The 144179-nt window shown below is 39.9% G+C and overlaps 1 protein-coding gene across 1 annotated transcript; it reads right to left on the bottom strand.

Moving 5' to 3' along the window:
* Nucleotides 1-33920: 33920 nt before the first annotated feature.
* Nucleotides 33921-114988, bottom strand: WARS2 (tryptophanyl tRNA synthetase 2, mitochondrial). The gene is made up of 6 exons (XM_036769320.1): nucleotides 114893-114988; nucleotides 73339-73596; nucleotides 61893-61973; nucleotides 60226-60311; nucleotides 40837-40955; nucleotides 33921-37489 (listed from the first exon to the last, which is right to left on the bottom strand). The coding sequence occupies exons 1-6, from the start codon at nucleotides 114980-114982 to the stop codon at nucleotides 37044-37046; spliced, it is 1080 nt and encodes a 359-aa protein (XP_036625215.1). The 5' UTR covers nucleotides 114983-114988; the 3' UTR covers nucleotides 33921-37043.
* Nucleotides 114989-144179: the final 29191 nt, after the last annotated feature.

Here is a 144179-nt window from a genome sequence, read left to right as displayed (position 1 = left end):
AATTTGTGATTAGAGGGCTTCCTTGTCAAGGGAGAATAGGAAACAATAGGCCAGGACAGACGTGCCCAGCTCCTTCCAGCCGAACCTGGGCTGGGAATAAGATCCTATTAACTGCCCCCCTCTCCTCCTTCCCCTCTCCCTTTCTTTTTCTGTCTCTATCCCCCCTCCCACCGTATCATCATCATCACCACCATCACCACCATCACCACCATCATCACCACAATCACCACGATCACCACCACCACCACCACCACCACCACCACCACCACCACCACCACCACCACCGTCTTTATCCTTGCCACATTTCATCACAGCAATTTTAGCGATTGGTCGCCAGCCTTATACTAGGAATCTCACCTCACCCAGGCAGCAGGAGAGGTGGCAGGAGAAGTTTCCGCGTTCTCTGGCTAAATTGGAAAGTGCAATTTAGACACTTCCCTTCCCTCTCTACCGCTGAGAGTACAGATCGAGGGGAAAACAGATTTGGTAAAACAGCTATGTGCTTCGCCCAGCTTCAGCTCCTGTAGAGATTGTCCAGGAAAAGTGTGAACTTTCCATTGTTTGAAAAATTTCTAAACAAATGTTTCCCCCAAACGGTTCCTGGGGATGACTGAAATCACCAGGAGTTGGGGTGTGGTTCAGGCTTTCGTTCTCTGATCTACGCCTCCTTGGGCCTAATGCCTCCAGCCTGGCAGCCAGAGGCAGGGCCGGGGAGCGCAGGACTGGGCAGGGCAAAGCAGGGCATGGGGAGGTGTACTCTCAAACAGTCAGGGTCAGTTATTGGGTTGTCTGTGGCGGGAAGAGAGCAGAGCCCTCGGTGACACCAAGAACTACACCCAGTTCAGGCGGAGCAAAGGAGCAAGAATCTGATCGAGACAGGACAGGCCAAAACTAAGCCCAGCAAGCCAAGTCTACTCACCTCTTCCAATAGGGAATTCAACCTGAATTAAAGTGCTTGGGGGGGTGGGGCCGGCAGGGGGTGTGTTTCGAAGGATATTTAGAGAAAGCGATCCCGCTTTCCATTAAGAGAAACACTTGTCCTTAATAAAAACTCGAGTTCTCCTTTATGCCTTGACTGTGTTTTCCCTGTATCTAGTGTACTACCGTCCCTGAGTTACCTCTCTCCCTGTGGATACGATTTAACTAACCTCCCTCACCCTCAGCCCATAGAACACTAGAGGAGTTCTTACTGAGTCGCTCCACCAGAATTTCACCTGCCCAGCGTGCACATCTGCCTTCGAGTATCCCTACCTAAGATTGAGGAGGACTCTAGAATTTCTGGCAGGATTCTGGAGCTCCAGTAGGATTCTGAAAGTATGATAGAATTCTGGTATTCTGTAGCCATGCCCCCTTTCCCTCTCCTGTGCTCAGGAAAAGCAGCTCCAGTTTTTAATAAGGAGACCCAAGTGCTGGTTCTCCTTCCCAAATCCCTTCCAGCTTTGGGAACGCATTTTTCTGAAAAGATTCGGGTCAAGGAACAGACCAAATAGCCGTATAACCCTTTCCAACCTCTGCACACTTCCACATACAGCGCACACAGTCCAGGTTCACACCTGCACGCGCACGTGCACATTCTTCCTGTCCTTCTCCCCCTCCCTCTCCCAACCTCTACCTCCTTCTTCTTCTTCCCCATGCCAAGCCTGGCCTGTTTCTGCGAGGTGATTAACGACCCCACTTATTCCACGGATTTCAGGGTCTCCTGCTCAGCATTTTCGGTTTCTGGGCTGTATATCACTCTGTGGGGAAGGGACAGGGGAGGGGGAGAAGCTGAGTAAATACCACAGCGTTGTTCTGAGCTCTCTGGCCATTTTGTTTTATTAAGGCCGCCTGCTAAATCTTTCCCCAGAGAACCTCAGGGAGGTAGCAAGGCCGGGAGCACCAGGCAGGTTGCTCTCAGGGTTTTGTCTCTTCTATATCCTCTCATTCCCTAGTAGGAAAGAGGACTGTTCAGCCTCAAAGTATTCTCCGATACTAAGTTAGGATTCTCCATTCTCTCAACTAGATAAACAAGACTTCCGAGGTAGTCATTCACAAAAGTACCTCTCACGTGTACAAGTCTTTGATTCACCCATCATTACTCACGTCTACAGAACGCTTTAAGGTTTACTAAGGGAATGTTTCCCAACAACCCTCTTGAATAAATATTAGCATCTTTTCTATTACAGCTGCGGAAACTAAACCTTGGGAAGGTTGTCCACGGAGGTGTCGAACGAATCGGGACTCGCAGGCGGGTCTTCTGACTCCAAGGCTGGTCGCCTTTCCACAAACTCCAAGCTGCTTCTACTAATCGGCCACCAGAATTAGGCAAAGTGCGGGGTCATGACTGCGCATTCACTGCAGGGGGCCCTTGGCCTCTGGCACAGGGGCTGCTCTTTCTAAGGTTGCAGGCTCATTAGCTGAGGAGATGTGGTTACCTGCAGGGAGCCTGGGAAGGGGAAGAGGAGGGAAAGGGGAAGAGAGAGAAGTGAAAGCAGTCCTTATAACTACCTTTAACACTAGGGTTTATTTTTTATTTAGCCCGACGGGATCCATTTCTGTGACACCTTCAAAACTCTCTTCCTCCCTCCGACCCGGCTAATTCCCAGCTTGATTTTTGCCCCTTTAGTTTTTCTCTACAGCAGCCTGGGCGGCAGATTCCATCACATTTGTTGAAAAGAAACATCTTCCCCTGCCCCTTCTCCAACCCAAGGACTCTAGACCCAAAATAAAGAGAAAATGAGGAAGAGGAGAGACGCCCGGAAGGAGGTTCCTGGCCTCTTCTGTAGTAACAGAGTGGAAGGTCCTTCAGACAGTTCTAACAGTGCCCCTGAAATTAATTAGAAAATACCTAACCAGGCAGAGGGAAGAAAGCCAGAAAAGGACATGAAGTTGAGGACTCAGGACTCGAGGCTAGATCTTCTGTGCAGAGTATGCTAGATTGCCCTAGCGAAAAGACTTTGGCCTTAGTAGGGGAGGTGTGCTGTTTATGTGTGTGCTTATGTGGAAGGGTGTCCTTCAACACTGTTTAAGGACTCCCTAGGGCAGAGAAGGACAGGAGGACTGGCCTATAAGTAGGACAGAGGCTAGTAGAGAATTTGCCTCACTGGGGAGCAGCAGAACAGATTACTTGACCTTGTACCCCAGGCGCATCTTTCAGAGGTGTCCCCTGCCCTGCCAGTAATATTACATTTGGATGTCTACATTCTTCACACACCTCTAACACTGTGATGAAATGGTCACTGTGTGAAGACTTGGATCATATAAAAGTCCAGTAGAGGGTAAGTTCAGTCAAAATGAACTAGCTTAACAAATAAAGAGCTAGGCTTAGAGCTAGATGAACCTCAGAAATTATCTAGCCCAACTCCATGATTTTACAGATGAGGCAAATAAGACCCATGTAGCCCAAAGAGGGAAGGGCTTGCTTAAGGTCATTCTTAGTAAGTGGCTGTCAGCCTATAGCTTAATGTGGAGTTCTGACCAGCCTGGGGAAGACTTGGGCTTCCACAGGATTGTGAGTCTATAACTCACTAGGGAGTCCAACTAGGAGGTGTGAGAGTTTGTAGTTGACAAACACTTGGAGAAATCCTGTACAGTTTATATCACCTTTTTTTTTCTGCTTGTAGTCAAGGGAAGAGACTGAAGATTAAAGACACAGATGTTTTTAGTTTACAATAGAAGTGTAAACATGACCATAATTCATGACTTTACTATTGGCTGTCCACAATTGACTGACTTTAGTGCCAGGTCTATCTTTGGCTCTAACCCAGTAGACCCAAACCTGCCTTTTAGAAATCCACCTACTAAGACATGTGCTGAATGCTGTCACAGACCCTAGAATTATTTCTCTGGACAAAAATAAATTTCCAAAGAAAGGAGACAAAGGCAGAGAAACTCTGAAAGGGACCGTTCAGTTCCAAAATATTCAAGATACACCAAAGTATGGAACAGAGAAATGAATATTATCTTCTCTATCCTGTAAAATTCCTAACTCAAATTTGAATCTGATCAGGGGTTTATGGAGAAGCCTAGAACAGTTGGTCACAGACAACAGTCTCAGGCAGTTCTCTCTCTCTCCCTTATGGGGCTAAAACTAACACAGGGAGAAAAGGGGAAAACTGACACAGCGGGCAGGAGAGACAAGTTCAGCCCATGGCTATTTGGTATTCTTTCTGTGAAAACGTCTCTTTTTTCTTCTTTCTGATAATTCAATTCTCTCTGAATAATCCAATTTAGTTCAGTTCAATCTAATTGGATTCTAGCCAACCAACGTTTCTAATAGATTCTCTGTGTTGCTTTGCAGGTTTATGTTCAGTGCTCCAAGCGAGGATCCTGCAGGCATAGAACAACCCACCGGGTCTGGTTTCCCTTTCCAACTTCGCGGGAAGACCCCAGAGATAACAGATCGATAGACCTTTGTATTAAGAAGTTTTCTTCTCCAGTCGAAATTCACTTTTCCAGAGGCCACGGGCTAGAGACGAAACGAAACGCTGCTCTCTCCAGTCTCTGCTTTTCATTCTCGGTATATAGGCTTTTAAGGAAAGAGTCGAGGGAAAGAAACGTAGACGCCCACACGCATGTGATCTAAGATCGCACTAAACAAAAGCACCACCTCACTTCCCAAGGGATGATCGAACCCTAAGGAATTTTCCCTCTATTCTTCAAATGTCGATTTAATATTGAACACTGTTTAGAAAGAACCCACGTGGACCGTTAGAGCTGGAAGAGACTTAGAAACCACCTAGTTCAATGCCTTCATTTGATAGAGATTGAAACAGGCCCAGAGAGGGAAGGAGATTTGGAAGGGAAGGGGTCAACTGACTAGGAATCAAGGTTGTCAATAGCGCATACAACCTAAGTGCTCATTCCAGGAGTCACACACACTAGGGTTATAAATGAGACCATATTGATTACTTTCTTCCATACTTTGGTGTATCTTACATAGCAGTTGTATGACTAATCTAGTGTCCCGCATAGAATAGATAAAACGCTCTTTCAGAAACATCAGTTTATGTTTCCAAACATGAAAACTGAAAGGGGTTGGACTAGATGGTTCTTTGGGGCTCCTTCTAACTCTAATGCTCTTCCTCAATCTAACTTTGGTGTGCTGCGACTTTACAGACATCTCTGGAACTTGGGGCATGGTTGCAGGGTGGGTTGCGCGTTTCTGTGTCTGCAAGTTTGGGCCGAGTGACCAGGCCCACACTACGGCCTGAGCTTTAGTGTAAAGTTGTTCACAAGGAACATTAACAAAGGCTTTGCAACGCCTCCCCCACCCCTCACCCTTGCCCGCACCCCCAAACGAATTGCCAAACTGTCTATTTCGGATCTGAAAGCCGATCTCATCGTCCTAATGGAATAGAAGAGAGGGAGGAAGACAAATTAACTGAAATAAATGCTCAGCCTAAGGGACGCACCCTTTGCTGGCCACAAATTGCTATGAGAGTTTTATGGCCCGGAAAGGAACATTCGTCCGGCAAACTCCGAGGAGGGGAGGGGGAGCGGAGGAAGAAAGAGGAAGGGGTGCTTGAGCTAGAAGAGGAAAAGGGGGTCCTCATTTCTGTTGTGGTCATTCCAGATTTCATAATGCAGACGTCCAGCCTAGCCAGCAAAGCTGCTGACTGGGCTTTTCGGGTTCGCTGTACATGAAACGACAATCAAAGGAAGAATGCCGAGGGCATTGAGCTTTTTCTTGCAAAAGTTCAGGAAAAAAAAAAAAAGCTTTTCAAATTGCGTATGCCGTCCTCTAGGTTATGAGACACAACGGATAGTGGGGGGGAGGGGAACTATTCAGGTCATTCAAGGCCAAAACAAATCAACAAACAAAAAATCCCACTGACCACTCAGCTTCAGCTTAAGAACTCCAGAAATGTAAAGAAAAAGATTTTAAGTTTTTCTTAACATCTCACTTCTCCCTTTAGCTTTCCGTTGAGCTGCGTTGGTACGCCTACATCTCTATGTTTATCAGCGGCCAGCACGTCTCCTCACTATCCAGATATGAATTGCTCTGGAGATTCAATAGAATGGGGGAAAGCCTGATAGCCTACCCTCTAGCTAAAAGTCTAGGTCCTGAGGCAGGTATTGTCCTTGGACAGCCAGGCTCTGGGAGGTAGTCAAGAGAAGTAGAATCAGGACTGCCTCCCTGGGCGCAGTCTTCTACAGCTCAAGGGCTCCAGCTGAGACACTAAGGCACTCTGTACGCGGGTTGGAGTTGATCGTCCCCATGTGAACTGTAGTCCATTCTAATTCTCAAGCTTACTGCCTAGAGCTTCACTGACTCCACCGCCTCCCCAAACTGCGGGCTAAAATCTCCCCAGACTAGGGAAATAAATGAATAGAAAACAGTCAGCAAAGTGAAGGAGGCCTTATGACTGGGTCTGGATAATTAACAAGCCTTTAGTCCAAATCTCCGTCCACCCCCTTCCAACCCCGCCAAAAAACACCGACAGATCTACCGTAGCTTGATTCAATTCAATATATGCACCCTGAACTCTTGCTTTGAACAAGGTGAGAGGCAGCGTTTTGTGGCTAGAGAACCTGGGTACAAGTCCACTCTCCGACGCCTACTACTTGTAGGAAGGAGAATTTCTTAACCTCTGGGTGATGATCCCATCTGTCTCTCTAAAACAGAGTTACAAATGAGTTGTCTCTCTACATCCACGAACACTGTTTCCACATCGGGAGCTCCCCACACTGACGAAATTGATGTCCAGCCTAAACAAAGACGAAAGAAAAAGGGAAAAAAAAATGCAGCTCGCTGTGCTCTGGGTTTTATGTAGATGATTTTTAAAAATAACAAAAAGGAGATGAACTACAGCTGGTGTAATAGAATCAGAACTGAAGTTGTCAGACGTCCAGAACTGAGTTAGTTAGCATCCTGACTTCCATACCTCTCCGAGTCTGTTTATTAATCTGTAAAATGGACTTATTAACACCATTGCTACCTACTTCACAAGGCCCCAGGTTGGAAACCGCTTTGTTAAGCGTCCTATACGGGTCTCATTCAGGTGACCTCAAGATGGTTCTTAAATGAAGGGGCCGATTTCCATATGCTCCAGGCGGAAATTAGACTTCTAACTTTAGAATTACACCCGTAGATCCTACCCTAAAGGGAACTGGGACCCAGGTTGCCTGGGACATTAAACTACAGCCACTAAGGGAAGTACGCAAGGAGCTTCTTTAGAGAGAGATTTCTGAGTTTTCCCTTGGTGTCTGCGGCGTAGAAGGCATCCTGGTTTAGAACCCGCGGTGAGCCTTTCTCCCTTCGTGTTTCCTTCCAAACCTGCAGGGCCAATGGAAGGGTCCACCTGAGTCAGGACCCCGAGCTGCTCAACCACGCAACGCTGATACTACCCTTCCGATAAGAGTGAGGGCAGGAGAATATCCAGATGCCCAGAGATTGCGGGTCCAAGGCCTGGACTGGGTGCTCTTGTCCCACAGCCTACCTGCCGGAGATGCCAAGAGAGCCAACGAGAGATACAGGGCCCCGCATTCATTCCCCAGTGCTGGGCTCTCACCACTTACGGGATATAAAGGTCTCTGGCTCAGCAGGCATATTTTTCAGAGGAAACAGTCCCTTTAAAAGGGTGTGTAACTTATGGAAACTGTATTCTCTTAGAAATGACTTTCCCTTACATCTCCATTCTTCTTTCAGGTAGCCATCTAAGCCTACCTGGTGGAGATGCTCAGGAAGAGCCTGTGTGTGTGTCTGTGTGTGTGTGCGCGCGGGGGGGGGGGGGGGGGCGGGGGGGAGAGGGCGGCGCGGAGAAATCCAGAGTCTGAGGGAGGCTTTGGAACAATAGACAAAAAACACACCAAAAAAAAAAATTCGCTGGCCTGACAGCTATAATTTGCCCTTTCTATTCACTCTTTTTCCCTGCATCCCCACACTCTTAGACGCTTACTCTTAGAAAAGGTTTTAGGGGCGACTTTCCCTTCCCACACTATTGCGTCTCACTGCTTTCAACAAGAGACCTGGAAATTCTGGGCAAGCAGAGGAGGATGAACTGAGGGGTGAGAGTGGAGCAGGATCCGACCCACCAGGCCCTTTCTGGGAGTCCAAGTCAAATGGATCACATGTCACATTGTACCCACTTCTGGGCACCTAGAAGAAGAAGGGTGCGTCTTGACCTTAGGTAGGAAAGCTACTTTAGTTTCGTGCAGGAGCCAGAGGCTCTGTAGCGGCTGTTTGCACTCGAACCTGATCTCGGGGCTCATCTTTGCGTTCTCCATGGGTCACTTTTTGTCCTCTCACAGGCTAGTTTGTGTGTTTGTTTACGGTGATTGGGGGTGGGGGGAGGGGCGGGAGAAGCTAGAAGTATTAAATCGAATCCCGTCCGGCTTTCGCCTTCAGCCCAACCCCTGGCTTTCCCACTTGTCTGAATAAAGACACAACAACCACCCACCATTAACCACCCTGTGGCAAAGCTCTGAGAGTACCTAACACCTCTCTCTCTCTCTCTCTCTCTCTCTCTCTCTCTCTCTCTCTCCCTCTCTCTCTCTTTCCCTCACTCCACCCTCTCCTCTTCTCCCCGTTTTTCTCCTGCCCCCCAACCGTGTCTGTGTGTGGTGTCATCTTTTCATTCTTTTTTAGACGCTTACAACCTCCACAGTATTATCTCAAGGACAGAGACCTCTGAGATTGACTGCCTGCTCCCTCTCTCTCTCTCTCTCTCTCTCTCTCTCTCTCTCTCACACACACACACACACACACACACACACACACACACACCAACCTGGAGCCATACTAATAAAGCTCATACTGGACTCCTCTCCCATTCTACCCCCACCTCACCCCATTCCCTGTCCCCGGGGCCGGGCCCTGTCAATTTTCGTCCCACGGATTTTATCCGTTGGCACATTAAGGTCTTATGGGTTCTTAAATGCTAAGACATTAAACCCCTCGCAACAGTGAACAGCACGAATGCTTCAGACAGAGTGATTTGGACCCTGTCTTAGAGCAATGGGAGGAGAGCGGGGTTGCTTGCCCAGGAGGCTTGATCTACAACTCCTTTCTCCCACTAGAACGTGACTCCCCTCCTAGTTGCCCAGACCTCCCAGCCACATAGCTGAGCAAATAGAACAGAGGGTCGTCGGGAATGTCTCCAGGCCGGCTCCGAGGTGATCATCTGATCATTCCTGACAAATTCGGTGAACGGGTTTTGTAAATCTGAAAGCGCCATAAGAAACCGAGCTATTACGGGATTAATGCAGGCTGAGTGGGCGCTAAGTATTCCTCATCTGCCAGACCCAGCGAGCCTGAGAGACTTTCCCTCAGTAAAATACAGATACCTCCTTGGCTCTCTTTATGTCTGGGCTGGCCTCGAGCATCTTATACTAGAGGCCCACGACCCTAGGTCCTAGGAATATCTACGGGAGACCTGGGACAAAGCTCTCCGTTTTGAATCTACTTCTGCTTTCGGAATAAAGTAAATTAAAAAGTCCTAGCACACAGGAATCTTTAAACAGCTTTCTTTGAGCGCAGGGTTTGAGGGAGCCCCTCTTCTCCTTAACCCCAGAGTGGTTTTCTCCGTGACCTGGCGATCCAAAGTCACTGCTGTCCTCGTAGGATCCTTAACTTTCAGCTTTCCCTGGAAGCTTCTGTGAGCTTTGGGATGCACCCCCATTTGTGGCCGTTGCCTCTCCAGGCGTATATACACCTTCCTCTATTTTCCTTTCCTAATTTCCAGCCCTGGTTCACCCTCTTAGATCTTCTAGTTATGTATCCCAAGACCTCAATGTGAATTTCTGTGAACCAACTAGATCATACATCCCAGTCATTTTAGACATAAAACTTATTTTTTCCTTCAAAAAAAGCTGCCGAAATTTCTACCGCCGTTTTCTTACCTTTCAAGCCCTACTCTCCCAAGGAAGAAGGTGGATTCAGCAAGTTAGTTAAAAAAAAAAAAATCCCTCCTTAGAACTGGAATGGGGCATAGAAAAGTTCACAGTCACAAGGCTGCCCCCCCGTGACGATTCTCTGAAACAGCATTGCCTTCTGGACAACTTCTGGGACGCTTTATCTCTTTTGAACTTATGTCATCTGTGGTCGAAAAGTTATTGAATCCAAACAGTTATTTTAATCTATGAGAAATGGGCGGGGGATGGGAGGGGGCGGATATGGTCCGGGTGAAACTCTCTTCTGCCCAGAGACGCTGGAGAACGTATGCAGTGTGTCCTTCCAGTCCTTTCTATGAACATTTGTCATATCTGTGTTTTGCGAATCCCTCATCTTCTCCCCTACCCACCCAGGCCGCCCTGCCCCCAACCCATTCCTTTCTTTTAGTTTTCGGTTCTGCAACAATAGGTCTGGCTGCTGGAGCTTGCCTGATGATATAATCCAAAAGGCATTCACCAGCAGACCAAGGGCCAAGTTATCAAAGAGTTCGACTTTTTTAAAAAGCTGTTTACTATTCAGGAAATTTGGTAATTATTTTTTTTTCTCTCCACGTAGTGGTATTACCCTCTCCCTTTTGATATTAGATCCTCTATGGCCCCTAGCTTCGTGCTGTAAGGGGAGGAGAAAGTTGAAGGGGTTGGAGTAAAGCATCAGAATGTCATATCCTTCATGTTATCAGAGTAGCTTTTCAAACCAGCTGAGGGCTTCCCACAAAACAGGAACTCATATTGCAAGCCCACATTCTCCATCCATGGTTCTGGGAGAATGAAGGAAGGCTCCAGTTCTATTTAGTCTATCTTTTACTTGATTCTCTTTAGCATTTTATACCACATGTTTTCTTTTTAAATAATATTTCAATTTTTCCCAATGGCATGTAAAACAATTTCTAACATTCAATTTTTAAATTTTGAGTTCAAATTTCTCTCCCTCCCTCCCTCCCTGAAATGATAAGCAATTTGACATAGGTTACACGTGTGCAATCATGCAAAACATATTTCCATATTAGTCATGTTGTGAAAGAAAACACAGACCAAAAAAAAACACCACAAAAATAAAAAAGTAAAAAGTAGTATGCTTCAATCTGCATTCAGACTCCATCAGTTCTTTTTCTGGAGGTGGAGAATCTTTTCATCATGAGTCCTTTGAAATTGTCTTGGGTCATTGTATTGCTGAAAATAGGTAAGTCATTCACTGTTGATCATCATATAATACTGCCATTATTGTGTACAATGTTCTCCTGGTTCTGCTCACTTCACTTTGCATCAATTCACGTAAACCTTTCCAGGTTTTTCTGAAAGCAACTTGCTAGTCATTTCTTATAGTACAATAGCATTACATTCATACAATCATGTACCACTGTTCAGTTATTCTCCCATTGAGGTACCTCACTTCTATGTTCAATTCTTTCCCACCACAAAAAGATCAGCTATAAATATTTTTTTTGTAAACTAGGTTATCCCCCATCCCTTTAAAAAATCTCTTTGGGATACAGACCCAGAAGTGGCATTGCTGGGTCAAAGGGTATGCACGGTTTTATTGCCCTTTGGGCATAGGTCCAAATTGCTCTCCAGAATGACTGGATCAGTCCACAACTCCACTAACAGTGCATAAGTGTCCCAATTTTCCCACATCCCCTCCAACATTTACCACTTTCCATCTTTGTCATATTAGCCAATCTGATAGGTGTGAGGCATGCACTACATGTTTTATTTTTCTCTGCATCCCTCTCCCAAAAGCTTATATTTGGAGAATTGAGATGTATGAGAAAAGATGAGTGTGTATCTGTATGTACACCAAAGATATTTCTGTGGGCTGTTCATAATGCAGTGTTTATACTCACTGAAACTATTTCATATTTCATACCTGCTTAAATTGCCTTCTTTATCTAATGGTTTCATGTATGTAAGTCTTGTTTTCCCAACTAAACAGAAAGGTCCTTAGGGTTAGGCACGATATCCTACTTTTTTAAAAATTGCACCCACAGTGACTTGGGATACATTTTGTGCCTTCTTAGAATCCTTAGCATTCCATCAAAACACAACTCAGGCGCCTCATCCTATGTAAAATCGTTATTCATACCCTCAATTACTAGTGCTTCCCCTTTCATATATATATATATATATGTATATATATATATACATATATATATATACATATGTATATATACACATATACATATACAATCTGCATATATGTGTATTTATTAATTCTCCCAATTAAAAAATGTAAGTTACTTGAGGGCAGGGATTATTTCTTTTTTTGTCTTTGTATTCTCAGCACCCAGCAGAGTGCCTGGTACATTAAACTAAGCAATTAATAAGTTCTCTTTGACTGATTGGTAGAGCAGGGCTAGACACATAGAAGGCTCTCAAAAATACTTGCTGGTTGATCAACTCTCAGGGTCTCGGTTCCCTCATCTGTAAAGTAAGAGGGTTGGATTAGATAATTTTTAATATTGCTTTTAACTCTAGATCCTGTGATTCTTTCTTATTATCCTTGGGTATGAAGTTGGAGATTCATATGAGAATGTGCTCTGATCTAGGTTCCATTTTGTTAAAGATTCTGCTTCTTCATACTGTAATTGTTAGTTGATCCCCTGAAATGGATTTACCAAATATCTTGGTAAATGGTCCAAGAACTGTATCCCTAGAGAATATGGTCCATGGAGTTAGGGGAATTTTTATGTGGTGCACCCATTACAAAAACTATACTCCTTTCGTTACTCTGATTTTGATCCTGCCCAAAATGCCTCCTGTCAGTTCTCCTTCCAAATTAATACAATTAAACAAACATTCTAACTAAAAAAAATATCCCTTCCTCTGGTCTACTATTCTCCTTTGGCTATCATGGCATTTGGTTCTCCTTCTACCAAACTGACTACTCCTCAGTCTTCATTACTAGAGCATTATCTATCTCCTGTCCATTAAGGGTAGGTGTCTCTCAGGGTTTCATACTGAATTCTCTTCTCTGTACATTCTTTCTCTTGGTAATTTGATCACCTGCCAAGGTCTCAATCATCATCTCTATACAAATAATTTCCACATTTTACATATTTTATATCCAATGGTATTCTCTCAAGAGAATCCAGTCCCATATTGTCAACTACTTGCAAAATAAATATGTCCCACAGATATCTCAAATTCAACATGTCCAAAATGGAAGTCATTTTTCCACTCTAAATCCATTCCTCTTCCAAACTTCCTTATTTCTTTTGAGAGCACCACCATTTTTTACAATCTCCCAGGTTCATAATCTCAGGGTTAGCCTTGACTTTGCCTTTTTCCTCATCACTCATTATCTAATCAGTTACCAAGTCTTAGTGATGCTGTCTCCACAACATCTCTCACATTCATCCTCTTCTTTCCACTGACACAGTCAGTACTCTGGTACAGGCACCAAATCATCTCAATAATACACTAGTACGGTCCTTCAAATTGATTTTCCTGCTTCCAATTTTTCCTCTCTGCAATCCATCTTCCAGAGAATAACCAAATTAACATTCCAAAGAATCCCAATGGTCCAGGTCTGATTGTGTCATTACCCTGCTTTCTGGTTCCAGTGACTTTGTATTGCCTTTAAAACAAAATAAAAACAGTCTGGCTTTTAAAGTCATCCACAGTCCGGATCTCACTTTTCTAGACATTTCATATTTACTCTCTTTCACACAAACTGGACCTATTGACTATGACTGAAACTTACTGTGCCATCTCCTGTCTCACTTCCTTTATACAGGTAGTCTCCCATACCTGGAATTCACTTTCCTCTTCCTCTTTGAGTCCTGTTTCCTTCAAGGTTCATTTCAGGTGCCCCTCCTACTTAAACCTTTGGTGAAATTCTCCAGTGTTAATGCTCTCTTCCTCCCGAAATACTTTGTATTTACTTTTCTCTATACATGTTGCATTCTCCTTTAGGCAGTTTTGTTTTCTCTCCAGACTGTACTCTTGACCTTCTCTACAATGACCCCAAAACCACTTCATCCCGGATGCCACTTCAACTCTGGAATTCACATATTGGAAGTACCCTGCTGAGCCTTTGTTCTTTCCTTCTGATTGGATGGCTCCTCCCAGAGCTTCTGTTTAAGGAGGGAGGTCAGGCCAACCATATATTTCCCCCAACCCCTGTTTTTCAGATCCTTTGTTGTGTGTGTGTGTTCTTTATCCCCACTAGAATGTCAGTTCCTTGAGGGCAGGTACTATTTTTCTTTCTGCTTGCATCTGAATTCCCAGCACTTAACACAGTGCCAACACACTGTAAGTACTTAATAAATACTTCTTGATGTACTGTTTTGTCTGTTTCCCAAGTGCCCAGCATATGGTAGGGGCCCAGTAAATGTTGAAATTGAACTGAATTGAAGCAGAACCAGAATAAATTTTCCAAAGAGTACATCAATTCATAAAACAGCACCAAATACACAAAATTGCAAGATATAAGTACATCACACAGTTATTATTCTAATTTCTTTCTCCTTCCCCTCTTTCCTTTCTTTCTTCCTCCTTCCTCCCTCCTTTCCTTTTTTCTCTCACTTTTCTTCTTCCCTCCCTGCTTCCTTTCTTTTCCTTTTTCCTTCCTTCCTGCTTTTCATCTTTCCTTCCCTCCCTTTTCCTTCCCTCTTTCCTTCCCTGTCCTCCTCCCTTTCTTCCTCCCTCCCTCCTTTCTTTCCATCTTTCCTTCCTTCCTTCCTTCTTTCCTTCCCTTTTTCTTTCCATCCTCCTTGACTCAAGGACATTTGTTTTACCTTTTTCTTTTTTTCATTATACATTTCCCCAGAGAAAGCTAGGTATCATAGGTCAAAATATGAATTATTTTGTTGTTTTGCAAACAGAAAATCTTGCATTTTTTAGAACTGCCCTCTCATCTGCATTAGCACAAGTCATGCTTATCTTTAAAATATGTAGACAAACCCTAGCTTCTGGGTTTTCTCTCCTTTGATGCCTCAACTATACTTACTTTGGAGTTCCCAAAAGGCTCAAAGTTCTAATGTCTAGTCATTAAGGCACACTGGACTGAGTTTGATCTTGAATCTATGAAACCATACTTTAAGTATTGTATATGATGCTGCAGAGGTCAAATGATTGTGGAAGTATACATGGTATGGATTTTAAATAAAGATACTGATTTCTAACAAATGTACAAGAACTTAGACTCACAAAAGGGTACTGTCTTTCAAAGTATCAAAGTAAACTCAGTATGTTTCTCTTTTGCCACAAGTATGCCAAAGACAATTTATTAATTAGTTCCAAGCATGTCTGCTTAAAGAGAAAGAGAATCAAATGGAGAAGTTTCTTCCTGTTGTTTGGAATGCTTTCTCCTGCAACCAATGAAACAATTTACGTCGCTGACATTTTACAGTGACCAGAACACAGACAAAATTCTACAGAAAGATAAAACAAGGATACAAAATTTAATTGGGGGATTTTTGACTTATCAAATAGAAATAAAGAAATGCACTATTGCATTGCATTGTATTATATTATATATTATATTATATTGTTTTGTATTATAATATTATATATTATAATAATATATAATATAATAATATGAGAATCTATGGCATTTTGGAGGTGTGGGGGGGTGTTAGTTCTATAATTTTATTCACATGGAAGTTCTAGAAAGTTCCTTCCACAGATGCAGATTGCAACTCTTCGATAATTTATAATAAATTTATAATATATTAAATTATTGTTTATTATGTTAATATATAAACATAATAGATTTATAATACATAATTATGTAATTTATAGAGAGTTGCTTAGGGGCAATGAGAAGTCAAATGGCTTGTTGATGGTCACAAAGGCTGGACTTGAATCCAGGCCTTCCTGACCCCAAGCCTGGCTCTGTATCAACTTTATTAGGCTACATCTCCTACAGTGCTGTCAGGTTTACAAAAAGCCTAAACCTAGCTCAGCCTCCAAGCATAGGATCCTTTCATTTATATGATGCTGATATACTTGTTGGAGCAAGGCATCATTGGCTATAACCCTTATGGTAATATAGAGAATGTCCATCCTTATCATCTGACCTATCACTATATCCTCCATACCCCCAGGTTCTGCCATCTGACCTGACTTGCAATCCTCTCTATAGCAGATTTATTCTATGTGAGTTGCCTTCCCCACAACCTCCCTGCCCCATTAGAACTTGAGCTCCTTGAGAACAGAGAGGGACTGTCTCACCTTCCTATTTGCATTCTCAGTATTTAGTACAGCACTTGGTACCTAGTAAGTGTAGCTAGGTGGCTCAATGGAAAAAGTGCAGGCCCTGTAGTCAGGAGGAGCTGAGATCAAATTCAGTCTCAGCTACTTAAGAGCAGTGTGACCTCAGGCAAGTCACTTGACTTGTTTGCCTCAGTTTCCATGTCTGTAAAATGGGGATAATAATAGTACTGACCTCTCACAGTGGGTGTAAGGATCAAATTAAATAATACTTGTAAAGTACTTGGTACATAGTAAGTGTTATATAAATGTTAGCCACTATCATCTTTCATTCATTTGTTTAAGCTCATCTGTGTTTTCTGAGAATCAACTCTAGTAACATATATAAAGCACTTTGTGAATCTTAAAAGTGTTATATAAATCTTAGCTATAAATATTAGTATTATTATTCAGTGAGGACTATAAGCTGATAACTTGGACATCCAAGCTCATTAATAAATAGGTATCACTATTCTACTTTCAACAGAATTGGCTCAAAGAGGGAATAACATACACACTCAATTGGGTATAGAAATCTATCTTACCCTACAAGAAAGTGGGAGGGGAAGGGGATAAGAAAAGGGAGGGAGGATAGAAGGGAGGGCAAATTGGGGAAGGGGTTAGTCAGAAGAAAGACACTTTTGAGAAGGAACAGGGTAAAAGGAGAGAAAGAATAGAAATAAAGGGGATAGGATGGAGGGAAATACAGTTAGCAATAGTAACTGTGAAAAAAAATTTTGAAGTAAGTTTCTCTGATAAAGGCTTCATTTCCCAAACATAAAGAGAATTGAGTCAAATTTATAAAAATTAGAGCCATTCCCCAATTGATAAGTGATCAAAAGATATCAGTTTTCAGATGAAGTAATCAAAGCTATCTATAGCCATATGAAAAAATACTCTAACTCACTATTAAGTGGAGAAATGCAAATGAAAACAATTCTGAAGTTCTACCTCATACCTATTAGATTGGCTAATGGGACAGAAAAGGCAAATGACAAATGTTGGAGGGGATGTGGGAAAACTAAGACATTAATGCACTATTGGTGGAGTTGTGAACTGATTCAACCATTCTGTAGAACAATTTGAAACTATGTGCAAAGAGCTATAAAACCATATACAACCCTTTGACCTAGCAATACCACTGCTAGGTCTGTATCCCAAAAGAGATTAAAAAACAAAGAGAAAAAGAACTTATATGTACAAAAATATGTACAGCAGCTCTTTTTGGGGGGCAAAGAATTAGAAACTGAAGAGATGCCCACCAACTGGGGAATGGTGGAACAAGTTGTGATATGTGATTATGATGGAATACTATTGTGTTATAAGAAATGATGAGCAGGATGCTCTCAGAAGACCCTGGGAAGATCTGCATGGGCTGATACAAAAAGAAGTCTATTGTGTACAAAGTAACAGCAATATTTGATGATCAGCTATGAATGACTTAGCTATTCTCATCAATACAATAATCCAAGACAACTCTGAAGGATTTATGATAAAAAATGCCATCCAGTCCCAGAGAAAGAATTTTTCTTTCCTCATTTTTCTTGAGTTTTTTTTGTTGATTTTTCAACAACATGACTATTATGGATATATTTTGTATGACTACACATTTATAGCCTATAGAGAATTGTTTATCTTCTCAATGAAGGGGGTTGGGGAGAGAGGAAAGGAGAGAATTTGGAACTCAGCATTTTAAAAACATGTTAAAATTGCTTTTTATGTAACTGGGGAAAAATAAAATACTAAATAAAAATAAATTAATTTTAAAAAGAAAAAAATAAAGTGGGATTTGAACCCAGGTCTTCCTGACCTCCCCCCCCCCCCCCACCAAAAAAAATTAGGTATCACTAAAAGTTGAACTGCTTTCATTTTAGGCCTGCTTATACTGAAAAATTAACTCCAGGACCATAGCACAATCTTCACAGGTATGTACCACAGGCTATACTTAGGAGCAGCCTGGTTCCCCAGGCCTGCCAACTTACTGTATAATCTTTTACTGGTGTCTCCAACCCTGCCTTTAGATTATCCAAACCAAGAGCTACTTCCACCTTCTCCCTGGGCATTTTGGGTATAAGAGAAACCTCTCTTGTCTGATGTGGTCAAAGGAACTTGTTACTAGACTATAGTCAGACACACATAAAATAGAACTCATAAATAAAATAGATATATAGCAAAGCAAGATGTTCAGAGCTTGAGAGAAGGTTGGAATCCTTTAGCAATTATCCCTAGGATTCTGCTCTATATTTTACATGCATCTCCTTGTTTATCCTTCTTTCCCAATCTACCCTTCTTCCCCCTTCTCCCCTTTTTTGCTGGATCCCACCGTAGGCTGATACAGTAGAGCAAGGAGAGGGTATGATGAGCACACTGACTCATAGGATGTTTTTGCCATTTCCATTTGTCTGATGTGAGGTTCTTAAACTAGCAGTGCTCTATTATGGTGGTGGCCCCTTCCTTTGCCATTGTGTTGTTGTGATCATGGGCCAGAAGACACATTGTTCCTCCTTTTGTGTTGTGTTAATGCTGCTGCAGGATTGAACACCACAGACCATTAGAGAATAGTCAGACCTGACCCCTATACCTAATGACTCTCTGGGGAGATGCTGGCAGTAAATCTATTTGTGCACCATTTTGGATACTGCTAGGGATGTGTTACAAGTTGGCCAAGGAAGCTACAATTCACTAATTCGTAGGAACTGTTATACACAAGCAGAATGAAAGAAAAACATCAAGGATGGAAGCCAGACATGAAAGTTGTGGTTTGAGTTATCTTGATTTGTTAACTTTTATTCAAGTCTATGATGTTGGAAGCAGTGAGAAGAATCTCCAAAGTATTTATTAGGAACTTGAAAAATATACTTACAAGTGGAGCAATGCTTTGAGGCAACTATCCCAATGCCAATTTCCAATGATGAGTTGGGTTTCCAAGCATGGCTACTATAACGTCTCAAGTCCTCTAGGTCTCTATCTTCTAGCTCTGAGGGTCACAAGGTGGCTTTCTAATGTTATAGTTCATAATCCCCCACCAGTGTGCTTCTTGGCATTATTATCAGTTATCAACTCATCAGCAGGACTAGTTAGTTTTTTGGAAAGGATATTTACCAAAGTGGTATGGTAAAGACAGTTGGTACAGACATTACCCCCAAAGTCTATGATATACTCTCCATCATATACATATAGAATCCAAGAGAAAGCTCAAAGTTAGAAAGCACAATGGCAAGGGTCCATTCCTTAAAAGCCCATTTGCTGGTGTCCTCAAAATGTTCCCTTTAAATATGGTATACTTCAGTCTATCCTTGGCTCCTGATGCAGAAACTGCCATCATCAACTGCTCACTGTATTGGTAATTAAGGTGGGACTTTTTTTTTACTGTTTTCTCTTTTGGAGCACTGAGGTAATCAAGTGCTTTTGATGAGTCTGGCCTTTGTTTCTTTGATTAAATCGGGAGTCTTTGACAACCTTCTTATGTCAAGGGAAAGCCTAGTTCACATGACTTTGAGTCACATGGTTGTGACATCCTTTGACCCTGAACAGGGTATATAAACTCAGAGGTTAGCGTTTTGCTTGGAGCTCTCACTCACCGGAAGAGCATCATGTGATTTGACCAGACGAGACTCTGGGTAGCCGTTGTTAAGGAGCCCCCCAGCTTTGAAAAAACCCAGATGTTGATACTTCTCTGGTAACTGTGTATTGCTATGGTTTGTGTTATTTGCTCTGTTTATGTAATGTATGTTTGTAATTCCTGTTTGTATTCTCTCTGAAGTTCAGGGTGCTGGATTTTCCCCCTGAACTAAGTGAATGATATATGTATGTTTGATTAAAGTGAGATTGTAAACCCCTTAAAGTTGCTTTCCTTAGGAAAGCAGATCAAAGAATCTGTGCTGGCAGCCCTTCTGTGTGCTGCTGTTGTTGGTCTTACACAGCCACTACAGCTGCAAGCAACATTGTTGTTACAACACTGCTAGGATGCCAATGAAAATCCAAATCCTTTGGTCTTCTGAAGTTCACTAGGTACTTCTCTGTTTGGGTAGTAATAGGTACCAAGCTAAGGTGCTGTCTTCCCCATCAAGCTATTCCCTCTCAGGGATGAATCTTTCTCCTCTCTACTGTCAGACACTCAAATCTTTCTAGTTCTGATTTGGTTCCTGGTTTTATACAAGCTCTGAGGTGTGACCAAATCCTTGTGCCATTTGGAACAGACTTCTTATCGATGTCACTCCAATTCATTCAGTAGCTTTAAGGATTGTTTTGCACTTAAAGTCTTTGCTTGATTTATTGAGACATGTTCTTACTAGGTTAAGTTATTAAACATAAAATCTCATTACTGACATTAAATAGGAGTGGGACAATTACCCAGGCTCATCCCTACCCTTATAATAACATATATTTGTATGCACACATATATACACATATGTAAACACATTGTTTATGTGTTGACACTGCTCACATACTTGATATTGCTCATGTGGGATTCAAAGAATTTTGTCATCATGTGGCATAGTGAGGTGATTGCTCTGTGTCCAGGCTGGTAGTTTCTTAGATGGTCTTCAGTTTGGACTCCTAGGAAATCACCTGGGCTCCAGACTATGCATCTCTGTAGAATGCCAGCTCTGGTCGAGATTTAAGGCTGTCACACAGGCTAAATGTAACAAGTAACCCTTGGCCACATAGCTTTGTGAGACTGTTTGTGGAATCAAGTCTTTATAGTATTTCCAGAGTCTGAGGCAATGCCTGTTTAATCTTCTCAAATATTGAGCATATGTTTTATTCTTCTGTTGCCACAATTTATGCTGGATTAGAACAATACCGGCCAGTCAGCTCTCTGGAAACATCGTAACTTTGGAAATTAATTTCCTTTACAAATGTTAATTAGGTTATAAAATTTTGGTAGAGTACCTTATAGTTAAAATTATGGTCCAAATCAATGGAAGGCCAATTGAGTTTTAAAAGTACTATTCCAAACTTGGTTAAGTTGGGGCTACATCAAATCTTTATCTCAGGGGATGGTCCTGGGCTCCAGGTAGGTACCTCCTTGTCTAGACATGCATTTGCATGTCCAAAAATGCATGTCTGGACCAAGGAGGGCCTAGGAAAAAAGAGCTGGCTTCCAGCCAGCCAAGGGGGGATGCTTCTGCCTGGGTGAATCCCAGAGGTCCTGAGTTACTGCCAGAGAGAGATTTGCAGGACAGGCAGGCCTACATTTAGAAGATTCAAAGCCATTCTTGAAGTTTTCATTGGTTCCTTCATTCATCAACTATTTATTAACTTCTATGTCAGAAGCTAAGGAGTATAGAAGATAAATAAGATTGAGTCCCTGCCTCAAGGACCTTGCAATATAGTAGGGAAGATAAGGCATGTAGAAATATACAAAGGAGACTATGGTAAATATATCAGAATAGTACAAAGAAATGTTATATGAGTGTTCAGAGGAAGGCGGGATAAGGGATCTCCTTTAAAGATGATAATAAGGGTAGAATTTCATGAGATAGAGATTAGAGTGGGGGACATTCTAAGTAGAGAGGCCATCATGTACAAAGACCATAAGGTGTGAGTGTAGCTAGGTTGCTCAATGTTCCCTAAAATTGTGAAGCAAAAGAGCATGAGATTATCCCAAAAAGGTAGATTAGAACGAGATTTTAGAGGCTCTCAAAGGTCAAGTTCATGTTTGGACTTTTTTCTGTGGTCAGTAGGGAGACATTAAACATTTCTGAGCATTGGAGTGACATGACAGAGTCGTGCAGTAGGAAGATCATTATGGCAGTGGTGCATCAGATGGGTCAGAGTCACTGACTCAGTCCTCTCAAAATGACCCCATGCCTGGAGCCGTCTATAGATATGTGCTGTGTACGTTCCTTGAAGACCTAGCATTTATATAGTGTTTCAAGATTTGAGAAATGCTTTGTGTAATGTTAACTCATTTGATCCTTAAACAAAGCTGGGAGTTAGCTGAAGGCAGGGACAATCTCACTTTGTCTTTGTGCTTGGTGTGATTGATTGGAGAAAAACCAGAGACAAAAAATACAGGAAAAATACAATAAGTGACTGAATTTCAACAGCAGCAATGAAAATGGAATGGGAAAGATAGATAATAAAAAACATCACGGACATAGACACCAAACAACTTAATATTTTTGCTTTGTCCGATGGCTATAATCACCTCACATAGGTAAGCTGTAGGGAGAAATTAACAAGAGGCCTTTCTTGATTTCTCCTAATACTATTGCCTTCCCTCTGAGAGTACATTCAATTTAAAATCTTCCTGACCCTAGGCCTAGCACTGTACCCACTGTGCCACCTAGCTGACATCCCTTGACCCACTTCTTAAAGAGGCCTATTCACTGAATGGGTGTTACCTCACTCTAAGTGAGCACATGAAAAGGCCTTAGCCTAAAACAGGGTCTCCCATTTCATCCTGGGTCATCTCCAGTCATCCTGATGAATATCTGGTCACTGGATCCAGATGGCTCTGGAGGAGAAAGTGAGGCTGGTGACCTTGCATAGCCTTCCCTCACTCAAATCAAAGTCAACTTCAAGTCATGTCATCATTTCCCTGATACCATGGTCCTCTTCGAAAATGAAGGACAAACACAACCTTCAATTTACCCTGCGTGTATCCCATATGTATGGATTGCTTACATTTTGCCTCTCCCATTAGAATACATGTTCCTTGAGGGCAGAGACTTTTTTTTGCCTTTCTTTGTATTCATAGTGCCTGGCACAATGCCTGGCACACTTGTTCAGTTGTTTTCAGTTGTGTCTAACTCTTCATGACTCCATTTGGGGTTTTCTTGGCAAAGATACTGGAGTGGTTTGTCATTTCCTTCTCCAGTTCATTTTACAGATGAAGAAACTGAGGCAAACAGGATTAAATGACTTGCTCAGGGGCATTCAGCTATTAAGTATCTGAGGCCAGATTTGAATTCAGGAAGATAAGTCTTTCTGACTCCAGGCCTGGCACTCTATCTACTGTGTCACCTAGCTGTCCCCCACCTGGTACATAATAAGTACTTAATAAATGTTTGTTGACTGACTCAAAACTAGCTCCATTATTCTGCTGCTGTCATCAGAACAAATAAATAATTGGGAGGGCTCAACATGGTGATGTTATGCATCATGGAAGCGGTAGAATTCTGTAAATAGCTTTCTGTTCTGGTCATGTTGTACATCAGGTTGCCTCTGCTCTGGGGAAGGCTGCCAACACCACAACTTATGTTTTCTCTAGTTAAGACGTATGTGTTTAGGATTCAGACACAGAATTGACTCTGTCCTTGACAGTTCTTTCTAAGTCATTTCTTCTTCTTTAGGGAAAGTTTATAGTAAAGACTTCCAAAAGAACACTTGGTAAGTAGGAGAAGAATGACCTAAGAGCAGTGTCTTAAAAATCATAGGATGAAAATGCACCAAGATGTAGGGATGGTGATTGTTCATGAGCATAAGATACTGCAAGGGTTGAGAAAGACAAAGTCTAAGAAAAAGCGATTGGATTTAGCGATTGGGTCATTGGTCACTTTTGATTGACTAATTTTGTTAGAGTTTTAGTATTGAAGTATTGAAGAAGTAGAGAAAGGAAGTTTAGACCACTCTCCTTGGAAGTCTGGGTTGCAGGATAAAGGGAAGGCTTTTTTCAGTAAGGATTAAAGATCGAGGAATAATATAAACCTCAGAGGCCAATGGGTCCAATTCCATCATTTTACAGATGAGGAAATCGTGGCTTGAGTAGGTTAAATGATTTGCCCAAGGCGACAAAGGCAGTAAGCATCAGAGGTGGGAATTGAACAGATTCTCTTTCTCCAGAGACATTGTTCTTTCTATTGTATGATCACAGGCCAAGAGAATGGAGCAGCGAGGAAAAGAGAGACCGAAAATGCAAAAGAAAGCAGGAATGACTCGTGGAATGATTCCCCAGAGGCAGCATGAGACAATGTGGTTGGGAGTATAGGTGAAAGATTTATCTTTTATGTGAAAAACAGTCACCTCTGAGACAGGGAGGAAGGAAGATAGGTTAGGTAAAGACAGAGAAGTTTTGAGGTATGAGAGCCATTGAGGGAGCTAACATCAGGCTTTCCTCAGTGAAGCAAATGGCTAGATTATTTTCTGAAAGAGAGGAGTAACCATAGGGTTGGAGGGCTTGAAGTGAAATGGGGGAAAATGGCAGCGCTCACTATCTGTCATGTGATAGGGAATTAGTTGGTAAGACATGTAAAAAGGAACAACAATAAACTGAATTTAAGTAGCATGGGCATGTAGTGGATCCATTTATCATGGTTTCATGATTTTTCCGACAACATTTGGCAGTCTGAAGCACGAACCAAAAAAAAAAACAAAACAGATGAGAAGGGTTACTCAGGGTTAAGGCAAGGGATGATAGAAGGCCAAAAGAAGTGAGGGATTCTAGAATGATAGTTAAAGGATTGTTAAAATGACTGGCCAGGGAATGCTGGCTGTGCAAGTTACACCTGAATGGAGTTAATGGACTCTTGGGAAGAGAGAGGAGTTGAGAGAATACAGCTTGTGATAAGGGCAAAGATGCTTCATAAGAGTGAAGGCAGGACAGGTGGAGGGACAGGAAGGAATTAGAAAGGAATTTCAGAATGCATAATCTTGTCAGTGGAGCCATTTTCAGTAATGACAAGCTTAAGGTGTGGGCATGAGAGTGAGTGCTAGAAGTAGAGTGAAGGTGAGTTTAAGAAACTGTAAAGGGACTGCCAAATTTTCCCTTATCTAAATGAGTTTGAATGGAAACTAACCCCTAGAGGGTCCAGAAAGAGGGTTTTGTGGGACTTTTGCTTGCTTAAATGATGACTGAGTTTGTACATGTGGGCAGGACTAAGGAACATAAGTGAGCCACAGGTTACAGAATACCCCTAGACAACCCATCTCAGTGGATGGCCTTCAAGGTTATCTGCACATCCTCCACTCTAAGTCTAAGGGAGCCATCATGGAGCTAGGCAGTCCAGCATGGTGCACTGCTGAAGAATATCTTCAGCATGGGAGTTTAGTAGAGTTTTAGGGAGGCAAACCAACTGTTAAGGAGTTGGAAAAAGATTAGATATTGAGGAAGCAGAGAAAGGAAGTATAGACTACTCTCTTTGGAAGTCTGGATCACAGGATAAAGGGAAAATTTAAACTGAGTTTTAAAGAACATTTTAAAGAATTTGGAGGGCTGTCATGTGTAAGAGAGCCAAGGACTTATACTGCTCAGCTCCAGAGAGCAGATGTGGTCTAGGGAGAATTTAGCACTAAGCTGATCTCCACTCGAAGAAGAAAAGCAGGGTTTGGTCACATGGGGAATATTTGGGTGTTTCAGCAACACGAAACTCTTGGTTTAATTGGACCCATAACCAGGGCAGGGTGACCAAGGCTCTGCCCTAGTAGACTGAATTTGGAGGGTGTTGACAGGACTTTCAGTCTTTCAACAGCATAGAAACAACAGAGATAAATACTTAGCAAGAATAATTAAGATTGATACAGAGTGGACTGAAGTTGTCCTTTGTTCCACTCTGCTCCCTCCCAACTCTATCTCCCATGCTTCGTGTTCTCAGCAGCAACCTTGGGTTATTGGTATCTCAGGCCCTCTGTTTTTTCACAAAATTTCTAATTATGCCTTTTGCTCTGGCCACTCAAATCTCTAGAAAACTAGTTTAATATAATTTAAATCAATTAGTATATATGTAATGTCTCTGCTATGTAGTCAGTACTGTGTTAAGTATTGTGGGGGGGTATAGAAAAAGTTTATGATGTTGTCACCATCAATACCTTACAAAACTTATAACCATAGGTGGTAAGAAAGGCACAGTGCACAGAACAAAGAAAGTGATCGTCCTGCAGTACTCTGCCCTGGTTAGACTATGTCTGGAGTGTTGAGTTTAGTTCTGAGTACTATATTTTAGGAAACACAGGAAATTTTACTGAGGGGACTGGGTTTAATTGGGAGAAGAGAATATATGAGGAGGCATGACATTACAGGAATAAATGTAAAGCATCATACTCGAGTTTAAAATACCAACTTTATAATCAGTCAACTAGCATTCATTAGTCAAATCACATTAATTAAGCATCTACTATGTGGCCCGCACTGTGCTAAGTACTGTATAAGATATGGGAGGTGTGGTAATATAGAAACTTACGTGGAAATTATCTGGAGATGTTGCATAGCTCAAACTCAAGATGAATCAAGCATGTGATACGGCAACCAAAAAAGCTAATGTGAGTTTATGTCTCATGAAGAGGCTTAGCATTCAGATTGAGGGAAGTAAGGGTGGTTCTGTATTCTGTCTCAGTCAAACAACAACTGAAGTATTGTGTTCCATTCTGGGATTCACATTTTAGGAGGCTGAAAATCTGGAGGGCATCAAGATGTGGGTAACCAAAATAGTGAAGGGTCTGGAGATCATGATGAATGGATGTTGATTAAATGAACTAGAGATAGTTTGGAGAAGACTTGAGGGTTGGGAACTAGTCATTATATCTGTCTTCAGGTAACTAAAGGGTTATCATGAAGACAAATTAGTCTTTCTCTGTTTAGTTCCAAAAGAGCACACTAGGAGCAATGGGTAGAAGCTGTAGGGAAGCCAATTTATGCTTGATGGATGCAAAAATTTTCTAAACAATTGGACTTATCCTAAACTGAAAGAAACCAACCCTTGAAGGTAGTGAGTTCCTTTCCAGAGACATTGAAGTAGAAGCTGACCTCTTCTTGGGTATGTTGTATGGGAGAGTCTTAGAATGTTGGACTAGATGCCCTCTGAAGTTATTTCCAAATCAGAGATTCACTGACAGGGAAGTAAGGCTAGTAAAAGGATATACTCTAATGGATTTTGAAAATAAATTGGGTAAGAAGTATTGCAGGGTCCAAGATACAAACTCTCTTGCACTTTGCAAAAAAAAGAAAAATATGGGCAGCTAGATGACACAGTGCATAGATCACTGGCCCTAAAGTTAGAAGGACCTGAGTTCAAACCTAGCCTCAGACACTTGACACTAGCTGTGTGACCCTGGGCAAGTCAGTCAACCCCAATTGCCTCAACTCCCTCCACCCCCCCCTAAAAATTCTCATTCTCATCTTCACAACAAATTTGCTTCCTGGAAATGTTCTTCACATAAAATGAAAGAATAAGGAATGAAGAGCAGAAGTTTCAAGGAGACAGATTTAAGCTCAATGTCAGGAAAAACAATTAGAGAAACCCAATAGTGAAACAGGCTGCCTTGGGAGGTAATAGGCTCCCTCTCAATGGAAGTTTTCAATTAGAGACTGGAGGACCATTTATAAGGTAAGTTTGGGGCAGATTCTTTTTTCGAATACAGATTGGAGTATATGTCTGCTAATATCCTGTCTGACACTAAAATTCTACAAGTATATGAATGAGTAGTTATTTACTAAATCACGGAATCTCAGGGTTTGAAGGGATCAAAGATGTCATTTAGGAGAGTCAGTGTAGTAAGAGGTGGAAAAATTGCTGAACCCTGAGTCACAAGATCTGAGTTCAAATTATGACTAATGGTTACTAGCTTTGTGACCATGCACAAAAATCAATTAACTTCTTTAAACCTGTTTCCTTGTCTGTTTAATGTGGATAATTAATAGGTGTGTTTTCTACCTCTCAGAGTTGTTGTGAGTAAGCCTTGCAGTGTCATATATGTATATATCTATCCAATTTTGTCTAATGCATTAATTTTCTCTACCACATTCTTGAAATCGGCCATATTGTTTTTATTTGAACACCTCAACAATGGAAAACTGTCTTATTCTATTTTTGGACAGCTCTCTATAGTAGAAATTTCTTTCTTATAATGAGCCAAAATGAGCCTTATAACTTTCACCCATCGATCCTTCTTTGAGGCTAAGCATCGCAAGCCTAATCCTTGCTCCCATAAGGTAAACCTTAACAACTTGTAAACAATTTAGAAAACATTCATTAATGACTTGTTTGCAAGGAAATGTGATGTTGTCACTAGAGTGCTGGGTTTAAAATGGTCAGACATCAATTTGTCTCAAGACAGGATGGATTTTTTATTTTTTAACAAGTGTTTATCTTTGTGGTAACAGATCCTAGAGGGTTTGGAGTTCGTAAGACTTAAGTTTGAATCTCATTTCTGACCATGACTGATTAGTCAACCACTGTGTACTATAAACTCACTAAGTCTTACCTACTAAGTCAGAGGTGGCAGAGAGTTCCAACATCTGGAGTTCCCCACTGATGATCAAATAATGGATCCTTTCAAACATTTCAGTATTTGAGTCTCTGTGCTAGGTGATGGGGAATACAAAGATCGAAAAGAATCAGTCCCTGCCCTCAGGAAGAGCTGCTGGAGGATACAGCCAAGAGTATAAGTAAATACAAAATGAGATAACATCTGCAAAGTTCTTTGCAAACCTTAAAGTGCTATATAAATGCTAGCTATTTATCATCATCATCCTTCAAGGAGGAAGAGAGCGCTAATAATGGTAGAAACCCTGCTAGGCTTTATGGAGCAGATGGCATACAAGCTGAGCTTTAGAGAAAGGTAAAGATCGAGAGAGGGAGTACATTCCAGGCATGATGGCAGCTTGTGGGATGTGTGCAAAATGTCAAGTTCGGGCAGCAGCAAGTAATCTGGTTTGCTGGAATGGAGAATTTGTGAAGGGGATAATGCAGAATAAGCCTGGGAAGAGAAGCTGAAGCCAGGTTGCGGAGATCTGAACTGTTACCCTTGAGTTTTCTCTTCTCTAGAGTAAATAGCTCTAGCTCCTTCAGTCAGTTCTTATAGGGCTCTCCCATCTAGTTGGGAAGGAATACTTACATCAAAAAAAATCCTGCTAAATGAAACCACACTAAGCTTCACTGTTGAGAGAATTCATATTAAGAGATGATATTTCTTAAACGAATGAAAAGTCTCATGAATATTTAGGGAGTTTGTGAAAAAAAAGGGCATTTTTGAAAGCAGCCTCAATTCCCTTTTGTCAGGTAACTGGCATTCAGCGAAGAGTTAACTTATAGGGCAGTGTCACAGATCCTGGTCAGGCAACAGAAGGGAACATAATGATGTAATTCTTGTAACATGACTCTTTCCTGGAGAGCTGTGCCTCCTTTGGAAACTCAGAAATGTGTCTTTCTGTAGCTTGCCACATAATTCAATTTACTTTCAATACAAGCTCAATAAAAAAGGTTCACTTGATTAAAGAATATTAAATACTTGTGAAATACAGGGCTAGGTGCTGATATAATTCAGTAAAGTGGAAAGAGCCCTAGATCTAGAGTCAGTGGACCTGTGAGACCTTGGAAAAGTCATAATCTCCCTGTACCTCAGTTTCCTCAACTGTAAAATAAAGGGTTTGAACTAGATGTCCTCTGAGGTCCCTTCATTTCCATATGCATGATTCTATGATACAAAGAAAGACAAAGATCTTGCTTTTATGGAGTTTACAATCCAGTGGGAAAGATGAAACAAGGGAGAATGAGATAAGCCCCAAAGGAAAACAAAAACAAACAAACAAGAAAAAAATACCAGAGATATTGCAATAGGAAATTTTAGGAGAAAGTGAGATCACCTACAGGGCATAGAAGGATAAGGAAGGGCATAACAAAAGAGGTGGAATTAGAATTGGGCCTTAAAAGGGGGTACTTCAAAAGATTCAGAGAACAGCTCACTAGAGGTATGGGGAATGTGATAGGAGAAGACAGTGACAGAAGAGGGTAGGATGAGAAATGGGGACAGTGTAGTTAAACTGTGCCTGGAAGGTTAGATATGTAAAGGAGTAATATGAGACAGAGATAGAAAGGCAGGTGGAAGCTACAATGTGGAGGGCCTTGCATATCAGCATCAAGGATTTACATTGTATTCAATAGGTAGTGTGGAGTCACCAAAGGTTATCAAGGAGCCACACGATTAGTTATACAGGATGGAGGTGGAAAGACTAGTTAAGAGACAATTACAATAAACTAGTTGGGAAAATAAAAGGACCTGAGTAAGGGTGGCTGCAATGACAAGGATAAATGTGATACATATTGTTGAGATAAAATCAACCAATAGGATTTGGCCCTGATTAAATGGTGGTGGAAAGTAGAGTTTTGGAGGGGGAGAGATATAGATTTGTGAGTCATTTGCATTTGGTTCAACAATCAAGAGTGGATGAGATCACTGGAAAAAAAAGGGGGGCCAAAGACAGAACTTTGGGGGATGTCAATATTCAAGGAGAAGGAGGAAGAAGCTCCACCAACACAAACAGCAGAGGTCAGAGAGGCAGAAGGAAAACCACAAGAATACAATGTCTCAGAAGTCAAGGGAGAAAAGAGAAAAACATATATTGCAGCGGTCAGGAAGGATGAAGATTGGGTGGGGGGGCGGTGAGGAGAGATCATTAGATTAAATAAAAAAACTTCATACAATGGAATAGGTACTGGGTTTGGAGTCAGAGGACTTGGGTTCGAATTCTGGTTCTGATGCTTATTAGTAGTGTGATCTTAGGCAAGTCACTTAATCACTTAATATCTTGTTCTCTCTTTGGTTAAATGAAGAGGATGAGCTAACTGGATTTTAAGGTCTATTGAAACTAAATCTATGGTTCTATAGCAGATAAGGATGGAAACCAGGAGGCTATGAGCCAAGTGCCAAAGTCATGGGGAAAGGACAGTGACTTAATTTGACTTTGGTTCTGAAAACTTTTGACTTCAAACAGTATCATTCGGCACGGAAGTCCAGACTGATGATGCTTCAGGTAGTTGAAGCAGCCTTAAAAGGGAAAAAGGTGGAAAGGTGAAGAGACCAGTGGTAGGAGCAAGGAAAGGAAAAGGAAAGAAAATGATTGGGGTTCCCCCCCCCCCAAGTGATTTAAAGGTGGTCTGCGGAAACTAGAATTTTGACATGTCCATGGCTAACATTTCTGTGGGTACAGAAAAGTCATACAGAATGAAAATTTTCAACAGGGATGAATCCTAAGCAGATTATTCTAATAATTCTTATAGCTCTGGGAAAATCAAGTGATATTGGATATAATGAATGATCTCTTTAAAATGGTCAGAGGTCAGTTTAGGTTTCAAGCCAAGGCGGGTTTTAGATTTTTTTCTTTTTAAACAAGTGTTTGTCTACATGACAGAAAATCTAGAGCACTGGTCTGAAGTAAAAGTATGACAACAGCAACAAATACAACATAGAAAAAGCCATTTATTTGTGGAAGCGTCGATGCGGAGACCAAATTAGGGCATACAAACATAAAACATTTTTTCACTGTCTATCTTTATTTATTATGACAACATCAATGACCCACACAATGCTTTTCAGTTTTCAGGAAGTGTTCACATCTACTAGATCTTCTGACTTTTACCACAATCCTTGAGGCTAATATCATTATGCTTGTTTACAGATGAACTGTGGCTCAGTGTCTTAAATCTTAAATCATGCCCAAGGTCACACAACCTTGTGGACATGTGAAAAAAACAAAACAAACAAGCAAACAAACCACGTATTCTAATTCTAGGCCAGTGGCCTTTCTACCACCAAACTACTTCTTCCATCTAATAGCTATAATGTGCCAGATGTTGTAGAAAACATAGAAAATCAATGAGCATTCATTAAGTGCCTACTAAATATGGCAGGCAATGTGCTAGGCTCTGGGGGAACAATTTTTTTTTCCCTCAGGGAGTTACATTCCATCAGGGTATTAACATTTACATATATAAAAATACAAAATCTATACAGTGTAAACACAAAGAAATTTCAGGAGAGGGATAGGAACTAGCAACTAGAGAGCGACTCACATAGGAGATGGCTCAAGAGCTGAGCTTTGGAGGAATTCTACATTCTAAGAGGCAAAGGTACAGAAAGAATGTCAAGAAAATAGGCGCCAGATTGTTTTGTGAGAGGAACAGTAAGTAGGCCAGTTTGGCCTTTTGGCACAGTGTGCAACAAGGGGAGTAATGTATGATAAGCCTGAACAAGTAGGCTGGAGTGAAATTGTTAAAAGCTTTACATGTTAAAAAGAGTTTATGTTTTTAACCTAGAGGCAATAGGGAGTCACAGGAGCTTTTAAAGTGAGAGAGTGATATGGTCAAACCAGTGCTTTGGGAATATCATCACTTTGGAAGTTGTGTGGAGCCAGGAGTGGAGAAAGTAGACTTGGGGAAGAAAGACTAGTTAGGAGTCTGTTGCATTAGTTCAAGAGAGATGCGATGAGGGACTGCATTAAGGTTGTTGTAGTGCCAGTGGAGAGAAGGGAAATCTGGATCTGGAAATAGAATGGAAAATACTTGCTAAGTGATATGTTATGAGGAGTGAGAAAGAAGGAAGAGAAGAGAGAGGTTGCGAACATGGGTGACTGAAGAATGGTGGTGTCCTTGACAGGAACACAGAAGTTAGGAAGAGGGATGGGTTATGGAGGGAAAGATAGGGAATTCTGATTTAGACACATTGAGTCTGAGATGCCCGGTGAGCACTCAGCTAGAAGTGTCTAATAAGGAGGCGATGACATGAGACTGGAGGTCAAAAGATGCATGGGCTGTATCTACTGCTCTGGGAGTAACTGAACCCATGGGAGCTGATCAGATCACTGAGAAAGGTGTAGAAGGAAAAGATAAGAGAGCTCAGGATGGAGGCTTGGATATACCTGCCCCTAAGAGAAGGCTGTGGATGACAGTGTGTAAGAAGAAACAGCCAGGCAGGGGAGAGGAAAACCAAGAAGAGTAAGAATCCAGGAAGACAAGGGGTTCAACCGTCTCAAATTCTGCAGGCGGACAGGATGAGGACAGAAAAATAGCCCTTGGAGTTAGCAGCTGGGAAATTAATAGTATAACTTTAGAGAGGGGAATTTTAGTTGAATTATGAAGTTAGAAACCAGGTTGGAAGGAATTGGGAAACAAATGAGAGAAGGGGAAGCAGAAGATGAGTGTGGACGGTTTCTTCTAGAATTTCGGCTGTGGAAGAGAGGAGAGACATAAAATAGCTGCTTAAAAGGATGATAGGGTTGAATGCAAGCCTTTCACAGATGAATGCATCTTGGATATGTGAATAGGCAACATTACTTTAAAAAACAATAGGTTGCACCTTAGGAAAATACATAAATAAGGTCATTATCAAGGCCTCCAGGGCTCAATGATTAATCTAGCACATTATTCTGAATGCACTCAATAAATGTTTGCAGGTGCTGACAGTGTCAGTAAGAGACATTAATGGGAGGGCAGGACAGTTGCCTCTCATGATACTAATTTCAATATATTAAAGATGCACTTTGAACCTCATTAACATAACTCTGTGAATCTCTCCTCCATGGATTTCAATTCTTCTTGGACTTGTTTACACTTTCCATCTGTATGATCCCTGCACTCTATCAGTTCACTATGAAGAATAGCAGCTGCCTTTCTTTGTGTCCCTTTAGATTTAGGGAGTGCTCCTTATTTCCAGTATTCTAGGACTCAGTGTACTTCTCCAAGGCCACCCTAATCTTTATCCATTAATATTTTGTAGACTTCGGTCACTCGACCTCTGTACAGGTCCCCAGGGCCTACATTTTCAGTTCATCTGCACCTAAATACACATGAAGAAAAACATAAACTAAACCAAATGACCTTCCTTTAGCTAAATGCAGCATGTGATTGATGGGGTGTAGTGCAGTGTCTCAATGTGATAAACAGTAGTGAGCAAGAATGAGATTGAATTACCATCATCTCGCTATCACTGGGGAAGAGAATGTTGTGAAAGTGGTTAGTGAAATGAATATAGGACAAGTTCCAACAGGAAATGATCACAATCTGGAAAAGGGACCAAAGAAATATGTGTGTGTGTGTATATAGACAGACTTACAATATAGTATATAATTTACATAACATATTCACATGTTACATGATTATATATGTATTATACATTATATGTATTATATACATGCATATTATATTCTATAATCTGTATTACATAATTACATGATATAAAACATATATAGACACAATATGCACACATACAGGAATTTCAGAGGAGTGGCAGTGGTTGACATTTTTGGGTTAGGATGGATAAAATGGGATTGTTAATGCTTCCCTTCTCAGCTAATCAAAGTGTCTAAAGCGTTTTGGGATATGCTTCTTAGAAGGGCATCTGCAAAAAGGACTTATTGAAAAGTAATTAGGTGGTGTGATCTCTGAGAAGCTGTTCAAGATGTACAAGACAGGGATGAGGGATGAGAAGAAAGACTAAAGAAGTAGCGAGGGTATAAGGGATCAATGGGCTGGGGGGTTCTAGTGACTGTATGAAGGAGACAGCAGAGAGAAAAGGAAAGCTGGGTATGAAGAAGGGATAGGAAGTCACATTTGGGGCTCAAAGATAATAACAGGAGGCAAGGAGGATCTTGACTGGTACTTTCTGTAAGGAGAAGGACTAGGCTGAAGACAGGAAGGCTCTACTAGGAAGAGTGTAATAGAGAAGAGACAAGTGGGATTTTTGTAGCAGCTTGTGTAGATGAAGGAACAGATCCACCCCAGATGGTAGAAGCAGAAGCAGCAGCAGCAGGCTTTGGCATCAACATGGATCTGAAGAGTAAAAAGCATGGTTTCTAGGATGCTCTTGGGGTCAAACACATGGTGGCTGTGTGATTATCAAAGGGCTATGGTCAGCAGGAAGCTGTAACAGTTCATGCCTCCTCAGTACTGAGCATGTGGGAGCCTTAAGGATCTCATGAATAAGAAACAGCAAGTATTACAAAAGCATTGGAAAAAGGCAGGCAATAAAATCAATGGAAAAAATAAGATCATTCACTGGGGAACCATCAACTTCAAAAATTCCACTGTTGGCTATTTTTCTACCAAGAGCGTAGGAGAGGAAAGGTTTGTTCCCTCAGAGCTGTCATAAAATCTGCCTGTGGTCTCGTAGCCTGGTGAGTACTTGCTTTCCGTTCAGGTGCAAGAGACTTCTTCTGGTACGCCTCTCTATATATCAGAAGAGATCTCCTGCCCACCCATATTGGCCTCTGGTTTCCACTCTACACATGCCTTTTTCTAGAGTTCATTTTTCATTGTTATAACTGGGCTAGTCAAATGTCAGTTGGTCATCGGCCAAGTCACCCCTTCTTGGGGCAGCTCTCAATTTCTGAGGCCTTTCTAGGGAGTCCCTTTACTACTACCTTCAGTCGTTCTCAATAGGTTCTCCAATAGGACACAGAAATGGGTTAATTGAGTGGTAGGTATTAAAGATGGTCACTCGTTGATTGGTCTCTTTCATTTCAAAACCTGAAATGAAAACTTGGATTCTATGTTGTGAATGGATGCAATAAATTTGCAAAATTATCCCTGCCAATTCTGAATATGGTCACAAAACATCAGATGGGAGACATAAAAATATATTATGTTTTGTCTCTCTCTTCTGTTCCGAAGAGCAAATTTCCAAAAGAGAATAACTGTGAATTTGGTTCGGGGTCAGAGGAATGCAAGCAAGATATTAACTTACATTTGCTAAACTCAACATTTTTTTTTTTTTTACCAACATCCAAATACTCTGTCCATCTGAGTGTGGAGATTGAAGTCGTGACGCCAAATGTTTGTTAGTGAACTAAGATAGATCTAGGAGACATGGTAATAAGCTATAACCCTTCAAACTAACAATGAATCTGGAGAGAGAGAGAGAGAGAGAGAGAGAGAGAGAGACAAAGTGGCACTACATACCTCCTAGGAAAGCATTCCAAAAGGCTACAAAGATGGAATGACCAGTGATGCATGTCCCTGAACGTCTTCGAGGAAGCTCTAAGAGTTGAAGAAAGGAAATGTCTGTTTCTTATGATTCCCTTTCCTATGGATGTGAACTATGAGTACATGCATTGATAGAAATTGCCAAGTTAAAAAAAAAATGCTTTTTACTTTGTGAAGAATATCTGGACTATTTTCTATCTTTCATTAGATATTTATTGAGAGCCTACAGTGTGTTCTGGGTTGAGGGTGAGGTAGACTTGCCCCCAGATGATACTATATAGAAATCTGAACTGCCTGACTGATACGACACAGATGGCTGGCTGGGTTCATCAGTTTCAGTTGCCCATAAAATATACCAGAAGAATAAAAAAAAAAGCACACCCTCACTTTCTGGATAATTTATCATATAGATGTTTTTTGATTTAGCTTCTTGGTTAAAAATATTGGCAAAAGTTGGCTGTAATATTCTTGAAGAACAACATTCCATATACAGGTTGACCTTCAGTGTCTTACTTAATGTTTAACTGTGTGTCCTTGAGAGGAAAGCTGTTAAATAAATCAAATGAATGAAGAATGCATTTATTAAGCTCTTACTATGTGCAAAGAATTGTGCTAAGCATTACAAATAATCAGCTAAGCAACTTATAAAGAGCAAGAACTTTTAATCCAAATATGTAGCCTGGCACATAGTAGGTGTTATAAATGCTTATTCCTCCTCTGTCCCCCTAACTATCCAAATGATTTTTCTGCCTTCCAAACTCTTGCCCTCTACCCTCATGGAAGAGGTCGGACCAAGAATATGCTCCTGATCTATTCAAAATTACTTTTGTAAAATGAACCAGATGGAGATTGGTGGGGGAAAAATCCCCTCCAAACTTGCAGGATTACTTGAACCCTGACCCCAAAAAGGAAGAAGAAGAAGAAGAAAAAGGAGGAGGAAGAAGAAAAGGAAGAAGGAGGAAGAAGGAAGAAGAATAAGGAAGAAAAAGAAAAGGAAGAATATTAAGAAGGAAGAAGAAAAGGAAGAAGGAGGAAGAAGAAGAAGGAAGAAGAAAAGGAAGAAGAAGAAGAAGATGAAGAAGCAGCAGCAGCAGCATGGGATTTTTGATTATTTAGCCATGCTTACTGCTTTAATTTTCTTTTTTTTTGTCTCTGATGGCAAAGTTTTGTTTACGAGATTTGGAAAAGTGACACTTATTTAAGGTCCCAAAACATAGCTTCCTCATCTGAAACCAGGAGTTTGGGGTGGCCTAACAAAACAGTCACAAATAATACAGTTTTCTGTGTACGAGGTCAGCTGCCTTCATTAGAGATATTCATTAATTGATCATGGTCCTATCAAAAACCTACCAATTTCTTGACTTCTTGGCACACCGGCTTTGCTAGTTCTTTGGCTTTTTCTGCCCCAACCTGTAAAATCTTTCTCAAGTGGTCTTTTTCCATCTTCAGTCTCTCAACCTCCCTCTTAATTGGTGCAAATTTCTGAATAACAGCCTCTGCCACCACATTTTTGTACTGAGCAGTGTCAAGACCAGCGCTCTGGTGGATAACTTCTTCTACTGTTAGACCCGTCACTGCAGCATGAATGTCTATCATGTTGGAGACACCCATTCGGGTGGATGGGTTGTAGGTCACCTCTGAAGTAAAGTCTGTGACAGCTTTACGAAATTTCATCACAATCTCCTCTGGACTGTCTGTTATCCTAATGGTGGCTAGTTTGTCAGGGTCCGATTTTGACATTTTGGCCGAAGGATCTCGGAGTGATTTTACCTTCTTTGTAGAGGCTAAGGACAAGAACAAAAACAGTTAGTGCCTAGCTCTCTAAATAACTGATGTATACTGAACCAGCAGCTGTGGTTCTTCTCTAGGAAGAATGAAAATGCCAATGTTGTAATTTCTAGTGTCTAGTGAAGTGTAGGTGCTTAATGAGCATCTGTTGAATGGAATGGAAACTTATGTGCCTGTTAATGACTCCTATGGAGGATTAGTGATGGTCATAGTAGTGATAACTGAAGCAGTTCATGGAAGATCTTCATTGAACTTCTCTGAATCTTCTAAATCTTATGAATTTCCTTATTTCACATACTACAGAGCTACTGAACTATTTAGGTTGCTGTTTCGGTATGTTAATGGGTAGAGAAGCCTAAAAATAAAAACAGGTTTTATTCTAGTTTCAGTGGCTTCTTCTCCCACTGTTGATAATGTATATGATAATGTATATAATTTTTTCTAAATTCAGAAATCACTTATTTGTTGTTTGGGCAGAAATATAATGTTTGGCTTTGTCTCACAAAATGGTGCTTCCTGTGTAGTATGCTCTAAAGGAGTTCATTACTGTCTAGATAATATTTATCAATCTTGTAATGACTTCCAAATAATAACCAGTAGAAAAATTATAATGCAATACATAATTATTTGGGAGAGACTCAAATACAAGAAAAGCTTTCCAACAATTACAGGATTATAGTACTTTTGAGTTGGAAGAAGTTTTTACTTGTTTTTCTTTCTTACATATCTAGTCTAACCCTATCATTTTGTTAATAAGGAAATAGACCTAAATTATTTGTCCCAGTTGACATAGCCTATTAGTGGCAAAAATGGGATTTGTAAGTAATCTGGTAGCTAGGTGGCACAGTGGATAGAGTGCTGGGTTTGGAGTTGGGAGGATCTGAGATCAAATCTAGACTCAGACACATACTAGTTATGTGACCCTGGGCAAGTCACTTTACCCATTTGCCTCAGTTTCCTCATCCATCAAATGAGCTGGAGAAGGAAATGGCAAATCACTCCAGTATCTTTACCAAGAACACCCCACGTGGGGTCACAAAGAGTTGGATGATAATGATAATGGATAAAAATGACTGAACAATAAAAACAACAAAATCTTACTCCTAATCTGGTGGGTTTTTTCCACCATATCATGCTACCCCATTTATTTCATTCAAAAACAGCATGGGCTTCCTTGAGAGCAAGTTTATTTGGAGTCTTCAAGTGGAGGCAGGATAATCACCATTCATGGAAATTGTAGAGGGGCTTTATACTGCGGGGAAGACTGTACTAAATAACCTCTGAATCCTCTGTTGGGCTCTCAGAGCCCTTCATAACCTGGCCCCCTCCTACTTTCCTCTCTTCTTATAGCTTGTTCAACTCCATGTATTCTGGAATGCGGTCACAACTTCCCCACCCCACCTCCGCCCCTTACTTTTCACCATGCATGTTCTGTGGTTGTCCTTCATGCCCGGAATTCTCTCCCTCCTCATCACTACCTCTTGGCTTCCCAGTCCTTGTGCGGGAAGCCTTTCCTGATGCCCCTTAATGCCAATGTCTTCCTTTGTGCATTATCTCCACTGTATCTTGTAGGAAGCTTGTTTATACATGTTGTTGGAATGCCATCTCCTCCAACAGACTGAGTTCCTTGTGAGTAGGGGCTGTCTTTTGCCTTTCTTTGTGTCCTCAATGCTTAGCACAATGCGTAGTACATAGCAGATTCTTAATACGTGCTTGTTGACTGACTGACTGACTCCAAGGTCTCTCCTAACTCATGAAAATACAACTCATTACCAAATGAAGTTTTCCTTGAATGTGTATGGGTTTACCAAAGTATTTCTGTACCAACTGTTAAGATGACCCACAATTTACAACTGCTCTGGGCTTACAAGTGTACATAATGGACATGATATATAAACTCTATGTAGTTAAATTTTGCTTGGTAGCTGTAGTAAAGATGGGTAGGTTACAGTGTAGTGATCTTTACCAATGTCAGAAGTTAATTTCTATTAGCAAAATAGTTCATAAGGGAGGTCCACCACCCAATTTTCCTCAAGAGAAATCAAAGACTAGGTCAGGTGGGAGAAGTTCAGTTCAGGATTTGAATATATGTAACATAGGACTCATTCCATTTCTGTGATATTTGTTTTAGGAAGGCAAAGAGGATCATCAAGAGCTAACTATACCATCAGTTATTATAATTTCATGAGCATTCTTTTAATTTATTAGCTTTGGGTTTTCAGTCCTTTTAGTTCTTATGACTATGTGACATTTAGAGAGCACTTTAAATCCATGTAGGTATTTCAAACCCTCATAATTTATTTTTTCTAATGCTATGTCCTGTCCTACTATTCCTATAATAAACGATGAGACATAGAAGGGTAGGAAGTGGAAAAATGATTTTTCCCAAATCATGAACTGCCCATGGAAAACCAAGACATTTATTCATTCAAAACAAGTATTTACTAAATACATAATGTATGTTTGACATTGTGTTAAGCAAAGGGCAATAAAAGACAAAAAAATTACCAAAACCTGCAGATCTGCAAAGAATGAACATGGATAACCATAGATTAGGGAATGACTTATCAAACTGTGCATGAACACACTCAAATATTGTGCAGTGAGAAATGACAAATATGAAGAATTCTGAGGAATATGAGGACATCTGTATGAACTTATGTGAATGAAATAAGGAGAAATCCACCCCCCCCAAAAAAAAACAGCCATAATGCCTACAACGTCAACTGAAAAGTTCACCAAAAGAAACCAAACTCTGAGTAATTGAAAAAGCATTAATGGTCCTGGAGAATAAATAATGTAATCTCCCTCTTAATGGGAGAGAGGAAGAGGAGACTTCTAAGGCAGAAAGTGATGTACATTGTCTGACTCAGTCACTGTTATCAAGCTTTTTTACTTAACTGACTTTCTTTGTTAAAAGAAGAGTTCAATTGAATCTGGGAGAGGAGGTATTTCCAGAAATCAATCTTTCCTTCCTCCTTTTCTCTTTTTTTCCTCCCTCCCTTCCTTCCTTCCTTCCTTCCTTCCTTCCTTCCTTCCTTCCTTCCTTCCTTCCTTCCTTCCTTCCTTCCTTCCTTCCTTCCTTCCTTCCTTCCTTTCTTTCCTTCCTTCCTTCCTTCCTTCCTTCCTTCCTTCCTTCCTTCCTTCCTTCCTTCCTTTCTTTCCTTCCTTCCTCCCTCTCCCCTTTCTTTCTCGACATTTAACTCAAGCATATTACAAGTTGAGACTGTCACCTAGTCTTTTACCTTCTTCGTAGTTCCCAAATTTAATCAACATGGCTATAAGTACAGATTGGCATCTTCAAAATCAACCACAATCTAATAATCATAGACTTGCTACTTACTTAAAAGGGATTTGGGTACCGGAAAGAACTCCCCATACTTCTTGTTAAAACGTTGTGCTAGATCTCGGACCAGTTCCATATGTGTGACTTGATCTTCCCCAACAGGGACGTGTGTGGACCTTTTAATAAAAGAGATAGAAAGTCTCAGAGAAGCTCTTTGGTCTGCTTTTTCTAGGCTTATTTCACTATTAGTATTCTACCAATGTTTGTCAACAACAGAAGAGGAGAGAAGACCTAAGTCTAGCTCTGCATGTTATATAGATGCCAAGGAGATTGTTGTCCAATCAAGTTTTGTGAGTTTTTTCTTTTTTCTTTTTTGTTTTGTTTTGTTTTTTCCTAGATCAGTAAAGTACAGCTATAAACACAAGCAACAGCCTGTTCTTGGAGAGAGGAAAGACACCTGAAATAGCCTATATTCTATATTAAGTTGGCACAATGCAAGTTAAATCCATACTTCCCATACCCTTATCATCCCCACTCTGAATATCTGAGCCCCTGACTTCATTTTTGTCTCTAAATATTCACAGAATCCTGAAAGGCTCAGAGAAAATTAGAGGCCACCAGCATTCTTGGAGGATGACTGTACAGAGGGGAGCTTTCAGAATAGTGAACTAATGTCATTTGAAAGGCAGCTGGAGCTTTTTCTGCCAGAGTGTTCCTCATTTTCTTGGTGAATTACCCATAGGATAGAGATAACAGATAACATGAGTCCATTTAGATATATTTCATAAGAGTAGGAGGCTAAAGAGGAGAAGGTGGTAAGTTTAACTTCCAAGCAGAACAGTAAATATCAGCTTGTGGTCTACAGAGATAATCTAGAGACTGCATACCCAACCTCAGCAAGTCATCTCACCAATTTATGCCAGTGGTCACAAGGAGTATCAGCTTGTCACAATTCAAAGCGAAGACCATAGAGCTAATGTGTATGTGCCAATACAACACTGATATTGCATCTTTCAAAACATGACAAGGGCAAAGAATGGGTTTTGCTAGCACTGAGTAAAAAGGATTACCTGGAGATTAATGCCAAATTTTAATTATTTCATAAGATGCCTTAAAACTGAAGAGTGTATTACAAACCATAATGCCTTTTAAAAACTCCTATTTTTTACTATCATGTTCTACAGTCACATATGGTTTTCTACTTGTTTTCTTACTTATAGTACGTTTTGTACTTATTCTTTGTATAACTTCATAAAAAAGCCACTGTGGTCTTATATGGGCCTAAGGAACATTTTTTTTTATTTTTTTATTTATTTAATATTTTTAGTTTTCAGCATTAATTTTCATAAGAGTTTGAATTACAAATTTTCTCCTCATTTCTACCCTCCCCCCCACTCCAAGATGGCATATATTCTTAGTGCCCTGTTCCCCAGTCTGCCCTCCCTTCTGTCACCCCACTCTCCCCATCTCCTTTTCCCTTACTTTCTTGTAGGGCAAGATAGATTTCTATGCCCCATCGTCTTTATATCTTATTTCCTAGTTGCATGCAAAACCTTTTTTTTTTTAACATTTGCTTTTAAACTTTGAGTTCCAAATTCTCTCCCCTCTTCCTGCCCCACCCACACTCCCTAAGAAGGCAAGCAACTCAACATAGGCCACATGTGTATCATTATGTAAAACCCTTCCACAATACTCATGTTGTGAAAGACTAACTACATTTTGCTCCTTCCTATCCTATCCCCCTTTATTCAATTTTCTCCCTTGACCCTGTCCCGTTTCAAAAGTGTTTGCTTTTGATTACCTCCTCCCCCTATCTGCCCTCCCTTCCATTGTCCCCCCCCCCCTTTATATCTCCTTCCTCCTTCTTTCCTTTGGGGTAAGATACCCAATTGAGTGTGTATGTTATTCCCTCCTAAGGTCAAATCCTATGATTCCCCCTCACCTGCCCCCTCTTCCCTTCCAACAGAACTGCTTTTTCTTGCCACTATCATGCAAGATAATTTACCCCATTCTATCTCTCCCTTTCTCCCTCTCTCAATATATTCTTCTCTCATCCCTTAACTTGATTTTATTTTTTTAGGTATCATCCCTTCATATTCAACTCACCCTGTGTCCTCTGTCTATATACATATACATATATATATATATATGTGTATGTATACATATGTGTGTGTGTGTGTGTGTGTGCGCGCGTGTATTCCCTTCAGCTACCCTAATACTGAGGTCTCATAAATTATATACAACATCTTTCCATGTAGGAATGTAAACAAAACAGTTCAACTTTAGTAAGTCCCTTATGATTTCTTGTTTACCTTTTCATGCTTCTCTTCATTCTTGTGTTTGAAAGTCAAATTTTCTATTCTGGTCTTTTCATTGAGAAAGCTTGAAAGTCTTCTATATTATTGAAAGTCCATATTTTGCCTTGGAGCATGATACTCACATTTGCTGGGTAGGTGATTCTTGGTTTTAATCCAAGCTCCACTGACCTGCGGAATATCATATTCCAAGCCCTTCAATTCCTTAATGTAGAAGCTGCTAGATCTTAGGTTATCCTGCTTGTGTTTCCACAATACTCAAATCGTTTCTTTCTGGCTGCTTGCAGTATTTTCTTCTTGATCTGGGAGTTCTGGAATTTGGCAACAATATTCCCAGGAGTTTTCTTTTTGGGATCTTTTTCAGGAGGTAATCGGTGGATTCTTTCAATTTCTATTTTACCCTCTGGTTCTAGAATATCAGGGCAGTTCTCCTTGATAATTTCTTGAAAGATGATATCTAGGCTCTTTTTTTGATCATGGCTTTCAGGTAGTCCAATAATTTTTAAATTATCTCTCCTGGATCTATTTTCCAGGTCAGTGGTTTTTCCAATGAGATATTTCACATTGTCTTCCACTTTTTCATTCCTTTGGTTCTGTTTTATAATATCTTGATTTCTCATAAAGTCACTAGCTTCCACTTGCTCCAATCTAATTTTTAAGGTAGTATTTTCTTCAGTGGTCTTTTGGACCTCCTTTTCCATTTGGCTAATTCTGCCTTTCATGGCATTCTTCTCCTCATTGGCCTTTTGGAGCTCTTTTGCCATCTGAGTTAGTCTATTTTTTAAGATGTGATTTTCTTCAGTATTTTTTTGGGTCTCCTTTAGCAAGTCATTGACTTGTTTTTCATGGTTTTCTTGCATCACTCTCATTTCTCTTCCTATTTTTTCCTCTACTTCTCTAACTTGCTTTTCCAAATCCTTTTTGAGCTCTTCCATGGCCTGAGACCAGTTCATGTTTTTCTTGGAGGCTTTTGATGTAGGCTCTTTGACTTTGTTGACTTCTTCTGGCTGTATGTTTTGGTCTTCTTTGTCACCAAAGAAAGATTCCAAAGTCTGAGTCTGAATTTGAGGCCGTTTTCACTGCCTGGCCAGGCTCCCAGCCAACTACTTGAACCTTGAGTTTTTCATCAGGGTATGACTGCTTGTAGAGTATAGAGTACTTTGTCCCAAGCTTGAGGGCTGTGCTGTTGTTTTCAGAGCTATTTCTACACAGCAAGCTCCGCCACACTGTTTTAACAATCCGGCTAGCAGCTTCTGTGGGGGCATAAGATCCCCCCACAGCCAGCACCCAGGAGGCTGCTGGGCACGCCGGGAAAGCACAGGTTCTTTTTATCTGCTTAAACAAGGAAAGCACAGTGAAGGGGTTGACCAGCTTTCTTTAATCCAGCATTCAGTTAGTTCAGGGGAGCACACAGACAAGCATCAACAGACAGACCAAACACAGATTCATTCACTTACTTCAGGGGAAAAAGCCAGCACCCTGAAGTTCAGAACATTCATTTAGTTCGGGGGAAAACAAAACCAGCACCCCAAACTTCAGAACAAAAGACAAATAAATTACAAATATCAACAGACAGACCCAATACAATCCATAGTTACCAACATCTGGGCTCAGCCGGAGAGCAAGGGCTGGCCCAGAGTCACGCTCACCACTGCTCCCGTGCCAATGGGAAAAGGAAAGAGGAATCTTCAAGCCATCTTCTCCCCTCTTATAGAGTTTATGACATCATCAAGTGCCGCCTGAATGACCAGGGCCGATTGGTTCTTGAGTTGGCCCCTCCCCCTGGAGTAGACTAGGTTAACACCCAATAGGGCGTGGCTCTGGAGTCAACACCTCCCCTCAGCCAGCCCCATGAATTGTCACACAGGAAGTTCTCTGCTCCCAGGCATGGTCTCTGGGCTTCCTGCCCCGGAAGAGAAGCCGCAGACCCAGCACCCAGCAAGGCTCAATGAGATAAAGAGTCACTCAAAGAAAACAAAGGCCACTCTGGCCACACACACCAGCACTACTCCTCCCCCAAGAAGCGCCAACCCAGACCGCAACTCAGATCTGAGCAGGCTCTGCCCTCCTGCTCAGATCTGCCACTTATTTCCTCCCACCAGGTGGGCCTGGGGCCAGAAGCAACTGCAGCTGTAGTTCTGTAGCTACACCACCTCCACTGTCCCCGGGGCGGTGGCCGAACTGGGAACTCCTTTCACTCTCTCACCACAGTTTTTTCCCCCGCTAATCTTCTCTGTTGTCTTTGGTGTTTGTGGGTTGAGAAGTCTGGTAACTGCCACAGCTCACTGATTCAAGGTGCTAGGGCCTGTTTCGCCCAGCTCCTTGTCTAGTTGGTCCAGGCGCAGCCCACGCTGGGCTCTGCTCCACTCCGCTCCCAGCTCCAAGCAACAGACCTTACCCACCAACCATCCAGGCTGTCCTGGGCTGGAGTCCTGCTTCCCTCTGCTATTCTGTGGGTTCTGCAGTTCTAGAATTTGTTCAGAGCCATTTTTTATGGGTGTTTGGAGGGTCCTGGGGAAGAGCCCTAGGCAAGTCCCTGCTTTCCAGCTGCCATCTTGGCTCTGCACGCCCCCGCCCCCCCCAGGCACATTTTTAAAAATTAAATTTCTAAATGGTGGCAAATTTTTGTCCCTTGAGACTGGACTTAATTTTTAGAAAATCAAGTCATTCAGAGCCAAGCTGGGCAAATAGATGGGTGATGAGGCTGGATAATCCTGTCTGGGTCAAAAACCACATGGGATTATCAAACACTGTGTTTGGGGCTCCGAAGCCCCTTTGAAAGAGTGGTTTCAAACCTATCTTGAGAATTGCTGCATTCCTGGAAGGAGTTCACAACACCCTAAGGCATCTGCTTTGGTAGGGACAGGACTCAATATGAATGCATATATTTTAGAATGTTTGGTTTAAAAGGCAGGGAGAGCCTCATTATATAATAGCCACATGGCATGGTGTAATGAAAAGGGCACTGGACTCGAAATCAGGAAGTCAGATTCAAATCTTACTTCAGACACTTATTAGCTGTGTGAACTGGGATAAGTTACCTAACTTTTGTGGGCCTTGGTTTTCTTATGTAGAAAATATGGGAGTTAGACTCAAGTTAGCCTCCAAGGTTACTAGCTCGTTTAGAGCTATGATCCTATGGTCCTTTGTATATGTACATTCAACTTATAGTTACCATGCTGAAAGAGAAGACAGAGATTACAAGAAGTAACACACTCTTCCAAATAGTTTCCATTTGTTTTTAGAATGCTATTAGGGAAACACACTCAATCAGAGCAGCACTCACAACTTTTGTGCCTCTATCTTATTGTAACTCTTTTCCCCTTCTTCCTCTGTAGCACAAGGCATGAAAACTGAACAAAATTATTTTATCACAAAGTGTAGACATCTCAGGATCCAAGTTACGCAGCCAGATTATTAACAGCTCAATCTCATTACTTATTTCTGTTTGGCGTTAATGAATGTGATTCAGGCTTTTATAGTTAATCTTCCTTCCTAGTTCAGCCTTCTAATTAAGAAAGACTTTTTCTCCCCCTGGATTGAGCTCCATCACTTGGTTCAAAAACCAAACTCCTGATTATGGATACTGACCAAAGAATCCACCTCCCCCCACTCCCCTACTTCCCCCCAAAGCATATCTCCTGATAAACAAGAGAAGACAGATCCAAAATGGGTTTCTCTGAATCCTGTCTCAACAGTTTTTCTAAAAGTTTTTTTTCCCATAATTCCTTTCCTTTTAACATGAACAGCTCACATCCATTCCTTCATAACATCAGTTGGTTGGTACTATAAATACACCCAGTCATGGTAGAGGAAGACTCCCTGATGCACACTAGTAGAAGAGGGAAATCACCTATGAGGCTAAAAAAATTGTTGAAATTCAGAAAATAGATAATTTAAAAGTGAATATAGCATATTACAGAAATATGGAAGATAGTAATCTCATTAGAGCATGAGAATTAAGCACAGTAGGGACTACACAGTGCATGGAATCACAGAATTTTAGGGTTGGAAGATTTCCCCCAGTTATTGTTCCCTTCTTGTTTTTGCTGAACATCCTCTTTCTTTAGAATACATCTTATCCATCTTGAGCTATATTTTAGACATGGGGTTTATCTCATGTAGCTTCAGTGATAGTTATGGGGTCTCCTTATGTTAGGACCTCTAGTCCACTTTGCTTGTTACTTATACTTTGTGCATTTGTGTATAGAGATTTTAGGCCATGTATTTTCTTACTGGCTCCTCTCTTGGATTTTATCTCCTGGGTGTCTCAAGTGCCATTCTTCTTCCTACACCATAATTACCCTCTTTATGGTAGATAGATATTGACTGTTTTTCTCTTCCCTCTTCCTTTGCAGTTTAAAGACACTTTGATTAGATTTATAAGACTCCAGACAAATGCCTTCTAATCAGCCCTTGTTAGAATGAGAGACAGCCTGAAGGGTCTATGAAGACACATCTTGAAGGATATGACTGTTGTTCTGATGAGTGACCACATCCATTTGGAAGCTCCTTCCAACAATGCAGGTTACAACACATCCATGCCTGCCTATCTTCAACAACTTTCTTCTGTGTTCTCCATAAGTTAACCCAAGGTTGCTCACTCAAAGTGGTAGAGGCTTTCTTTACTTTCTCTTGACAGTGTGGCCATCCATTTGTTATACCTCACCCTTGTTATATGACCAGCTCCTTGTGACATCTTAAACTTCTATTCTTTTTCAAAATTCCTTAACAGTTCTATATTGTAACCTGTTGCAACCACTACATACTTCTCCATTACCTTTTGTGAGACACACATTTTCATTTCTTCACAGAATGTTGTATTCCGTATCTCACAGTCACACAGCAATACTGGCAGAATGTTGGTATTGACAAAATGGGTCTTTGTGTCTGGAGTCATTAAAGGAACTCAGCAATTTCCTGAAGGCAATGAAACCTATTCCCCGCCTTCTGTTTAATTTTGGGCCCAATATGTTGTCCATTTGTACTGTTTGTCTCACAGACCCCCACACACAGATGGGCAAACTTTTTAAGTTGTCCATCCAACTGTATCTTATAATTTTAGTAATAGCCATTCTTCATCTATTTGGTCTTTTGAGCATAGTCAGTCCAAATTCTTTTCAATGGGTATGAATCTGTTCTAGGAAGCTTTGCAGTGTTCTTGGGCTAAATGCAACTCAACTGTCACAATGTCTTTCACAAACAGAAGCATCTGGAGGTTTATATGGGGACTTAGTCTTTGATTTGAAATCTGTGCTGGATTTCCTCCTGACAGGGGCAAACACCTTTAGTGAGGATGTCTCCCTGTTTTATGCCGTGCCTGATGTTTAGCAGCAGAGGGTAGCTGAACAAAGTTATCCCTGTTGTTACATCACTCAAATCACCTTGAGTGATTCTGATGTATAGATGAAAGATACCTTGTTGGAAGAGAAACTTTAAGGATCATTCCCCACCCTCCCATAATAACAAACAATAAGCACTGTGTCACCTTCTATTCTCTACATCTTTTAGTGAACTGTAAAAGGTAAAGATGAGTTCCATGGTAGAATACAGCTTGTGGAAGTCTGTTTCCAACTAATAACCCCACTGGAGATGCCACTGATTCATGTGGAAATGAGTCTCATGAAAATTTTGTATAGATTAGATAGCAGACTTACAGTTTGGCAGCTATTATGTTCTCTTAGTCACCCCTTTCAACGATTTATAAAGACTAAGTTCCGCACCTCCCCGCCTCCACATTCCTTTGTGAGAAGATCCCTCACTGTCCTCACAATTCTGTCACTTCCAGCATAAATCTCTATGCTGGCTGCTTTTTAATATCTTTGTTCTTTTTAATACAATTTCTACGTCACCCATAATCCCATCTGGGGCCGTGATACTAGAATCTGAGTACCTCCATTGTCCCTGATGGTAAAAAAAATAGCTTGTCAAAATCTTTGCACATATTTTCCATTTCCTTCTGTTTGTGGTCCTTCCATCTTTGTTCTTCAGTGCCTACAGGGTGAATTGGCTTAGTATTATTTCTAGTGCTTTTGTACCAGATGTCCCCCTTGTGCCTGGAATGCACTCCCTCCTCCATTCCTCAGAGAATCAGCCTTTTCTTTCAAGATGCATTCCATCAATTGCTAGTGTCCTCCCTTTCAAACTAGTTTGTATTTTTATTCTCTTTATACTTCTTCTATACATACTTAGATATACCTTTGTTGTCTCCATCATTAAGAATACAAACTTCTTGTCAGAAGGGACTGTTTCATCTATTGTTTGCATCCCTGACAGCACAGGACCTGACACGTATAAGGTGCTTAGAAAATACTTGATCTTGTGATGGATTGCTCCTTTAAAGCTTTCTTTAAATTGTTTTTACCTTCCACTGCTTATCTCTGATTTATGAGATAATGCCAGTCATATCATTCATTATCCTTTTTCGTAAGATCTTACAAATGAGCTTATATTCTAAACCAGTGTTGTCTTTGTTCATTAATTCTATATATTTTGTTTGTGCATCCACTACTTAGAAGTTGTCTCCCCTATTAGAATATAAGATCCTTGAGGGCAGGGGTAATGTTTTTCCTTTCTTTGTATCCTCAGGGCTTGGCACATATACATCCAAGGAGTGGACATACTGCTGTAGGAAATGAATCATATAAATCTTGACATTCTTGCTATAAACCAAGCCGGAAGAAAGAAGTTGCAGCTACGTGGAAGGATAACTTACAGGTGTTCCTTGGTGGGTGGGGCGGAGGAAAGAAGAGGAATTGTGAGAGTCGGTTTTCTCATACACCCAAAGTCAAGAGGAGGCATTATTTCATTGGATTTTTGGTCATCCAATATTGCAGTACTGTTAAGTATTAGGAAAAAAAATTATCCTTAAAAATCTCTCCTCCAGCAAGGTATAAATGCTTACTAAATGCTTGTTAATTGACTAACATTTGGCTCTTCATTTGGCAAATAAGTCAAGTGTTTAATGACTAAGATGCTTTTGTGGCTCTCTTGATCTTCTTGTAACAGCTGGCTTACACTGGTTAATCTTCAGCATAATATTATACCTTGCAATACTGTCATTTCTGTTACCCATTGCCCATTTTTCATTAACAATTGCTGGTTTAAATAATTCAGGATGGACCTGTTGCAATAATTAGACACCACAGTTACTGTTTCATCTCTGCTTCCTTCTCCTCTTCCTCTTTCTTTTTCTCTTCTTTCTCCTCCTCCTCTTTCTTCCTACTAATTCTGATCTTTGCTTTGACAGCTGGGAGTCTGACTGTACACAGGCTGCTGATTCTGGGATGTCTTTCACATCAATAACTTTTCTTGTCTGGAAAAACGTAATCAATTGCATTTTTTGGTGATGTTATCTGTTACTTTCCATGTCCATCACCTAAAGAAAGTGTTCATGTCGTAAAGTCACCAGGATTTTAGGTAGCTTACAAGTATTTGGCCTCTTTCATTTCTTCTTCCTCAATTGCACTTTCTGATAATTTCTCATCATTATTACTTATTCTAACCTTTGCTCTGAAGTTATTGAATATTAAAGTTTATATTGATTTCATTTGAGGGGATCTTATTGAAAGTTTCAGAGAATTTCTCTACTGGTATATATGGTGTAATCATTTACAAGCTGGTCTTCTTGCAAATATTTATCACGTTATCATGAGATAACACAATGCCCCATGAAATGTTTCTTGTTGCCTTTGGGTGTATGAGAAAACCAACTCTAGAAATTCCCCCTTTTTTTTTAAGTTCCTCCAAGGAATATTTGTGAACTCTCCTTCAATTTGGTGGCACCTTCTTTTTTCCTTCTGGTTTTCGGATGTCAAGATTTGATTCATTTCCTGCAGGAGTACAGCCATGCATTGGTCCCTGGACAAGAGTGTCACTTTTGGAATATTAGCAGCCAATTTAAAGTTTATAGCTAGTTTTAAAAAAATGCACACACAAAATATGAGATACAATTGTCAGGGCTATGTTTACTGTCGTGTCCTAGGCAGTTCTGAGATGACTTAGGGATGTTGCTCAATAAGTGTTAAGTAATAAAAATATTCCTTATTATTTTATTTCCTCATGTCTAGTGCCCTGTTTATGATCTAAAGTGCCCTTCTGGCACACAGATATACACTCCCCATTTTGGAATCATTTCTATTCTTTGGCCAAACTTGACTTCTCCTCTCAGTAATTATAGTAAAATTGACATCCAGAGGTCAGCATGAACTCCCTCAATTCCAAATTAGTCTGCAGGGTGGGTTAAAAAACAATTGCAGTAGCCCATAGGAAATCACAATAGCCTGAAACTAACACAGAAAAAACAATGACCATAATCAATACACTCTAAACACATCACAATGAATATTTCCACATGTCAAAATGGTTCCAGATTCACAACGCAACCAAACTAAACAGGAAACACATTTAACTTTTATAACAGCTCTTTGGGTATCTTTGCCTGGTTTCTGTTTCTTGCCTCTTTTCTTACAATTTTTCTGGCTTTTGTTTTTTAAAGTAAAAAAATAATAACTAATCTTTTTCACCTGGTCCTACTACACATCATGGCCACTTCACCTTATTTTAGTCTTTTTCCCCCTGACCTTTTCTCTCCTGCTTCTGCTATTCTTTTTGCCTCCTACAATAGATGTTGGCCCTCACTTTTCACTCACTGCTTTCACACTTAACATTATTTCAGTCTGTGTTTAATTTCACAGTTGTGAAGCTCATCGTTTGTGTTTTCAACCTTTCTCCTCCAGCTCTTCCTTTCACCTCAGATGTTTTGGCTTTACTCATTATTCATGTATATTATCGCATCCTAGGGGTGCCAACCATGACATATGTCCTTTTTTTCTTCTTTATTTCTTTCACTCATCCTAATTAGGTTTTTAAAAATTTACCATAGCATAAATATTTCCTTATCTGGATGTGTGACTCTGGGCAAGGCAACTCTCTAAGACTTTAAATTTCAGAGGAGGTGCTGGCCTGCATTGGTAGAGGAAGTTTCCTCCCCTGGGAGCTCCCTATGCCAATGAAATCTTAGGTTCAGTCCTTACTCCTCTCTTTCCTTATTTTCCACCTGGCTGCACTACTCTAGCCCAGGAAGTGCATCACAGGGAACACCTCATCATCCTGTAAGTTCCCATCAGTCTTGGTATTCACACCTCATCTCTACCCTCCAACCCTCTGACTGGAGGCTGGGTCATGAACTCCAAAACCTCCACTGAAATAGGGGATTCAACACAGACATCTCATTTCCCACCTGGCTCTCCCACCCCACTTTGGGGCTTCTCTGCCATGTTCCTTGTCTGGTACTTCCCCCTTTCCATCTCCTTTCTATGTGTTGTTTTTCCCCATCACATTGTAAAGTCTTTGATGCCAGGGACTTTCTCTTCATATTTCTATCTCTAGCACTTAGGCCACAGGGTGGGACAATGGATAGGCCTGGAGTCAGACTCCTCTTCCTGAGTTCAAATTCAGTCTCAAACACTTACTAATTGTGTGACCCTGGGAAAGTCACTTAACCCTCCTAGTCTTCTTTGGCCATGTAAACATTTTCTCATAAAAAAGTTGGTATTACCTTTCCCAAAGGAAACCTTCTAAGAGTAATAATATTATACGAGCATGATGTGATGGAGCTAATCAAGGCCCTTTCAATCTGTTCTCATTTAACCTACTCAATCAAAGCTCCAAAGCTTGCTAAAACCTGCCTCTTTACTGCCTGACTTTGGCTGATGTTTATTCCTGGCTTAAATTCCCTATTCCCTCCTTTGGGAATGTCTCCTCCATCCTGTCCCCCAACATACTATATTCCAGCTTCTCCATCTAACCATTTTTCAGTGCCAACATTGTCTTCCCTGCTTCACAAATTCTTCCTGAACTACTCCAGCCCACTGATCTTTCTTTTCCCATCTAGAGAGCTGACAGAATTTGCTATTTTAGAATATAGTTTTCTTGACTATTTGTTTTTATATCACCTTAGTTTTTAAATATAACTCTCCTCTTGTGAAGAAGAAAAAGGAGAGATAAAAGTTGCTTAGAAAAGCCATTCAACCAATCAAATGGGCCTATAGTATTTACAATATTCCACACCATTAGTGTGGACCCACCTCTGCAAATAAGGGAGGGAGACAGGCTCACTCAACTCTTCTCTGGGGCTAAGTTTGGTCACTGTCATTACAGAGTGTTCAGTGTCATTTTCTTGTGGGTTTCTTTTTCCTGTACATTGTTGTAATCACTGGGTCCTGTTGCCGTGATTCTGCATACTTTATGCTTGAGATCTTAGAGGTCTTCCTATTCCTCTATAAAATTTTTATACTCCTAATTTCTTAGAGAACATCAATATTCTATTACATTCTTGTATCACTGTTTGATTAGCCATTTCTGAATCAGTGGACATCTGTTCTGTTTCTAGTTCTTTGATACCACACAAAAATCTACTATGATTGTTTTGGTGTCTAGGAGACCTTTCTGTCTTTGACTTTCAAGAGATATATGCTTAGCCTCTACCACCTCGGCATGCTCCCCATCCTCTCCTCTTTTGCCCCACTCTCAGAGCATAAGGGGACCCTTTCCTTGACAACTTCTCTACTTGTTCCTTTGATCCACCCCTTGCCATCTTCTCCCGACCCTATTTTTACAGGATTGTGCCACATTCTTGTGTTTATCCTGGCCTTGCTTTCATGGCATTGCTTTACACAATCAAAGTTAGCTGGTGAGTTCTTTGTTCATCTGCCTAGCGATAACAGTTAGCATTTATGTCATGCTTTAAGACTGCAAAGTGTTTTATCTTCGTAACAACCCAAGGAGGTAGGCACGATTACCATCATCCCTATTTTGTAGATGTGGAAACTGAAGACGTTCTGTGACTTGCCCAGGTCACGCAGCTATGAATGTGAGTAGGGCATGCTAAGTGTCCACACTAAGTCTTGCACCAACATAGTGATGCCCCAGGGGTGGAGGAGGGGGCTGCCAGGCTCCCTCAGGAGGGGTGAACTGGCCCTGGTCAGGGATGGGGCAGGTTCAAGTTCCTGTGCTGATCAGCAGTGGAGTTGGGTCCATGAGACACTCCTGCACTTCCAGCCTGGGTGAAATAAGGAGACCTAATCTCCTGGAAAATAACATAAACATAATTCTGAGAAGGAGTCCAATACACCAAACTAACAGTGGGATCTATAACACAAGAGGTTAAGAACCCCTGTTATAATTGCTAATATTCACAACCTAGGCGTCATTCTCAACTCTGCCCTCTCTCACCTCCCATATAAAATCGGTTGCCACATCTTACCTATCCTTACCATCGATTGTGTCCATTTCCATCTCTCTCCTTATACTGTAGCCCCCCTAATCCAGGCTTGGACCCACCTCTTGCCTGAAGTATTGCAATAGCCTCCTAACTACACTGCGTGCATGCAACCTCTCTTCTGCAGGCCACCTTTCACACAGCTGCTAAACTGATATTGTTAAAGCCCAGGCTTCAACAGTCACTTCCCTGCTACAGAATTTTAGTAGTTCCCTATAGCCTCTGGAATAAAACACAAACCCTTTTCATCGTCACCTATAAAGCCCTTTCAATCTGGATCCAGCTTCCCTACCCAGGTTCATTATACTCTCACTCAGTACTCTACCTGCTAACCAAACTGGCCCACTTGCTCTTCCCTGTACACAATAGTCTGGCTCCTGGTTCTCTGCTTTGGCCCAAGCTCCTCTCTCCCCCCTCTCCTGTTGTGCTCTTCATCATCATCTCCACCTCTTAGAACCCCTGGACTGCTTTTACTGCCCCTGCCCCAGTCAATGTATATTTATTTGTCCAAATCCTGTATTTACTTATCTTTGACTATGATGCACCACCCCAGTGGAAGCTAAGTGTCTTCAGGACAGGGATTGTCTGCTTTTTTATTCCATTTCTCAGCAAGAAGTCATAGGCGGTAACATGTTGCAGGCTACTGATAACTACCATGCATCTGTCCCATTGTCCTCTAGACCATCTTCTGAGATCTTGGTCATCCATGGTTCACAGTCTTACAGCATCACTGAGAAAATACTCATGTTCAAGAGATAGACTTCAGGGGCAAGGGGCAGGGAGCAGCTTGAGATCACTGAAAACGCTATGTAATTTCCTAGGTTTTGACTGAGCTCAATCTTCCCCTATGTCATTTTGGGCTCACCTCACTATTTATTTCCAGTACCTGTCCAAGATAAATCCATATATAGATGTACTAACCCAATGGCCTGCCCAACCAGCTACCTACGACAAACTGGGCAATAAGCATTTTTCACTCATTTTGTTTTCCTAGTGTGCGGATGACTAAACCAACCCTCTTTTCCCCAAGATACAGCTCAAATGCCACCTTCCATATGAAGTTTTTCGTGATCTCTTCAATAGCTATCGACTGCCCTCCCTAATCATCTTTTATTTAGTTCTTTTGTACATATTTATTCTACATATACAGGTGTCTGTTGTCTTCTCCTATGGAATATAAGCTTCTTGAGAATGGAGATGATTTTACTGTTTGTATTTGTATCCTCAGTACCTAGTATGATAACTGAGCACATAGGAGACATTTAATAAATGTTTATTGATTAACAGACTGAAAGTGATGGTTCTTGAGTCAGAAGACTCGGGCTCAAATTCCACGACTGTTGCTTACTACTTGTATGACACTGGGAAAATAACTGACCTTCCCTGGAGCTCGTCCCCTAATTTGTGGAATGCAGGGAGTGGACTAGATGGCCTCTGAGGTCCCTTCCAGCTCTGTACCCACAGTCCTCTAAATTAGGATAACCCTGAGCTAAGAATGATTTCTTCATTTTTAAATACAACAGAATTTTTTTAAAAATGTAAGAACAAATAGGCAACAGGCCAGATTTGGCCCTTAGCTCATAGTTTGCCAATTCCTCCTATAAAATCTCAATACACGCTCTAATAATACTCTGTGATCTCATTTCAGTGTGAAGGCAAACACAGGAGGAGATAAGGAGATCTACCTTGGGGGAAAAAAGAAAGATCAAGAAATGAAGGAGGGCAAAGGCTTGTACACTATTCACAAACATATCAGACTGCCCAGGATGACTACTTCAAGAAAGATGTCAAAAAACGATGGGTGTGGTGAACACCAAAAAGATGTCATCAAAACTGAAAATGACTTGTTTGAGGCTTAAAGCCATTGTGGCCTTCACTCATCACGCTTCTGTATAATGAGGGGGTTGGCTCCTTCCAGTTCTAACACTGATTCCTCAGTCAAGAGGCCAGGGAGCAGTTGGAGGAGGATAGAACCCTTTATGCTGGAAGGAGACAACTTCTCTGGGACAGTGGGATACAATTACATTTGTATACTGGCAATGACTCGTGAAGACTTTTGAGTTACGCTTTGTATCTTAAAATTACATATGTAAGAATCAAGTTCTCAGTTCTGCAGACACGAGACATGAATCAGGTCAATGAAAGCCAGTACAGATGCCTTCCATAACCCTATTTCCTCATGCATGCAAATGCATGCATACCTTTGTAGAGGGGGTAGAAGCAAAGAAGAATGAAGGGCAGTTTTGATTTTATTCTGAAAAAGAAAAATGGTCTAAATAGTGGGGTGCATCACATGAACAGGAAATTTTTTAAAAAATTTAAGTTCATTACCAAAAAAAAGATTCAAAGAAGCTTAAATTTGAGTAGAGGAGTTTATCTTATCTTTGAAACCAGGTATTTATTTAAATGGCAGGAGAACAATAGTGGCTACTCTAAGAGCTATATCTTCAGAATCAAAGCTCGGCTCAAGCTATCACAACCCAAGGGAGCAACCCCTAATCCAACGAGTCCAGTCTTAGGAATCGTACTCTTTATAAGACCGTAGCCCAGTCCTAGGCTCTGCAGAGGGTGCTGCAAGACAATTTACCTACCTTACCCACCTCACCTGGGTCCTGAAAATATTTTATGTATTGTGTACCAAAAAATCATCCTTGGGTACAGACCTGGCATGCACAGGAGAACCTCTCCTTCCCATTAGAAAAGGGTTCCATACCATTCTGAGGTACCTAGCCTGAACCCATGCCTTTCCTAATCCATGGGGAATGCCTCAAATTGACCTGTTCCTTCAACAGATCCCTTGACCTAGTGAAGTTAGCTGTAGTTAGGGAGGAAAATGGGATTCTGGAGTAGAGATCTTGGTTTGAATCCTCGATCTGTAACGTAATCCCTGAGAAGCCTTGAACAAGAAGCTTATCTTCTCTGGGCTTTAGCCTCCTCATCTATAAAATGAAAAGGCTGAACTAATTGATCTCCAAGGCCCCTTCAAGCTTTATGATGCTATACAATCTCTCAAGTATTGGAAAGGTATTCTCCAGTATCTCTCTTTCTAAAAACAGGGATATGATAGGACAGAAAAAAGAATCCAACCTTCTTGTCTAATACTCTGATGACTGGTCAGATTTTGAAAATGAGGAAAAGAAAACTCACAACAGATAAGAAACACTTGTTACATCCTGCTACTGCATAAAGAACGGGGATAACATTTTATCTTGTATATATGCTGTTTGTACATAGCTTTTTGCATGTTGTCTCACCCATAAGAATGTGAGCTCCTTGAGGGCAGGGATTGATTTTTGCCTTTTTTTTTTTATCCCCAGGGCTTAGCACAATGCCTGACACATAATGAATGCTTGTTGATAACAAGGGATTATGAAGAAATACCACGTTTCTCATGACAAAATCCCTCTTCTGAGAACCCTGCTTGTCTTTGGAGGCTGAAATATGGAATCATTATTGGCAAGTGACACTAATACCTGGGGGACAGAAGTGTAACTTTAGGGCCTGGCAAGGATGGATATCTGCATAATGAGACAGTATGAGCTTACCCAACCATGTCTACAGTAAATCATAAACAGATGTGGCAACATCTGTTATTTTTTTTTTAAGAAAGGGGAGGGGGCATATTCAGAACCTCAGTCAAGAAAGACTAGGCCAGACTATGAAATTCCAGGTAGTGGTTCTTGCCAGTCTTGCCGAGATCCTTCTCTCTTTATTGTTAATTAATTAGTTGCTCTTAGTGCCTGTGCATTTGTGCAGGCTGGTTACCCCATGCCTGGAATGCTCTCTTTCCTCTCGTTCCCTTCAAGGCTCAGCTCAGACCCCATTTCTTTAAAGTGGTATTTTCTGATTTTCTGAGTTATTGGTGTTCTTACTGACTCCCACTGTCCCCACATCATTATGTATTGATTTTGCATACATAGCTTGTATTTACCTTTCTGAAGACATTGTAAGCCCCCAGTAGACTACCTTCATTTTCGGGTTTTTGTGTCCCCAGGTAATAAGGGCCTTGCAGTACATGGCCCGTGGGCACTGAAGAAATACTTGTGGGTTAATTATCCTGTACAGTTTGGTAACTAATTATATTTTACTTAGCATTTTAACACAAAATGTTCTGGACTGGTTTCTACTTGTTTCACAGATGCATAACTAAACTCTTTATGGATGGTGTCCCAGAATGAGAGTCTAATAACCTGGGTTCCAGTCTGAGTTCTGCCCCTAACTTGTTGGGTAAAAGAGGAAGGTGGGAGGACAAACAGAGTAAATTTCACCTTTAAGATCCTTTCTGGTTTTTAAATCCTATGGTTGTAGCAAACTGCATCATATGCTTTTTGGTACATCCACAGGACTTGGCATAATGCCAGACATGTCATAGATGTTCAATAAATACTTCTCTTTCTCACTGACTTTGGGTCAATGCACCCTCCCATTACCATTCTCAAATTCTTGAGAATTCACTATTTTTATGGTTTCCCATATTTTTGTACTGGGATTTCTTCATTTTAGTGGCTCTACAAATAAAGCCTTCATCACAGAATAAAAAGATAATCATAAAAGATACCTAAAATATTTTCTACTCTAAACAACCAGCTTCACTAAGGAACCCATTCTTTGTCCCCTATTTGATTCCCTCTGTAGATCAAGAAAATCTGAATTACTAAGGGTGAGTCAGAGTCCCTGTACTTAGGTGGAAATATAATTCTTAGGTTACAATCAATATTGAAACAGTCCCTATATGCCTATGGATATGCATCTATCATTATGTCTAATCACCTGGACATTTCCAGAATAGAAGCAAGGGAACTCTTCACTAGTACAGCTTGGGTTACACTGTAATATGAACCAGCATGGTCATTGGGGCTTAATCATATTATCAACTCAAAGCTATTAACTATTCCATATTCAAAGGACTAAAATTGTCCCCTATTGCCTCTACTGAAGAACCATTTCTATCGGCCTTTGTTAATGGTCATTCCAAAAGACATGACATACAAAGTATTATTCATTTTTAGTATTCCTACTTACAGAATGGTTAGATGTCATCCCACACTATTAAGACTACAATGGACTCAACAAAGAGGTTATTAACAGGATTGCTTTTAATTTCTACATCAATGTTGACCCAGTGATCTTTAAACAAGTATTAATTCATTTTTTGTAATCCCAACCATGTGAGGAGAGTAAGTTTTAAGCACTGTGGGAGTTTTTCAGTTGAAGAAACTGAGGCACAAAAAAATGTAGTCATTTGTTCAAGGCCACATAGGGAATCAATGTTGACATTTTTATTAATAAGTGATTGAATAATAATTAGTGAGGCAGCAAAGTGGCATAAAGGCTAGAGCACTAGACTTGAAGTCAGGAAAACCTGAGTTCAAATCTTACCCATGACACTTACTTACTAGCTGTATGACCCTGGGAAAGTCACCTAATTGCTGTCTGCCTCAGTTTCATCATCTGAACAATGGGAATAGTAACAGTGCTTACTTCCCAGGGTTGTTGTGAGGATCCAACGAGATGCTATTTATACAGGGCTTAGTAAATCTTACAGAGTTATATAAATGTGATCGGTTTAGTATTAATACTGGGAAGCTGGATTGAGACAGCTCAATTTATTTCAGTTCAGGACTGAGTATTCTCTAATTTAATTTCTACTAACTCAGAATGCATACGAACTAATGCCTAGATGAGAAAATAATTCAAGCCTCTAATCCCTTTTAGCAACATGTCCCATGCAACTGCAGTGTTTATTCTCACCTTTATTAGAAAAAAGCAACACTGAACGCTCTAGTCTTCTTAAAGATGGCTGACAGAACAGACAAGATTGTATGATCTGACTCCCCACCCCTGACTTACTTGTATAACAGAATGTCTGCAGCCTGAAGTACCGGGTACGTGAACAGACCCACTGTCCCCTCTTGTTTCAGGCTAGCATTCTTCGTCTGTGAGGAAGAACAAAAGGGGAAACAAAGTTCAGACACCCAGCTAATTGTACTATTGAACTATGGGCATTTTCAAGCCCAGGGAAAGATCAGAGGAGCGAGAATAAGGAGACTTGGATTCTAGTCCCAACTCTGTTACGTGCTCTCTGTGTGACCTTGGGCAGAGCACGTAATCATTCTGAAATGCAGCTATTCCATTGGTGAAAATGGGCATAATAAAGTGTCCTGCCTATTTTACATGCTTCTAGTTCAAGGAGCCAAGGAGATGCGAATGAAAATTCTTTGTAAATTCTGGAGTGCAATACAAATGCAAGGAATTCATTCCTTCATTCATTCAATGAGGATTTATTAACCAACTATAGTGTGCCAAGCACCAGAGACACAAAACCCAAAATGAAGCTCTTTCTTGCCTTTAAGGAGTTTATATTCTATTGCAGGGAAACAACACACACTTGCATAAGCAAATACAAAACCTATAAAGCCCATAGAGGATACAGGGGAGGACGTGGATGAGAACATAGGATGTTTGATCTTCCATAAGAGAAAGTAGCCATGCTGATAGGATCCCAGATACACGGACATATTGAAGGAGAAATGCCTTATGGGGTAATGCGCCGAGGGATGGTGAGGACTGATGAGAAATACTGAAAAGGAGGGCTGGAGAGTAAAAAAGTGGCAAGTGCCATCTCAGAATTATCGAGGGGGAAGGCACTCTGATCTGAGATGATGAGAACCACGCTGCCCTCGGGGCTTCAGAGCATCACCATTTTGTTTCTGCCCAGGGACATGGAAAGAATTGGCAACCCTGCCTCTTAATTAAGCAATGGCGCTTCAACATATTATTTGTTTTTTTCTGTGTAGTTTCTGTTTGGGGGCACTGGTTTCAGAGGAAATTGTGGCAGCCCTGAAAGGTGGAAAGATGCCTGCCAATGAAATCACTGTTGACACAGTTGTAGTTCTATAATTTTAGGCTATCATATTGCAAAAATAAATGGAAGTAAAGTGCTGTGAATTATCCCAACTTAACTTACTTAGTCGAGCTTCCTCGAGAAAGGATAGCCTTCATTTTACTGCGGATTTGAACTATTGCCTGAACCCATCTTGTTTAAATGTTACATAAAAATGTTATTTCCCTTCTCCCCACAATGAACACATTCTTGCCTTGCCATCAATTAGTTCTGGTGGGGATGGAACACAGATTCCAAGGGCAGTGGATCCAGACTATTAATCATAATAGGGAGGGTTCAAGGTCATTAGCAACTTAAACAAAAAACTGACTCTGGGCCATCCATTCTGAGGTTCAGAGTAAGAGAAACCATAGATTCATAGAATTTCGAAGCTTGAAGGGCCTTGAGAGTCTAACTACATTATTTCAACCGTGGGCTGGAGACATTAGGTGACACGCCAGTTACTAACTTGCCAAAGTTAGCACAGCTAGTTAGATGAGCTAGAAGCCAACGTTCTTGTGATATGGTGAGACAGGCCAATTTAGTGGGTATAACAGAAGAACATAGAAAAGAAAAACTTCCATAATGATGGCATTTAAGCTCATTTTGTGTTTCCTGCTTTGAAAACATTTACCTTCCACTGGGGTAAATTTTGTAACCGTGGCATCCTGACCAGACATCCAAGGATCCAATTCAGTTCTGAGTGCTCTGGCACCTAAAGAAATGAGAAATTACATTATAAATATATTGTAAATATTTTAACGTATACAAAATAACAAGATAATGGTAATCAAGTGTTATCTCCAAATCCCTAGAATACTCAATAATTGATAGTTCAGGGAAGAAAAAGAGGCTTGTTTTTTTAAAATATTTTTATTTTTTACTATTACATCTAAATGCTAGAGAAAGGTGCTGGAATGAAAACCACGGAAACTTGAGCCATTTGGTCTAGGAATCAGTCAGAAAAATAGCAGAGATGGTGATCCCCACCCTTAAGGAATATTTCTTTTCCATAGCTTTTTTTTTCTTTTCACTGTGGCCTCTCCTACTCCCCAAAACTAGAAAGAGGGCCAACTCAGGCTGTAAAGTCTCTGAGCCTTGTGAGGTGGGCCCCAGTCAACCAGGGAACGGGTTGGGAGCTCCTCCAAATTATTTCCCCAAATTTACTGAACTTATGAGGGGGTTCTGGTCAAAAGAGTTTGTTAAAAGCTGGAAACAAAGCTGGGGGTGACTCTTGGGTCCAGGACAAATTCCTTCTGATGCTCTAGAGTTTTATTTAGGGCAGGGCATCCCATCCCCAGCCCTTGGGATTCTCAGTCCTTCATTAACTGCAGCTTCTTCTTATCCATGTGATTGCCTTAAAAAGCAGAGATTGCTTCCAACTCTGAAAAGTGACACCAAATGTGTTCTTTGTGGGTTTTGTGAAGTGAACAGAGAGAAATGACATTGCCCCAGCTCAGGCTTGTTTCACTAAGGAGGATTCACCATCTGGAGTAGGAGGGTTTCTTTCTCTTTTTTCCCCCTACTAGCCACAGAGAAAGAAGGTTGTTTTTCACTTGTTTGACAAGGACTCCCTCAAAAAGCTCTGCAAGTCACCGAGCTGCCTCCATCACCTTCCTTCCAAGGCAGCATTTGGGTTTCATTGAGGGTGGAGGCTTTGACAACAGTGTCTGCAAATTGCTAACTGCTGCTGTAAACAAACATCTGTCAGATTAAAATCGTGCCCTTGGCTATAGCAAAATATACTCCCATTACAAATTAATAAAATAAGAGCTCTACTTGCTATGGGGTGCAGAGGCAGTAGGGAGGGAGGAGTCGCTTTTTCTTTAATTAGTTGGGTTGAAGGAATGAAAATATGGACAAACAAGCATGAAAATATGGGGAAAACCAAGAGCATTTCCTCCTTCTTGCCTAGATATGATGCTGTATCGATGAATTGCAAAAAGCCACCACTGTATCTCAATGAAGTCAAGTGTTTTCCTTGGAGAAACCTTATATTTGAACATATGGAATGAAAGTCATTTAATATTTTGTGGGGGATTCTCTTGGGGCTGCCAAAACAGGGGAAATCAACTTAATTCAAATAATAGTCATAAAGAAAAGTGGGCAAAAGGTCAAAGACAACTTTTTTCTCATCTTGTTTTTCATAACTGTTTTAGAATAATAACATATGATAAGGCTTGGTTCCTTTGCTCACTTTACATCTGATACAAAACTATAACTAGATTTCTATCACAGGTGAATGTGAAATTTTGCTATCTGAATAGAATATTTGCTGAAATATGTTGTAATAACAAGGAAAATAACAATAGAACTTATTACACAGAACCAATATAAATGATTTTGTGATAAAGTACCAAAACTATTTTAGATAGGGGAAAATGAAGGCATGGAGTTGACAAAGTGACTTGCTGGACATCCATATGGCAAATTAAATGAATTGATTGGATTATAATCAAAGATTTCTGATCCTATCATCCTAAAAACTTTGGGATCTTGGAACCTTCATAAAAACAAAATCTGCATTTGGCCAAATTATGGGATATTATTTGGGGACGAGTATCCTCCAATTTTTTTTAATACAGTATATGGTATTTAGTATTTAATATGGTATTTAGTTTAGCAGATTGGGCATGAGCAAACTAACAATTTGAAAAGTAAACATAAAATAGTTGCAGCACATTAGATATAAGGAACTGGTTAGGCCAGAGGTGGAGAACCTGTGGCCTTGAGGCCACATGTGGCCCTCTAGATCCTTAAGTGCGGCCATTTGACTGAATCCAAATTTTACAGAATCTGGATTGGATTCAGTCAAAAGGCTGCACTTAAGGATCTAGAAGGCCACATGTGGCCTAAAGGTCGAAGGTTCCCACCCCTGGGCTAGGCAATACAACACAAAAGATGCTATCAATGAAATGTACAACCAGAAAAAAAAAAAGATGGATTACTCACATAGTGGAGAGAAAGATATGACCAATGGATGACCCATAAATTCCACTGGTAGCCATGCAAATTAAGAGATTTAGTGGAGAGTCTTCAGTGTGGAAGTGGATCCTGCAGGGTGCAATTAGGAGTATATAGACTAGATCTATGAAGTATAGGCAATTTTGGATGGCTTACAACTGGACCCCTGGAGAGAGAACTCACACTGATGAGAATATAGATCCATCCAAGTACCAAGGTGAAGTGTTAGTTTGAACTGGGAACAAAAGGACAACTAATGATATTTGTGTAGTGTCTGCCCCCTCAGTGCCTCACTTACGTCATGACAGAAAATCTGCACATAATGACAGTTTGCATTGTAATCTTTGAAATCAATTATGACTCTGTAGCTTGTAGCTGATTCTTACACTAGACACAGCCTCTGCCAATGCCAATGGCTCATAATCACAAACAGGCTGATCTCTAGGTGAAAACAGGAGGTGGGGGGCAGGGAATATGGCAACCTAAGAAGCATATCCAACAAAATCATTGGCTCTGATGCAGAGCCAAAGGTTTCCCAGAGTTCAAGGAATGCAGATCTTCTAGTTCCAAGGACAGTTTTGTGAATAAGAATTAAGAAAATTTAGAATGTGAGAAGATGCTGAAAAGAGGCAATTGGGCTGAAGAGGAAAAGAGATCCGTCCCCAAACACCTGGGAAGAGCAAAAGAAACCCAACATTGGGTCTTCGATGCTGTATCAGATGATGCTAAAAGATACAGCTGCCGGGGATCAATCAAACCCATTCAAGCAATCACCTAAGGCATTAAAACCTGGATGGGAGCCCTAAGATACTTTCTTGTCTCCCAGGACTTGTCTATTTCCTATGTAAATATTATCTTCCCAGGAAGTATTTCCTGCAGCTTGGCTAAGGATACTTGGAAAACTATTCAGACACACAAATTCCCATTTATCACTTAAAAACGAGCAATTTCATGCTGAGTTATTTTCACTAGACTCATCATCCCCATGACAAATCTCCTTAGCAGGAACCTTGTTCTGGGATCTGATTTTAATTAAAAGGCTCTTGTATCAACTGATAAACTCTCACACCGAATATATCTACTGTTTTTAATTGGCTCACTGCTGCTTGGTTTTGCCAATGTTTATCATCTTTTGTGCACACTTGGATTTCCTCAGACTTTCCTCCAAGTCCAGCATACTGCCAAAGTTCTTGCACAGTCAACAGCCTTCATCTGCTTTACTCCTAACTCTCTGCTATAGGATTTGTCTTTTCTTGTGTCTTTTCTTCTTCTATGGATCTAAAAAATCCAGTATAATCAGTTCAGTTACCTGCATTACCATAACAGAATTTCATGGTGGATAATTAAAAATGGCAGACTGAATCTGATAATGAATGAACTTATATTTTTGCCATTTAACTTGACTTTGGAATCTATTTTTACTTTTACATTTGTATAGTATAAGAATAACAATATCCAACATTTATGGATGCCAGGCACTGTGCTTGCTAAATGCTTTACAATTATAATCCCATTTGATCCTCACAACAACCCTGGGAGGTAGGGCTATTATCATCCCTATTTTAGGTGTAAGGCAAACAGAGATTAAGTGACTTGCCCTGTGTCACACAGCTAATAAGTGTCAGAGGCCAGAATTAAACTAAGGTCTTCCTGACTCCAGGCCTAGTGTTCTATCCACCGCACCACCTGTCTCTCAGGAGTATTTCTGATGTTCCTGGGAATTGAAGTAAAACAAAAAATAATGTAGTCCTATTGCTGGATCATAGAACTTGAGTTGAGTAGACCTTGGAGGCTATGTAGTCCAATTCCCTCAGTTGTCAGATGGAGAAACTGAGGCCCAGGCGTGGCAAATAATTTGCCAAAAGTCACACAGCTAACAAGTGTCAGAGTCAGGAACTGAACTGAGATCTTTTGACTCCAAATCCAGCACTCTTTCCACGGCATGGTGCTGAAGTTAGAAGATGATGAGAGGCCGTGCATTTCCCTATACTAAGCTTCGTTTAAATTATTTCTGAAATCCACTACCCGTGAAAAAGTAAAATGTCCTCTAAGCCGATTCGAAGAACCAAGTTAATCAGATTTTTTTGCTTCACACCTGGGATAGCATTAGTAATTAAGTGCTTTGGTTTAAAAGGATTTCCACTCTGTGCAATGGAATGTGCGAGCAGCAGAACCTTAGAAATCAACAGAGCCAATAACTAAGCCATCAACTTTAGGTGCTATCAAAAAAAAAAAGGAAAACAAAATTTGCTGGCTTACTGATGATCTTCCAGGTAAGGCTATTGCTCTTTGGTCAAAAATGAATGTTCCAAAGGCAGGATCAACCTACTTGTGGAATACATAGTTCCATAAAAGTTGTAAATAGTCTGCTATGTTAAAAGTTTGATTGAATGACACATTTCCATGCTCTTTTCTTTTACAATCCTGTGAAACAGACGATGAAAATATTAATGTTTCCTGCCTAACAAACTGGTACGTAAATGTAATGGAATATTATCCCACAGTAAGAAATGATAAATATGCATAATCCAGAGAAGCGTAGAAAGACTGATGCCAAGTGGGCAGAGCCATAAAAATAATGTCTATGTCTACAACAACATAAATGAAAAGAATACCAGAAACAATACAAAACAAAATAAAAATAAACAAAAAAGAAATCGAAAGCTCTGTAACAGGCTCACTGTGTAATAATCAGGCACAGTCCCGAGAATGAAAGGAGAAAGGGCCACCTTTGTAGAGATGGGAGCCTATGGGTGTGGGCTCTGTCTGTACTATGAGGCAGAGTTAAGTTAGTTTTGCTTGAACAGTCTTCTCCCCACCCCCAGCCCCAGTTCCCAGCTCTCTTCTGTATCCTTTGTTATCAGGGAAGCCTAACTGGGGAAATGACATTGATGTGAAAACAAAAGATAACAATATTTTTTTTAATGTTATTCCCATTTTACAGAAGGAACTGAGGCACAGGAAGATTAAGTGATTTTTCCATGGTCACACAAATAGCGTTGGAGCCATGACTCGGACCCACATCCTCTGACTCCAAGTCCAGGGCCCCTTTTCACATAGATGCGTGATGCCCAAATTAAAAGGCTGAAGATATAGTTCCAGTGACACATCTTTCACATAGCTGCCAAGGATAGATTTCTAAAACGGCGGTCTGACTATGTTACTCCCCTATGCCATAAGGTCCAGTGGCCAATCTTTGCATGCTTATTACACATTTTTCCCTTTCCACATACTATAGTCCAGTCAAACTGGCTTTCTTGCTATTCCTCACATGGCATACCCATGACAGTCCCAACTCCATGCTTCTGCCCCATGCCTAAAATGCACTCCCTTCTCAAGTCAACCTTTTAAATTCCTACCCTTCTTCAAAGTTCAGCTCAAGCACCACCTCTTACATGAAGTGTTTCTTGATCCCCTTCTATTTGCTTTGTACATAGTCAGTATAGAGTGTATGTGTTTAGACATGCTTGCTGCCTGGATAGGAAGTAGCTTGTTAAGCAAAACCTGAGGGCAAGGATGGTTTCATTTTTGTCATTGTTTTCCCGGTGCTTAGCACTTAGTAGGCATTTTATCAATGCTTGCTGATGAATAGATAGTGACAGCAGGTTTTATTCTTTAACATGGTTTGCAGCATGGTACTGTGTTAAAGAACACTGGATTCTGAGTTGAAGAGCCTAGGTCCAAACTCTAACTTTGCCACTTATTACCTGTGGGGCACCCAGCAACTTCAGCAAATCTCTTCATCTTCTCAGTTTCTTCATCTGTAAAAGTGGGGGTTAAACTAGATGACCTCTAAGGGGTCTACCCTCTCCAAACCTAGGATCCCATGTAGGCTCCACTGTGAGAGACATAAAAATGACCATCTCATTCTCCACTAACCCATCATGAACAACAAGACTCACACATTTAGGTTTCATTAGTCCATCCATCGTGGGTGATTCAGAATGGCAGGCTGGTTCTGCTTTGCTCTCTCCCTTACTTTCCTTCCCAATTTTGGATTCTGGGGCAATAACGCAGGACTCCATTATAATCAGAGAATTCAGAAAGAATCCACAGTCGCAGATTCCATTGTCCTCTTCCTCCTCCTCCCTTACATATCCATCTGCCTGAATAGCTTTTGGACTCACTGAAACAATGAGAAGTCTGACAGAGCAGGGCATCTCTCTTGGCTCTGATGGGGAGTCAGTGTCTCCAGTTATGTCCTCCACCTTTTATCTTCCATCTGCAGTGATTACAATGTGGGGAAGGCAGCAGTTGAAAATGTGGAGACCCATAATTCAGAGACAGCTGTGGGAATCTGAGATTGGATCTGTATACAGGCCTGCTGGAAATAAAAGACCATTGACTCCAGCAATGGTAAGGAAACACCTACCAAACACACACACACACACACACACACACACACACACACACACACACCTTTCAGAAGACAGGCAGTCAGTAAAATTCTCCACATATGGCAAACATATTTTAGGGGAAGCAACACAACCAGCAGGCAGAGGGAGAGAGAGAAAAAGAAAATAATGAGAAAAATCTTCAATGAGCCTAAATTGTTTCAGTCAGACTGTTCAGAAAGAATGCAGAGGAATGGAGACAAAAACTATTGACGAAATCAGTATTATCGCTTAGAAAACACCATATTCTATACTTGTAATTATCTCCAGAAATAAATTAAGATGTGCAGAACTTATAATATACAGGAATAAATTTGTTTTTAAAGGAAAACCAAACCAAACATACTTTCCACTATAGTTCTGTTCCTGAAAAGTCACATATAACTTCACAACTTCAGAGATATTTTCTTTTAATTGGTAACATCATCAATTAACAGTGGCTACCAAAAAATTTACAGTTATAATATCAATGAACTATGAGGCAGAGTGTGAAATCAATATTTGAAGGATTAGTCAATCTTCATTTACATTTTAAATACAGTTGGACTTTTTCCCATTAGATTTCATAAAAATCAACCAGATCTATGTTGCTTGACATAATAAGAAAAACAAGAAAAGAGAAGGGCAAAATAATTAGAAGGTCGGAGAGATAAGACTACTAGAGATACTGTGGTAATTAATCGGGTGATCTTAGTGTAAGCTATATTGTTATAAAAACATATATAATCCAAAGGTGGTGTAGAGTCCAAAGAGCTGGGTTCAAGTCCTGACTTTACCATTTAATTCCATTTCATTACTTACAAAACGTGAGAGTTGGACTAGATCAGTGGTCCATAAACCACTTGGGGACTCACAATGATAAAATGTGCATGCTAAGAATTCTTTAGTAGTAAATAATTGCCCGATTATGTTACAGATACGTTTTTCCTCTGTGACAACAAGCATGTGCTTGTTTGAAGCATTATAGCTTTGCCTCTGCAGGAATCTGAAACTATCATGGTCATGCATGCAATGATTTTGGTGTTTGGACACTGATTATATCAAATTCTGTCCACTTCTGACTAAGAGCAGTTTCTTATTCTGTCACCAAATTGTTTCCAAACTGCCACAAGGATTTGACATTCAAGTGCAAATTGATTCCCAGTGGATGGGCAGACACAGGTGCACCGCCTCATTTGCATTCTCCTCTAAGTCTAAAAGAATATTATGAATAGTATATTATACTTAATGAGAAAATATCCAAATCCTCCTCTCCCTAGACTATGCTAGAGTTAAGAATGATAAGATTGACTATTCACTAATAATTTAAATGAAAACATAAAGGTGTGCTTAACAGATTTGAAAATGACACAAACTTGGAAGGAAGAGCTAATATATTAGATAACTAATCTGTTATCCTGTAATCATACAGCATCATCTGTATAATCACATGGGAAAGACGTTACAAATGTTTGCATTCTTGCAGTACAAATATCAGGCTGACATGATCCATGTTTGAGCATGATTGCTGGGCATGTGCATTACAATCCTGACACCATCACAAACATTCTGCAGAAACAAACTTTATGATAGCTCTCATTGCAATATAAGGCTTCTTTCTGATTTTAAATTTATCTTCCACTTTTGTTCCTAGTCTTCTATCTGGCAGATTTTCAAATAAACTGGTTGGTGACACTAGTCAGTTGTTTAACAGCATTTCTGTGACATTCTTACTGATATGCCAGTGGCAGAAGAAAAGAAGGTCAAATTTGGAGGCATTTTTTTCTTTAGAGGAGTTTATGTGTAAATGCTATTAAAAAATGAAGCAATATTGGCAAGTGAACTTTAAATATATTTATCATCTAATACAGCATTTGCCATTCATAGCTGAAAAGTAAATATTTCATATTGCAATTAGCTGTTCATTTCATTGATTGGTTAGATGGCTAAAAATTAAACAAATGTGTTTCCATCTCTCAGCAAGGGAGTTTATAAAATTTTTCTATCATTTTCCACCACGTATGTGTGTGAGCAAGCATTCTCACTTTATTCTTATTTGAAAGCAAGATACAGAAATAAACTCAATGCAGAACCAGATTTAAGACTGTGCTTGTCTGGTGTTAAGCTAAATATTGCAAACCTTTGTGCAAATAAAGTACAACATTGAAATTAAGTTTATATATGATTATGTTATATCAAGCATCTTCCAAGTTGTAATTTATTTCACTGTAAATGTTATGTATAGTCAAAACCTCTGTAAAATGAAGAAATTTAACTTGAAGTCTTGCAAATAAGTAGTAAGCATATGAGCTGCTGGAGTCTTTCTTTTAATTGCTACAGAATGTTCCATTTAAAACATTCATAATTATTTTATAATTTTATGTTTAGAATTTTTACAATTTTATATAGAATAAAAATTTATATTTCTTAATTGTAATTAGATAATGTGTATCTCAATTTTGAGCTTTTGGGGGTAAAAGTTATTGTAGTTGCAAGCACTTAATAAGTCTAAAAGAATATTATGAATAGTATATTATACTTAATGAGAAAATATCCAAATCCTCCTCTCCCTAGACTATGCTAGAGTTAAGAATGATAAGATTGACTATTCACTAATAATTTAAATGAAAACATAAAGGTGTGCTTAACAGATTTGAAAATGACACAAACTTGGAAGGAAGAGCTAATATATTAGATAACTAATCAGTTTTTAATGATGTGTTTAAAACAATAAAAGGAAAAGTAGTCAAGTCGAATGCAAATCCTTGCATCTGGATTTAAAAATAAACCATATAATGGACAGGGGACAACCTGGCCTGACAGAAATTTGTATGAAAAAAGGATGAAAAAGTTTGGCAGAGCCAAGAGTATAATGGAACTACTAAAAAAAGGCTAATCGTATCTTGGGCTGCATATGTTAAAGGAAGGCAATGATCCCAATTGTATCATGGATGGATGGGTCCAAACAGACCCATAGTATTGTGGTTTATTTCTAGGAATATTTTAAGAGGGAAATTCAATGGACGGGTTTTATCAGTAAGAGAAAGTATATAGAATTCATACTATGTGAAAAAAGGTTTAGGGAACAGCTTATATTTAGCCTGGAGAAGTGAAGATGGAAGGAGATCATGATAACTCATTAAATATTTGAAGGCTTGTTATTTGAAAGAGAAATTTGATTCATTTTGGGTGACTGAATAGAGCAGAAGTCAGTCCAAGATAGAAGTTTCAGAGAGGAAGAATATAGCTCACCATAAAGAAACATTTTCTAAAAACTGGAGCTGTCCAAAAAATAGAAAGAATTGCCTCACAAAGTAGTGAAGACACACCCCTCTCCTATGGGAGTATTCAGAAAGAGGCTGAATGAATATGCATCTGTCAGAGATGTTGTTGAAGGGATTCCCTAATTGGGAGGGTGGTCACATTAGATAACCTCTAAGGCCCCTTCTGACTTCAAGATTTTATGATTCTATTAAAAAGGAAAAAGTAAGTAGCAATATTAAGATAAAAAATGCATTTTTCTCTTTAAATTCATTCATTCATTTAATAAATATTTATTGAGCATCTATGTTACATATTAGATACTGTGTCAGAAATTAAGGATACAAAGTTTACAAGACATTATCTCTGACCTGCAGAAGTTTCAAATCTAACAGAGCACCCAGATCGCTAGCATATTTCTTACTAACATCACGTGATGACGTTGAAACTGAACTATGTGATGCAGATTTGGTCAAGGAACATCACTACCCAGTCAAAACTCGAATCTTTTCACCTCTCCCTTCACCACCCACCTCTGGTCATTCTTTTATAGAGGGGAGAGGTCTACAGGTATAGGGATTGCATATTTTCAGATGTTTCTCAGATGTGTGGATTGGTTTTGCCTATTTGTTATAAGGGATGGATGATTTTCTGGGAGAAGGAAGGCAGAGGGATACAGTAAGAAATGTTGTTTTTGTTAAGTTGTTCATTCGTGTCCAACTCTGTGACTCCATTTGGGGATTGCTTGACAAAGATACTGGAGTGGTTTGTCATTTCCTTCTCCAGTTCATTTTAAAGATGATGAACTGAGGCAGGAAGATGACTCTTCCTGACTCTAGGTCCAGCATTCTATCCACTGTGCCACCTGGCTGCCACCCAGATAATATAAAAACAAAAGATATCAATAAAAATTTATTAGAAGCCTCTGGGCTTCTCGGCCTGTCTGATGGACAAAGAGAAATCATTTACAAAAAGAACTTAAGGCAACCCTAGTGGCTTTGCCTTTCAGTCTACTTTAGCTTGGGCATGGGAGCTCTGGACTATATCAGGTTCTTAGATGGTCTCTCTGAGATCTCCTGAAGCCTGTTTTCTGAGAAGAGATAACAGATAAAATCCAAGGGATGGGATACCCAATGTGGATATATCTACATTATCGGAAAATAGTAGGCCCTAAATCTCATTTCATTGTCAACGCATTGAATCACAAAAGCACATTTGTCAAATACTGTTTCTACATTTTAGTTACAAGTAGTTGTTTTCTAAGAAAACCCCAAATACAGTCATGAAGAGTTAGACATGACTGAACAACAACAAATAGTAATCATAGAAGAAAAGGAGCACAACAACACGTAGCTGCTGTAGTCATAACTGACAGGATCACCTTTAAACACCTGAAAAACAAACAAGAGGCAGAAGAACAATTTATCTTTCCTCAGATACAAGAAAAGGAGACTGTACAGAATCCCGATGTGTAAAACTGACCTGGGACTGTTGAAAAAGAATGCTTTTTTCTGGGTTTATACCACAGGCAAGCAGGACAGCAGTCATGTCCAAGATGCTCTGGTGAAGAACAGCTGGATCTTGGGGGACAGTGATGGAATGAAGATCCACAATGCTGAATAGGACAGAGCTGCATTCTTCCTGTAGACTCACCCAGCTCTCAATGGCTCCCAGGTAATTGCCCAGATGAGGGATCCCTGTAGGCTGGATGCCAGAGAATATCCGATGCATGCCATTATTCTAGAACAAAGGAAAACATTACTTCTTGCTTTCAAAGCCAGATCCAGAAAACCTTTATCATTAACCAACATAAAAGGTGTTGCCACCACCACTAGTCATTTGCTGAGTGCCAATTTATTACACGTAAAGGACTAGAAGAGGTATAAAGACAAGTTGAAGGAATTTATGATTTAGTTTGGGAGATAGGCTATATAAATAAAAGGCTAAAAGAAAACTCAGAAGGAAGCATATAACAAATGCTAAATGAACAAAATGGACAAGTGTTATAAGAATTTCGAGGAAAGGGAGAGGTCACTCTGGACTAAGGCACCTGAAAAAGTCTTCCATGGTGACATCAAAGCTAGAAGCAACTACTATCTATGTGCTTGAGGCTATTTAAATGATCTTGTGGCTCAGCAGGCAGAACAATAGATTTAGGGTTAGGGAACTTGAGTTTTATTTCTGGCAACACTTTGACAAGTTACTTATTTTTCCTGTATTTCAGTTTCCCTCTATTTTTAATAAAGATAATATTTGTCTTTTCATACAGACCAAAGGATTTGAGTTCTGGAGCACGTTTACGATTTATAATGTTTTGGTCACGGTTGTGTTTCTTTGTTGGTTTGTACCTCCTAGTGGTTGAAACCAAGATGGTAACATGAAAGAAAAGTGGGCAATAAAAAAGCAGTTGGTTTTGATTTGTCTGAATAATTCTGCATTTCATAATGCAATAAAAAAGAACATTTATCAGAAAATGTGCATTCCTGAAAGAAAGGTGCTACAAAAATAAAATGTATTGTTACTGCTATTTATAACAAATGTGCAGGATAGTGATCCGGACCACTCTGGTCATCCTTCTCGTGTTTTCATTCATATTTCATTCTGCCTTGTATGACGGTTCCTTGTAAACATTTCTTATTTCCCCTATTAGCTCTTTGAGGGGAAGTATCATTTTATACATTTTTTATATCCTCAATAGTGTATTACATATTAAAGGGACTCAATAAAAATATCTGATAAATAAATGAAGATTTTGAAAATATAAATATCATAGTTATAGGACAAAGGGACTTGAAGGGACCTAAGGGTTCATCTACTCTAAAACTTCATTTTATATGGAAGAAAATTATGGCTCAGAGAAATTAGTCATTTCTTAGTTGTCTGCTAGAAGATTACATAGGCATTCAACTATTTTTCACATAATCATCTGCTCGGTTTATCTCCTTTGCTGATAATCCCAGTGCATATGATCAGAAGGCTTAGAAAGAAAGGTCTTGCAAAACTATTTAAGTTTTAAGTATTTACTTAATTTTCCATTCCATCTCCAAGCAGATACAAGCTAGAAAGAGAGCAAACCTAAAAGATATGGTAACGGTATATTCTGGTTTGACATATATGTATTAGTCAGAGACGGTACAAATCCAATCCTAGGGGTAGGGTGGTGTAGAGAAGGGAGAAGCTGGTAGCTTTCCAGCTCAAAGAACGATAGAATTTGAGAGTTAGAAGGGACCTTAGCAACCAACAAAGACAAAAAAAACCTGACCAGTGGCCAAGGAATTTCTGAAGACCTTCAAGGAGGAAGAAAGTGGGGAACACACCAGCTTTCAAGGTAATTCATTCCATTTTTGGATAGATCTAATTGTTAGCAAGTTTTTCCTAACATCAAACCTAAACTTTCTTTTATTTAACTTTCACCCAATACGGCTGGTTCCATCCTCTGGAGCCAAACAGAAGAATTTCCATCTTTCTTCTACATGACAACCCTTCAAATACTTGAAGTCAGTGTCTTTCTGAGTCATCTCCTGATAGGTGGCTTCATTCGTTTGAAGTACTAAGAAATATCAGAACATATCATAACTGTTTCCTTCCATAAGAGCCAATGATCTTAAATTTCCAAGGTACTTCTGTTAAGTTACACTGTCAGGTACAGTAACAAATATTATAACAGTAATAGATTTAATACACTGCTGCACCTTCATCATCCTCTTATACTTTAATAGATCTGCAACCTCATCAATGATCAAAGAAACTTTCATGAGGGAAGCCAGACTTGAACTGGTTACTGAAAAAACAGGACTTAGCTAAGAAGGGCAGAGGTAGGAAAAGTGGCATGAACCAAGACGCAGAAATAGCCAGATAGCATCTAAAAGATTATTTCGTTTAATACCTTAGTTTCATAAATAAGGAGAAAATTCAAACTTTAGGAGGTGAAATGATTTGTCCAAAGCCACATAGATAGTAAATGACAAGTACAGAATTCTTTCCATTAAGCCGTACTTCCTCCATGCTCTTGTTTCATATGAGAGTGAGCTAGAACATTCAAATTTAGCAGAAAGTTGAAGATGAGGGGAGCAGCTAGGTAGCCCAGCAGCTATAGCACCAGCCCTGGAGTCAAGAGGACCCCAGTTCAAATCCAACCTCAGACTAGCTGTGTGACCTTAGGCAAGTCATTTAATTCCAATTGCCTCCCCCCCAAAAAAAAGAAAGTTGGAGATGAGTTTAGGGGAGAAATCAAAATTGAAAAAATAGATTTAGGAATCATATGTGTAGAGATGAAATCATGGGGGTAGAACTTTTTTGAAAAAGAGTAAAAGGAGAGCAGGAGGCCAAGAACTGAACTTTGGAAACATGTTGTAGCCAGAATGGACTTTGTTTTCTTTAAATGACTCAGCTCGCCTCGTTGAGCTTCCCTGGATGCTGGGGCTTGCTCTTCCGGGGCAGGACCAGAGCTTCCTGTGTAAGGAGTCGTGGCGCTGGCTGAGGGGAGGTGTGTTAACGTGGTCTACGCTGGGGGAGGGGCCAAGTCAAGAACCGATCGGCCCTGGTCGTTCAGGCGGCGCTTGATAATGTCAAAAACTCTATAAGAGGGGAGAGGACAGCTTGAAGATCCTCCTTTCCTTTTCCGGTTGGAGCCAGAGACACCTACAGCCGAAGCTGAGCTGCCAGTAGCAGAGCTGACTAGAGGCTAGTGGGTAATCTTCTTACCGTAGAGGGGAAGCATGTATACGATTTTGCCTTATACCATCTTGCTCCTCTGTGGCCTTCTGATTACCCTTGTAAGGCGGGCTTATTGGGCCTGGAAGCTTTTGATGAAAATATCAAAATGGGGACGCTGGTTTGTGGGCTTGTTATTGTGGAGTGTAAACACATGCTTTAGTTCTCCTGCCTTCTGCCTAGAGAATTCCTTATATCTTGCGGTTCCGGACCTTTTAGGCACATATGAGATTCTCTTTGAAATCATAAATTCTGCCTTCCTAATATACATGTACAAATTCAGTGGGCATAAGAAAAAAAAAAGGAGTTGAAGAAGTAGAGGTCAGAGAAGTAGAATATAAGTAGAATATAAGTAGAGGCTGATCATAGATTACAAGGGGTAAAGATTGTGGGTCTGTTGAGATTATCATAAATGAAAGAAAAAGCCTTTGTTAAGTGTTTATTAAGGGTACAAAGATGTCACTCTGGGAGGGGAATACCCTCAGAGTTTCTGGGCAGAACAGAAAACCATTGCTATTTACACTCATTTTAAGCCATTACTGGACTTCACTGACTCTGGAGGAGAGAGTGAGGCTGATGACTTTGCTCAGTTCTGTCTCCCTTAAATCCAATTCATGCACGAGTTAGGACATTATCCTTGTAATGTTATTGGTCCTTTTTAAGAATGAAGGACAAACAACAACAATTAAGAACACAGCACTGTCCTAAATGCTGGGGATACAAACAGAAAACAAGATAGTACCTGTTTTTAAATGAAACTATTTTAGAGATGGATACAACCTTGTGAGCTTCGAAAGGTCAGATCCATGAGGACCAGAAGTCGAGAAGCTGGAAGAATCCGTGCCAAGATTTGTTGGAACTGACACAGTGAGGAACCAAGCCCTGAGCAACCTACTTGTCTCAGAAGAGATTGAAGGCAGCCAAGAAGCTCCAGTGATTTATCTAGTATCAAAGCTGAATTCAGAAGTGAATCTGATGGGGGTAAATGCTACCCAAGAACTGCTTCAAGTCTGAGCCCACTCTCCCCAAGGACTGAGCATATGCCTTGAGGTACTGGGCAGAAATGCTTGGTGATGTTCTTCACAGTAAATATCCTTTTGTAAGAGCTAATTCATGTTAACTGGTTTAAATGACAATGGGCTGCTAAATACTGGTGACTGGTGGGAATAACAGACAAGAATGGGAGCTTGAACTGATGGCAGAATAGAAAAGACACACTCCACTTCCTTAGGTGTGCCCCTAGAAAACTGAGGGGAACGTTTAGCCTTGCTTTGGGGACCTTACTTATCTGTGAGAATAGGAGTAGGCATAAGGAGCCTTAGAACTCAATGGCTGGATATCCATAACCATTAGAATACCTTTGGCCTTCCCTCCCCAGGTTTTATCTGCTGATATGATAATCCTTGTCTTCTCCAGCATCTCAAACTTTACATGTCAAAAACAGAACTTGTTATCTTTCCCCCAAATCCCAAATTCCTTATTACTGTAAAGGGAACCACAATCCTCCTAGTCACCAAGGCTTACAACTTGGGAGTCATGACTTGCCCAAGGTCACACAGCTAGTAAGTGTGCCAAAGTATATGAGGCCAGATTTGAACTCAGCCTGACTCCAAGGCCAATGTTCTACTCACTGCTCCACCTAGCTGCCCCTGTCTTTCTACTTTCGTAACATCTCTCTATGTCACGTCACCTTCTCTCCACTTATAGAAATACCTACCACCTTAGTCTAGTGAGCTCCTTGGGGGCAAGGACCATTTGGTCTTCTCTTGCATCATCACTATTTGGAACATTGTAAACATATAAAGCACTTGTTGCACACAAATGCACTGTCTGACTGAGGGACAATACATATAGGAAGCTTCAGCTGCAAGTCAGACAGAAAGGTCCAGGGGTCTTTTAAGCAGCAGAGCAGACAGTAACGCAAAACGGAAATGTATATTTCTGCTGTTGAACAATTTGACAGTACTGAGGACTTTGGTGTGAAAACTGTTCTTTTCTGAATCTTCAGTAGCAGTGACTAGGTCACATCTCCATACGGGTTGCTTCCCTGGATGAGGCCTATGAGGCTGGACTAGAGGCAGACCAGGGGTTTTCAGGCTGCTACCATTTTTAGGGCTCTTGTTGTTACTTGTCCATCAGTAGCTGTTGGTGTTGGTGGTAGCAAGGAAGAGGGGCCCTTCTCCACTATGAATGTTTACCTCGGTGATGGCTACAGAACCCAGAATAGAAGGAGGACTAATGGGCTGGAGAGGAGGTGGGGTCTACTCTTAACAAGGCTCTTGGACTCAGGGTTGCGGGCTCTCTCCATCCATAACACGCTTCGTAACTATGAGTGTATTCCAAGGCCCTGTTCTGGGCCCTTTTCTCTTCTCTCTATACACTGTCTCATGGCAACCTTATTAGCTCTCATGGGTTTAATTATTATTGTGCGCTGACGACCTCCAGATCTACATAACCAGTCCTAGTATTTTCAACTGTATATTCCATAGGCATCCGAAGGTGAATGTGTCCAAGACAGAACCCATTATCTATTCCCCTCACCTCATTTTGCTTCTGGATGTCTATGTTTACGTTGAGAGTACCACCATCCTTCCAGTCATCCAGGTTCACAACCTTGCTGTCATCCTCAACTCATCACCCTCACTCGTCACACATGTCCAGTCAGTTGCTAAATCTTTTGTTTCCAACTCCAAAACATAGCAGATTGTCCACTGCATTCCTCTCACACAGTCAATAGCCTGGTTATTATGGTCCTCATTACCTCTCATCTACACTGCTATAATAATCTCCTAACTGACCTCTCCACTTCAAATGTCTTCCTATTCTAATCCATCCTCTGTATCACCAACAAAGTATGATATTCCTAGAACCAGGTATGATCATATCACTCTACCACTCAGGAAACTCTAGTAGTTTTCTGTTTGTTATTTCAAGGATCAAATACAAACTCTGGTGTGTGGGGCTCTTCACACCCTGGCCCCATCCTAACTTTCCAACCTTATCACAATTTCTCCCATTTATGTACACTATGACCTAGCCAAACTGGCCTTTTTTCTTTTTCCATACACAGAACCTCACCTTCCAGCTCCATTGTTCTCCATGGGCTGTCTTCCATGTCTAGAAATTACTCCCTCCTCACCTATACCAGTTTTCTTTAAGGTCCAGTTCAAATGCCACCTTCTAAATGCAGCATTTTCAGAGGCTCCAGCTCCAGCTGTTTATTCTGAATCAGTCTATACATGTACATGTTGTCTTCCTCTGTGCTATTCTGTAAGCTCTGCAAGAGCAGGGGATTGTTTTACTTCTCTCTTTGATCCTCAGCGCCTAGAACAAAGTAAGTGTTTAGTAAATGCTTGCTCATTAACTGACTGATTGGATTAATACTGTTTTAAGAAAGGTGGCAGTGAACAAAGAGACAGCAACTGGAAAGGAAGCAACATTATTTTTTTCTAATAGGTGACATAGGAACTTTTATTTTATTTTGGGGGAAGAAGGGAAGAAACCAGAAGCAAAAATTTAAGATTTGAGAGAGAAGGAATGACCAGTGGAACAAAGTTCCTGAGGAGGTGGGATCTTTGATACAAGTGGAGGGGTTAGCTTTGATAAAAAGGAGAGCTGGCACTTCCTCATGGAATGGAAGGAAAGAGCAAAGAATAGTGAATATATAGTGGGGATGTAATTTCCACCATTGGGTCATGTGCCTGGTTACACAGTACATGAAGAAACTTTTAATCATGCGCAACTTCAATTATCTGTCTCTTTCATTATTTCTCCTCAACTTGTGTCATTTAGCTCCATCTTTTTTTAAAGTAAATTTATTATTTATTTTTAATATTCATTTTCTAAAAAATCTTGAGTTCTGAATTCTCTGCCTCTCACCCCTCCCTCATCCAATGAGAAGGCAAGAAATATAATATAATTATACACATGAAATCACACAAAACATATTTCCATATTAGCCTTGTTGCAAAAAAAATGCAAGAAAATAAAGGTGAAAAAATTATGTTTCAATGTGTACTCAGACTCCATCAGTTCTCTCTCTGGAGGTGGATAGAATTATAAATCATAAGTGCTCCAGAACGGTCTTGGATCATTGTATTGATCAGAATGGTTGTCATTCACAGCTGATCATCATACAATGTTGCCGTTCCTGTGTACAGTGTTCTGGTGATGCTCATTTCATGTTACATCAGTTCGTATATGTCTTACCAGGTTTTTCTGAAACCATCCGGTTCATCATTTCTCACAGCACAAGAGTATTATTCCATTACAATCATATACCACAACCTGATTGGCCATTCTCCAAATGATGGGCATCTCCTCAATTTCCAAATCTCTGCCACCACAAAAAAAGCTCTCCTTTAGTTCCATCTTCACGTCTATAGTGCCTCCTTGCTCTCTAGACCTCTCTCTCTAACCAGGTATCTTTAGGCAGGAGTAGGTGAGTGAAGGAGTAGCAGTTGTGGGTTGGAAAAGCATAAATAGATGTTTTAAAATGCTGAGGAACAAACATAATCTTTCCCATTTTTACAAATAATAAATGAAAAGTGAAGCCAAAAATAGTCTTCTAAGTTAGGAATGTTGTAGCCCATCATTTAGATACTAAATCACTTTCCTCTTAACAATTTCTGATTCAGACTGATACAGAAAATGAATTTATAAGATGGAACAGATTAGGTTTTCATGCTTATAGGGCTGGAGACGATACTTTAAAAAAAAAGGAATCCAATTTAGTAAGAAGGGGCTAAGGAGATTGATTTATGGGGAAAGATATGTTCCAACTGATACTAGGTAACCCCTTGTCCGATACAGTGTAGTGGGAATTCCTTTCATGTACAAGTATGACTGGATGGTCTCTGAAAACTCTTCCAACTCTCAAAATCTGTGATTCTGAGCATTTATGTAGGGTATGTACATGTATGTGTGTATTTATATAATATGTATGTATAAGTTAAAAAAAAACAAACAGAAAAACCCTAAACCTCTTTCAAGATTAGATATCATGGTATGGGAGAATGTACCATCCAGAAATTCTTGTCCAAGGAAGGAGAGGCACTGTTTAGCACTGAGAAAACAAAGGGTACTGAACTGAAAATAAGAATAGGAACATTTCCACACAATGGCAGGGAAATTTCCCTATGGAGACCTAGAAATCTCAAGGAATCATCTCCCAGGAGAAGAGGTGGAAATTCCAATTCTTGAGAAAACTGGAATAGGAAAAGTACTGGAGGGGACTGTGGGAAAGAATTCTGGCCATTGGGAATGGACTAGACATGATCTAATATATCTTTTCCATTTTCTGGTTCCTGAGATTCTACACATCAGTGCAAAGGGAATGATGTTATCAAGAAATAAGGGCAGCATGAATTATTTTGCTGAATTTTCAAGGAGCTATTAAAAAAAATAAAACCTCTAAATGAATACTGGATTCTTGGTCTTAAAAATATACAGAAATTGTCTTGCTCCTCTACAGCAAGTTTACGTTCCCGTCTGTTCCCCCTGTGAGAGTCAGCAGGCAGCCTGGCTGCTTGGCAGGGGAGATATGCTTGGTACCATGAGATCATGGGGTTGGAATGTGGAGTTTGGGGGTCGGGAGGATGGGGGGTTCTCTGTTCAAAAGCACTAGAGTTGGAAAAGAATGAAAATGAAAGGAGCATGGGCTTCCCAGTGGACTGGGAGGCAAACCACAAGGCAAACAGGCTCAGGCCCAGCCCACAGGCATTCATTCATTCACTCTGATGTTTGGAGTATCAGCCATGTGCAGACATTGGTTCACAAGGGCTGGTCCAGAGAGCACTAAGGATAGAGTTTTCAGAAAATTGTTCCTAATTTTATGTCAGGTGTGCATTTGCTGATCAAGTCCATTTCCAATAAACTAATCTTATTGAGTATGCCACTTTTGCAATGGAAACCACAGGACCTAAAGTTGTCTCAGCACTGGAATTCGATACATTCCAGAAGAACGAATGAAATGGTCTAATCAAATGTGAAGTTGATATACTCAACCCTTTGGTGAAGACAGCTATTGCTATTTCTGCCCTGAGGTGCAGACTTGTCAAAATTAACTTAATTTTGGTACCAAATCACGATGTAATGGAAAATTCACAAGTTATTAATAATTCTCCAATGTAATTTTCTCAAATCTGAGCAAAGTTTCTGTCTTTTATCTAAGACGGACAAGATACGTTTAAAGACATCTTCTAAAAGACAGGTGCACTCCATGAAGACTTCAGGATACAGGCAATGAGAGCTCCAGTGGTACTTATATCAAGCTTGACAGCCAATGATTATTCACATATATTACACCGGTATTAACAGTATGCTTACAAATAAAGGAAAATCAAAGAATTTTGAGGTATCCATGTATCATTGGCATGGTATGAAAGCTAGAACTATATAAAGTACTGGAATCCCAATTCAGACATTATTTGTATGATCATGGGCAAGGTACTTCACCTTTCCAAATCCTGTTTCCTCATCCATAATAAAACAGCATCTCACATCATAGGGTTATTGCGAGGAACAAATGAGAAAATGTATGACAATGCTTTGTAAACCTGCAAACACTCTACAAATGTGGACTGGTACTATTGCAACCTGCCATTATTCCTACTACAAGCTAATTAACTAGCAAATACTTGGAATATGTATCTTTCTCTTTGCCTAGCTATGAACTAAGCAAAAAGCATGCAGCTCCACCAATCCTCTGTAATGCTCCTCAATCCTCTTTTCATCGTTTTTTACTGTGCTAGCCCTGGGTTCATCTAATGGGGCTTTAGCATTTTACCTCAAACCTGATGGAGATGAATCCTTGATTTCTACTAATCTAATACTTTCATTACTCTGGGTGAGTTCTACATAACATAAAAACATTTACAAGAACCCAGATAATAATAACAGCTCATATTTACATAGCGTTTCAAGATGTATGAAGCATTTCCTTCACAACCATGTGAGGCAGGTAAAGTATTTTGCTGTTTGTTTGTTTTTTAAATCTAATTTTACAGAAAAAGACACTGAGGCTCAGGGAGGTTTTGTGATCTTCCCAGTATCTGAATTGGGACTCAAACCCAGCTCTACTGACTCGACATTATATGTTTTTTCTACCGCTGTGGTCACACTTAGTATTAGTTATTCTGTTAAATCATGGTTTACCCATGCCTACTAAATTTTAAGTAGCTTGAAGGCATAGGTGAGTTCTTATTTATTATTGTACATCCCCTAGGACCTAGCACAATGCATTGCAGATAATAGGACCTTAACAAATATTTCTTGAGTGAATTAAATTACAAATCAAAATGAAATGAATAAGAGAAATACAATGTCCTACAAGAAGATAAAGGAGAGCAAGACCAGATTCAGCCATGGAAAATGTTAAGCTCTTTGAAAACAGGGACTGTTTTTTTCCATTGATGCCTTGCACCCAGGATGTACTTAACAAATATTTTTTTTAATTTAATTTGAAGAAGTAGATATATTGGGGGGATATGGAGTAATCTAATTTGATAAGAGCATAAAGGACATGAGCCTGGTTGGAGCTCTAGGGCAATGGGGCCGCAATGCCAGAAAAATAAAAATGGTAAATTTTATATTCCATATTTAGTTGAATATATAGCTCTAGTTAAAACCATTAAACTTAATTACTAATAATAGCAAAGAAGTATTGTTTTCTCCAAAAACTTTTTTACCTTCCTGTGTTATGCTTTCTAAGATTTGCCATGTGCTTTCCAAACATTATCTGATTTTGATCCACACAACTACCTTATTAAGTAGGTGAGGTAAATTTTATCATCTCTGCTTTACAGATAAAGAAACTGAGACTCTGAGAGGTTAAGTGACTGACCTATGATTACACCACTAAGTGTCTAAGGTGAGAAGTCAGCTCTCCTGATTTTTATTATTAATTAATTAATGAATAAATGCCTGCCCTGAGGAATAAAAAGACAAAAAAAAATCAGCCTATGCCCTTAAAGAAGCCTACTAGAGGTACTAGAGTATAATTTGTAGAGTGTGATATGGTCAGACTACACTTTGGGAAAAGTACTTTGGTGCCTTTGTGGATGATGGATTGGAGAGGGACAGAGCTAAGGTAGGGACACCAATTAAGATGCTATAGCAATAATCTAAGCAAGAGGAGAGGAAGGCATGACCTAGGGAAAAGATGTATGAGTAGAGGGAAAGGGATGATGAGAGAGATGTTACAGTGGGAGAAACAATAAGCTTTGACAACTGGCTGGATATGTAGGGTGAGGGATCACACCGAGACTGAAAATCTGGAAGACTGGAAGGATGACTGACAGCTATAGGTAAGTTCTGGAGAGAGGTAAGTTTGGAGGGAAAGATAATGAGCTCTATTTTGGACATGTTGAATTTGAGATGCTTAAGGGATATTATATTCAAAACGTTCAATATGCAGTTGGTGATGCAGGCCTGGATCTCAGAACCTCAGAGACTAGTGCCTGATAGAAATATTAGAGATAATTAAACCCATGGGAGCTGATGAGGACTCATGTAGTCAGAGTGCCCAGACAGAAGGGAAACCCAGCACAGAAATATCCACAATTAGGGCATAGAGAGGATGCGGATGACAATCTATCAAAGTGGCTCAAAGAATTGTCAAAGACAAAGGAAGAGACCCAAAGGAGAACAGTATCACAGTAACACAGAGGGAAGAGTAAAAGTAATCAGTAGGAGTGGGTTATCAACAGCATCAAATGCTACATATAGATCAAAGATAAAGAGTGGGGAAAAGCTGCTGCATCATTTTTGTGTCTTATGTTACTGTGGTCATGACAGGTAGGATAAGCTTTTAAGGCTAAAGAAAATTTGGCTGGAGCAAGAGAGTTGACTTAATATGTGGGCATGTGTATGAATGGTTATTGTTTATAAGTTGACCCTATGTGTCGGGTGAGTATATGATACATTTAGTAACAGCTTTGATTCCTACTTATGCATGTTAGTATAAAGATGGAACAGGAAAAAAAAATTTCAACCCTAGTGTCCCAAATATATAAAATATTGAATGTGGCCACCTGGCACATCTATTTTCTAAACCTTTCCTCCTATTAATCTCTGACAGAAATTCTGAGGCTATTAAATTTGCTGCAATAACTCTGATAAGACATGACGATGCAAAGAGGAACCCTTTTTAGGTTCTCTTTCTGGGAAGATAGTGAGTACCACAGCTTCTGCATACAATATCTCGCAACTATGTTTGAGGACAAAACATATAAGCAATGCTGGTCTCAGGCACTGGAGAGTTTAGATATTAGGTATTTTCAATCTAGTTTGCTTGAATTTTTTTGCTGCTATAAAAAGTGCTGTTCGATCTCTATCGTCTATCATCTCTGATTTTTCTGAATGGCTTTAAAAGTAATTCTCTCTTATTAAAGAATAACCCCAGTGCCTAGTGATTTGGGATGGCATGGTTTTTCTATGACAACACACATATATGGTTCATGAAAGCAAAGACAAACCCTGGCTAAGTCATTTGACCACTCTAACTTTAAGCTCCTTACCTATAAAATAAAGTAGGTAGAATGTATCTTCTGACTCTATGATTCTGAATATGACTCAACCTCCCTCATATCTGACACGTAAACAGTTCTATTTTGCACACAACTGAGTTTTAGACACCTGTTTACTATAATCTGCTGAATGGTCTACCAGTTGTTGAGACAGATGGGCCAAGAATTTTTAAACAGCTGATAGTCAAGGCCCATGGTAATGTCCCAAACGCAATTAGGACAAGAGGACCCAAATAGTCCAGGCTAACATTCATATGGCAGCCCATCCGATACCACTCATTAGAAATTAAAGACAGCTACTGCAATACATTGTCTATGAAGTCACGCATGAGAATTTCCAGTAGGGCAACAGCAACCTTTAGCCTTAGTTGATGAGTCAAGTACATTTCTGATTTCTGAAGATGGCATTTTCTACCCAGGATCAACTTCTAGCTCCTCCCCTCCAGAAAATTCCCCAAAGCTTTTGCCCTGAGGAAAGAGAAGACTGAGTTAGCACTAACAGTGTAGAGATTGTTGCTGGTTACCCAATAGCCCAGACGCCCTGACCTAGATTTGGATGTAGGAAGCAAAATGAATTTAGGAGGAGCAAGGTATGTTTTATATCACCTGAAAAAAAGAAAAAGCATACACCTCAACAACTAAACACTCTCACTTCTGTATACTTAGGGGAAAATGTGAGGAAAACAGGAAACACAATACATTGAACACCTTTATTCAGTCTTCTCTCAGTCTTGCCCGACTCTTTGTGACCCCATTTGGGTTTTTCTTGGCAAAGATACTGGAGTGGCTTGCCATTTCTTTCTCCAGCTCATTTGACAGATAAGGAAAATACGGCAAACAGGGTTAAGTGACTTGCCCAGGGTCACACAGCTAGTAAGTGTCTGCTAGATTTTAACTCAGGAAGATGAGTCTTCCTGACTCCAGGCCTGGCACTGTATCCACTGGGCCACCTAGCTGCACCTATGTTGAACATAGTAGGCACTAAATAAATATTTGTTGAGTTCAGCTGCTGAACTGAATTGAATCATAAAGTTTTATTTTATAAAAGAATTTACTTTAGACTTATACTGCTACCAAATTTCTTGGACTGGGAAGCTTCCCTCCACCCACAATGGTGCCTTTTCATTATAGAGTGGAATGTTTTTATAGCCTTATTTTGTTCCTTGTTATTAGTTCCTCAGATTTTATTGGAAATGGAATTAAAAATAAATTTTACATAATATCTAAAATAACATAAATATATGATATAGAGGATTTTAAAAATTCTTATACTAAAACTGCCAGCTGAACTAAATTAGTAAGGAACATTTTATATCCACAAAAATCTTATGTAGCCACCATTCCACAGTTTATTTTTACAGAGAGAGGAATATTTACATACAGGAAAGCTATCAAATAAATGTGAAAATGTTAAAATATCAGAAATGAACAGAAATGTTTGAGAGTAGTTGCATAGCACAGAGCCTTGTACACAGTAGGAGCTTAATAACTATTTGCTGAACTGAATTCTCTTTAGGAGACTCCTTTTCCCAGAACAACAACAAAACCTAATAATAGTCTTAATGCAATAGGGATAGCTAAGATAAATGAGCTAAGGATAAGTAAATTCCACTCAGCCTTTTGTAGGTAACAAGTGACTGTTCTAACTACTTTTAGACTCCAACAGCCTAGTCACTGCACAACCCTAATTCCAAGAACTCCTACTTCCCGGACATCTATAGAGGAATATAGCCATTCCAGACAAAATTCTTAGTAAGTTAGTGGAAACCACAGATTAGAAGCCTATATTGGACACTGTTAATATTTTCATCAAAAATAATCATCTCCTTCCCCTAAAGATAGTGAGGAAGTCATTAGAGAAGGAATTCTGCATGAAAATTTATACACACACACACACACACACACACAAATAATATATATGTATGTGTTTATATATGTGCATGTATATGTGTGTGCATATACATGTATATATGTGTTTTGTGTGTTTATATATGTATATGTATGAGTATGTATATATATACACATATATATATATATATTCTGTTAAAATGGCATAACTTTTTTACCTTGTCCCTAATACCATCTGTTTCTTGTTCACCTCAGATGAAAATCCAAAGAACAAATCAAGTGGCGACAGAATAAGCTAAATATTGAATTATGGACAGAATAAGCTAAATATTGAATTATGAGCCACCCCCAAACTTAGAAACAGGTTACAGCTGGTGGCACAGTAGAGAGCACTGGGCCTGAGTCAGGAAGACCTGAGTTCAAATCCTACCTCAGACACCAGATCTGTTGACCCTGGGCAGGTTATTTTGCCTCTTGGCTTCTGTTACCTATCTGTAAAATATACCATAATAATAATACCATCCATCTCACATAGCTGTTGTGAGGATCCAAAGCAGTAACATGTAAAGTATTTTATAAAACTTGACAGGGTTATATAAATGCCAGTTATTATTAATTATCTTCCAAAACTTAGTTATGCCGAATAAGAAACACACATGGATTTTTCTAAAGCACAGTCCTGACCATGCTATCCCCTCACTCAGTGGGTTGCAGCGGCTCCCTATTTCTTCCAGTTCTCAATCTGACATCTAAAGCTCTTTATAACTAGAGCCCCTCCCTCCCATTCCAGGCATTCCACACTTTACTCCCCTCCACACATGCTATGGTCCAACTACAGTGGCCTACTTGTAGTTCCTTGAACACAGCATTCCAGCTCCGGTGGCATTCCATGCCTTTGCAACGGCTATCTGCCATGCCTGCTCTGCTGTGCCCCCTCACTTCTACCTACTGGTTTACCTGGCTTCCTTTAAGACTAAGTTCAAAGCAAAGACCTTTGCAAAGGCCTTTCCTGCCCCATCCCTCCCTCCAGGTGCTGATGCCTTCTCTTTCAGATAACCTTCCATCTCCTCTGTATATATTTTGCATATATACCAAGTTATTAAAATATTTCCTTCACTAGAACGTATACTCCTGTAGAGCAGAAATTGATTTTGCCTCTGTATCCTCAGCTTAGCATAGCACCCAGCACACAGTACTTAAATTTTTATTTACTGACTGATTAGAGGCATCAAATTCCCAGGGTAGCTCACCAAACCACACGTAACTCATAAAATGGCTGAAAGAGTAGTACCAATGTACTATTTTAACTAAACTTACTACTACTCACAACATTTTTTCTTTTTTCTTTTGGGTAAATGAAATTTTTACTACTACAAGAGCAATGTCAATTTTAAATTCCCCAAACAGAAGACTCTTGTTTAAAATCAGCATTTTCATCTCTCTTCATTCTCTTCTAGGAAAGAGTTCAGTGAGGGATACCGCTAAACAGTATTCCCTCTAGTGGTCTCAGAGAGCTCACATGACAGATAAGGATACTTTTTGAGACAGTTCTCCAAAAGGTCATCATCGGTCAGTGAGGTGCATTTTGTGAGCTGCTGATCAGAAGCATCTCATGCCCCACCCTTGTAAGGAGAACATGTCTAGCCTCTTGCTTGGCTTCTCTTGAACCAGTCCTTCTGCTCTCCAGGCACTAGTCACCCACCTCAAACTTCTGTGCATCTTCTTCTGAGTTGAATAAACCAGGACCCTTGAGATACTTTCTATCCAGCTTGTCCACAGGCTGCAGAGCAGCCAGAGTATTTAGGCATTGAGGCTCAGCTCAATATATAATATATTGAATAGGCTGGAGTTGTTTCCAAAGACTAGATACCAGAGCCATTGTATCCATCTTCCTATTAACACCAATGATTTCCTTAGAAAACTTAAGATTTATTCTGACTTACTCTAAATATGTATAGTCCTTGTCACTCAGTCCAAGTCCTCACCCTTTCAAAGGCTAGAGAGGTATTTTTTCTCAAATGTTTCTTGTAGGGTAATTGGAATACAAGATCACCTGGGCTCCATTTCCCAGAACATCAAGACCCTGTACATCTTCAGTCTTTACAGGCACTTCAGTACAAGGCATAGGAATCAAGGTGTTATGGACCCATAACCAAACAGTGATGAGGCCAAGATTAAATATTCTTGGTGGATAGGAGAGGAGCTCTTCACCAAACAAGGGATAGAGATGATCACAAGAGCCAAAGTAAATAATTTTTACTACATAAAACTGTAAAGATTGTGCACAAAGCCAATACAGTTAGAATTAGAAGGGAAACATTTAACTGGGGAAAAGAAATCCTTCAAGGCAACTCTCTGATAAAAGCTTGACTCCTAGATATAAGGAGAATTGATGCAAATGTAAAAGAACAAGAGTCATTTCCTGAAAGACAAATAGGTCCAAGAATATGAACAGGCAGTTCTCAAAAGAACTGCAAACTACCCACAACCACATGAAACAATGCTCCAAATCATTTAATGAGAGAAATAAGGATTAAAACAACTCAGAGTTCCATTGCACATCCAGATAGGAAAAGATAACAAAAAAAAAAAGGAAAATTACAATTGTTGGAAGGACAAGCATACAATGGCATGAGATCCATTGGTGGTTGTGAATTGAGCCACTCATTCTGGAAAGCAACTTGGATCTGAAACCAGGGCCAGAGATTACCAAAAATATATATTTTGAAAATATAGAAACATGAATCTCTATCTTCTATAACTTGTTCTTAAACTATGTGCTAAATTTCACACAGCAGTACCAACACTGTTCTGCTTGTCTGTGTCCCTGTCTATATTTCTGCTCTCTTTTGTATTTCTTTTAATGTTTCATCGAATCCATTCTTTACATAGCTAATGGAATGGTCAAGTCACTCCTCTGTTCAAAAGCCTTGGAGGGTGGGGGGAACTTCCTTTTATTTACCAAATAAAATTCAAACTACTCACTCTGATATTCAAAGCCCTCCCCAATCTGGCATCTTCCTACCCTTTTTTTTTTAGCCTTATCTCACAATACTGCTGTACATATTAGGCAAGTGATCCATCAAAAAGAAATTATCTCCTACCCCCTGGACACAATGTGACTTTCTACCACTGTGCCTTTCTTTGTTCATGCTGTTGCCTACCCCTGGAATACCTTCCCTTTCTCTACCTACAGAATTCCTATTCAAAGTCTGAAGACCAAATCAAATACCACCTCCTCCAAGAAGCCTTTCAGTATTTTAATGGAGGCAATCTACTAGCCATGAACCTTCTCCCTCTGGTGTGCCAGCATTGGTGGTCCTGGACATTGGTCAGCAAGCAATAACTATTTCCATAAATTCCCCATGGGATATGAAGCAGGAAAACATTGATTTGATAACTGACAGCAAAGTAATTCTAGACAGACCTTGGCATCACCACAGTGAAAAGACAAAGGAGAATACCTGTCAAGGAAAGTGACAAGAAGTAATATTGTTCTGATGGTTATAACTTGGAACTTTGGGGGATTTTCCTCTTTTTAGTGCTTTTATAGTTTTCATTTTGAGGTTATCTGATTAAGTTTGAGTTAAAAAGTTTATGTTTTTTAAAATTTTCTAAGGGAGATGTCAGGAGAACCAAAACCTGAATTTATATAATACCCTTGTCACATACTCTACCTTCAAACAAGTGCAAAGTCTCTAAAAAGTCAACTACACAGCTCCTTATCACTACCATTGGATATTCTGGCTACTTTTCCTTGAAATCCACTAGCTCCCCTTTTCTTACTGGGACCAAATGAATTCATTATTATGGTGCCTTCCTTTTGTGCCTGTGAAATAATTCCATGCCCACCTCGCATATTCTGGACATCTCTAACACACAGTGTGGACTTCCCAAAAGATACCAACATTATGGGGTAGGAAAAGGAATTTATTTTAGGAGGAACAACTTCTGGCCCTACAAATGAGGGCTAGAAGCCATTCATATAGGGGGCATCTATTTGGGTGTGTTGAGTATTACTGTGAACAGGGTACCTCTTCCCTCAAGCCACCAACATTGCTGTCTCTGATAATCTCAATCTGCAGAAGCATAGATGAGTTATTATAGAGAGTCTCAAATTCAATTTATTGAACAATTTACTAGATGCCCTCTATGTATAAGGTATTATCATGGATGCTGGGAATTTAAAAAGAGAGAGAAAAAACTAGCCAAGAGTCAATAAATAGTAAGCCAATGTGCCAAGCACACAATAAGTTTCCTGATCTCAAGTAGTTTAGTATCATATTTCCAACAAATTAATTCAATTAACATTTTAACAAAAAATTAAACACCTATCCTGTGCAAAACACTACAGGGTAGTGAGGATGCTAAAACAAACAACAAAGGTTTCTACTCTCAAGCAGCTCACATTCTTCTCTGGATGCAACATGTACACAAGCAAGTATGTACCAAGTAATACAAAGCCACCGTAAGAAGGAGAACACACTGACATCGGGAGGGATCGAGTGGTTCCTAAGCTGTGCTTTGAAAGAATCTAGGGATTCTGAGAGGTGGAGCTGAGAAGCACCAGGAACCACTCATTCAGAGGGAGGAGATGAAATATCTTGCATGAAGAATAACTGGCAAGCCATTTGGACTGGAATGGAGAGTTATAGGGAGAGGAGTAATATGAGAAAAGATTGAAAAGCTAGGTGGTGAGCTTTAAATGCCAAGCTAAGGATTTTGTATTTTATCATTGAGAAGATTCTTAAGTGGGGGAGTAAGGTGATGAGATCAGTGTTTTACAAGTATCAGTCTGACAACCACGTGGAGGGAGAATTGGAGAGGGGAGATACCAGAAGCAGGAAGACCATCAGGAGGCTATTGCCACAGCCCAAGTGAGAGGTGAGGAGGACCAGAATCAGGATATAAGCTGTGTTAGTGGAAAAAGGCTCAATACATCCTGCTAGTACAGGCAGGAGAGAGGCAGAAAACCAGGCAGGAAAGTCTTTCTTACCTGGCTTTTGAAAGGTGGGCTTAACCATATAATTTTCTATTTACAACAATTCTATTCCTTCACAAAAGTCCTTCAGGAACAGTGGCTTCCTGACTTGGAATTTTCACTGCTTGGTCTCTATGCCTGGAATTCTTTCCCTCCTTATCTTTGCCTTCCAACTTCTCTGGGTTCCTTCACTTCTCAGCTAAAATCCTCTCTCCAGCAAGAAGCTTTTCTTGCCACCCACCCCGCCCCCCCCCCCATGCTAGCATCTTCTCTCTCCAATTTACTCACACATATATACATACACATACACATACATACACATACATCATGTATACATACACGCACGTATATATACATACACACATATATATATACACATGTACACAGAATATATTGAATAGATATGCATAGATAGTCTGCACGTGGTTGGTCACATGCCATCTCCCCATCAGACTATGAGCTCCTGAACCTGATTTTTGTTTTTCTTTGTTTTTCCTTTGCTTAATGCAGTGCCTGGCATACAGCGTACTTAACAGAAGTTTGGCAACTTGACTTCTCTGATGTCTTGTAACAGAATAGAGGTAACTTCATGGTCTTGAAGGCTGTGTCTGCATATCACAAGCTCAGGAAGGTGTTCCCAAGCTAGAAAGGCTTTGAGAACAGATCTGCCAATGAATGGGCTGTGCATCTGTCACCTGGAGACCAACCTAGCTAAATTCTGGGAGGTCCTTCACCAAAAACTTGGCCATCAGGAAATGATTCTTTCTGGTGTGAGCAACTGGTAAAATTATTTTACCAAGGCATGGAGGAGTTGTGAGCTGTATCTGTAAAAGGAATATACACACAGATGAAATCATAGATCTTGATGTACTAAAGGAAGCATTAATTAAATTAATAGGTCAGAACACTTTCTAAATTAATTAATTTTTAAAAATCAGTACCCTCATCCTGTGAGCACGGACCTAATGTTAGCACCTACATCTTCTAGATAAAATAACAGCAGTGAGAATCTGAGTCAAAGCTTCCTATGACGTCAATGGTAAAGTAGAATTAGAACTGAGGATTCCTCAGTCCCACTGCACTAAATCATACTACCTCCTGGTGTCCGTCTATTTACATTGACGTTAATACAATGCCATGGAATTCTAACCAGGTGTCTCATTCTCTCTCTTGTGCTAGAAGCAAAGGGGGAAGGAGAAGGGGTGTGAACTACCCTTTTTTATTTCTTGTTTTAACTTAGTCACAGTGGCTCAGACCAGGGCAGGTGACAAGGACAGTGGATCTCATTCATCTGGGCAGCAGCTTCAGGCCTAATTCTAAACACAGGTGGTGAGTGAGCCAGAGAGAACAGGAAGGGGGAAGGAATCACTGCTGACATGGGCGACAGGGAAGATTGATGGTTTCCCTCTCTCTTTTTCCCCACTGCGTCAGCCTAGAGGTAGAGATGGAGGTGCTGCTGTGCTAGGGACAGGACAGCCCCCGCTGCACTCAAACACTGATTAATGAGACTGAAATGACACAGAAAACAGTTGCTGCTTCAGAAAGATCTCACAGACATTTCTTTCTTTAATATTCTGAACAAAAGCAGTTCCCATAAAATGAAGGATTTGAATTATATTAACCCATGGCTAGAGAAGGGGGGCAGGGGGAGGGAGAGAATGCGGCAAACAGTTGGAATAGAAGAGCGCTGTAATGGCACAAAGGAAAATGCATGGATGTAACCACGTGTTTGTCTTACGTGTTCCTTATTACCTACTCCATCTGCTCAGAAAACTTTATACGATTCTAGCTGAAGTTGTTCTTTATCTACCAAAACGCCACTACAAATATTACCTCATTTGACACTCAAAACAGACCCGTGAGGTTGGTGCCATTATCGTCTTCATTTTACAGATGAGGGAACTGAGGCTGGTGGGCGCTGAGTGACTTGCCAGGGTCACACAGCTAGTAAATGTCTATGGCTGGATTGGAATTTAGGTCTTTCCAGTGCTCTGTCCTTTTAACCACTTCGCTGAGGTATCTAGTGGATACAGTGGTAGCACAGTGATATAGCATTGGGTCTGGAGACAGGAAGACCTGAGTTCAAATCTAGCCTCAGACACTTACTAGCCATGTGACCCTGGGCGAGTCACTTAACTTCTGTCTGTCTCAATTTTCCTCAACTGTAAGATGGGTCGCACCTACCTCATAGGGTCATTACGAGGATCAAATGAGAAAATATTTATAAAGTACTCAGTATTTATTTATAAAGGTGCCAGGCACATAGTGCATGCTCAGTAAATGCCTATCCTTCTCCCCTTCACCGTGCTTCCCCACATGGTGGCCTCCAATACGCATATTTGGCTTTTCTTTTTGTCAATGACGTCCTTGAAGTATACGCCTAGAAACCGAATCTTTGGGCTAAAAAGTATGAACGTTATTTTAGCTGCTTTATCGGATGAATTCCAGTTTGCTTTCCATAATGGCTGTACTCATTTCCAGCTCCCGCAACGACCTGACCTATTCATGCATTTTGTCTTTTCACAGCCTCTCCACCCCTGACTAGTCACCAGTTCTATCTTTTGTCATGTTTACCAGTTTGCTGCAAGTGAGGCAAACATGCGTTTCAGTTATCACTGGCATTCTTTCATATGGTTGTCAATTGTTCTTTTGGATATTGCCTACTCGTACCCTTTGACCACTGATCTACTGAGAAATAGCATATATTTTGACACTCATTGACTTCAATGGAACGATAGGAATAGATGAATACAGCAAGAAATATGTTGGAAAATGTGGATCAGGAATAAGGAATGAGGTCAAAGACATGCAAACTACACAAGAGCTTCATGCCTATACGTCATGAATACTTCATTTGAGAAAGGAATATTGACGTGGTGATCACTGAGCAATGCTGGAAAAAATTAAACTGATATTTTTAACAGACAGGAAATAGTACTGATAAGGGAGTGAAGTCTGGAATCAGTTGTCTGTATATCTCAAGACCACTAACTTGTTATATCAAAGGTCACGATTAATATAAAACTAGGAGAATGAATAAAAATGAGAAAATGACAAGGTATATAAAATGAAAGGTAATAATACTTGCTGCCCTTGAAGAATTCGCAGTCTATGAAAGAGGAAGCGAACATTCAAACAGCTGTGCCCATATCAGATACATACAATGTAAATGGGAGATGATCTCAGAGGGAGGGCACAAGCAGAGTGAGGGTGGAATTGTAGGGAAAAGAAAACTGGAAAAGGCCTCTTGCACAAGAAGCTGAGATTTGAGCTATGTCTTGAAGGAAGTCAGGAAAGTTAGGAGGCATAGGTGAGGAAGGAGAGAATTTCAGGCATGGGGGACAAAAAGTGAAAAGGTGTGGAGTCAGAGATGGAATGTCATGTGCAAGCAAAAGCAAAGATATCCCAAGTATCCATCAAAATTTGTCAAGATTCGTTGAAAAATATAACAACAAAGATAACAGTGCTTAATGGTCCTCTTATCATCACTATAAGCTGAGGCATTAACAGGAAGACAGACACACACCAAAGATCTTCGCTACTAGCCTGAAGCAGATCCAGCATAGATCCCAATGTGAAGAATTAAAAGTCCCTAAAGATGCTGAGTTCCTACAGATGCGACTATTTTCTGATGACTTCCTGTTGTTCGTGTCAAACCTTGGGATACTGCAAAGTTTCTCACTGCATGAGATCTGTCACCACTCAAAAAAAATTCTGATGAAATTCAAACATACAGGAAAAACCAAGTGAACGACAAATACCTACTTTGTAGAATATGACATGCAGTTAGATGGACAACCTATATACCTTGGATAGACACAACAAATGGGGTCCAAAATTAAACAGTAGGAAGAGATCATGTTGCACTCCTTTGGGGAAACTGAAAAAGTCCTTTAATGATCTTTCCAGAAAAAAGTGGCCCATCTTTTTAATACCAACATATGCATGTTCTTCTGTCTGTAATAGTTATGTAGCACCACCTACAAAGAATTAAAAATGAGTATAGGACAATGAAGAAGTATATGGTAGGTTGCAGGTTGCAACACATAATTAATAAACTCTGAAGAAGAGGAACCAGAGTAAAGAATATCACCAGAGAAAATCTGATAAAAACAGAAAAAGATGGCGAGATCACATTGCAAGAGTAAGGGAAAACAAACAGACAGACTATGTGCTGCCCTCACTCCTCCTGATGTCAGGAGAAAGGTTCCCAGCATGGTGGGTGAACCCTCTGGGGGGAACTAATATGAGAACATTGATAAGGGTTGTATGATACAGACTGGCATGTCTGGTTGGGGATCTGCTTTGCTGGGAGGGGCCCTCATATCACTGAGATCGCAGATCCATGTGAGTATACAATTACAATGTACTGTGGAGGTATGGTGTTCATTTTTCATTAATGAAATTTTATTCTGAAGTAATGAAATGTTGTTTTATTTACCATTTATCATTACTGCATGATTTCTACAACAATATAGTACCTCTATACATTTATTAATGAAAAAGATGCCACATTCATCCTCAGATAATATATTACTAGAAGTGGAGATGACATAAAAAGCATTGGTATGCTTACCAGGAGGTGGATTCTCTCTGAGCCTCACCTTATGTAACAACAGTGTTACTAGCACTTACTGCAGAGGTATAAGGCCAATGACACCAGCACACAGAAGGGCTGCTAGCACCAGTTCTTTGATCTGCTTTTCTAAGGAAAACAACTTTAAGGAGTTTACAATCTTACTTTAAACATGCATATACCATTCAGTTAGTTCAGGGGGAAAAGTCAGCACTCTGAACTTCAGAGAAAATACAAACAGAAATTATAAGCAGAAATTATATAAACAGAGCAAATAACACATATGAGCAGACAGGGCTTCTAACTGTCTGGCCATAGCAATACATACATTGTTACCAGAAAGAGAGAAGCACCAACATCTGGATTTTCAAAACTAGAGGGCTCCTTAACGGCTACCAAGAGTCTCATCTGGCTGAATCACATGAACACTCTTCCAATGAGTGAGCCCCCTAGGCAAAATGCTAATCTCAGAGTATATATATACTTCTTCAGGGTCAGCCCACAGAGGGCATCACAACCATGTGACTCCAGCTATTGTGACTTGGGCTTTCTTGTGACTTAAGCAGGTCATCAAAGACTCTTGATTCAATCAAAGGTAAGACTCAATCAAAGGCACTGGGTTGCCTCAGTGCTGAGAAGAACTAGAATTCCAAAAGAAAAAACAGCAAAAAGTCCCACTTTGCTTGCTCTTATACTTTAGTAGAATCTTTCCTCTCAGGTGGCGAAGGGAAATGTGCTTCCTCTGTCCTACCGGAGGCTCCTACCGCTCACTAGATGGTCCCTCACTTACTGAGTTAATATATCCCATATAATAATATGTGATCTAGCCCTTAGAAACTGCCACTCTACTTGGCCAGGCCCAGGAAGTTTGTAGGTCAGGCTGGGTCACTGTCTCTTCCTTCTCAGATCATGAAACTTTTGCCACATCTAAGGACACCAGAATTTCTTCCAAGCCCTGTTTTAAAGACCAATTTTATTAAAAGAAGCTTTGTTCCCAAAGGGATTACTTAAATCAAAGTAACACTGTGTTGCTATTCATTGTCATCACTCCAAAAGATTTTTTAATTCAAGCTTATAAATACTGGCATACTGGGAACTATTAATCATTTTCAGTAGATGCAGTACCTGCCCTCAAGAAGGTAAAAATCCGAACTCCATGTCTAACATAATATAAATCTCTTAATTGATAATGCCTTGGCACTTAGGTGGATACATTTCATTTTTAAATGCTCTGTTACAATACTCTAATTTTAATTTAAGCTAAAATTTAATCTGGACCAGAAGTTCTTAACTTTTCTTTCAGTAAGACACCTAAGGACCTACTTCTTGGAATAATGTTTTTAAATGTCTAAAATCAAATAGTGAGAATTACAAAGGAAACCAGTGATACTGAAATACAGTTATCTAAATATTTTTAAAAACAAGTTCACAGACACCAGGTTAAGAAGCTGATGATCTAGACACCGAAAGAAGAATCTCAAAATCAAGATATCAGATGGTTTAAAACAATTTTTAGATTACCTTCAAAAAATTACCATTTTATTCAGGAAGAAAAAGTAGGAACTTTGCCTTAAAGCTTAAGATCATTTCCCCCCTTTTGGCAACTTCCTGATATTTTAATGAATCATTGTGACGTAAATGTGGCATTAATAAGTAAATATGCTGATAGGTCATGTTATAGTTAATGATGTGATACGTTAGGATGCAAAGAGATTCAGCTTGAAATAGTTCAGTTCCCTGAGGCATCATACGTGCCTACGATAACACACACCCCTGCTTCATTTCACCCCTTCCTCCAAGACAAATGCTAAGTGTTTCTCTGCTCCATTATGAATACAGTAGAGTTCATAAACAAGAGAGGACAAACATAAGGGCGAGCACAGCAGGGGCAGGATATGCTTGATGGAGTTAAGGGACAGCTTTTATGTAAAATGGAGATGGAAAGGTTTTTTTTAAGACAGAAGTTTTTGAAAAGAAAAAAGGTTTAAGAATCTGACAATCAATAACAGATGGTATTTGCAGGCTTTGACACAGCAAATAATATTTTAAAGCAAAATATTTTTAAAATCAGTTCCTCCTTCCCTCACCTGCTGATGCTTGGGTCCCAGGGGTCAGAGTTTCCACTGTGATAGTTCATGACATCTCAAAGAAGGAGAGGAAAATGCTTTTTTGTGCTTGCGATGTCAGTGGTCATTTGAGAAGAAAAACTAAAACCCTGATATTAATTTGCTACTAAAGGAGGAATGCATGTTTTTAGCATAAGAAAATACTGTCTAATTCCATCTGTTGAGACTGACTGATTTGTAAGCTTGTAAAGTTTAGTTCACTGATCAAAAAAACCAACAAATTTTAAATATAGGTGAAATCACTGAGTGTATTAATTATACTTTATTAATAAAGCTCTGCATAGATTTCTTTTCTATAGCAAGTGTCTAATCACTATTTATTAAATGACTATAGGCTCCAAAGGGCAGCTGGGTGGTACAGTGGATAGAGCGCCAGGCCTGGAGTCCAGAAGGCCTAAGTTCAAATCCAGCCTCAGACATATACTAGCTCCGTGACCCTGGACAAGTCACTTAACCCTTATCTGTCAAATGAGCTAGAGAAGGAAATGGCAAACCACTCCAGTATCTTTGCCAAGAAAACCCCAAAAAGGGGTCACAGAGAGTCAGACATGACAGAAAAGCAACTAAACAACAGAATAGATTCCAAAAGGGCAAAACCATATTTTACCTAAATTCTGCATCTTCTCTAGTGCCCAGCACTGTGCTCTACACACAATACATGGCTAATAAAATATTTGTTGACTTATATCATGTTGAAAAGGTAGTAGAGGACATAGATGGTCAGGAATAAGTGTTTTGCCTTTATATCGTGTGCAAGGATGAGCTACTAGTGTGTCTGAGGAGAACAGTGACTTGACCAAAACTGGATTATACAAAGAGTAATGCAGTAAATGTGCAGAATGGATGTGAGTGAAGGGAGGCTGGAATCTGGGAGACCTGTGAGAAATCACTACAGTAGTCCAGATGAGAGGTACGCAAGGCCCAAAGCCAGAGAAGGTGCCAAGGGATTTCCATTTTCCAACAGATCCAAGCAGGTCAAGTCTGTACCTATTCACCAGGTCATGCAGCTCTGGCACGACCTTGGCACTGACAAAATTCTAAGCTGTGTACTTGCTTTTCTTGTCAAGCATATAGAAGAGACGAAACCATGCCAGGAGAAAATGGTACGATCCATAACGAATAGTGTTCTTTTGGAGGAACATTCCCAATTTACCCACTAGGTCCTAGTGGGGCCCTTCATCCACGGAATTCCAGATCCAAGACCCAGGATTAAGCTGGTTTTTTAAAACACTCAAGATGCTTGGTGGTCAGGGCCACCTCCCTGACACTCTACACTTAGAAGAGGTCTACCTACTGCATGAACTCACAGAACGTGGACTCTAACTGGAGATCAACACTGGCATAGAAGAAGGCCAATGGATAGTTCTGGTACATGAAGGCTTTGAACTCAGGATCCTGTTCACCCTGCCAGAACCACCAGAACCACTTGGCAGTGCCAGGCAGACACCAACAACATGCCCCAGTGCATGAACATGTGGAACTTAGCCTCCTCTAACCATGAGAACAACAGCCATACACCTAGGCTTCCCCACTCTAGAGTTTACACCGAAAACTTTGGAGAAGGAAGGATGCCAGGGAGTTCGAAGATCTACCATATTCCAAACTCTATTGGTTTTGAGGATCCAACTCTACTGATTGAGAACCCCTGATGAAAGGAGAGAATCCTGTGCTATGCACGTATCCTCTCTTAAATGAATTAGTCCAGTACCGAGAGAAGATGCTCTCCGGATTCTTGGAGCCTGTGCTAAAAGGTTCTAGACTTGGCTTAGACTGTAGGATGTAGGATGTGGAGAATTACATACTGAAAACAAAAATCCCTGAAGCAAAATAAGTTTTGTGGCACAAAGTTTAGCACCAACCTTCCTCAGTGAGTGATGGTCACACTGTGAGGCAACTGGCCTGCAAATTTATCTACTGCAGAACGCATAAATTCAACCATAACTTGTTCTGCCCTGGAGCCCACATATAAGATGGCCTCCAGTTATCTTAAAATGTAGGCATATGGTCTATTGAGAATACAGGTTCCATTATACAAAGCTCTTTCTTGATCTAAGCGGAGACCAAATGGCACACTGTTGCTTCCTATCCACATTTGAAAATAAAAAATAAGAAAAATATAGGGGCAGCTACAATTGGCTCCAGTTGGTATGAATAATGAGATGTAGTTGTCAGATTCCTGGAAAGCTGCCAGTATGGTCACTAGCTGGCCAGATACCATGTCTTCTTCATACAAGGAGCAATGAATGCAGTTTTAAACAAAGTCAAATTTTAAGGAAAGAACTCTAAAATGGGGTGAGGTGGGGGAGAGGTAAAGTGAGAAATGAGAGACTATCCTTATGAATGAGACCCCTTTATGCAGTAAACTACCTCTTTCAGGAAAAAAAGGGTAGGGGAAATGATGTTACTTCAGTTTTATAAGAGCAAGGTTTCCCCTAAATAAAGCATGTGCATTTTTTGAAGTGTATGATGGAGGAATCCTAGATTTGACAAGCTGGCAGCAATCTTTGTGATGTATTATCCTGGGATAAATATTGTCACTGCAAAAATAAAACATACTACAAAACTGGAGAGCAGACACTGCTTGTGATCATTAGACAGACTGGACCAAGTGCTTCAATCCTTTGATGCCCCTGACATATTATTTTCTGGATGGTATCCAGTAACCCAATGCAGAATATATTTTTCTCTACTGTATCCAGATGGCAAATGGAAGAGATCAAATTCAACAGTTTCTGAGCTAACCTTAATGGATGTGAAAGGCTGGCTCCTCTACCAGCTTTTCAGGGGTCTGCAACACGAAAAGCCTTTGAACAAAGAGACAAATAATTGGCTTTTTTTCTCCCTTCGAAACTAAACATGGATGTGGTAATCTGGTTCAAATCCATCTTCTGGTTGAAAAGGACAGCCAAATATCTGATCACTTCTGATCATTAAAAACTCTCATGACACTTTTCGCAAGGCTTAGATGGGTGTTACTCTTGATATCCTGGGCAATTTTCTTCTCAGGCAATTATTTTCACTCTTCCTCTATTTCCTCTACTGCTTTAGCTGGATAGAGTACAATTTTTGGCTTACTCTCTTAACACTTGGGTAGCACTATCATAATGCAGGATATCCCAAAGATGGTAACCAAAATGTGATGGGTGATGTGAGTCAGAAAACTGTGTGCTGATCTGTAAGTAGACACTAGAACTTCACTGTGACCCTGTTGGCTATAGAGAGGAATTTGGCATAAGAAGGCTCTGTCTTGGACCCCATCCAAAACAGGATTAATAAAAGCACTTTATCATAAAGCCTAAGTTTCATTTATAAGGCAATCTTGCAGCACAGACCTTAGATAGAAATTCAAAGGCTGGGTCCATAAACATGCATGCCTTTGTACTTCCTATAATTTCTGTATGTAAGAAAAATAAGAAGATAAAAAAATAAATTTACGTTCAGAGGAGGAAACAGGCAGGAAAAACTATTACAAAGCATTCAAATGTAGGTATTTTCTGAGACACTGTATATACACATACATGTATAGGGACAGGGATTAAAATGGTCTAAGCTAAGGAGATAAGAGACCAAATAATTAGGAAATTGCTATCTGGACAAAAATATATTTGCATTCTTTTGGCAGGGCAGGGGAGGGGGGCTGTTTTATTGTGGGAGAGAATAGGCTGGAAGATTAAAGGGAGTTTTCTTCCCCTAATCACTTAAATTGTGAAGAATTCTGAGAAGCCTATATCTAATATGCAAATCTTCTTAATAAAAGGATTTGTTCTGTAAAGCTTGGACTCAGTCAAAAGGCTGCACCCAAGGACCTAGAAGGCCACATGTGGCCTCGAGGCCAAAGGTTCCCCACCCCTGTACCACTTCCCATACTTGGAGACATATGGCCACCATGGCTGTATACTCAAGTGATGCTGTGCTAAGCAGAGGCTCCAATTCATTCATTCATTCATTCATTCCTTAAATAATCATTTATTAAGTGGCTACTATATATGTAAGCACTTTGCAGTATGCTAAGAAAGATCAAAAGAAAATTAAGGCATGGTGCCCAGGGCTCACTCTCAGGAAGCTTACAATCTAGAGGGAGGGCTGTGATACAATAATGCAGGAAAAAAATAAGAACATAATCCAGAATATTACTGTCCCCCACAAAGGCAAAGAGCAGATAAACATACACTGATATAAGGGGAGGAGAGGACATGTCTAGGAGGCAGAAGAAAGAAGGAGAAGTTGGGCTCATTCAGTCTCTCTTTCCTCTCCCCACCCCAATAGGCTGGACATTCAAGGGTTACTCACAGGACTGATCTTATTCTGGCATAGGAGGTTTGACTTGCCTCAGCCTCCTTGTACCTGGGATTATGCCACGCCTAGACAGAGTCACAACTTCTTCTACTACAACTACAACAATTTACCATTTGCTCCTTAAAAATCAGAAGTTGTCATGAACAGGTTACATATAAAAGATACTGTGTCACTACCTCTCTAAGCATGCTAAAAATGGTGAAAGAAAACGCATCTCTCAATTTGTTTTAGTACCAATGCTCATCTTCTCCTCTCCTCATCTGATCCTTGACTTGCTATCAATCCTACTTCAACACAGATCTTCCTTGTGAACAATTAGCCAGCATTTACAACTAATACTGACTCATTTATTCCTCATCACAGAGTCTCCCTACTCTAGAAACCACCCTATTGGTACAAAATTCCCACTCAGTTTCTTGCAGAAGACGACAATGCTTCTCTGTCTCCTATGGTTAACTCGCTACTTTGTTTGTCACCTGCAAAGGGAGCATCACAGAGGTATCTTGGTCTGCACTTCTGTGATGCTCCCCTAGTCCCATCCCAGATTCAACAAGAGAACAGCACTCTGCAGCCACTGTATGTGATGGGACAGGTCAAACGTTGGTCAGTCTGAAACCAAGGGGAGGAGTATTTTCTTTTCATATTCTCCCCTGAATGGCCTAGAAGACTATCAGAGTTAGGTGAGGTATAACCCTCTTTCTGTCCAGAATCAACCGAAGAGCTGGAGATACAATGACCTGTGTAGAAACAATTTATAGACTATATTTTGAACACCACCGGTATAGATTTTTGACATGATATTTCTCATAATTTCTGTTTTCTTTAGGAGAATGACTTCACCTACTACTTTACTGAGGCCATCTGTTATAATCTCCTTCATGTCATCTATTCCACAACCAAAAGCCCTAAACATTTTTACCCATCCTCTCATCCTTTGCTTCACTCTCAGAGGATGAAATGGTTTTTCTCTTCTATGTACGCCCTGTATCCATTGTATTCATACCATAAATTCTTCTCCCTCCTATCCACCACCTTTTGGGAAATTGCCCTCTTGATTGTCCTTCTTACTCTTTCATCTTCCATCTCTTCCTACCCGCTTGCCCAGTGTAGTAACTGGCAACTTACCCAGTGCCTACAAATATTCTCGGTCTCCCCTAAAAATAAAACAAAATCTTTGTTTCACCGCTACATTCCCTAAACCTATGATTCTATCTCTCTCTTCCCCCTTCACTACCAAACTACTAGAAATAATAGCTCATGTTCCCTGACTTTGTCTTCTCCTTAGAGCATCTGCCATCTGGCTTCTGCCCCCAACAGTCTATTGAAACTTTTTTTTACAAAAGTTGCCAATGATGTCCTAACTACTAAGTCTGAAATTTAATTTTGCTCAGTCTTCTTTGACCTTGACCTTCCTGCAACTTTTGATACTGTTGACCAAGGTCCTGGATCCAGGGGTTGGGAACCTTCAGCCTCAAGGCCACACGTGGCCTTCTAAGTGCTTAAGTGCAACCCTTCGACTGAACCCAAGTTTTACAGAAGAAATCCTCTTATTAAGGGGACTTGTACTGTGAAGTTTGGATTCAGTCAGAGGGCCTTACTAGAGGGCCATATGTGGTCTCAAGGCCCTCAAGGTTCCCCACTCCTGTACCTAATCTAATCCAACGAGCAATTATTATGTGTGAGACATTATACTAGGCACAAATAGCCCATCCCTCGGGGGATCTTATACTAGGGGATACATCAGGGCAGGGTGCTTTATTGGAAGGAGTATACAGAATTCAGTTAGCGGACCTGGGTTTGAAAACTGGCTCTGGTTTTTACTATATGTATGATCTTGGGCAAGTCACTAAATGTCTCTGGGTCTCAATGTCCTTATCTGTAAAAAAAGGTTGGACTTGAGGACCGCTAAGGTCCTCTATGATCCTATGTAAACAGCTAAGTATATACAAGGTAATTTGAAGAGATAAAAAGCACAAACAAATGGGAAGATCAGGAAAGGCTTATAGAGGATGGTATGTGAATTGAGCCTTGAAGGCACTTAAGAGGCAGAGGTGAGGTAGAAAGCATGGAGGACAAACAGCCTAGGCAAAAGCGTGGACCCAGTGAGATGCTGTGATGGGCTCTCAGAACAGCAATGTGTTCAGTTTGGCCAAGGCGTGAATGTGTGAAGGGAAGTAATGAGCAATGATTCTGGAGAGGGAGGCTGATGTGATATTCTGAAGGGTTTTAAATGACAAACTGAGGAGTCTGTTCATTCTGTTCTTCAAACACAACACTCCAAATTCTGACTGCCTTTGCACTGCTGTCCCCCAGGCCTGGAATACCCTCACTCTTTGCCTCTGCTCCTTGGAATCAGATTTCTGCTCAGCTCATCACCTAGTACATAAGCCATCCTGATCCCCAGAGCTGCTTGTGTATTCTTCCCAAAGTTAGCTCGTACATAGCTACGTGTGTACAGATTGTTTTCTTCTTAAGGACAGGGACTGTTTTATTTTTGTCTGAATCCTCAGTGTCTGGCAAATAGTAGACACTTAATAAAGGACTGTTGATTTTTATCTTAAAAACAATAGGGAGACACTGAAGTTTCCTGAGTAGGGTAGTAACATGGTTAGACCTAGACTATACTATAGGAAAGTTATTTTGGCAGCTATGTGACGGATGAACTAGAAAGGTACACTGAAACATATGCTCTTAGAATCATAAGCAGCCAAAGTTAGCAACTGAAGGAATCAAACTTTTGTTTAAAAACAAAGAAAGAAAGAAACATCAAAAAAAGTCCACATACCAGTGAAAATTTAGGGGCAATATAAATAGAGTATCACTGCAATGAGTAATACATTTTCACACCATACTTTATCATATATTTCTGTCAAAATTACCTGGAAATAGAATTTTTCCCTTATTGTTCTTCTTCATTTTGTTCAAGCAGGAATTAGCCTAAAAAGGGACTTTTACCTCTATTATCTTCCCACATATCATCTCTGTTTTTTCTTTAAAAAAGGACTCCAGCTATAAATCCTAACTAGGGCTTAGAAGGATGTCTCTCTAGTCATCCATCAGCATCAGTGCTTACCACTTCTTTTCTGTCCTCGGGGCTCTGTTCAAGCTGACCTCTTGGCTGTGGACTGTGTGTAAACAGAACTTCCTACAAGCATCAAGGGACTCATTTGCTAAAAGCCTCTATTTTACACAAAGCAAGTCAGGCAGCAACCGCCAAATAGAGACCTGGAAAGGAGACTTTGCTCTTCTCTCATAATTCATCCAGGCTAAACGACACTGTAGGAGGACAAAGGGCAGATGGAGATTTATAATTTTCACTGTGCCATGCCATCATAACAAGAAATGCAAGTGGCCTACATGAAATTGATTTTTAAAGTATTATGCAATTCAAACCTACTGATTCATTTGAAAAATGACATAATGTAATTATCCTTACTACCTGATAGTTATTTTATATTTTTTCTCCATGTGCCCTGCCAAACGCTAGCCCTGGGGTACTCTCATAACCCACTGCCTTAGCACCTACTCATATGCTGCTGAATGAAGCTGGAGAAAAATCATTAAATTGTGCTTAGTGGGCCACTAGAAATTTATGTCACCTAACCTCATTTGGGCACTCCTTTTACATCTCACTAATTAACTCTACCCCGCTCACTACAGCTCCTCAAATCTCCCAATGCCCTCTTTACTTACCCCCACCATCTCAGCTGAGAACCTTGTGTCATATTGCACTGAAAAAACCGAGCCCACTCACTGATGGCTCCCTCCTCCCTTCTCCCTCCATCTTATATTGTGCAGATACCTTCTGCTACTATCTCCTTGTTTATCCTTGTTTCACACAAATGGGTGCCCCTTCCCCTTGCCAAACCAATGTCCTCTAGATGCACAGTGATTCCATTCCATCCCTTGTTCTTCAGAAGACTGTCCCCTCTATCATCTCTGCTCACCAGCCGCTCTCCAGTCTCTCCCTGTGTTGGCTTCCTACAAAACTCCTCACTCAATCCATCCACCTCTGCTAGCTATCATCCCATAACTCTTCTCCTTATCTTGCCTTAAACTCCTTGCCAACAATCAGTGCCTCCACTTCTTTTCCCCTTATTCTCTTCTTAATTCTCTGTATTCTGGCTTCCAACCTCATTCAACTGAAATTGCTCTCTCCAAAGTCACCAGGGATCTCCTGTTAAATCCTTTTCTCAATTTCCCTCCTTGACCTGAGCAGTGTTTAACCCCCTCAATCACCCTCTTCGACCCAATACTCTCTAGATTTTTGTGACATTATTTCTAGTTCTCCTACCTGCCCCTCAGTTCCTTCTCAGTTTTGTTTGCTGAATATTCATCTAGATCACATCCCCTTACCACGATATCGGAAGAAAAAAGAAAATATCCAATGCACTGGCCATTCAGATGGATATACAGAAGGGAAAATTAAATATGAAGTAAGTGCTGGACAGGGAAAAAGGTCAAGGTCAAAAGACAAAGTTATCTATAGAAAGTACACTGATCTGGTTCCCAAAGAAGTTATGAAGGCAGATGACAATGACCCACAAAGTCCTGACAAGCCATCAAAGAGATTACAGAAAAGATACAGGTAGCCCCAAAGAAATCTAGGTTTCAGAAGGTTGCTGCAGCCATGCCAATTTTAGCCACAAATAACCTAGCACCAGCTTCTTATATCTGGCACATACCATCTCAGCAAAGAATGGCTTTCAATTCTGGAGCTAAGCAAACACTGATTTTAACTGGATGTTCTGCAGATATCTTAAGCTCAACATGTCCAAAATTAAATTCATTATCTTTCCTCAAAACCCTCCCTTCTTCCTAAATTCCCTTATTACTGTCAAGGGTACTACCATCTTCCCAGACTCACAAGCTAGAGTTCAGGGCCTAGAGTCAGAAAGACTCATCTTCCTGAGTTCAAATCAGACACTTACTAGCCATGTGACCCTGGGCAAGTCACTTAACCCTGTTTTTCTCAATTCTTCATCTGTCAAATGAAATGGAGAAGGAAATGGCAAACCACTCTAGCATCTTTGCCAAGGAGACCCCAAATGGGATAACAAAGAGTCAGACAAGACTGAAATGACTGAATGGTAACAAAGCGTTTACTATACTTATTATGAGTATTATGTGGGTAGAGGTTGGATCACATGGTCTTCGGGCTCAATTCCAACTCTGAGATGTCAGATATTACGCTTACCATTGAAGCCAGAGACACAAAAGTGAAAGCCAGTCTCAGTCCTAAAGAAGCTGGGGGGAGGAAACATGTAAGTGGAGGTGAAGAAAAGGTGTTTTGGTCTGAGAAATCTCAGAGACAGAAAACGGAATGGTAGGCAATCGACTGACACTTTTAAGAAACAAGAGAAGTGTTCATTTGACGTGGTGTGGGGGGAAGAATAAGGACGTAAGCAGTGGTAACTAGGTAGGCTGGTAAAGGAACATGATCGGGTCTAAGGCTGGCTGGATATAGTGAGAGACTTCACCAAACAGGACTGCCCAGGCAGGGCTGGAGTTACAAAGCTTCTTCAGGGCATAGTCCCTGGAGGTCAAGTTGGAGGGTGCAGGGCCAGCCACAGGAGGTTGGAAAATGGTCATGGTGGAAAAACAAAAACAAAACAATGTCCAGAAAATATCCCGTAGCACTCTACTAAACATATCTCTATAATTTAATATCTCACATTGAGACACCACTATTGGTCTAGGGATTAACCAATTAAATGCCAACAAATTTCTTATCATCACACCTTGGCATCCAGTCCACAAGGATTGTTGAACACTCCTCTAATTTCTTCATTTACCTCTTCAAGCTTTACTTATTAGCCAGCCTTCCAATTAGCTTTGTTTTCTGACTTCATTTAGAGATTCAATATGCATGTGGTTCAGTTGCTTCTGTAGTAGGTTAATTCACAGTCACTGAATCAGAATCTCAACAACTATGAGTCTTTGTCAGTGACCTCTGGTCCCCTTTTAGACCACAGTCACTGCAGAAGTAAGAAGGACTGAGGCATTTTATTTCATGGGGCATCTCATATCTAAATAATTTATCACCTGGTGATCAAGCTACTGGTTAAAAGCCCCTCTGTACTTAGTTTGGTAGGCTATTTATTAGATATATTTCCAAAATATAAGAGGCAACATGGCTTAGTGGATAGGAAAATGGCCTTGAAGATCTCAGTTCAAGACCCAGTGCTAACAGTTAACCTCTCAGCAATCTCAGCAACTCCTTACAAATACAATTTGCAGAGAGGATATCAAACCTCATTGGTAGAGAGTTTCTTACCTTGGTATAGGAACCCTTAGACCAGTCCCTATTCCCTATCCCCATGAAGCACATTCACTCCTTTGGTTTTCTAACTACTTTCTCCCCAACTGTTTTTTTGTTGGGTGACACCTGGAAAAATGAAACCATTTTTTTCTGGCTAGCATATATCCCATAACTTGATAATTCTGTGCCTGCTCTTATCCATTCCTGACTGTATTTTTAGCAAAAATTGTGTGATGCAACTCTACATGTAGCGTTGATGTATTAGAATACTGAGCTTCAACAATACAAGCTCAGTAATAATTATTTTTCTTTTGCCACATTGTATTTCTAACTACTTTAGAATATGACCTCCCATTAAGCCACTTGTAAACTATCCTTAAAAATCATAATGTTTTAGTATGTATAGCTATTTACAAGTACAAATAACGCTGTGATCCATCTATTTTTATTGGTCAGTAAGAACATCCTCACTGATGGGAAGTATTAATTGTTTGATCATAATTTCATGGCAAACTCAACTCTGTGCCTTTCTAAAACTGCTAATGCTAAAATGTGAATTTATTTCCTTTGTTCTCAGCTCAAACAAAATATTTTCCACTTTCTATACATGTTATGAGGCATAATAAATATGTCTAACGCATCTGTTTTAAGGACCCAATTTTCCCTTCACATATCTCCGCATCTGTCCATGAAGCTCTTCAAAGGAAACTCCTCAGAAGGAGAGGAAGGCACATACAGGAAAAGTGGCCATAAATTTTTACTGGTCCTTTTCTAAGACCATTTTACCAATAACACCATTTGACAAACATGTTTCTCAAACATCTAGAAATTTCCCAAAGATAATAATACTGCCTAATATTTATGTGACAATTCATACTTTTAAAAGAGCCGTCAAATACATCATCTCATTTGGTTTTTACAACTCTCAAATTTAAAGTTTGGATTCACTGTCTTATCCTTGAAAAAAAAATGCCATTATACAAAAGCACTACATAAATTCTAATATCCCTAATTTCTTATGTGGACTGCAAGAATTCTCTCTGTGTATTCGCCTTAGGTCTTGGAGCAAAACAGATTACCAGATAACTAAACCTGAACAGTTCTGCTGTTTAGCTACGAATGTGACAGAAGCCACAATAGAGAATGACGGCACTTCTTTAGCGTCTATTATCAGTAAAATTTCTCATACCAGTCAGACTGTACTTTACCAACACGTGTTACAGGATCTTTCCTTCTGATTTCACCAAGATTTGCATTCATTTTGTTAAAAAAGATGTAAGTACCTACTGTTAAATGTGGCAGCTGGGTGATATAGTGGATGGAGGGCTGGGCTTGGAGTCAGAAAGACCTGAGTTCAAATATGACTTCAGACATTTATTAGCTGCGTGATCCTGGGCAAGTCACTTCTCAGCCTCAGTTTCCTCATCTGTAAAATGGGGATAATAATGGGACCTAACTTTCAAGGATGTTCTGAGCATCAAATGTGTAAAATAACATATGTACAGATAATACATGTAAAAATGTAAATAAACAGTTGTAAACCTATAGTACCTTTAACAGCTATGTAAATTATAACTATTATTATTATGTGGCAAGGTACTACTAAAGATTTAAAAAATTACAGGCCTATGGTCTATTTTGTCACCTATAACTTCTGAGATAAAAGAGGGAATCTAGAATTAAAGCAGAGCTACAGGATTAATGTCCTATAGTGTTTATCAATATGGTGTGTCATTAATGAACTTTTGGTCAATCAAGATGGAAATGCTGTAATAAGATTCTAACATTCTGAGGATAATTCAGAATTGTACACCCATCCTCAGCTAGTTTTCCACTCAACTCAATTTCTACAGGGCCTGTAGTGCAGAGATGATGGGCTGGCGGCCCCTCTTGTCTTTCTGCAGCTGCCATCAGCCTCTGGGCAATTCCAGTTCCACCCTGTATCTTCCCCACATATTCCTGGCCTCAGCATTGAAGCACCCCAACTAATGTGAAATGATGCCAAATTAATTCTGACATGACTATCTGACATCATTATCTCAGTCTGATAAAAATGCAAAACTCCAGTGTTTTTTTTTCAAGTTCTCATAAAAGATGGGGTTCTGCAGAAAAACATTTTTCTTTACCTCTACAGGCTGTATACCTAACTCTTCAGACTTTCTCACTATACAAACTGAAGGTCTACAGAGTTGTGCTGACCTCATTGCTCTATGCTTGTGAAACCTGAACAGTATACCAGTGCTGTGCCAGGAAACTGAATTGCTTCCATTTAAATTGTCTTAGGAAGATTCTGAGGATCACCCGGCAGGACAAGATATCAGACACTGAGGTCCTTTCTCAAACTAAACTGCCAAGCATTCAAACTCTACCTCAGAAAGTGCAACTCCAATGGGGTAGCCTCATTGTTCGAATGCAAAACGTACACTTGCCAAAAATACGATTTTATGAAGAACTCACATAGGGCAAGAGTTCAGACATTCACAGTGGTCAGAAGAAGCGATACAATGACACTCTCAAGGTCTCTCTTGAGAACTCTGGAATTGTGTGACTTGGGAGACACTGGCACAGGACCACCCAGCATAGAGTGCCCACATCAGAAAGGGTGCTGTGATCTATGAGCAAAGTAGAATTGAAATAGCTCAAAAGAAACGCAAGATGCACAGATTTAGAGAATCCACCCCAAATGTTCACAGGGACTATTAGTGCCTGACCTGTGGTAGAATCTTCCAAGCTAATATTGGTCTGATCAGTAACAGTCTGACACAATGAAACTTGACTCTAGCATAGTGATGTCATTTCGGCCCTCTTTGAGAATGAAGGACAACAACCAACCAACCACGCAAAAGAAACCTCTTCAGCCTGGAAACTCAGTCTAGCCTCAGACTTCTCACAATAGAAGCACACCACTCCTGGGGCCTCCCCTACTTATTGTCTGCTTCCTCTCAGAATTTCTATTTTAAAGAGATTGCCCAAGTCAATCATAGCTTCATCCCTCCCCAGGCTGCACCTCTGCCCCTCACCCCACACCTTTCAGTTTCCTTTTGTTTGTTTTTTGGCAGGGCAATTGGGGTTAAGTGACTTGCCCAAGGTCACACAGCTAGTAAATGTGTCAAGTGTCTGAGCCCGCATTTGAACTCAGGTCTTCCTGACTCCAGGTCTAGTGCCCTACTCACTGTGCCACCTAGCTGCCCCTCAGTTTCCTTTTTAATGATGTAATTTCTCTTCCTACCCCCACCCCTTAAAATGTAAGCTCTTTTGAGAGCAGGGACTGTCTTTCTTTTGTTTATATTTGTATTCCCAATACCACAATACCAGGTGCTTAATAATGCGTGTTGACTAGATTTGCCTTAATTTATCATTACTGCCCCTCCAGCTAAGTTCTACTTCAATATTTCATTAGAGAATGGAGATGAGCCCAGTCATTGTGAAGGCTATCAAGTTCCCATTGGTAGAGTCTGTTAAGCCAGAAACCCTTTAAACATGGACAGACCTTGTTCAAGAATTAACCTGGCTAGGTGTACTCTTCACCAGAAGGTCAGCCACCAGGTGGTAAAGTCTGGGCCACAGCAACTGGGGACCGGCCACTAGAGAGGCTTCCATTTGCCTGAGTGTAGATTTCTCATCAAGCTGAAATCACAAATGCTCTCAGGTACTGAAAAGAGCCTGGTGACCACTGCTCCGGGTGCTAGACACTCCCCATCCATTATCCCTACACCTCGATCCAAGGAGAAGACAACACTCTGGCTCCCTCGTTTGTGTCATGGAGCCTCCCGGATGGAGCACTAAGATGCAGCTGAGGGAAAGTCTTGAGTTTAGGGGTGAATGTGGGAGAGTGGACTGATCGGACAAAAACACCTTCCCACCATGGGAGCTGCCACCTGATGCCCAAATACCTGTGGGATTTGTTGGGAAATGTGCTGGGCTCGGAATCTGAAGGCGTATGTTTGCATGTAGGCTCCACCACCGTCATCTGGGACGAGCCTACGGACCTGCTTCCTTTTCCGTAAAAGAAGGCATTTAGGGCAGGTGGTATCCAAAGTCCCTTCCTGCTCGAACCTTATGATCCAATCTATGTGTTTTCTGGGAGATGCAAAGGAGCTTCCCGATTGGGGGAAGGGAAGGCACACCTACACAGTAAAGGTCTAACCCGATCAGAGTGGTTTGGTACAAGTGCTGGCTCTGGAGCAGAGGGACCTGGATTCCGATCCGCCCTGAGGTCACTTAATGGTTAGAGGTGCGATCCTGGGAAAATCACTTAATTCCTCTGGGCCTCAGTTTCCTCGCGCAAAATGTGACCACTAAAGTGCCTTTCCGCGCCGGTGCCCAGGTTCCAACAATCGAGGACACCGTGCCCGGCAGTGCCAGAAGGAAGGGAAGGCAAAAGTTCGGCACTCGAGGCTCACAGCCGACCACTACTCAGGCAGCAAAGCAGAAAAGAGGCGAGCGCTATGATCACGTGAATGCCGTCGGCGCAGTAGTCTCAAGCAAGCGCGATCTAAACGTCATACGTCACGTAACGTCACCACGCACCGGGTCAAAGGCAACTCTTCCAAAATGAAGGTTACAACACAAGCGGGGAGCTGCGCTGTCACCGCTGCGTCTCTTTCCCACCGAAAAAGCGAAGTGGAAGGAACTGAGAAGAGTCGTCGAGGGGTGGGAGGGGCCGTGGCAGCGGCGACTGGTGGAAGAGGGGCTTCTTTTGGTTACCTGGGGAACGGGATCCGCAACGGCTCCTCCGTGAAATGTCCGAATGAAGCTACGGCATCCGCGCGCCTTCCGCACCAGGTGCAGCGCCATCTTGAGAGGGGCAGGCGCCAGCGGCGCTTGGTGATGTCATCGGCGAGCGCCGGAAGTTTAGTTTCAGCCTTTTTCCCCCCCAACTTGGCTCGGTCTCGATTACCGTGGTCTACTTCCTTCTGAGTCTCTTGAGTTTTCGGAGCTTGTGATCGATTCTCATTCTCCAGGCCTCTCCAAAGACCACGTCCTGGACTTGCCTTTTTTCAGAAAAGCATCTGGGAGCATGTAGACAGAAAAGGAAAAAAAAACCAGCCATTCGGTCGAAAGGACAGATGGGGTTGGTCTGGAGGAGCGAAGAATGGGGGAGGGGTCCGCGGGGAGGACGAGGTATCTGAGCTCAGGCTCTTGAAAATTGTCTTGTGCAAAAGGGGTTAGACGGGTGGGTCCTGGGAGCCGCGAGTGGAAGGTGCCAAGGGGGTAAAAACAATCAGAGGCAATCAGGAGTTGAACGGGCTGCCTCGGGGTGTCATAGACCCTCTCTCCCTACTGACTTTCTATCCCGGGTGCAGGAGGACCCTTGGGGGTGTTGCAGAGGGGAGTCTGAGCATAGGACTTGTGCAGATGTTTTGAGTACACAGATTTCTGTGTTTCCTAACTGGAAATCCAAAAGCCGCTGACACAGTAGGGAAATCCAGTTTGCTTGAAAAGATGTTTGTTTTGTTTGGGTTTTTTTTGCTTTTGGTTGGACGGGGCGTGGGTTAGATTGACTGTAGGGACTCAAATAATCACCTGTTCAGTTTATTGCTATAATAATAAGAGCTAACATAATAGGAAATTTTTTATGGTAGTTCATTCAAAATTATTGTTTGATTCTTGAAGCTCTGTGGTAGATGATAGGTGAAAATAAAGACCCTGACCCCTAGCAGATGATAGTCCAGTACAAGATAAAAAAAAAAAACTATATTAGTAGACAGAACATAACAGGGTCTAGAGGAAGTAATGAGACAGTTCAGAGTGATTAGTTGTACATGGTGTTTGGAACTTACTAAAAATAAATTAGAAGTTTACATTAAATATTGACCAAGTCTTTGTAATACCAAGTTACACAACTCATTTGCCTTTATTATCTTTCCTATCCTGTATGAAGTCCAGTCATTGTCAACCTCGGCACCATTCTAGAATCTCAGACCACTTTGACAAAACCATTAGTCTCCAACCGTGAGTAAATCACCATTATACCTGCTTTCTTCCCTGTAGTTCTTATTCTACCAAGTATAACTGGAGGAAGTCAGAAAAATTCAGTTATTATTCTTGATCTTTACCCCTGGCTGAGAAGCTATGCTATTGAGCATATCTCTTGTTCGTATCTTACTATTTATACCTCCTTATCATAAAGGCTGGTAGAAATTTTTTCCTCTATCAAGTAGTCTAGCCTACTTCAGCCTCTTCCTAGCAAGTGATCTGGCTGGCAATGATACTGAGAAGACAAATCCATTAAATTTAAATACCTTAAATTCACATTGAAGAAAGTATGGCCAAGTGAGTAGAGAACCGCCCTTGGAACCAGGAAGACCTGGGTACAAGTCTCACCTCTGACATATGGACTTTGCAACCCAGGACAAGTCAATTAACTTCTCCATGCTCTTGACAACTGCTAAAACTCAAGTTGCAGAGAAGGGGTCAGCCCGAATTGGTAAAGGGAGTTCCCTCAGTCAGGAATTCCCTATACCAATGAAATGAGAACCATGCCAGTTTCTATGCCTTTTCCTATCTAACTCACCTCCACAGTTGTTCATACCTGTCCTCTCTTCCTGGCCAAGGCCAACCCCTCCACCTGGACCTTGATTTCTATCCCCTTCCATGTCTTTTGAAACTGCTTGGTTAGCTGTACCTTTCCCATCTTCCATCTACCTCCTCACTGTCCCCTTGAGTGTGTTATTCCTTCTAGTTGCCATCCTAACTCATGTCTGAGGATGTGTCTGCTTACTCATGCCCATCCCCTTCCTGTTCAACCTGTTATAATATTGCTTACGTTGTCACCAAAGTAACGAAGGAACTAAATGACCTGATTGCCAAACACAACACACTTTTCTTAGTACTCTTTGGTAGTACTTTTCTAGTTCTTTTTCTGCTCATCTTCAGACATTATTTTTCCCTTTCCTTTGTGCCATTGGGGAAAATTATCCTCTAAATCCCAGAATCTTGTTGCACATTGTGGTTTGTTCTCCTTAAATTCAACCTTTATTTAGCATTTTTAACTCATAAATCTCTGTCTTAAATTCTAGAATACAGAAATAGAATTCAGACACTGCTGTCAAGGTGTTCGCAATCTTACTTTGGAAAAAAAAATCCTACACAAATAATTAGAAGTATGATATGAGCAAAGATGCAAGAAGGCAATTAAAAGTGACCCTTTCCTCATAGACCCTCTCTTTTATCTCCTTTTCATGTCCTCAGTAGTTTCTTTCATCAGATTAACTCATATCTCTAAATGACTCCTAAATCTGTATTTTTAGCCCCAGCTTCTCTCCTGTGAACCAGGCACTGTTTTAAGTGCTGGAGATACAAAGAAAAAGAAAAAAAATCCTTGCTGTCAAGGGGCATCTTCATACATAGCCATTATTATACCATTGAAGTGAGTACTCCGTCCTTTGGTACATACTATACCTATCTATACCTTATTCTGTGCAACCCTTATCCATGTCTTTCCTTAAGTCTTTCACAGGGGGCCCACCTAACATGCTGGGGGCCTTCTAGACTTTTTTAATAAAATATTTATTAGTGTCTTGTTTTTATATTACCTCGGTTTCCTACCATTTTTTCCCCTAAAGAGCCATTCTTTATAATAAAGAATTAGAAAAGGAAGGAAAAAAGATACCAAATAGGTCTGTTATTTTATGAACTTCTGTGATGCCTGCTTTTTGAAAGAAGCAGAGGGAAGTATCTTCTCATGGAGCCCAATTTGGTTACATTGCATTTGGGAGTTGTACAGTGCTTTTAGTGATTGTAAGATTGTTCCTGAAATAAAGGCTCATCCTTTCAAAGACACTTTCAGAGAAACTATATGGCTGTAAATTATGGTATAGTACATTTTCCAAAGAATTATAATGGAAGGGCAGTGGTGAGACTATGGTAGACATAAATAACATACTATCAAATAAAGAATTGTACCCAAGAAGCAACATTGAAATGTTAACAATGACAATAATAAAAGATACTTTATAATATATTCATTAAATTATACACTTGAGACCATGGATTGTTTTTTCTTTTCATGGTATTCCCAAAATAAAGCACAGTAATAATATTAGCACTTAATAAATGCATGAAGACTGATATCACACACAACAGATATATGAGTAGAAAAGAAGGTAGGCCAGTTATGTAATAAGAGAGCTTGTGGAAAGACAGGCAGAGTGATGGATTGTTGGTAGAGCTGTGAATTGTTACCACCATTCTGGAAAGCAATCTGGAATTGTGCAAAGAAAGTGACTAAAACGTTCGTTTTTTTGATCCACAAATTGTAGAATTAGATGTATATATACCGTAAGGAGGTAAATGACAAATCTCCATATTCGTTAAAATGCTAACAGCACTTTTTGAGCTGGCAAAGAATTGTAAACCAAGTAGCTGACCATTGGCTGCAGAATGGCCAAACAAGATGCAGTACATGAGTGTAATAGGATGTTATTGTGTTGTAAGAAACCATGAAGATGATGAATATAGAGAAGCAAGGAAAGACAACATAAAGTGATGCAAAATAAGCAGAAGCAGAAAAACAACATACCCCCAAGCTGCAATACTGTAAATGAACATTACAATAAAATAACCAAAATTGAGTGCTATGAAATTATAACCTATAAACTGTTTTCAGGGACTGTCCAAGATGTCCAAGACTGTCCAATAGCCCAGTGGCTATATAACTGCATATCCTGGTTTGGACCACAAACATTTTCGGCCCACTTGGTTTTTCCTTTAAGGAGTTAGGCCAAACTTTTTAAGTGATTATGGATTTCCTTTAGGAGGCTCTGCAGTATTAGAGATTCGGTGCCCTTAGCACAGTGTCAATAGGCAGGTTGAGCAGTGGCTAGAACATTGGGCCTAGGATCAAGAAAACCTGGGTCGAGTTCAAGTCTGGCCTTAGATCCTGGGCATGTTACTTAACGTCTGTTTTCCTCAATTTCCTCCTCTGTAAAATAGCACCTACCTCCCAGGGTATATGAGGATCAAAAGAGACGTTTGCAAAGTGCCTGGCACACAGAAGATACTACATAAATTTTAGCCATCATTGCTTACATTTTTAACCTTTTCCACTCCACTCCACCAGCCATATTCAATCAGGTGTCAAGTGTTACAGATTCTATCCATAAAACTCTTAGATATAACAAATCTTTCATATGACCAAAATAAGATCTTTCATATGGTAGTACATCAAATGTTTGAAGACTACTATCATGTTCCTTCCCGAATCCTCCTTTATGCTAGTGAAACACCCAGAGTTCTTTCTGTCAGTCTTCATATTGCATATATTGCAGACCTGTCACTATTCTGGTTACTTTCCTTTAGATACACCTAGATTGTCTAAATCTTAAGTATAGTTCTCTAAGTATTTTCTGACTAGGGCAGAGAGCAGTGGAACTCTTCATGGGGCCTAAGATCGTATTAGTGAATGTTGGCTGCTATAATAATAACAACTAATATTTACATAGCATTTTAATAGTTGCAAAGGGTGTGTGTGCATGTGTGTGTGTTGTGTGTGTGTGTGGGTTGTTCCTCACAATAACTCTGTGAGGTAGGTTCTTTTATATCTATTTTACAGATGAAACTGAGGCTGAGAGACATTCAGTGACTCATCATTCAAGGTCACACCACTAGGTATCAGAGGCAAGATTCAAACTCAGAATTCCTAATGCCAAGTTCAGTCCTGACTCTGCCCACTTAACCACACTGATGATTCATATTAAACTTTCCAGATACTTTTTCACACAAGAACAATCTCGTCATTCCTCCCCCTTGGAGGGGGTGAAGTTGATTTTTTTTTAACCCAGGGGTAGAACTGTACAATTATTCTTATTTTTATCCTATTAAATTTGTCCCATCCCAGCCCGTTTAGATCTTTTTACATCTGACTCCTTTGTCCAGAATTCCAGCTTCCCTCCCAGCTTCATGTCTTCTGCTAATTTAGTCACATTGGTGGGAAGCATGGCTATCTTCTAGGCGGGTGAGCTAGGTATGATTCTTGGCCCACACACAGTCTTTTGAGGCAGTCTGGTATGGAGAAAACAAGTCTGGACCAACAGAGCACCTGGGCTTGTATCCTGACTTTCACCTATTAATGGGGATCTCAGGGAAGTTATTTCATTAACTCTTTGAGCCTCAGCTTCCGTGTGTAAAATAAGAGGCTTGAACAAAATTAGAGCTTCCATAGGAAAATAAGACTGAGGCACTGACCTACCTTAAGCATTTCTCAAAGAAGGAAATGGGGTTACTGTGGCATCACCTGTTCTTCGAGAAGCCATGCTGGCTTTCCCTTCCCCACAACATCCCCTTAATGAAGTTTTTATAGAGTTTTTCCAGGAATAAAAGTTAAGCAATTATTCCATTATATTCATAACCAATTACTAAATTAGGGTTGAGGTTTTTCCCTTTCTATTTCCTCATTCAGGGATCAGCCCTCACAGGTCATTCAGGCAGTCTGGGAAGGACATTGCTGATAGAGGAGACTGCTCAAGTCATCTGGGTACATGCTCTGCAATCTTGGGCAGGACCCCACCCCACTGGAAGACCTTACAAACAGGATCTAATCTAGGTGAATTCTTGCCCTTAGGAAGTCTATACCCTTGCAGCCCCCATTGGAGGTTAGGGTAACCCAACTTATAAAGGAGAAAACAACCAGAGTGATCTTGGTACAGATGGATTTCTTCGTCCAGATTGCTAGAGGCAGCTGAGTCTCGAGATCAAGTAACATTCTCAGCAGGAGGAACTGAAGACATTTAGCCCATCTCCTCATTAATATGCCCACCCCCTCATTAATTGTTCACCAGTCAGGGTTTTTTTCACATCAGGGGCACCTCCTTTTCCAAAGGTATTTAAGCATTCGGTGATCTCCATGATTTTGTCTTTGGTTACTGAGAAAGACTACTGATCGTTAATTTATTATTTGCTAGCCTAATAAATTGATTACTAATTACCCAGAAGCTCTGTCTGCCAAGCATTTCATTTGTCTCACATTCCTACAACAAATAACTTTTGACGATACTTAAGTTCAGGGACTATGCAAATTGCAATCAGAAAGCCTAGATTCAAATTCTGGTCTTTCTGTAAGTTATTTAACCTTTCTAGGCCTCAGAATTTTGATCTTTGTGTCCTGTAAAATGAGGTAAACTGGATGATCACCTAGATTCTGTGATCCTGAACTCATACTTCTAGTATTTGCAACTCAAACTAAAGTTTTAGAGTAGCAAATTGCAGTCCATGTACCTGAATTGAAGGTCTCATCTTCTTCATCTTCAAAATGAGAGTGTTGGATTGGTGATATATTATTTAAAGTTTTAATTCAGGGGCCATATTTTATAACCCCACAGCTGTAAGTATAGTTTGAATAAATATTTGACTTTTTAAAATAGATTTTATCAATAGGAAACAATAAACAGAAACAACAGCTAATCAAATAGAAGGGGACAGAAGGTTTATTTTAAAAGCAGATTAGACTCTAGTTTTTTCAACACAGCACCTAGGCACCCTCAGTGTAAGAGCAAACAGTCAAATAGATCTCCGTTGTTCCTGAGTCATTAAAAAAGCATTAAATTGTGTGTCTTCCATTCTGGGTAAAAGGAAGGGCCTAACAAATTTTATAAAATTTTATATAATTTTTTTTAATTTGGTGCTTAAAATGGCATGATGCAGGTATTTGGGTCATCTGCTTATATACAGCATCTTATTTTCCAGCAGCGTCAATAACAAAGGACAACAAAAATTTGGATAATGTACAACTATCCAAAGAATTTTAGTTTAAAAAAGAGTACTACATTGTCATATGCCAATATAAATATGATTTTAAGAATATAGGGCCATATAATATACTATATATGTATGTGTATATAGATATAATACACATATATGTAATACGGGTTTTTAATCAATACCATTTTATTTTATTGTAACTTATGGTAGTTTTTCTCTCTCTTAACATTCACTGTAAATCCTAACTTCCTTGAACAAGCAGATTAAAACCAGACTGGCAGAGGGGGAAAGGTTTCTATTGCAACCATGTGTCAGAAGAAAGGATTGGGTTTCTTTGCCTGAGAACATCAAGGGAAATGTGCACCTCTGCAGACACACCTCTATTTCTCAGTAATGGAGAGTTTATACTGACTTAGATCTAAATGGGATAAGGAAAGAGTTTAAATCCACTCTTAGCTTGGGTACTATGTACAGCCCTCACGTCTCAAGGTATCCAGTTTTGTTTCTCTAATTCAATTCAAAGTGTCAGGTTGGCATTCAGATGCTGATCAAGGTAATGGAGAGAGTTTCCATACACATTTATCCACTTAGAAGAAATTTTCAAGCTCAAAAGGAGTGGATGGCATCTGTGTTTAAAACTGACTTCAAGCATAAACGATTCAACTCTGACCTTTAATCTACCAGTGTGTATTCATCTCAGACATGGAGTAGGGGATGTGATAAGAAGAATAGACATATTTGTCCTCTCACTGGGGGATGAAGGAATTCTTTGGCTATTGTCACCTTTTGCTGGGCTCACTCAGCAAATTCATAACGAATGCCTATCAGGGTCATTCAGTTGCTTCTTAAACTGCCAATGTTTCAGAAGGTTTGATCCTTGAGATATGCCTAAAACAGTGGCACTAGGAGGGGAAGGTAAAGAGGGATAGGAACTGTGTAGTAGGAATCCTCTTCACCTATCTCTCTAAACAAACCTTAAAACAACCTTAACCGCAGTATCTGAGTCAAATTCTGTATCAGTTGATCAAATTTCATCAGCCTGCCTAAAATAGCAGTTGCAGTTAGTTGCATTTTTCTTATTAAATGGCAGGGAATATGTGACATTTATAAAGCATTTAACCTTTTTGTGCCACTGTTTCTCCATCTGTAAAATGCGAATAATACCATCCACCTAGGTAGATGGCTGGATGTAGAGTTAGATCTTCTCTGACTTGGCCCTCTAGCTTGATGGTCCCAATTTTGGACTGTAGAAAGTTGTAGAAGAAAGCCCCAGAGATGTATGAAAGAGAAAACAGCAAATTCCTGTCTCTTTGAGTGGAGGGGTTCTCCATATACTAGTCAATTTTCACTTTCCAATGAATATGGAGATAGGGACCAAGTCAAGACAACATGCCTTTATTAGGTGCCTACTATACGCTCAGCAAATAGACAAAAATGATTCCTTTCCTTAAGGAGCTCACGCTATTGGGGGAGACAACATGCCAACAACCATATATTAAAAAGATGTGGATAGCATAAACTGGAGATAATCATAGAGTGAAGGCACAAGCATTAAGAGAGACCAGGAAAGGCTCCTGCAAAAGGTGGATTTTAGGGAGACTTGAAGGAAGCTCAGGAAGCCACGAAGGATTGAATTCCAGGCATGGATGGCTATCCTTACCTTTTTTCATATTCCAAGAAGCAGATCAGTTATCCGTACCTCACTGCTATATCATTATGTATTTTTCTGAAATTTATTGGGGAAAAAAGTATGGGAGTTGGCAATGATGCCTCTAAGATACCAGCTTCCCATCAAAAATTCTCTCAATTTCAGTAGAGAATCCAGGTGGAAGGATTTTGTGGCTTGACATGGTACAAGGCTGCACCCAACATAATCGAAGGAATCATAAACAGCATGAAGATAGGTGATTAATAGTCAGGGAAAGGGTATTTTTGTGCATTGAATTTTATCATTAATGCTTTGTGCATTGTTAACCAAGAAAGTTTTTATTCTATGCTTATTATTGAAAAATCTTCCAGTCTTAAGTTATGTTTAGGCCGTACTCTGAAAATCAATAGGTATTTTATAGAGAGTCTGCTTTGTGTATGTCACTGTGCTAGATGATTTGCAGGGTTTTAAGACTGAATAAGAGGTAGTATGTGCTGATGGTTTGAAGTGCAGTTAGGAACTTGCATTTAGGAAGACCTGGGCTAAAATCGTACATCTGACACGTACTAGCCATGTGGCCTAACCTCTCAGTGCAACCCCTCTCCCCCCAGATAATTCTCTAAGATTAGCAATTAGTGAGATCATTTGCTGAATTACATTGGTGAACAGACTATCCATGCTGGGAATAGCCAATATAGGGAAGGGGGAATGGGGATTTCCTTCCTACTCTTTTAAGTCAGTAAATGTAGTCATGCATGGTGAGGTGTTTGTTTTTTTTAAAAAAAACCTTAACTATTTTTGTTCATTTTAAAACATATTTCATTGATGGCTTTTGTTTTTTACATCACCAGAATTTCTCCCAGTGTCCCTTCTCCCCTCTGTTTTCCGGAGAGCCATCCCATATAACAAATAATAATTTTAAAAGAAAAAAAGGAAGAAGAGGGGGGAAATCAGCAAAATCAGCCAGCACATAGAAAAAGCATGAGAATATATGCAATGAACCATACCCATGGTTCTCTGCAAAAGAGTAGCATGGGATTTGTCATATGTCTTATTTGTTCTATGCTTATCATTTGTTATTTTGCAATATTCACTATTATTTCATGATTGTTCTTTCCATGTACATTTCTTGTAGTAATGTATTTTGTTTTCTTTGCTTACTTCATTCTGCCTCATATCACATGAATCTTTCCATGCTTTTCTGCATTCCTCATGTTTGTTGTTTCTCATAGTACAGTAATTTTCTGCTACGTTCATGTACCATAATGTGTTTGGTCATTCCTCAATCAGTGCACATCTCCTTTGTTTCCAATACTTGGTTACTGTTGAAAGTGCTGCTATAATACCACTACTAGGTCTATATCCCAAAGGGATCGTAAAAAAGGGAAAAAGACTCAAATGCAAAAAAAATATTTATAGCAACTCTTTTTGTGGTGGCCAAAAATTGGAAATTAAGGGGATGCCCATCAATTAGGAAATGGCTGAACGAGTTGTGGTATATGAATGTAATGGAATACTATTGTTCCATAAGAAATGATGAGCAGGCAGATTTCAGAAAAACCTGGAAAGACTTGCATGAACTGATGCTGAGCAACGTGAGCAGAACCAAGAGAACATTATACACAGTAACAGCAACATTATGCAATGACCAACTTTGATAAACACTTAGTTCTTCTCAGTAATACAAGGATCTAAGATAATTCCAAAAGACTCATGATGGAAAATGCTATCCACATCCAGAGAACTATGGAGTCTGAAGGCAGATCGAAGCTGACTATTTTCACTTTGTTTTTTGTTTTTGTTTTTTCTTTCTCATGGTTTTCCCCTTTTTTTCTGATTCTTCATTCACAATATGACTAATGAGGAAACATGTTTAATATGATTATACACATATAGGCTAAATCAGACTGCATGCCATCTTGGAGAGAAAGGAAGGCGGGGGGGGGGGGAAATTTAGAACTCAAAATCTTATAAAAGTGAATGTTGAAAACTAAAAATTAATTAAATACTTTAAAAAGTGATGCTATAAACATTTTACTGTATACAGAGACTTTCTTTTTATTAATGACCTCCTTGGCATATAAGCCTAGTAGTGGGATCTCTGGGTATGGATGTTTTACTCATTTATTTGCAAAGTTCCAGATGGCTTTCCAAAATGGACTAGTTCTGTCTATCTTCCCACAACCCCTTCAACATTAACCATTCCCATTTTTTGTCACATCATGAGGCTTTAATGTGTAAAGAAGATATCTCAAGTCCTGTGATCCCTTTATAAGGTGAGAATCCATTTGTGTCAAGAAGAGAACAGCATCATTGGCGAGCATGCAAATTATTCTTCCTTCTGAGGCTTTAACTAGATGAATATAAGCATTCCAGTGCCAGAACTGAGGAGTTTGTGTTTTGTGAGGGAGACCCTAAAGGGCAAGGGTTTGGGGAAATAAAGGAGCTTTTTCTCTGGCCATATTATATCATCAGAGCTACTGAACCAGTAGGAGACAGTGCATCCATCTGGAAGCAGAAACACGCACCTGAGGCTAGACCTAGATATAGAAACACTCAGCAGAGGGAGGATCTTGACAAACTAATGACAAGGAAGGATGTTAGCTCCTGGAAGGAGCAGATCCTAGAAGTCCAACTGAGTAGTCTGCCTAACAGAGACACTGCACCAAAATTGAGCTTTATGAAGACCTTCCAAAAATAAATTTGGGGTTACCCTCTGGGAACCCAACCCTCAAATGGAAGTACAAAGTAGGGGAATAACCCAGAAGGTTATTGCTACCTTAAGTTCTAAGGGCGACCCACTGAATAACTACTTTATTATTGTAGTTCTTTAGCTGCCATCAATGTGTTTCTCATTAAGAATTAGCCAGTAGACTTAGCTTCTTGGGAAGAACATTTACTAATATGGTATAGTAAGAATAACTGGTGCAAAACATTCCCCCGCAAAAGCTTGAGATGTACTCTCTTACAAATATAGTGTCTACAGAAAGAGTGGGCTCATAGTCATAGAATATAGTGGTACTAAGGCAGACATGTAGGATATATATGTGGCACAGGGGTAATTCACAGCATAAAGCCCTTTCTCTTCTTGTGGAATCCTCACAGAGCTTTCCTTAGATGTAGTGTGTCTGTTGGTCAAGCTACACAGCTGGGTCCCCAGTGTCTGCTTTGCTCCTGAGTCCATAGTTGACACTATTCTCTGCCGAGACAGGTTATACTCATTGTCTGTCTTTGCTCCAGTCTAAAGGCATTGTCTCCTTCCTGTTCAGTAGCTCCATTGAGATGCCATAGTTGATGGGTGGGGGTGGGGGGGGGGGAGTTACTCCCTCTCCCTCCCCTTATAAAGCATTCTCTGTAGTCCTTAACTCTGGAACTAGAATTGCTGAAATTCATCCAATTATCTAAAGCCCCCAGAGGGGTGGGTAGCTTGTTCATTTAGCCAATCATGGTGTTCTCTTCTGGATAGAAAGAGATTTGACCCTCATAAAGGAATAGTAGCACACAGCTGTATCTTGCTTACACATTAAAACCTCATCATATATCACTACATTCCATCAACTGGTGAAAAATCATTTCATAGCTCCCTTACATCCACAATAACAAAATCACAAGTTCTGATAAAAAGAAAATAAACAGGAAAACAATGCCTGTCCTCAAGGAACTTGTAATGGCAAGCAAAGTGGGATTTTTTGCTGTTTTTTTTTCTTTTAGAGTGCTTTTTGGCACTAAGGCAATCAAGTGCCTTTAATTGAGTCTTGCCTTGTTTGAATCAAGAGCCTTTGATTGAATCAAGAGTCTTTGATGATCTGCTTAAGTCACAAGAAAGCCTAAGTCACATGAGTTTGAGTCACATAGCTGTGATACCCTCTGACTCTGAAGAAGTGTATATATACTCTGAGGTTACCATTTTGCTTTAGGGGCTCACTCATTGGAAGAGAGTTCATGTGATTTGGCCAGATGACACTCTGGGTAGTCATTAAGGAGCCCCCCAGTTTTGAAAACCCAGATGTTGGTGCTTCTCTCTCTGGTAACTATGTATGTATTGGTATGAACAGACAAATAGAAGCCCTCTCTGCTGATTTGTGTTATTTGCTCTGTTTATATAATTTCTGCTTGTAATTTCTGTTTGCATTTTCTCTGAAATTCAGGGTACTTACTTTTTCCCCTGAACTAAGTGAATGATATATGTATGTTTAATTAAAGTGAGATTGTAAACCCCTTAAAGTTGCTTTCCTTAGAAAAGAAGATCAAAGAACCTGTGCTAGCAGCCCTCTGGTGTGCTGGTGTTATTTGTCTTACACCCCCACAGCAGCTGTTAGCAGCATTGTTGTTGCAGAGCTTACAGTCAATAAGAGGAGACAAGATATGATAAGGTAAGTTAAATAATATGAGTTTAAAAAATAGAAATAAAAAATAAATAAAGCACCCACTGATAAATGTATGATGAGGGCTAATTTGATTTTTTTAAAAAGCAAAACAATTAAAAAATAAAAATTATAAAAGAAGTCATAATAAATGGAGAGGAAATAAAGAAAATAACCAGAAACTGCTATATTGAATTACATGGTTATAAAAACTGAAAACCTAAATAAAATGAATGAATGCTTACAAAAATATAAAAGACCAAAACTAACAAAGCAAGAAAAAGATCTAAAATAACTATGTCACGACAAAAAAATTGAACACACCATTAATGAATTCACATAGAAATTAAAAAAAAACTTTCCAGATGGCTTTATAATGGAATTCTTTCAACCTTTTTTATCATTCTGTTTTCAAAAATAAAGAAGGTATTCTACCCAACCCTTTCTATGAGGTGAACATAGTCCTGATTCCCAAACCAAAAGAAAAAATAAATCAGAGAAAGAGCTATAGACTATTGTAATTAATTGAAATTGCTACAAAAATAGTGTTTAAAATATTGGCAATACAAAAACTTATTCAATATGATCAAGTTGGAATTATATCAAGAATTTAAGATTGGTATGTTAAGCAAGGGCATAGGTGATGAAATGGATAGTTTGCTGGCCCTGGAATCCAAAGGACCTCAGTTCAAATCTCGTCTCAGACCTTTATTAGCAGTATGACCCTGAGCAAGTCCCTTAACTAACCCTGTCTGCCTCAGTTTCCTCATCTGCAAAATGAGATGAGAAAGAAATGGCAAACCACTCCAGTCTCTCTGCCAAGATATTTTCAAATGAGGTCATGAAGAGCGAGAAACAATCAAACAGTGGAAATGTTAGGTAAACAATTAGCACTTTAAATGATAATGAAATGATCTTTTATTATCAGACGCAGAAAAAATGAGCATTCATTTTTAAAAATTGTAAATAGATTGGAATGAAAGGACATTTTCTTAATACGAACAAAATATTTATCTATAACCAAGAGGTAGCATTATTCGTAATGGGAAAAACCTTAGAAGCTTCCCTAGTAATTTCAATGATTTCTTATTACCTCTAGGATGCTTTTCACAACCTGCCTTCATATGCAATGTTACTCTTCATGAACACTATTCCAGCCATTCTGGCCTAGTTTTTTTTTTTTTTTTAACTCAAATCTCACCTTCTACAGTGGCGCCTTTCCTGTCCCTTTGGCTGCTGGTGTCTTACCCTCTGAGATTGCCTTCCATCTACTCTGTATATATCTTGTATGTACCCACCTTTTTTTTTTACATTTTTCCCCTTGGAATGTGAGCTCCTTGAGGGCAAGGACAGTTTTTGCCATTTTTGTATCCCCCGTGCTTAGCACAATCACTGGCCCACAGTAAATGCTTAATAAAGTTTGACTAACTGGCTCACTAAAGCCCAACTAAGTTCCTGTCAATTCCTGGTAAATTTTTAGAACTGATAATTAAAAGGATCATTTAGAAATGTAAGAACCAATACTTATGAGTAGTATTAGTTCACTAGGTACAAGTCATAACCTGAATAGCCTAATTTCTATTTTGGCAGGGTTACTAAAGAACAGAGAAATGCAGCAGATACAGTGTTTTGGAATTTGAGGCAGGATTTGACAAAGCGTCTCCTGATATTCTTGTGGACAAGATGGAAACATATAGCCTGTAGGATATATACTGTGATGTGAGTCTCAAAGTTCTTGACTGATTGAACTCAAAAAAGTGTTGATTAATTTATTTCAACTAGGGTAGAAGTCTATACTGACATGTTCTGTTCAACATTTTTATCAGTGCCTTGGATGAAGTCCAAGACAAGCATGCTCATCAAATTTACAAATGATGACAAGCTGGGAAGTATAAGTGTTGGTTGAAAGAGTCAAGATCAAAAGAGATCAAATTGGCTAGAACTGTGGATGAAGCTAATGAGAGCTAATAACTTTGTATTTAGTAGAAATGAAGTCCTAAATTAGGTTAAAAAAACTCTTTACTAGCAGAGGATGGTGGGGCACATGGCTAGGAAGTAATGTACAAAGGACTTGGGGTTTCAGTAAACCACAGACTCAACGTAAGTCTTTTGTACCGTCTAATAAAGTTAATGCAATCTAACATAATAATAATATAAATATAATGTTCTAAGGGTAATTGGGTAGTGCAGTGGATAGAGTACTGGACCTGGAGTCAGGAAAACTCATCTTTGTGAGCTCAAATCTAGCCTCAGATATTTACTAGCTGGGTGACCCTGGGCCAGTCACTTAACCCTGTTTGCCTCAGTTTCCTCATCTGTAAAATGAACTGGAGAAGGAAATGTCAAACCATTCCAGTATTGCCAAGAAAACTCCAGATGGGGTCACAAAGAGTCAAACATGACTGAAATAACTGAACAACAGCAATGTTCAGAACAAGGGAGATGATAGTCCTCTACTGGCCAGATTACATCTAGAGTGTGGTATTGGGAGCCACTTTTTAGAGAGGACATTGATAAAGTGGAGCATGCATGGAGGAGGGCAACAAGGATGAGGAGAGGACTATAGACCATGACATGTGAGGGTCTGTTAGAAGAACTAGGAATGTTCAGCATCCAGATAAGGAAATTTTGAGGAAGATGGGATAACTGTCTTTAGACATTTGAAGAGTTGCCACGTAGAAGATCATAAAGTCATCAGTTTAAACCTAGAAGGGTTTTTTAGAAGCCGTCAAGTTAGCACCCTCCTTCCTCCTTCCCCCACCCCATTTATTCAGATAAAGAAAGTGAGAAACAATATTTCAGTGAATTACACTGGGCCCCATAGCTGGTGTGTGAGGCAAGATTTGAACCCAGGTAATCCGGACAACAACAAATTCAGTACTCTGTCCACTACACCACACTTGGGAGCAGTAAGTGACAATCATAGGAAAGCAGATTTGGGCTTATCTTAAGGAAACGCATAATGGTAGAAGAGAGATTTTAATTCAGTTCATCCTTAAATCTGCCTCTTTCTATCTTTTCCAGCGGCTAGTTTTATATGCAGTAGTCACTTCATAAAGATTTGTTGATTTGATTGATTTGTTTGTGTAAAATCTAATATAAACCTACTTATCCTGTAGTTTATTTCTTTCTCCTAAAAGCCAGTGCATTTTTAAAATATCTGATTAGTTAAAGGTTCTTGTAATTTGTGTTTGACTAACTCATTGTATGCAAATCCAAAATATTATTACCATCCTCCTCTCCTACTTTGTTCCTTATGTCAAATTCTTTTGGGAGCCAGTAAGATTCCTGTGGTGGGCAAAATCATTTCTATGGAAATTTAGGGATGTAAATACAATGCAAATATGCTGTTTTTGTTGTTCCTGGTTTTCCCTTGTTATTGAACACCCAAATGAAAGAGTTAGAAGAGTTGGTTTTATTGTTAATCCAACAGCAACAAAAAGCATAATTTCATGGGACATTTGGTCATCTCATATTGTAGTACTCATAATAAGTATTTGCAAAAAGACAACCATGAAAATAACTACAGCTTATCCCCTGCCATTTGTTATAGAGGCTGAAGCAGTAGAGAAATTCTATGAATTGTACCTAAGTCACTAAGCACAGATCAGCTACATCCCAAGGTACCCAAAGAACTTTTCAATGTGATTGCTGAACTTTTAGAAGTTTTGGAAAATAACAGAGGACTTCCAGAGGGCAACTGTTGTCCTTATTTTCAAAAGGAGAAAATAAATACTTCAAACTGCAGGCCAGTGAGGTCAGTGCCAATCTCTGGCAAAATTCTATTTCTGACAAGTATAGAGATAGTTTGTGAGCATTTAGAAGTGAAAGAATCAATCATTGTGAGTGACCTTGGGTTTGCTAAATACTACAAATTGCCAAAGAGAAACTGTGCCTAGAATTTCTGAACATAGAAAAATGAGATTTTGAGGCAAATTGCAGGAGTGGGGGAAGGTATAGATTAGTAGTGGGCTACATACTCAGGGATGTGGTGGGGGAGGGGCCCTACCATCAGGCAGTATCCTCTGTCACCTGAAATAATTGGCATTGTTCTGGGAGTGAGACATAATGGAAAAGGGGAATCCATGGGACATGTCTCTGTAAGGCAATAGCAGCAACTACTTTGAGGAGAGAACCTAGCATGTATACCTTGAAAGATTTATGAGGAATACAGAGAAAAGAGAGAAAACAGTTAATTGTAGGGATCATGAATCAGAAAATGAAACTTTATAGTAAATAGAGAGGATGGATGATGAAGAGACTTAGACATAAAAAATAACACACAGGGCTAATTAAAGGGGAAGAGAAGAAGTGGGAATGTACTTGACTGAGTTAAAAAGCGGGGGAAGAATTCTATAACTAGATAAAAGCAGGACAGAAAAACCAACATAATTAATCATATTAAAAATCAAAATATCACAAAGCATGTTCTCATATCAATAGATACAGAAAATGTATCTATTGACAAAATGCAACACTCTTTTGTGCTTTAAAAACCCTACAAAATACAAGCATGAAGGGATCTTTTTAAAAAAAATCATAAAAAGTATCACTCTAAAACCAAAAGCAATTATCGTATACAATGGAGACACCTGAGAATCTTTTCTAATAAATACAGAATTGACGTAAGGATGCCCACTCTCCCTGCTATTATTTAATAAAGTTCTGAAAATCCTAGTAACAGCAAGATGACAAGAGAAAGAAATTAAAGGCATAAAGGTAGGTAGTGAAGAGACAAAACTATCCCTATTTGTTGGTGATATAATGGTTTTACTTAGAAAATCTTAGGGAATCAGCAAAGAGACTATTTAAGACAATAGCTTCAGCAAAGTTGCAGGCTACAAAATAAATACTCATAAACAAAAAGCATTTCTATATAATAATAGCAAAACACAAGAAGCAATAATAGAAAGGATAATGTCATTCCAAATAACTACAGAAAGCATAGACTATCTGGGGATTGACCTACAAAGACACACAAGACACTTGTATAGATTCAAGGACAGATTGCTCCTTAAAGACATAAGGAACAACTGGGATATATGGCTAACAATAAGGCTGGTGGAGGTGATGGAATTCCAGCTAAGTTATTTAAAATCCTAAAAGATGATGCTATTAAAATGTTGCACTCAATGTGCCCAGAAATTTGGAAAACTCGACAGTGGCCACTGGATTGGAAAAGATCAGTTTATGTTCCAATCCTAAAGAAGGGCAATGCCAAAGAATGTTCAAATTACTGAACAATTGAGCTCATTTCACATGCCAGTAAGGTTATGCTTAAGATTCTGCAAGCTAGGCTTCAGCAATATGAGAACCAAGAATTACCAGAAGAGCAGGCCAGTTTTCAGAGGCTGAGGAACTAGAGACCTAATTGCCAACATTAGCTGGATTATGGAGAAAGCAAAGGGGTTCCAGAAAAACATCTACTTCTGCTTCATTGACTACATGAAAGCCTTTGACTGTGTGGATCACGACAAAATATGTCAAGTCCTTAAAAAGATGGGAGCACCAAATCCTCTTACCTGCCTCCTGAGGAACCTGTATGTGGGCCAAGAAGCAAGAGTTAAAATTGAATATGGAACAATTGATTGGTTCATGATTGAAAAAGGAATACAACAAAGCTGTATATTGTCACCTTATTTATTCAACTTATATGCAGAGTACATCATGCAAAATGAGTCAAAAGCTGAAATTAAGATTGCTCTGAGAAATATCAACTATCTCAGATATACAGATGATACTACTCTGATGGCAGAAAGTAAAGAGAAGCCTTTTGATGAGGCTTAAAGAAGAAAGTATAAAAGCTGGCTTAAAGCTCAACATTGAAAAAAACCCTAAGATTTTGGCAATTGGTCCCATCACTTCCTGGCAAACAGAAGAAGAAGAAAAGGAAGCAGTGTCAGATTTTATATTCTTGGGCTCAAAGATCACTGCAGATGGCAACTGCAGCCATGAAATTAAAGGACCCTTAAATATGGACAGCATACTGAAAAGCAGAGATATCACCTTACCGACAAAGGTCCACATAGTCAAACCTCTGGTTTTTCCGGTAGCAATTTATGGCTGTGAGAGGTGAGCTACAGGGAAAACTGAGCACTGCAGTATCAACACTTTCAAATTGAAGTTCTGGAAAAGACTCTTGAGAGTCTCTTGGTGAAGGAGATCAGAACAGTCAACACTTAAGCAAATTAATTCAGACTAATCACCGGAAGGTCAAATACTGAAGCTTAAAAAATTTGGCCACATAATGAGAAGACAAGACTCATTGGAAAAGACTCTGATGTTGGGAAAGATTGAAGGCAGATGGGAAAGAGGATGACAGAGGATGAGATGTATAGATAGTGTCATGGAAACAATGAACATGAACTTGAACAGACTTCAAGAAATAGTGGAGGATAGAAGGACTTGGCATCTGATGGTCCATGGCCATGGTCATGAAGAGTTGGACACAACAGAATGATTGCACAACAACAATGAATATCTAGAGGAATATTCAGCACTCATCAGGCCATGCCAATATAATAAAAATGATAATGCTACCAAAATTAATTTATACTTTTAATACTATTCCAATAAAAATATCAAGGGGATAGTTTATTAAACTTGATAAAATAATAGAATTTATTTGGAAAAAAAAGATCTAGAATATCAAGGGAATTAATGAAAAGAAGTAGAGATGAAGAGGAAACAGCACTTCTAGACCTCAGAATATATTATAAAGCAGCAGTCATCAGAACCATTGGATAATGTTTTTTAAAAGTATATAAAACGGGGCAGCTAAGTGGCGCAGTGAGTAGAGCACCAGCCCCGGAGTCAGGAGGACCTGAGTTCAAATCCGACCTCAGACACTTGACATGCTAGCTGTGTGACCTTTGGCAAGTCACCCAATTGCCCTGCTTTCCCTCCTCCAAAAAAAAAGTATACAAATTAATTGAACAAACTGGACAAAGGAGAATCAGAAACAATAGAACTCAGTAATCCACTGTTTAATAAATTGGAAAACATAAATTACTTAGGAAAGTAATATGAGCATAATATAATTATAAATCTGGAAAGGGGTCTGACAGAAATTAGGCTTTGACCAATACCTTAAACTGTATTCTAGAAGAAATTCTAAATAGATACATAACCTTAACATTAAAGATTATACTCAAAAATTAGAAGAATAACAGATGATATACTTTTCACAGGTATCGTTAAGAAATATATTGTTAACCAAACAAAAATAGAGGCAATTACAAAAGATAAATGTAATTTTGATTACTTAAAACTCAAAAGCTTCTTCACAGAAAAAAATTAGTGTACATAAGGTGAAAGGAAAATGGCTGAATGGAAAAAATAAACAAAACTTTGTGTCATATTTCTCTGATAAGGGTTTGGTATCCAAGATATATAAACAGTAATATATATATATATATATACATATGTGTATATATATATATACATTTATACACACACACACACACATATATATATATATATATACATCCACACATATGTACACACATATATGACTAAGCCATTATCCAATAAATAAATGGCCAAAGGATATGAACAAACAGTTCTCAAAAAAATTGCAAAGTATACACAATCATATGAAAAAAATTCTAAATCACTAAAAATAAGAGAAATCTACATCAAAACAATCTTGAGATTTTATCTCACCTTGCAAATTGGAGAAATGGCAATCAGTACTCAATATTGGAGGGGTGGTACAATGATAGTCACACTGATACATTGTTGGTGGAATTGTGGAAAAAACATGATCTGGATGAGAGGACCTGGATTTGAAATCCTGCTCTGTTACTACCAGGGTGCTGGACATGCCATTTAGCCTCCATGGCCCTTGTCCTCCTGGTCTACAAAATGAAAGAATTGTACTAGACAACTTCTTAAGTTCCTTCCAGTTCTAAATTCTATGAGTTTGTATATCTACCAAAGTCCTTCTCTTCCAATGAGTAATTGAGAAGTCTTCAACAGAAGGGTCACAAACTTTAAGAAGCCTAAAGCTGGATAGTCTTTGAGCAGAAGTAGCTAAGGAGATGGGAGATAGATGGTACTTGACTTTGAATCAGGGAGACCTGAATTCAGATCCTGCATCTTAGGATGCTGCCCAAAATCCAGACACTTACCTGGAAAAACATTTAATCCCTTTCTGCCTCTGTTTCCATATCTGTAAAACAGGATCTACCTTACAGGATTATTGTTAGGACCATGAAAGCAGAGGTGAGAACACATGGTCCATGTATCCCATAACACTCCTGATGTGGGTCAGACCAGATTAAAATGTAATTGGGAAATGCTTAACAAATAAAAATGAGCTAAAACATAATATGTGGTTTTCTAAATCACTATGTGACTATAGGGATTCTTATGTGTGATTTCATGACCCCTGTTTCTATGTCATTTTATGTCACTTTAAAGCACTATGTAAATGTTAGTTACGACCATGAATATTATTAGAGATGGACTTCTGTGTCTTTCATGTGAAGACCAACCTAGCTACATATGGAAAAGTTCATCACCAGAAGGTTGATCAAAAGGTAATTAATTCATTTTCTGTCCACAACTCATGAAAAAAAATCTCATGAAAGATAAAGAGATTACAATCTTTATCAATGGAGAGAATGCCAACACCAATGAAATGATGGATCATTTGAAGTCTTAAAGCATGCATGTACCCTATAAGTGAGAACATTTATTCTTGTTCTGTTCTCAACATTTAGCATTTAACGTTTGACATTAGTTGGTATTTTTGGTACTGATTCCTAACATTCCAGGGAGTCTTTCCTTATCTCCAGGGGTATTGCAAAATAGTTTAAAAATGAATTTATATTCTCTTTCTAAAAACAATATGCCATATGTTACTTTTAGAAGCAGGGAGTACTCACTGTGAAATCAAACCTATGACATGTCCCAACTCCAAAGAAGTTGGGACTCACTCCCCAAAAGAATGTGATCCATCAATCTAACACTGGACTATTCTTATGATGACCCTGAGTGAGATCTAAACCAGTCAGGATCAAATGAAATAATGTATGCAAAGTATGTAGAAAACATTAGGACACTTTATAAATGCTAGCGATGATTAAACCAGGAATTCTTTGTAATTTTGTGTTTGTTAAAATATTTTATTTTTACTGTTATGATATAATATCATAAAGGGGTTAATTTCAGGAAATGTCAGGACCTCCCCTTGGAGAACCTTCTCTCCAAACCGGGTAACCTGAGGGCAAACATCTTCCCTCATGAATGGTGTAATAATAACTTAAATTTCTATAACACTTGACAGTGAAGAATGCTTTCCATAGATTAATTCATTTGAGACTCACAAGAACCCTGCAAGATAAGTACTACATTATTTTCTACATTTTAAAGACTGAACTGAGGGCCAAAGAAATTGAATTGCTTGCTCGTGGTCACATAGCCAGTTAGCGTCACTAGTGGGATTTTTAACTCATTCTGTCCAGCCCTCTAGCCACTATCCCACCCCTCACCTTAAGATTCCCATGACCCTTCAAGTCCCATGGCACCTATTTGTCCCTGTCCCCAAATATATTTCCAATTCAAATGTCAATACCAAACAATATGGTATCCACACTTTAAAGCTGTTGAAGAATGTTGCTATAATTAGTATACTTATAACTCCAAAGCTAGTACTGTCATTTTGACACACTGTGTCCTTCCCAATTATCCTAGTTTTTTGGATCCTTAAAAAAGTACCAGCACTGATTTGTTGGTACCTATCCACTGTATTGATTATGTTTATTTTTCTCATCTTCCTTATTAGGCTACTTGAGGTAAACTACTTTTCACAGTTTTTACTTTGCCCCTAAAACTTGGCACAGTATAATGCTCATTTTGGGAACTCAAAAAGTACTTATGACTAATGTAAGTGGACAAAGTTGCTTATTTTTATTAAGCAATTTTTATTTTTCTAAGAATTTTAGTTATTAATCACTTTAATCTGTTTTCTCTCATGAGGCTTCTGTGAAACAAGTGGGCGAGAAATAACATCAACCTTACTTTACTGATGGAGGAATTTTTCTTTTCCTTGCAACCCCTTGGAGGAGCTAGGACCATCAATTAGTATCTTGTGGAGGAACCAGGCCAGGGGCATGCTGGATGTAGGGTTTTTGCCTTTATACCAGATAGGCTAATTCAGCCTTTGTTATAGAAAGAGCAGCAGGGATACTGTGGTATATGTAAGAACACAAGGTCTCCACCCATTAATCGCTCTCAGACACTCATAAGTTCCCCATAAGTCAGGAAGAATTGTATTATACGCTGAGTGGGAAGCCCTATGTTAACATTATAATGCCCTCAGTTGTTGGGTTTGGGATGTGTGTGTGTGTGTGTGTGTGTGAGAGAGAGAGAGAGAGAGAGAGAGAGAGAGAGAGAGAGAGAGAGATAGAGAAAGAGAGAGAGAGATGGGGCAGGGCAGATACATGATTTTTTCAGTATGGAGATCTTCCTGATATGGAAACTCCTTCCCGCCACCACAGAATAGAAATTCATTTATAACCTACAGTCTTCAAGGGTTACCCTGACCATTCAGATTAAGAAACTTGTCCAGGGTGAAACTTGTCTATTTGGACCCAGAGGGCAAAACCAGGAGGAAGAAATGGAAGTCGCAAAGAGGCCAATTTAGGCTTGATGTCAAGAAAAACTTCCTACCAGTTAGAATGTCCGGGAGTGGATGGGCTGCCTTGACAGTTAATGGGATCCCCCTCCTTGGGCTCTTCAAGCAGAGGCTGGGTGACCACTTGTCTGGTGTGCGATAGTGGAGATTCCTTTTGGTTATGGGTTGGACCAGATGGCTTCTGAGTTGACTTTCATCTCACATTCCATGATTCTGTGATTGATTCTGGGAATTCATGACCTCTAGGGTCACTTCCAGCCCTCAGTCTTTGATCTAAGAACTGCTCAAGGGGACTAAGCATGAACAGTTAGGAGCAATAGGGAAGAAATGCAGATTGTGAAATCTATGAAACAATGACTGTAAGAGGGGGACTTGGCAGTGGAGATTATTTACAACTACACTAAACCGAGATCAATATAGTGTTGAGAATCAGCCTGAAGGACATCCCTGGGGCAGAGCACACCAGTTGGTGTGTTATATCTCATTCTAATCTTATTTCAACAGTAGAGGCCTTCCTTTGAGTTGATATGACCCGGGCAAGCCCCATCTGATGCAAACTGGCCATGAGATGCTAGGCAAGTCATTCAATCAATGCCCCCAGACAATTCGTGAATCTTCAGGACAGCTCTTGATTTACAATGACAGAGGAAATTTCCTCACAGGAGAACTCCCAGTACCAACGAAATGAAAGTCCAGACCAATAATATAATAAATAATCCAGCAATAGTTGGAGATATCCTATCTGCAAAACCAAAAGGGTAAAAGGCTTTTGTGATGTACAAAGTAAGCCTCTTAAAGACAAGAGCAGTCTTGTTTACTGTAGACATGTGTGTGTGTATACATATATATGTATATATAGATATATTTGTGTGTATACATATATATGTATAGATAGATATTTATGTTCCTCATAGGTCCTAGGGCAGCACCTTGCCAGTAATGAATACAAGATGATATTTGTTGATATATACTTGTTGCATTGAATGGTCTCAAAGGAAGGATGTGAGGCTTAGAGTCTGAAGGGGAGGTGAAGGAATCTTTTTTTGTTTTGTAATTAATTGTCTTTCTCTACCAACATAAGTCTTTTTATATTTGAGTTAGAAGGTCATAGTTTGGCTTACAGAGCTCCAAGCTTTTTGTCATTTTAAAGATTCTTTTCTTGGAATGCAAATGTTCCCTCCCTATGAGGTTTAGACCATACTGAAAAGTCGGCCTGCATGGGAAAACTAGCTGAGAGAATCACCCTGCAAGGCACTGAGAAGGGACACCTTCCCAGGCCAGCCTAATTTGCCCCTGGGAAATTAAGGGGGCCTGGTGCATCGGAGCCATCTCTGCAATGTAACCCACTGGAAATGTGCAGCCAGGCACAAGGGGAGAAAGGGTAAAGCAAATAAAGCTGCTGCCCATTTGGAACACACTCTGTCTCCTTCCACATCTGCAGGACATTTAGCCACTTGCATCTGGTTGTGTTTGTGCAAATATAATTCCATATTCACTAATAATTCCTGGGGCTAAAGGCCCCCCCACTCTGGTAACCTTGTTAATATTCTCTCAAGGCCTGGTGTGAACGCCTCACAGCATTTTGATTAGAATTCAATCTTGTGTTTTTTTTCCCCTTCTGTCTCTTTCTCTCTCGCTCCTCTTATGCTTTTCTGGCCTCCAGTTTCCTGGCCACCCACATGACGAGACATTCTCCCTCCCTTTCCCTCTCCATTCTCAGTTTCAAGGAATTTCCTTGTGTCAAAGGCAAAGTGTGATTGACATATTTTTCCCCTCTTAAGAGCAGTCTTTTTACTGCTCGATTTAACTATCTCCTTATGGGGCTCCTATAATCATTACCTAGGTGAGACAGAGACCCCCTGCTCACCCTTTATCCTTCATCCCAGTCCCAGAGCAAAGCTGCTCTATAACATTATTTTTAAGAGATAATGGATTTTCCCCTTTTATTTTCTACTCCCTTATTTAGTGGGCCCTCCACTAGAGCCTTGCTCTACAAACTCATCGTATCATGGAAGTGACCCTGGAAATAGGGCCTTTGGAAGATCTGAACAAATTAGAAGGGCTAAAAAGGTGCACTGGTACCCCTCTGAAACTGTCATCTTAGCACTAGCCTAGATAAATGCCAAGAAACTCATTGTAAGAAAGTTGGTCACCAAGTTATGGTAAAATCAATATCTGCCATATAGTCTTAAAATGTATTGCAGCCATCCTTGAGACTTAATTGGCTCAGGAGAGTAATGCTTTGGCCACTGTCACAGCTTCATGGAGGCCTCTGGTCAAAGCCAGCCTGTGAGAAGATGGCTTCCTCAGGTCTCTGACTTCTGCACCAGCGTGGCATGTATAGAGGCAGTGCGGCTGAACTGACCTTGATTCTGTATCCATGCTATATATCCTTCCACTGCTAAGCCTAAATAAACCCCTTTTTTGTTATCTGTTCAGTGGTCTACAATCCAAACCCAAATGGCACAAATGATGACTGTTTTGGTCCCAAAAATTCATGAAACTGTTTATTAAGGAAAGCATGAAGAGCTCACTATCCACTATGGAGGGACTTCCCAAAATGGTATTATACCTCTTTTAAAGTATTTGTGGGGAGCTAGGTGGTGCAGTGGATAGAACACTGGGCTTGGAATCAGGAAGATTCATCTTCATGAATTCAAATCCATCCTCAGACACAACTGAAAAATGACTGGACAACCACAACAACAACAAAAAAACTCATATTTTTCAACAAATTCAAAAGGTTCCTTAGTGATTTAGGCCCTGAAACTAAAGTTATTTCTAGAATAGCAACAGCCCAAGAGATGGGGCTACTCGATATCCCATTCCCTTTCCAGTGTACTTTGGGTATCCAAAGGAGCTGCTGCCAATGTGCAAACCAGGATGACACATGCAACAGTGGACTCAGTTTTGGGCATTACCTTTTATGAGAGACATTGGCAAACTAGCGAGCAGCTAGAAGAAGCTGACCCAGAATGGGAAGGACCCTGGAGAGCAGCCAGAGGAAGGTGATGGGAATAAGGAGGATTCCCCCCACCCCCTGGACACCATACCATACAAAGATAAGATAATAGAAGTGGGGATGGTTGGCTTGGAGAAGAGATCTTTTAGGAAAAGCATAATAATTGCCTTCAAATATCTGCAGGTATGTCATGGAAAGAAGGATTGTGTTTGTTCTGCCTGGCCTTAGGTGGCAAAAAGAGGAACCAAGCCACATTACTTCTCTGTCTTTTAGTCTCTTATTTGATTTTTATTCTCCATCTTTTTACAGGACAAAACAAAAGGAAAAGAATAAACTGGTAGCATTATGTTTACTCTTGATACTCAGATATCTTCATGAAGCCTTCTCTAGTTCCCCCTTCACTGGAAGTGAACACACCCTCCTCTAAGATCCTAAGGTCCTTGTTCAAACTTTTTCCATTTTACCATGCATTAGAGTGATTTGTTTTCCTGTCTTCCCCAACCCCCAAGCCCTTCACCACCTCTGCACTGTAATAGACTGTAATGACACCATTCCTTGCACATAAAAGGTACTCATTAAATGTTGTTAATTTGATCTGATAGTCACAAGAAAAAGCATTTCTAATAGTCAGGATTGTTGTACATTGGAGCAAGTAGCCAGGGAAAGTGGAGGACTAATTCTTTGGAAGGCTTAATTTAAAAAAAAGCTATTTTCATCCAGTAAAGATAGTTTAAGTGCTTATCTGCTTAAAAGGTGTGGGCCCATCTCCAGTCATCCTGATCTATATTTTGCCACTGACCCCAGATGGCTCCAGAGGAGAGAGTAAGGATGGTGACTTTGCATAACCTTCCCTCGCTAAATCCAATTCACTTGCATGTTATGGCATCATCTTCCTGATGTCACGATACTCTTCCAAAATGAAGAATAAACCACAGCCTAAAGGGGGTGGACTAGATGAGAGGTGTCAAATATGCATCTTGAATTGGGAAATATTTAACAAAATAAAAAATACAATAAAACATAATGTTAATAATATGTTGTATTCTAGGCAAGTATGCCTCAGGCATGGATCTTTACATATGATTTAGTAGCTCCGTTTCTATTTGAGTTGGACACAACCAATGGACTACATGACCTCCTGAGGTCAGACACAGCTTCCAATCCTGTGATTATATGATTCAATACTTGTAAAGACACCATATGTTACAGTGTCGTAGGAAATTTGCAAATAACTTTGGTTTGGGGTCCATTGCAGTTGGTGTCAAGATAAACTAAATAATAACTCATATACATGAAGTGCTTTAAAGTTTACAAAATCCTCTCTTCAAACTCTGTGAGTACATAGTACACTCCAACTTTATACATGAGAAAACTGAAGTTCAGAGAAGAAAAGAGACTTGCCTAGGATCACATGACTAACAGGACCAGAACTGGAATGTGAATTCCAAAACTTCTCACTCCAAGACTGGAATTCTTTTTAATATGCCATGGTACTTCTTCCCCTCATTCCATCATAAGAAGTTATATCTACTCTTTCTAATCTTGGCCCTGTCCTTGCTAATAGATCTTCATCACATGTACTTGAACATTATCATAAAAATATGAGTGTAGCTTTCTTGTTATTTGTTGTCCAGTTGTTTCAATCATGTCTGACTCTGAGTGACCCCATTTAGGATTTTTATGACAAAGTTACTGGAATGATTTGCCATTTCCTTCTCCAGCTCATTTTACAGATGAGGAAACTGAGGCAAAAGGGTGTGTTTGTCCAGGGTCATACAGCTAGTAAGTGTCTGAGGCCAGATTTGAACTCAGATCTTCCTGACTCCAGTTCTATCCACTGGGCCATTTAACTGCCCTATGCTTCCTTGTAAAACCATAATGGCATCAGGGCATTTGGGGGCATTGTCCTGCTTGGAGGGTACCAGCTTGAAACCACTCACAGTTACTGACATTTTTGTATTACCCATAATGACTTTCTGGAGTCTCATTCGTACAATATTTTTTTCATGTGACCTTTAGCCCGTAATATTTTGTATCAGGCCTATGGCCCATCTAGTCTGTTTTTCTATTTCTGATAGTGGAACTGGGGGAAGGAATGCAGAAAGGTCATGGTTAGAACAACTAACAGCATCACTGTAAAAATGAATAATTTTGAAAGATTTAAGAACTCTGATCAGCACAATGAGCAACAAGCATTGCAGAGAGCCTATGATGAAAAATTCAACTTCACCTCCTGACAGACAAGTAATGAACTGAATATACAGAATGAGACACACATTTGGACATGGCGAATGTTAAAATTTGTTTTTATTTACTATGTATTTTTGTGGTAGGGGTTTTGTTTTTCTTTCTCCTTTTTTCAGTGGAGGGGCAGAAGGCAGAGGGAGAAAAGGTGGATACTTGATAATTGAAAAAATGTACTTAAAAAAAGAATGTTATAATTTTCTTTCATGATGTCAACCTTAAAATGTTGGGTGTGCCTTCTCGCCCCCAAAAAATTCTGTGTGTCTCTAGGAAAACTTATATTGCAGCTATCATACATGCCTTAATTCTAAACCTTTTTGAACTGTATATATTTAATGACTGTACCATCTCTAAGAAAAATGCAACCTTGTGGCATATTGGACAAAGCACTGTATCTGGAGCCAGAAGACAATTTAGATCCTATCTCTGCCACA

Source organism: Trichosurus vulpecula, chromosome 7, assembly GCF_011100635.1.
Source record: "Trichosurus vulpecula isolate mTriVul1 chromosome 7, mTriVul1.pri, whole genome shotgun sequence".
Taxonomy (NCBI): domain Eukaryota; kingdom Metazoa; phylum Chordata; class Mammalia; order Diprotodontia; family Phalangeridae; genus Trichosurus; species Trichosurus vulpecula.
The sequence above is the reverse complement of the archived record's forward strand: the minus strand, read 5'-3'. Positions and strand labels throughout refer to the sequence as shown.

Bases quoted from the DNA above. Each gene is read 5' to 3' on its own strand.
- WARS2 (XM_036769320.1), bottom strand. From the start codon at position 114,982: ATGGCGCTGCACCTGGTGCGGAAGGCGCGCGGATGCCGTAGCTTCATT. The intron at 73,597-114,892 runs GTAACCAAAAGA...CCTTTGTTCTAG, and splicing joins TTGCGGATCCCGTTCCCCAG to AATAATGGCATGCATCGGAT. The intron at 61,974-73,338 runs GTCAGTTTTACA...TCATTTCTTTAG, and splicing joins TTCTTTTTCAACAGTCCCAG to GTGCCAGAGCACTCAGAACT.